The 119,881-nt window shown below is 42.0% G+C and overlaps 2 protein-coding genes and 1 long non-coding RNA gene across 7 annotated transcripts; 2 read left to right on the forward strand and 1 right to left on the reverse strand.

Annotated features, from left to right (window-relative positions):
* The first annotated feature begins 31,780 nt into the window (after window positions 1-31,780).
* On the forward strand, window positions 31,781-54,763 carry LOC129208262 (uncharacterized). Its single transcript, XR_008577747.1, has 3 exons — window positions 31,781-31,910; window positions 34,040-34,141; window positions 54,708-54,763. It is a non-coding gene; the product is annotated as an uncharacterized LOC129208262 (long non-coding RNA).
* Window positions 34,398-69,712, reverse strand: CDK15 (cyclin dependent kinase 15). The gene is made up of 14 exons (XM_054830648.1): window positions 69,456-69,712; window positions 68,376-68,525; window positions 68,131-68,228; window positions 67,419-67,498; window positions 63,762-63,856; window positions 62,903-62,965; window positions 60,778-60,901; window positions 60,098-60,218; window positions 54,723-54,816; window positions 51,860-51,923; window positions 44,714-44,762; window positions 41,956-42,095; window positions 37,259-37,396; window positions 34,398-34,924 (listed from the first exon to the last, which is right to left on the reverse strand). Exons 1-13 carry the CDS (start codon window positions 69,591-69,593, stop codon window positions 37,266-37,268), a joined length of 1,347 nt encoding a protein of 448 aa, XP_054686623.1. The 5' UTR covers window positions 69,594-69,712; the 3' UTR covers window positions 34,398-34,924; window positions 37,259-37,265.
* On the forward strand, window positions 54,814-114,099 carry ALS2 (alsin Rho guanine nucleotide exchange factor ALS2). 5 transcript variants are annotated; one of them, XM_054830643.1, is made up of 34 exons: window positions 54,814-54,832; window positions 77,005-77,094; window positions 78,831-78,985; window positions 80,329-81,248; window positions 83,619-83,979; window positions 84,852-85,020; window positions 85,439-85,535; window positions 85,938-86,015; window positions 86,957-87,133; window positions 88,820-88,991; window positions 89,386-89,566; window positions 91,326-91,391; window positions 93,943-94,105; window positions 94,896-95,027; window positions 95,268-95,396; window positions 95,763-95,833; window positions 96,225-96,291; window positions 96,588-96,790; window positions 96,938-97,003; window positions 98,780-98,878; window positions 99,415-99,579; window positions 101,918-102,029; window positions 102,338-102,415; window positions 102,533-102,666; window positions 104,784-104,951; window positions 105,208-105,325; window positions 105,900-106,057; window positions 106,783-106,905; window positions 107,957-108,133; window positions 108,516-108,561; window positions 110,179-110,240; window positions 110,855-111,004; window positions 111,311-111,407; window positions 112,842-114,099. In XM_054830643.1, the coding sequence occupies exons 2-34, from the start codon at window positions 77,075-77,077 to the stop codon at window positions 112,878-112,880; spliced, it is 4,953 nt and encodes a 1,650-aa protein (XP_054686618.1). In that variant the 5' UTR covers window positions 54,814-54,832; window positions 77,005-77,074; the 3' UTR covers window positions 112,881-114,099. The 5 variants fall into 5 exon arrangements, with proteins under 5 accessions (XP_054686618.1, XP_054686615.1, XP_054686619.1 ...); XM_054830640.1 differs by lacking the exon at window positions 54,814-54,832 and adding an exon at window positions 72,072-72,219; XM_054830641.1 differs by lacking the exon at window positions 54,814-54,832 and adding an exon at window positions 72,368-72,549.
* The last annotated feature ends 5,782 nt before the right edge of the window (window positions 114,100-119,881 follow it).

Raw genomic sequence — 119,881 nt, forward strand, 5'->3', positions numbered from 1 at the left:
CACAACCGCCTTGGAAACCCGATCTGCTTGCCTTCCAGCCCCATGCCAGTCCAGGTTGGCTTGTGTTTCTTTGTTCGCTAAAGCTCTTGTTGACTAAATCTTCTGGGACACACACATAACTGGTGCTTAAATCCCCAGACAAAAGCAAGCACAGATGCCTTTTCTGCTTTGAAATATCCAAGGTCTTTCTCTGCATAGCAAGAATCCATGCCCTGAATGGACTCAGGGAGGGCAGAAAGGGACTTGCTGCCTGTGAGGCCTGGTTAATATGCCTCTGACTGGCTGGCTTTGTGCCTTCTCTTTAGCTCCTTGTGAATGAGAATGGCCTGCTGGCAGGTAGCCTGAGGGCTAGCTATGGCTAGCTATGAAAGGATGAGCTGGGAAACAGGAGAAGGAATAAAAGTAGAGAGCAGCAGATGAGAAGAGGGGAAACCATTCTCATTGATGAGTGCTTTACTACTGAGACTACATCTGTGTGTAGTGCAGCCTTCTCTCTTTTTGTCTGCAGCAGATCCCTACAGCACCCGTCATTCATCTAATTGATTCTCACCTTCTTGAAAGTTGCTCAGAGGGATGTTTGGGAACCAGCCTTGCCTTGCTGGTTATTTTCTCAGCTCCCTAAGCACCTCAAGGCTGAACCACAGGTTCTGTATCTGAAGGCAAAGGGGTTTAGATGCCATGTTACAGTGGCATTGGCAGGACCCCGATCCTTCATACATGTTGCTGATCTATTTTCTAGTTTGAGGAGCTCACAATTGTTTCATTTGCATGACACATGCTGTAGGAAGAATTTTCTGCTCTTTCTGACCAGCTGTTTGCTGCCAGACTCGGGTTTCTCAGATATTAGCCACAATTTTTAGAAGCTAACATTTGTTGCAGTGTCAAAGGTGAATGTTATAAATCAGAAATAGTGTCCTCAAATGGTGCATAGTCTACTTCAGTACAGCAAGTAGCCTGCTTCCAGCTTCTGGAGTTTGCTTCATAAGCCCAGTCACTACTGCTAATTCATTTTATTTCTTTGAATATTTTTAGTGTGAAGGCAAAAGTCTATGGACTTACAGAAGCTCAGACTGGTTTGCAAAATATCTAATAGGTTTTCCAGGTGGCTTCTAAACCCATATTTAGAAGCTTTTCTCCTGTCTCTGAAGCCATTAAGCATATGGAGTATGTTCAGCAGCTGACAATTATACTGAGATTTGGAAATAATAAGGGTAGAAGAAATAATCCACCAAGATGATGTAGCTCATGTCAAGGTAACATGGAGAAACACCGAATGGTCATTCAGTGTTAAGCATGAAGTCTAGCATGGGTTCAGGCTGATTTAAAAAAAAAGAAAAAAAAAATCATTCACTGAAAATAATAAAATCAGAGGAAATAAGAATTAGGTACCATCCAGCGCCCCATGTGCACTGTGAGGGGAAACAAAGTGAGCTGTGCCCGTGCTGGGCTGTCAGAGCCAGGGGCAGAGAGAAACCATGGGCTAAGCCTGTTGTTGGTGTTGATTTATCTGATTGATGGAAAATCAGCACAGCACTTGTAGCATGCATGGGAGCTGGCAAGGTAGCACATTTCCCTCAGCAAAATCAAAGGGGTCTTGGTCCCTTGGTAGCTCACAGGACGCTTGTTCTCCTCTGCTTGGGGCACAGAGCTCTGCGGAGGGTTTCTATGGCAGGGCTTCCAGCACCCATGACTGTAGGGAAAGGGCTGTATAGAGAGGGTGGGAAAGTGTCACTGGAAAGTCCTTGGTCCTTCTTGCCTGTTGCTGTTAAGTTTTTTAGTCTGAGGGGAGGTCTCAGGTATTTTATTTACAAGAAGTATTTCAGAGAGAATTTTCTGTGCTAATTGCCATGCTTTTTATTGACAGAGAGATGCAGAGTTATTACTTCACACACTTTAAAACTGGTGGAGGGTGACAGGGTTTATGATTTAATCTCTAGCAAGTGTCTCTTTTGTTGGGGGTAGGTGAAATGTTACTATCATCTGTTCAAAGGTAGAATGACAGTCTTGTACTAGAACCCAGCTAACTGCCTCTCAGAAAAATGCTGATACCATCACACATGAGAACTGGATGAGATGAGACACTTTTCTCCCTGTTTCTGTGGTACACAGTGGAAGCTGCTGATATTTGATGAGCAGTAACAAGCTGCCCTACTGTGACACCCCACCAACGCCAATTGTTTATGCCAAGTCTGCTGAGCAACCAACATGCTGAAGAGGCAGAGTCATGTTTAGCACAATGAGATCCAGGGACTTGGATATGTTGCAGTGTTAATTCCTGATATTGTTGTTGCTGATGAGAATTTATCTACAGTTTCAGAGAGGCAGAAAAGCTCACTCCTAAAAAAAGGAGAGTTAGAAAGCAATTGTTTCTACATAAGCTGATCCCATCAGTCTTCCCATGCCCCAGGTGTTCAGATCCAGGATACTAGGTTAGCCTTACCCTCAGTGTTGCAAATTACACCCAAATCTCCCTTATCCTCAGTAGCTTTATTGTTGATAACTGCTTCTGGAGAATGCCGTCAAGATGCATTACCTTAATTCATGATTTGCCTTGCCTCCCTCAACCTCTCTCTCCTGTGTACTCTGAAAGCCTCCCTGTTCTCTGCCGCGCTCCAGCCCTGCCCAGTTGCGGGGCGGTCCCTGTACCCCAGCATCTCTCTGCCCAGCCCTCAGCACAGGGGGCCCTGAAGGGTCACTTCTGGGGCTGGGGGCTTTGTCCTGGCACAGCTTCACACTTGGGCACTGCTCGCTTGTTGCACGGGTTGGTTGTACACGCACAGGGGCACAGCACAGGGATTGCAGATGACTGTAGATGATTCACAGGAATATGATCAGGGTGTTTTTCTGCTGTCGTATGAGAATTCATTACAAAGTTCCTAATGCTTTTCCATTTGGCAATTTAAGAGCATAGGTTTCTTGCATTATGCTGAAAAAGCTCCCCAGCATTTGTGAAGGAGGTGATCCTAGTGTTCCCAGGCTAAAGCCAGGTTACTGAGACCTTAGCCATGTGTATTCCTCAGAGAGGAGAGTCAGGGATCTACGTAAATGGGAGCAGCTTTCCTGGCTACATTTAAGGTAGATCCCAATTTGTATGGATCTGCAACAAAGCTGAAGAGGTGTACTTGGGGATGAAAGCACCATGTGCCCTGGAGCCTGTGGCAGCACATCATCCTTATCATCTGCATCACACACCTGCCAGAAAGGGCTCACCTGCCCTTTCTGGGTCCACACACAGATGTCTGTATCCTGGTGTCAGCCTGGCTTGTCTTTGGGTCCCTCTGGAGTAAAATGGGACAATACCTGCTTCAGAACTTCTCTTCGCTGAGTTTTTTTAACACTTTCCAGCTCCTTGTGTCCTTCCATGGTGTTCCTGTACACTGTTGTCCCCTTTCCCTCTGTTTCCTTCCACATCAGTGTTACTCATCCTCTGCTTCCCTCTGTCAGTGCTCCATACGCTCTCTTACTCCACAAGAAAAGGCTCAGTATAGTCTCCATGCTCTCCCCTCCCAAAGCTCTGTCTTTGGTCAGTAGAGAGTGACAGACCTAGTCAAACCTGATGAGCTAGAAAGCTGGGTGGCAGGGCCCAGTTGTCCCTGTAACGGTTGCAAAAACATCTATACAACTTTATATTCATCCAAGAGATCAGAGGCCCTTCACTGCAAGCCTCGGAAGAACAAATTGACAAATACCTGAGCTGGAAGTGAACTCCCCCTGTGAGGAGGCTGGTTACAGTTTTAGAGGAGAGGGAAATTCAGAGTCATTAAATAGGAAAGGATCAACTCATCACGTGCCCTGGACTTTTTATGCAAACACAGCAGGAGAATAGAGTAACTGTGCCTTCCCTTCCCCCACACAAATAACTGGAGTCCTTATTTCAGCAAGTGCCACACAGCACACAGCTACGTGACTCATTTTACAAGGCTTCTTGGTTTTAACTGTGACAAAATTCAGTGCCTGTAAAACTCTTGACTTTTTATTATCACCTTCAGAAAAGGACACACCTCTTAATTTTCCTGTCAGTGGCCTCAGACTTTTCTGCTCGAGAACTGTCTTTCCTAGGACACCTTGTAGGATTTAAGGGATGGTCAAACAATCTCCAGATTACCCAGTCTGTGCAGTCCATGAACTTTAACAGTGCAGGTATAATGAATGTATTTTACTATATCAACTTTTTGTGTCCTGAGCACTGTTAGAAAGGCAAGGAGTGCTTGTTCTAACAAGCAAGGAGTGCTATTCTGAACACTTCTGCAAACCAGCCCTGTCCTCAACATACTCTCTTGCCTTAGGCTTTTTCAAGGGGGAGTGGAGTGCTCCTCCTCTGCTTCTGTTTGATCCTCTTCTGACCAACAGTTCTCTGTCCTTCAGCTCTAATGTGGCTTTACCTTTCCCTAAACTGCAGGTGACCTTGTTTTAGTGTTTATATAGAGGCCCCCCCCCGCCCCAAACCATTCATGCTCTGGGGAATCGGGTTTTCTTCATGGCATCTCAAGTCCATGCTGTTCCTCACACGTGGCCTGAGACTGTCCGGGCAAGAGCAGCTGTCTGCCCTGTGCTTGCCATCCAGACCACAGCTCCCTTCTGAAGTGCTTGGGAGGGGAAAACTGGCCCTGGTCATGGCACAGGGGCTGCTAGTGTGGAGTCCGTCTGTGTGAGACCACACCCGATTATAAGCACTGACCTGGTACAAAACTTGAGGACACCTGCCTGACACTGGAGTCAGACCAGTCATTCTCTGGTTTTTAGTTTGTACAATGAAAACCATCACCATTAGGGTCCCAAGGAGCTTAAGCTTGAAGCTTTGCATTTGTTTTATCATTTCAAGGGGCCACTCTACTATTCAATTTGTAGCAGGTCTCGGTGAAAACAGATGTTGGGATCAGTCATCCAAGACTGGGAATCCAGCTCTGGAGTCCTTACCCAAAGAAGAGTCTCACTGAGTCTGTTGTGTAGCTGGCATTTTCTGATAGCCTATCTGTCCCTCCTATCCTCTAGACCTAAGAACAGTTTCAAATAAATCAGTGGATTTTTTTTTTTTTGGTTTGGTATTGTGGCAAGCTAACAGTAGTGTAGGGAAACTGTATTATCCCAAAGGAAAAAGTCACTTTCATCTTATAGTACACACTTCATTGTGGAAGAATAACTGAGTAAAAAAAAAGGGCTATTTTTTGCACAGACCATTCTGTGCCTGATTTGCATCATGGCCTATGAACTCTTCTCTTCTGGCAGAACTGAGGAGGCAAGGAGACGCAACATGGCCTGGAAAGAAACAGCAAGAGGTAGAGGGGCAGGAACTTCTTAATCCGTGTAATTGCCAAGCCAGTATATTATGTGAGTACCTCCTAAATTCTCTAATTTGGTGACCTCTTCAGATGTGTCTGATCACTCTGTGTGACAGCAAAGAGAGGCAGAAACTGGTTTTAGGAGATTTTAAACAAGCAAGAGTTGCAGAGGGCGTTACTAAACTGTAGATTTCAATCAGTAATCCCCAGGAACATGAAGATCATTAGCTTTGGGGATTTCACCATAGTGTCACTGCAGAGGATTTATTCTGTTGAAGACCAGAAATACATGCAGGTGGAGAAAACATAGTTCTTACCCTCAGGAGCTAAATCCAAGCTAGCCAGGGATGGGACACACTTCTAGCAGAACTGTTGACACTGGCCTTGCTTTAACTTTATTCAAGGAGATACTTTTCTGTGACAGATAGTTAAAGAGAAAAACCTCAGGAAACCCAAAGGGCTGAGGGTCATTTTGAGTGCTGTTGTCTGCTCAAGTGCAGCAGAATAACCAGCTGTTGCTTCTGCCTGGCATTTTAGAGAAAGACTCCCTGGAGATCGAAGAACAAAGTCTCTCTATATATACATATATATATATAAGGGGGAGCAGAGAAGCCCCTAGCAAGGAAACAAGCCTCTTTTACCCCAGCAGAAGTTACTGCACTATGGTGTGTGATGCAGGAGCCCATGGAGAAGCTGCCCAGCATCAGCACTGTCAGTGCTATTTGCTCTCTGTGGCAGGGTCCCCCACCCCAGGCACAGGAGACCCACTCTGGGTCTCCCTCCATGTGGGCAGACTCAGTACAAGGGAGAGGGTGGCTGTGGTGAAGTGTGCCTGTGTTATGAGTGGGTGTAATTTTGCTTTTTCTCCTCTGAAATAAAATTCACACTGTTAATTTCAGTATGAGCAGTTTTCCCAGCCCCAGAAACATCCACTAGCTTTTTTCTCCCCTCTCTTTCCCCTGCCTCCCTTATTCACTATTTTCCCTCCAGACTCTGTATCCTCCCATTAACAAAGGAATAAAAATTCATCAGCGCAGTTGCCTCACTACTGCTCTGCTGCTCCATGCTTAATATTCAAGCTGGAAAGCTAGTGATTTTAACTCAGGAGAAGAATGACTTACACTGCAGATTTAGTAAAGCTTCTCTCTGCCTGCGCTCCTCTCCTCCTGCTATGTGCGTGAAAACTGTCTCAGATTTCACAGTGGTTATTTCTGCTCCTAATATCAAATCCTGAAGGGCTCAGCTCCTGAAGTTGCTGGCGAGTCATCAAACACCCATGGGAGATTTGGCTGAGATTTGGTCCAGTGGGTGAAAGAAGGGAGAGTGATTATGGAAGTAAATAACACCCCGAGTGTGAAAACTGGGGTAATTTTCATTTGCTTCCCATCAAATCATACTTATTTTGCCTGTAGAGGCTGTCTCTGGCACTGTCTTGTTTTACTGAGGTTTTTGGTACCCAAATATCATTGAAACTGGGAACACAGGGCAGAAAATTTGCATCAAAATCTCAACATCACACCTTGGTTCAGCCACATAAATACCATTGCACTTCTGTGGTGTTTTCTTTGCAGCAGACATGTGTCCCGAGCTGTACCAGTGGGCAGGAAGATGGTATTGTGGCTGTGTCCACCATGGGATCTGGATTGGATCCCTAGGGCAGCCACAACTTAGTTACCTTCAAACAGGGATTACATTCCTCTGTGTCACAGGGCATTGAACATGAGCTCCTGTAATAATTTTTTGGTGCTAATGTAATGATTTTTGGTTAGAGAATCCAAGAAGGAGAAGCGTTTAAGCTGTAGCACATTGTTTTATGTGCAGGGAGTCCCTTAAATTGCCTAGAGGAGCCCATGCTAGGATGTTGTGCTGGCATAGTGGGGTGAGGATAGCTGTGTTTGTTCTGCGAGGCAAAAGGAACATGGCAGCCACGACACAGGTCACAAGTATCCCACTCTGGTGTCACTTGGTCTGGAGTAAATGAGGCCGGGGCAGTGGGGGGTTGTGTCTTTTAAAATAACACAGAAAACTTCGGGGGAGTGCTCAGTGAAGACATACATTAGTCTTTCCAACCGGTGCCCTGCAGCTTTTAATTAATCAGGTCCAATTATTCAACCTATATCCATTTGAATAGTGGATAATACTGGAAGGAATTCACTTTCAATGGGATTTATGGCCCCCTTCCCTTAAGTCATTTTCAGATAAGAGATTATAGATGTTATGAAGTCTGCACAGATCAGTGTGATCCAAGCAGCTATAATTCATCGCTGTTAATACTGCAATGTATTTATTCAGAGCAAAAATTGGAAATCAGGAGGAGAGGAGACAGTTACTCTTTTAATTCAGCAGGAAAACAATCATTTATAATTATTTTGCCTTTAATTCAGAGAACAAACACAGCTGTTGTTTGAGGCTCTTAATCTGATTACTGAAGTGCTAGCCTTTTAGGCCAGAGTGAGCCAAGGAGACAGGCACTGCCCTGAACCAAGAGAAAGCAGTTCTCTTTTGCAAGGGACACTCAGGTAAGGAAAAGACTGGACTTGCTTCCAGGTTGTGATTAGACCCATGTGCTTCAGCTTGTTTCAAATGTGCTACTTTCTACCTTCTATTTAATGTATTCCTTGCTTGGCTCACACACCTGAGGTGAACTGGGAACCAGTCAACTGTGGGTTTGTGCTGCTGCAGGAGTGTTTCTGATGTGCTGGGAAAGTTCCCAAAGTCTTTTCTCACCTTGCATCCTCCACCTCCTGCCTCCTCTGTCAACTGCCAAAACATCACACTTGCTTAGTGACAGCAGAGGAGTTGAGGTAGTGTCCCATCATACACAGCTGATAGCGGTGTCTGGAAGCTCCAGGCAGGCTCAGGATCCTGTCACGGGAAGGGCTGTAAGAACCAGCCCTGCTCACGGGAAACCCTACACTGTTAAGAGACAAGGCATCAAACATTGCTGTCTCACCCCAAATCTCCTCTTCCATCCTGTCCTCCTTGCAGGGATGAGTACGTGAAAAGCTTTGACACCCACATGGGAACTGGGGCACTGGGGCAGCACTTTCTGGCTCTTAGAAACACAAGAGCTACCAAAGAATAATTTAAAAACTGTAACTGCCTTTCTGAAATGGGGTGGTATTATATTCCCTTTTATTCTCCTAATGGAAACATTAGTGACTGATCAGTTCAAATGAATTTCAATGTATAATCTGTTAATGTAGTTATATCCCATGGCAGCTGTCGGTTTGGAAAGGACGGCGGTACCCTGGCTTTCATTCATCTGTCTAGGGAAGTTCACTGGGATTCAGATATTTTCTACTATCCCCCTTCCTCTGTAGTAGACAAAAGTGGAAGAAGTGTCCTTGAGTGCTGGTGATAACTTGCAAGGAGCAAAAGTGATGAGCGGAAAATAGCACGATGAAAAGAGACTATAGGGGACAAATAACAACATATGTCCTATTTTGCTGCAGGGGCCTTCTGTTTAAAGCAAACTCTAGGGTTTGGATGTAGTATTGTTCTACCTATGCAACTGGATTTTTTTCCCTCTGTACTTAGTCTTCAACAGCAGAGATCTCTCAGGTTTCAGAGTCTCTCTGTAATTAGAAAGAGCAGCTTAAATCCTGACTTCAAACGAGAAGCCACCAATCTGCTGTGTAAACAGAGAGATTGAGTGAGCTCCTGGGAAGGTCTTTAAAATATGTTCTCCTAAACCCCTGGGGGGCAGGAGCCAGATCGTGGAGGGGATGAAGCCCCTCATTGCTACCAAGCAATCACACACATTGGGGACATTAGAGAGCACGGGGAGGAAGCTGGCCAGTGCAGCTGCACAGCATGTAGGTGCCTAGTTTAAGAGCATGGCTGTACCTTCTTTAATGCCAGATCTCTGCTCTCCTGCAGCCTCCCAAGGCTGCACGACTTTCGTCTGCATCAGGAGGGAGCCCAAATTATTTTTTTGCATAGCGCATGGTGCTGTCCTCTATCAGCTGCAGGGGAGAAGGAGGAGGTTTGGAAAATAATGTGATGCCTGATCCAGTATCAACTCTGCAAGGACAAAGTTCCCTCTTCATCATTTTTTGAGTAAATTTGAGCTGGCAAGTGACATCTCAGGTGTTTGAGATATATAGTGCTGCATACTGAACTGGCACTGGGCTCCCTCCTGCTGGGCCTGCCTTCATGTAGAGCCAGCCCCAGTCCAAGGGGGTGAGGGTCATGTGTCCGGATCCTGAAACAGCTTCGTGGCACAGACTGCAAGGGCCTTCCCCCAGCTGCTGCAAACAGCAGTAACACTGTGCGCTGCCTTTGTATGGATATTGGGAACAGACTAAAGAGGTAGGCTGAGGTGTGAAAGTCTACCAGATCTTTGGCAGAGGATAAAGGAAATCTGTGGAGGAAATCTATTGTCCCACACTACCTGCCTTATCCGTGCTAATTGCTGTTAGGGGATTTTAATGTTGGTATAAACAGGAATCTCTGGAATTCCCTGGTAAGCACATACAGCTGATGTGCTCTGGAAATTGCCAGTATAGCAAGTAAGCTGAGGTGCTGCTGTTCATCAGAGCTCACTGAGACTTTGCCAAACCAAGAATGGATGAGATCAATTCCTGCTGGCCCTAACTCTCACCGAAGACCAAGAAAGCTCCTGACAGCTTAGGAACTGATCAGGGAGTGTATGATTGTGTAAAGGCACCTTTATCCCTATTTGTGTGCTGCCTCATTCTGGCTTAAATTGTTCATGAAGAGCCAGACTTAACATTGCAAACCCATCTGTACAGACTTCTTTACTTGCTTTTAAACATAGCCACTCTGAAAATACAAAGAGTAGACCTAGAGAAGGAAATTTTGCCTTCCTTAGGTCTTTCATTCCAAAATCAGCTGACATTCTCCCCAGGAATCGTGCAAGCAGTGACCATGGTATGTTCGCCCTTCATTTTCAGGGGGAAGAGCAGGCACCTTGCCAGGGCTCTCAGCCCTGCCCTGCCATCCCCACAGGTCACTGATTCTTCTCACTCTTCTGCCTGTCTAGCACTCCCAGAACCCACGTGCTTTGTTAAATCCGCACAGGCTGTTTTGCAACATGGACCCAAAGTTTTGGAGCTCGTGGGAACAGGATAGGGTGTTTCTTTAATATAGAGAGGGAAGCACATCTTTGGTTACTGATACAGACTGGGAAGGACTCTCTTTTTGCTTCTCAGGGTCAGCATGGCAAGAAGCTGGCTAGATACTTGCCCCCTTTGTCTTCTCCCCTTATTCTTTCATACTGCAGCCAGCTCTCCATCTGGTTATTGTATTGTGTGGTTAGGAGGCTCTACCAAACATTTCCCTGCAGCTGTGAATGCCAGTTCTCCAAAGAGCAAGCAAAAGACCCTTGGAACATCCCATCCTTTGTGGGATGAATGGCAACAAAGAGGCAGTCAGCAGCACAATGAGACAAATCTCCCACTTCCCTGAAGCCTCCCATTCCTGGTAAAGACATGCAGGCCAAAATCAGTCTTGTTATCTTGGTCTAAATCCTGACAACCCTTGTGCAACATTTTGGGCAGCTGGCACAAAGGCATGTGCACTGTAGGAGCTAGTTCTGGAAGGGCTCTGTAGGAGCTAACCCTGCTGTATGGGACTGGATGAAATTTGAATCCCGGAAAGCCTGTGACGCAGGGAGCTGCGGGTTGCCGAGCAGCTCTCACAGTCCTTGCTGTGGCACTCCTGGGCTCTGCCTGCATGCTGGCATGGCTGCCACTGAAACAAGAAGCAGAGAAGTGGAAAATCAGGCACAGCTTTGTTTGAACTACACATTTCCAGTCATTCTGGAAATGAATTCTCATACCTGGACTGCTGGCTGGCAGTATACCATGTATAGACAGTTGGAAATGAAATGCAATATTCTAGAGGGGGATGTATCTAAAGGTGCACAGTATTCAGTCATCTTGTGAGCTGTGTGGGTGGAAATACACAAGTGATACCAGAGAAAAAAGAGTTATGACTGTTCTCTTGGAGAAAAATTCCCCCAAAACGGCAAAGAGTAGCAATACGAGCAAGAAATCATGTGAGATTTGACCTGGATTAAAGAAGGCTTGTTAGCCTAAAGACGTCTTATGCCAAACAAAATGCCAAATCTTTAACTGGTGCAAATCAGCATACTCCATTGAGGTCAGCTGGCCCATAGTGATTTAATGGAAGAGAGACTTGAAAAGCTGTTATGCTAAAGGAGATGGGAGTGTGATAGTAGACAGCAAATTGAATATCATGTGTGACTACAGTGTGTTATGGTAGCAAGAGAAAGCAGCTAATGAGATTCTTATCTATGTATGGGAAAGCATCAAATCATGGCTGAGGGAGGCACTGGTTCCCTTCAGTGCCTCTGATGAGATCCCAAGCAAAATATACTGCATTTAGGTCTGGGTTGTATCACAGCAGAAACGTATAGATAAATCCGGGAGGATTCAGGGAGAGGCACCAAGATGTACTTACTGTAAGATTGGAGGCGCTGATTGGCGAGGAAAGAGAAAAAAAATAAATAAATGCAACATAGATAACAAGGAGCCTGAGAAAACAAGATTACATGTGTCCATGTGCTTGCCAGGTGTGAGTTCCACAAGGGAGTGGAATAATGTAAGTGGCTATAACCAGGAGTAAGGAGATAAAATTATAAAACAGGATTGACACTAATATTAGGTCATTCCTCCCCAGGGTACCACACAGACAAATCTCTGGGGAGAGGGAAGTGTTTTTGCATGGCCTACTCAGCTGGAGAAAACATCCTTGACCCTGATCCCTTCCATGGTAATGGGTCCAAGTAACTGCTGCAGTAAGGTTTTGGGTTTCCCTGCTCTCTTTTTTTACCTCTCTATTATGATAGATATTGATAGTCTTGCCCAGAGCACTTCCCTTCTTGCACCACTTGGATCCTTAGCATACAAGTTTGGGCTGTGCAGGGAAGGGTCTTGCTTCAGCTGATCTCTCCTCCTCTATTGAGAAGCAGTGGTGCTGGGAAAGGGTAGCATTGGAGGGGAATGGGGGTAGGTGACTGCCATTAGCAGTCTGTTGGGAGAAAGTTGCCAGCAGTAGGGAAATAATGGTGTGTTGTGCATGTGATCCTTTGCCCTTTTGGCTGATGAAGGAGCCTCAATCAGTCCTGCCCCTCTGGGTAGGGGATGGGAGTGCACACTGGGCCCTCTGTTAGAAGCTGGGAAGAAATTCAAGCAGTCAGCACCACCTCCAACACAGGCAGCCCCTCAGTCAGTGGAATAAGGTGTGAGTTTCTCGACTGTAATGAGCTTGTTTTTCCATGAGATTGCTGTAATAAGCTGTAATGAACAAAGAGCTGCAGGATACAGAGTGAGTGGGTGATAGAATGGCAGATGAAATTCCATGTTGATAAATGTAGAAGTAATGTGGGGAAAAACAATGATAAGTGGATGTGTACGTACTTTAGCTATTACCACCCAGAAGGGAGATCTGGAGCCATCCTGGGGAGGAAAACTGCAGCATCAGTCAAACTGGAGGTGGGGGGAGGGAATGGTCGGGAAAGGAGCTGGCAGCAAAACAGAAAACATCATTATACTGCTGTATAAATCCATGGTGCATATGTGTCTTGAATGCTGCATGCAGTCTTGGTCCCCCCGAGAGGATGTAGTGGAATGAGAAAAAGTGTGGCAGCACTGGCAGGAGTCCTGCAGTGTGGCAGGGGGCTCTGGCTGGGAGTGAGAGGCAGGGACAGAGCTGGGAGCAGCCACAGGGTGAAATTTGGAAAGGCCATGGGTCAGGAGTGACAAGCATAGAGGCAACAGGTATGAAATTACTCTCTTATGAAGGAAGACTAAGCAGGCTCTTCAGCGTGGAAAGGTGACAGCTGAGGGGGTTACACTAGAGATCCATCAAGTCATGAGATGTGAGTAAGGAATGATTATTCAGTATTTATCACAGCATGGAAGGTAGGGGGGAGAAAACAAAGTTATCAGGAAAAGTTTTAAAGGAAAGTGAAAAGAATTGCTTCTTCATCGATGCATGGCCAAACCTAGAACTCATTGGCACAGGATGCAAATCAGTGCATTACAGATTATAGATGAGTTCAAAGATTTTGGAAAACTCATGAAAGTAAAGTCTAAAAAGGGATGCTAAACTCAGGGATGCTCATGCAACCTCCAGCTCAGGAAGTTTCTATGCTCCAGATTGCAGGAAATTGGGAGAATCTCCATCCTGTCCCTCTCCTGTGTTTTGCTCTAAGCTGCCACATTGGCTACTGCCAGATAGGATGCAGAAGAAGATGGACTTTAAGTCTAAGGCAGGTATGGCAGAGGCTGTGTTACAGGTCTAGCTGTGGCTAGATGAGTGCAGACTCCACATCCTCCAGGAAGCAAGGCCACACTTGGCAATTAATGTACTCGTTCCTGTGACTGATGCTCTTTCATCACAGTCCTACTCCAGGGAAGGGTTAGCTGTTCAGGAGCATGTGAGATTAATTCCTAACAAAGAATTGTCCAACCATTTCCTTTAGGGGAGCAGCCACAAGAAGATAGACCTTTGTTCTGCATCACTGACTGCTTTAGGTCATCCCCAGAGATGGATTTAAAGCAAAACCTCTTGAACCCTCTTGAACTTTAAGGAAACTCACTCCTGGATTTCCAGGGGCTGAGATTCAAACACCTCTGAACTGAGGGGAAGTCTGGAGCCAGATCCACAGCTGTAGCTCGAGGCCATCCTGAGCTTTTCATGTTAGCTTTCTTTGAGAGCACCAGCTCCGTTCCGCATGGTGCAGCTGGGCCACAGGCCATGCGGCAGATAGAGCAAGAGGGATTCCTCTCACACACCACTCACACAGAAAATTTACCTTCAGCTAAACTACGTTAAGAAGGCTTCATTATATTGGACAGCTGTTTACTCTGCTGAAGAGTGTGAGGAAGCCTTCTTTTCTGCTTTTCCAGGACTTTCATCTCCCCTCTCTTTCAGGAAGAGTAGGTGTAATAAGATTTAAAGCTCTGCCATGTAATTGTCATGAAGTTTATATCCCATGATTCCTGTTTGTGAACAGAAATAAATTAAGCACCTGGATAAGCCCTCTCTCTCTCCCCTCTCCTGAGCACCCAATGTGATGAGAAAACTGCTGAGAAACAACCACAATTAACGATGGGGTCACATTTAGTTCAGCACCATTGGCTGGTTAATTGGCTGATTCCATTACAGTTCCCCTTATCTGTGTGCCAACGTAGCTTCTAACAAGCCGCTTGCTGGGTAATTAATCCTGTCCAGGGTTTAGATCCTGAAGCTGGGTCTGCTTTAAGGGACTGTGCCATTACGAAATGCTTCCTCTGCTAGCAAGGCTGCTTCACTCAGAGCTCCTTGCAGAGCCCAACTCTGGGTCTGGCTGGCAGAGGGGACATGGGGAGACATTGCTTTCCTGGAGGAAAGCCGGCCTTTGGTTTTCTGAAAAGAACCTAGACCCTGTATTCAGTTTCCTCCTTGTTCCTGATGCTGCGTGACAGATCGGTAGCAAGTCAGTGCTTTGAGGAGTTAACCCCCTCCGTGCAAATGCAGATAATTTTAATGAACAAAACCATAATGAGATATAATGATCTCTGCTAAAGAATTGAAATAATAAATTTAGAAAGTAACCAACCTGAGATCTGATCAACAGAAAGAAAGAGCAAAAGGAAAATTAAGATGGAGAATCATTCTCCAGCTGGACACTGGCTTGGTGGGAAGGGCCAGGCTTGAGGGTTCATGCACAGGGAAGAGCAGACACTGGCAGAGACAGTACAGGCAGCTGGTTGCTAGGAAGCTCTGTCACTTCTGTCACTGTTGTGCCTCCTGCCACAGGCTGCCAGGTGGACTTTTGGGGGTGAGGTGTACCCTTGTTTGTCCTGGTGAATGGACAAGACAGAAGTGCACATTTTATATACTTTAATCTAAAACAGTCCTTTCTGGGTTCTCAGATAAGCTGTAACTGAGGAAGCATTTACCTTGGCCTTCCCTAGGCTGCGATGTGCCAAGGTGTGTGCCAGACAGCCAACAGGACATATGCACAAGGTGATTAAGGCAAGAAAATTAAAGCATGATGGAGGAGAATGATTGGAAACATTAATTTGTGTAGCCTCTATCTACTGATTTCTCATGTAAATACTTCTAAAAATGAGTGCATGGAAAGTAGGTCACTTTGGAATAACATCCTTGGAAGCAGGGATGTTGGAGATGCACATGGAGAAGGCATAATGCCAGAATTACCAGGGATGTAGGCAATTGGATGCTTTGAGCAGTGGGGAAAGGGGAGAAGTGCTTGTATTTTTACCACCCATTCTCGGTCTGCTTTCATTTTTAGGAGGAGATTGGTTACCTCCAGCTTTTCTCATGGAAAACTTTCCTGTATCAGGTGCTCTCAGCCCTTGCTTTAACTTGGTATCAGTCAGATGTGAAAGTAGCCCAGCAGTTGTTAACAAAGTCACCCACATGGTTTTTACTGCTGAAAGCTGAAGAAGAAAGGAGATGATCTCAGAGATAGCAAGATGTAAATCAAATGGGACTTAATGAGATGAATCTTGAGGTATTCTTCAAAGCCCATTTGCAGGTTGGCCAGTGCAGGAACAGCATGCTCCTCATGAGCTCAGGGACCTCTGTGTGAGTTCTCCCAGCTGAGCTGGGTTTTGCTTCAGCCAACATGCTGGTGGGCTTGAAGAGTGCAGGGCAGGTACCTGCTCTGAAGCAGACATCAGAGCAGAAAGAAAAGACATTTACCTCCTAGCCAAGCAGGACATGAAAGGCTTTGTTAGCTGGGTTACCTGGACCACCAGGAGACAGTGGGGACCCAACACAGATTCCTAATTGTGAAGGTCTGTTGTAGTGTACATCAATGCTCAAACATCTCATTGTCAATCATTTCATAAATCAAATTTGGATGTTGTTCTGCAAACTTGTCTCCACCTATCAATTCAGGCAAGTGAAACAAACACAGAAGAGGCATATGATAACAGAGAGACACTGGTGATGAGAAGAGATTGCTTTAAAAAGTGGTGCCCCTGGAGGAGCTGGGGAAGTCTTTGTGGCTTGAAAGTGGGGACTGTGCTGAGGAGGGGAGATCAGCATGATAAAGACAGAAGAGCTGAAAGGACACAATGGGAGCTAGGGAGCAGGAAGGGGAAGGCACTGAACCGGGCATGGGGTCAGCAGTTGAAGTCTTGAAGAGGAAGGACAGATGGAGGGGAGAGAGGGAAGATGTGACACTTGTAATGAAGCAGAGGAGGGCAACTTTACTAGTGAGGTTTGGGTGAACTAGAAAGTGGGGAGAGATGAGTTTACGTGGCAGTAGTGAAAGGAAGAGATGGACACGCCTGTTCAGTTTATTCTGCTCACAATCAGTAGCTGAGAAATCTTAACAGCGTAAGCAACCCTTGATTAAGAGAACAATGGAATTATGAAAGAAAGAGAATGCCTTCAGACACTTGTGACCAAGAGAAGTAGTGCCTACTGCTCTGTGTTGTGTCTTCCTGTGGGGCTACTGGCAGGCAGCACAGTTGATCAAAGAGTTGGATGATTTTTCCTCTGTGATTACTGGTGTCAGAAAGGAAAGGTGTTAGGAATTTCGTAGCCCATGATCTTCCAGCATAGGTTATCATTTTGTTTCTGGTTCCTGACTAATAAGCAGGAATGCTGGAGTGTGATGCACTGTTTTCCCTTGAAATGCATGCCTGTTTGACAAGTCTCCTTTTTGGCCTAGAGAGCTGCTCCCCTGTTTTCCTGTCCTGCTGTGGTTTAGCTAACCAGCTTTCGGCATACCTGCTCCTTTTGGGGACAGAGAACTCTGGACACCCGCAGCTCTCTGATGTGGCCCAACCCCTTAACATGGGGCTCCCAACCTCGCAGCAAGGAGGGCCTCTTCCAGAAGAACTTTGCCAGGTTGCTGCTACCTTCATTTTTGCTGGCTGCACACTGATTTTCACCTGCATTACTGCATTAGGGGGATTCTTGCACTTCTGACTGTACAGCTATGCTGCTTCGCAGCTTCAGTTATGGCTGTGTTGGGGATATTCCCATTTCATACAACTTTGGAGCTCAGGATTTGTGGGGGCTGAACACTTTTGAAGAAAATTATCTGAGGAAGGCAAGAAGCACTCCAATATGTCAAAGAACAGACTGGGACTTTTGATGTATTTGGTACCATGTTTTCAAACTGCTGCCTGCTGGGAGCCACATCCATCTGTCTTTTGTTTTTTCTTCCTCCAGAAGTATGTACTAAGTACCATCTGATTTGCTTAGAAAGAATGAAACAACCACTGTTCAAGGGAAAATCTAATGCAATTCAGGTCATCCTCACTTCAATGGATAAGACACCTGAAGGCTTTGATATTATTACTGAGAATATTAGAATTGGTGAAGCTTTAAATACAGCATTTAGAACCTCGGGAGGTTGTTCAGCCTGAGTGGTAATAGGGTTGATGCAGGAAAATCCTGAGAGTATCAAAACAGAAGTTAGGAGTTTGGTGGTGGTGGTGGTGGTATTATTATTATTATTATTATTATTAAAACCAGGCTGCCTTTACACAGGTACCAATAAGAAATCATGGTGTTTTTCCTGTACAACTGTATTGCCCACAAGCATCTTGAATATCAAATGCAATCTGTCGAAATCTGTAGTCCCGATGTTCTGCCAGAAGGGAATATATATATATACTTTTTTTCTGCTTCTTCAGGAGCCCAGTGTTAGCCAATGCAATTCTCCTTGAGAGGCAAGAATTTTAAAGGACCAGGCCCACATATTTGTGATACCATCCATGGAAACTAGCTTTTCTAACAGACCAGTGCTCAAATCTATTATTTGTATCTGTGAATGCATTGTGGCTTCTGTGTGGTTGTTAGGGGTTTTTTGTTTGTTTTCTAGTGAACTTAGCTAACATGCAGTTTCTGTTGATCTGCTTGTGCTGTGGAAGGTTGGAATTCTATGGTGTTGCCTGTACATTAGAAATAATGTGCACACATTTTAACCAGATACTGTGCTGCCTTGTGAGAGTCGGAGAAGTCCCTGACTGTCTCAGATGAGATCATTTGTGTTCTGTGGAGTGCCAGCAGGAAGATACATCAGACCTCTTCTGCTTGCCTTTTTCCATAGGTTTGCTCTGTGCATCCTTTCTGAGACAGTCTGAGTATGCTGTTTGTGGATGTGATTTTTTACTACCAAAACAGTAATGCTATCACTAGTCCTACTTAGATGTGCTGATACTAATAAGTCTCGTATTAGTAAAAACATATTTTCCTCCAATAAGGAAGGTTTTGTCAAAATAAGGGTACTTTTAAACTGTTTTCACGCAAGGAAGGAGAAAGGGATGGAAGAGGGGAGAGATGTGTTGCTTTAGCTACACTGGTCTAGTTAAAGTAGCACCATTTTTATGTGTGGACAAGAGCTTAGGAAATGTGCAGGTCTTAGTCTGGGGGACAGGACTTTAAAGCAGTCATTGAAGTCTAGTGTCAGTTTTCAAGGCTGAAGAATATTATTTTATTTAGGCTTCCAGACCAGCCTTGCTCCAGGAATGCACTTAGGTTGTTTTTAAAGCAAACATGAAATCAATAGCCTGGTGTTCTGCTCTGCTATTTCTTGCCAGAGCCTAAGGACCACACATGGGCTTTCCCTCTTCTTCGTCACACTGCCAGGCATGCTCTCGGATAGCGGTGGGCAGTTCTTACGGATGAATGCAGAGAGGTTCCAAATGGCCAAACACACATCGGACATCTGGGCAGTTTTTGCTGCAAAGTATTTTCCGTCAGGCTTCCCTCCAGATATTGCCGTGAAAGGACCAACTCACACCACCCTGTCACAGATTTTATCCAGCCTCTGACTTCAGTGGGAGTTTTATCTGAGTGAAGCTCAAATGGGAGTCTGTCAGCTTACCTCACCGTTTATAATGTTCCTGGTGGAACCCAGGGCTGTGGTTTTCATTTTGTCCCTGGCGAATACCAGCCCAGAGAGCAATGGAGCACTGTGCCTTCCTGCACATCACTCTGGTGGTGGGCCTCAGCTCACACTTGCCTGGACCCTTGATAGGTGCAAGAAAATAACTTATTTGTCTCCATCCCGTGCTGGTCACAGGAGCTTCACCTAGAGTGGCAGATTCTGAAAGCTCACCCATGCAGGATCAACTTGCAGCTGGGTACCCACTCCTGACTCCAGCAGCCTACATCCTCTCAAGGTAAATAACCTCTGGCCAGCCACTAACCTCTCATGAGCCAGTGACCCAGAGGCGAATGCTCCTTCAGCTCTCGGCAGCTCCCTTGAGCCAGGCTAGCTCCTCTCCTCCTGCAGGGCTTGAAGTGAACCGTGTGGTACCAAGGCAGGTCTCCAGTTAAAAATGGAAACACGCATTAGCAAAGAGGAGAAAAACAGGCTGAAATTGGAAGTGACCATTTTGTGTTTGATGTTATTCAGAGGAGCCTGTTCTTCATTTAGGACATTAATAGTTGTAACAGAAGCTGTAATATTTCAACAACAGTGGTGATTAGGAGCAAAGAGGCAGCTAATCTCCATCTAAAAAGAGCTAACTAGCCCGTCCTTTAGCCCCCACCGCACTGTCACATTTAAATACCATGAATATTCACTGCTTGGCACCCAGCTGGCAGCTGAGCTGTTTTGACACAAAAACCTTCAAACTCAAAGAGTTTTTAATCAGTCTGCAAGAGAGAGAAGAAGAAAGTGAGAGAAAGAAATAGGAACAGAGAAAATGAATCAATGAGTTCAACAGAGAGGGGGGTACCCGAATCCAATTAACCCCTTCCCTGCTCTGCAGCCACAAGCACTGCCTCTCTGCAGCTCTGCAGCCCTGCAGCCCTCTCCCAGGCTGCAGGGGATGAAGAAGAGGCACCCCATCCCTCCTGGGTGCTTCATCCCACCCTGGAGCCCCATACCCCCTGGCATCCCATCCCACCTGAGTGCCCACTCCCCCTGGCTGCCCCATTTCCTGCGGCTGCCCCATTCACCCCGGCTTCCCCCTCCCACCCTGATGCCTCTTGCACCGAGCACCCCACCCTACCCGCCTTCCATACTTAGAATGCATCCTCTCTGGCTGCCTTTGCTTGTTTCCTGGTGCAGGGCTTTTCTCCTCTCACCCTTGGCTGTGTTTGTGCCTGGTTACCAATATGCTTCTATTACAGGCAGTACAGCTTCACTCACAATATGTGATGTGCTTTAGAGCAGCCAGACTTTGCCTGCAAAGAGTTTTCATCTCAGAAAGAGGTTTGGCAGTGTTAACAGCTGCCCTCTCCAATATCCTTATTGGAGCCTCAGAGTTGCCTACAGCCCACACAACCCGTTTGCTTCACTTTTTGCAGCAGGATGAACCATGCAGCTGCAAACAGAAGATCTTGCCTTGTCCTGGAAGAAAGAACCCCACAATACTCTGAAGGCCCAAGTTTCACCAGCACTGTGGATCTAGGCACTGACAGATCATCCAGCAGCCCCCATTTAACCTGGATCAGTCCTGCACATAACTGCATTTCTGTCAAGCTAGCCCGAGCACACAACGCAGAGTTTGTGCAACTTCATGCTGTTATGCCAGCTTTAGGCTGGTTGTGGTGGACATTTTATACCTGATTTGGCAGGAAAGTAGAGTGGCATAGGCAGATGACTCCTGCAATGCCTTGCCATATAAAACTGACTTGTCTAAATTCTCTAAATGTGTTTAACTTGGTGGAGTGAGTTTATGCTGGATCCATGCTTCATGTCATATGGCTGTGGCATTTTTGATCTAATACTGGGAACCACAAAGTCAGATTTATTTTATAATCAAACCGCAGCCTAAGTCTTGAAACTTTGTGGCCCAGACTGCAGACCTCAATCACATGTGGGGAATCTATACTTGCACCTCAGCTGGCTGCGTGTTCAGGGCACAGCGGGGACTTTTCTAACCTGCTGTGTCTTCAGTTAGTCTGTCGTGCGCTTAAATTACACTTAAGGTTGTCTCATCTGCCTTCAACACTGAGATGCACCTCAAAAGCCAATGTTCTCGTTCCCTTAAGGAAAACCCATGGAGATGTGCAGTATAGAAGCTTGGGACTGATTTAGGCAGATTATTATGGCCATTGCAAAGGATACTAGTATCCAGGAGGGGTCTAAATGAGGTGGTATCATGCAGATCTTCAGAGGCAGGCCACTGCTGAGGGGAGGCATTGCAGATGGAAACAAGAAGGTGGTTGCTGGAAATACAGGCCAGTGAGGAAAATAAGCAGCTAGCACTGGAGGAGTGAAGTGGGTAGCTGCATGCTATTGGCAGCGCAACAGAAGATCTGGTGGGTGAATAAAAAAGAGCAGGGTCAGAGCGGAGCTTGGTGTGATGGAAAGGGTGCCACAGTGGAGGATTGAGAGAGAGCAATGCGGTGGCAATGCTGTGTGAGTCAGATCCGCGCTACTCTGATCTGTCTGGGCTGGAGGTGGAGTATTATGGATGTCAGGGAAAGACCACAAGGAGAAATTAATGTAACCAAGATGGGAGATGAGAGTTTGGGAGCAGGTTTTTCCTGTGTGGGTTCCCCAAATCTGAAGCTAGTCTAAGATTTATTAGGAGTAACTGAAGCTGTGGTGACTTTTACTGAATAGTGTGGAACTCCTTTGGGAGGAAGAAGCAGAAAGATTTGGGTTCCACAATTCATTAGTGCTCTCAAGATCCTGTGATGCTCTCCAGACTCAGAGATCTCACCCAGCACTTTAAAATTTACAAGCATGCACACAATAGCCAAATGTGCTTTGTAATCTATTCCCAGGCAGCAGCCAAAGTGGCTTTTGCATAGATTGGTACTTACTCTATTCAAGTTGATAATTATTTTGAATGGAATACTCCCCATGAAGCATGCCTGGAACGGCATCAAACCCTATGGGCTGTGGGAGGCACATCCATCAGCTGTTCTCTGGGATGTATTCTGGAAAGGCTCACAGCTGGATAGGAGGATCCATTTTCCTATACACTTAAATGAGAAAATAGCATGTGCTTTTCTTCAGCCTCTTCTTGCCAACATCTGGCCACTACTTACAATGAATTTGCACAGTTGCTATGAACTATATCTGGGCATGCTTCCTTTGCCTGTGGAAAAATGTGGGAATCTAATCATCCAGTACAAAAACAAGGTGTTCCAGCTAATACGTGTCTCGAAGACCCTGAGGACATGGATTTGGAATGTTTTAGAGGAGGCGGATCAAAAGTATTTTACTCGACATTCACCTACAGTTTTCTGTTGCCTGACTCCATCATATTTACATATAGTTAACACGTTCTGTATTAGGTAGGGAAAATCTAGGCTGAGCAGCAGGTAGCAGAGGTGTAGAACTGGCAGCACTCACTCACCTGAGTCTACCCTCTCTCCCCAGCCTGTCAGGAGGGGAGCATGGTGCTGTTGTGGTGGTGCTTTGAGGGTGAGGGGGCTCAGGTTAGACATAAAACAGAAGTTGTGGCCATCTGTGGTCATTAAAATTCCATGACACCTTTTGGTACTGAAGTGGTTGGTGCTAAAACTAGCCCACTTGCAATACGGCAGACAAGCCTCGTGCAGCCCGGAGAGAGGCTGCTTCGTGAGGTTTGCTGGGTGCGTTTTCAGCCTGCGTGGAGCATGGGGCAGAGCCCCACACTACCTGCCCAGAAGTCACTAATCCTAGAGCCAGGAGCAGCATAGCTACATCCCTGTGACCAGAAAACATGCTGAGAAGGACAGAGCTAAGTACGCAGTGTGCAGCATGCTAATAACACAGCTCTGTTGTTTCTGCAACCGGATTTGCTCTCACTTGGTGGTGCTGGATGGTGCCACATGCACAGACAAGTCTATTTGCGGGAGATCCTGAGGATCCTTGCAGTGAGCTGTGCTTTGAAAGGTAGCCTGACCCTCCAAGGCTATATTAAATGAAATAGGAAGGGTCTCAAGCTCTTGTAGGTTGCGGAGAAATCTAAACTTGGGGTGAAAGTAAAGGCCCTACAGAAAATGAAGTCTAAACCAACATGTAAACAGGTAGAAAGGGGTGATGGCAGTGGCGACCTTTACTGCCTGACAGCTTACAGACCCCGTCCTCAGCACTTGCTCTCGTCCCTGAGTTGTCCTGCTGTGCAGTGACCCAGAGCAGGAACCAATCCAGCTGAAGAATAAACATTTTTTCCCCCTCGGGCTGTTTTTTATCTGGATCAGTTCTCTGGTCTCATTCACCATGTGCTACACAGACAGCATGCTGGCAGAGCTGATGTTGCAGGGTATGGGTGAGGAAGCAATGGGAAGGGAAGCAGGATTGCTTAAACTGACTTAAGCAGCCCTGTTGTCAAAAATTCAACCACAGCCTGATACCAGAGCCTGCCTGGAGTGCTCTCCTTGGCGTCAGGGCTGGCCTGCAGTTTGCACAGAAGGAAGGAGGGAGACAAATACCTCTCTTAGAAAAGCTGCAGAAATTCTCAAGTGATCAGGGAAGATCATCCCAAAATGCTGTCGCTGGGACTCTGCGTTTGATGCATAAGGATGCTGCAACCTTGTGAAACTTACTGGTGCCGCATCCAGATCATGTAGAACAACAGCAGCACTTTATGTCTTGGTTCCTTCCTGTCTATCCCAGCTCTCTTGCAGAATCATTTTTTTTCTATCCTTCTCTTCTGAGAGAGGAGAAAAATCTGGCAATTCCCTTCACCCCTTCCTTGGCACATCCTGTGTACCAGGGCGCTTGCTCAACGCTCCTGGTATTGCCCTCTGTGTTAGGAAGGCGTTGTGTCTGCACCCCAAAGGAAGAGCTGCTTGGTCTGGCGTCATTGGTGGAATCCCCATAACACCGTCCTGTGACAGCCGCTGCCCAGGGGGTGAGCGCAGCTGCCCTGAATGCTGCACACCCTTTCTGTCAATGGCTGCTGTATTTCATCTCTCTGTGCTGCTGCTTCCCAGGCAGCATGTGATCCTCTGCGGTATGCTCCGGCTTCTATAGGGAATGGGTTAACGCTATAAAATGGTCTTTTTATGGAACCTCTTGGCAACGCAGAAAACTTTCCCATTGCCAGTGTGTTCTTTTTATTCAACAATTTGTTCCCAGAAAGCAACCCATATAACCAGATTTTCTCTATTAAGGGGCTTCAGCTGCATTTGTTAGTTTTTGAGCTTATTCGGTGTGCTGTAAACTGCAAAACAGTGCCCTACAATAGATTTGTCTGAGGGAACTGAAGTGTGTACTGCTGTGATTCTGCCTGCTGTGGGAGCTTCTTGAAAGCCAGATGTCACATTCAAAGAGTAATCTGTGTTTACAAACACATGGTCACACATACTCAACACTTTCAGCAATCACCAAACTAAAATTCAAATCCTGCAGGTTTGCTTCTCTACTCACCTGCCCTGCACCCAGCCAGAGCAAAAGAAGAAAGTTTCCAGAACTTGAACGGGATCATCTCTTTTATTTAGATGAGGAAAAAAAGACATTACAGCTTGCAGAGGGCTGAATTTAACTTCCCAACTGGGGCCTCTCATCTGTAAGTTCTTGCAGACAGAAAAACACCAACTGCTAGCAAGATAATCCAATTTCCCTTCTCTCGCACTCTGAGGAAGGCTGCGTACCCCCCCACGCCATGCTGGGTTTCAGTCTGGCGAGAACTTCTCCCGACCACTATACCACTGGCAAGATCCATATCAAAGCTTCAGCCCCCCAGGGTTCATTAGAAGGCATTTATTTCTGCATATTCCAGGGGGCGGGGGAGGGAGATAACTTTATTCACAATGCAAATAGGCTGCCCTTACTTTCAACCCTTCCTTCAAACTGGGAGACATTAAAAAAACATGAGCTCTTCTAAAATAATAAATACAGTAATTCTGCTGCATGATATATTGCTGGTGCCTCCAGAAAAGTGCCCTGGCACCATTTGATGGGAAAAGCCAGTGAAATCTGTTAACTCTGCTCTTGCCCTTGCTCCTTGAAATGCTGTTAGAAGTTCAGTCAAGTGGGCTGAACTCAGAGCACTGGGCTCGTTTAAGAAAGATTGTTAGCAGGTAGTTTTGCACAACAGGACTAAGATGCTTCAAGGGATGAGGGAAAGTCAAACCAATTCTCTCTGCAAATTTGAAGCCCTGGTCTGTGATTTACTAATGGGGAGCAGTGAGTTATTAAGCTCATCACAACGCAGCATCCTGCTCCCCTAGTCCAGAGGGAGCCAGTTATTAATAAATCAGAACCCAGTGCTAAGCTACAGGGATAAAAGGATCTACATTAATATGAAAATATTAATATCTGGAAGAGCAGATTATCATCTAAATGGGTTAGAATGAGATAGCACCATTGTTTAGAAGAAATGGCTTGCTTCAAATCTCATTAGAGCTGTAATCATACTAGCAATGGAAGATAACTTCAGCCCCTTGAAAGTGCTTTGGATGCTTGGTGAATGTGGCAGTCACGCTGGGGAGTTCAAACATCTGCCCAAGGCTTGCCTTTCCTCCTTGGTGTGAGCTGGAGGATTTGCCTGAAGGAAACAGAGACCCCAGGTATTACCAAAAGGGATGATATGGCTGTGTTCCTCGCTGAAATGGGCATTGCCCAGAGACATCCATGACTGGGGACAAGCTTTTCTGCTTGACATCCTTCCAAAGCTTTATCCAGAGCCACAGGGGAGGTGAGAGGAAATCTGTGAGATGAGGCTATGTTCTTCCTCCCTCGCTGGTGCAAATGGAAGGTGGCTCCGTATAGCAGTGCCTGCTGTCAAGGGGCAGAACGAGAGGAGGTCGTATTCAGGGGCTGTTTCCTCCCAAGCCAGGGCCCCAGGGCAGCCCCCTCAGGGACATCTCCTCCACAGTTGCCTCAGGCACTGTCTGGCATGGAGTGGCTGGCTCTCACTGCTCACAGCGTGCTTCCCTCCAGGCCCGGCCAGTTTTTCCTCACTTGTACTAAGTTGAGCAGAATCTGCCCTGGCAGGGGCTGTGGTGCAGCCTGGTGCATACAGGCAGTTCCCTGAAAACACGGGGACAGCTAGTGACCTGTCTAACTTTGTTCATTTTCACCAACTGCAGGATGCAGGTTCGTGCAGCTTAGCCCACAGTTCACCAGCATCAGCACGGGGACTACTTACCTAGGAGGAGACCTGTGCAACAGCATTGTGTTTAGCTCACAAGAATTGTACCCAGACTTCATCATGGGGATAGCTGGCCTTAGCAGTACTGCACATGGTGATAAAATCAAGGGCCCTGTTCAGTGGTGTAGAATCTTTTCATCCTTTCTATTTTAAATCCAGTCAAAAAATCAAATGCCCTGAGATTTCACTAGCAGAGACATTTCTGCAAAGAAAATGCAACAACCGTTCCCGACGAGAAGGCTGAAGCCAAAGCAGACTGTGTTGCTCAGAGCTGTTATTTTCCTTTGGCACCTGTGGCACTTCCAGTCTTAGTCACCAAACTAAACTTTCCAGCACATCCTTCAGGGAAGTTCTCAGTCAGGCCAGTGGTCTAGCTCGTGCTTGCTTCATCGCAGACCCAGAAAGACCTGCGTATCATAAATAGAGATGTTACAAACTATGGCCCAACTGCCTTGGGGAGGCTGGTGAGTAGAGTTTAATCTACTCAAGATATGAGGGACCTTTCATAACGCGTGGTTTTGACTTTCACAAATATTGAGACTATTCTTTGCATTAATGATCAAGCGGAATAAACATGCCCCGTTTTCCTGGATAATGCCCCTCTGGAGTTTCACTGGGACCAAGGCGGATCTGGCATTTAAACTAAAGAAATCCCTGTTTAGTGTGTGGGAGTCTCTGGAGAGGCCACAGATCTGCATTGCAGCTGTGAAATACGGCATCTCCTCTGTCGCTTATCAGAGATCTGTGCTTCTCCTGGGAAAATTTTGCCCAAAGGATTCAGCCCTTGCCAAATTTTCAAGTGGATTTTGTTTGTTTATTTTAAATTTCTTTTTAAACATCTGAAACCAACAAACTTAAAAAATGCTCTAAATCTATCAACTTGAGTTAATCCCTAAAATAAAATAATAAAAAAAATTAATTCCTCCAGGCTGCCAACTTCTAAGACTTAGTCTAAAATGGATTTAAATGACTGAAATTCTAAACCCTGAAAAAAATGGAGTTTAATTGAAAAGAATCAATGTTTTTCTTTTCTCCTGTGGTATTGCACCTGTTCATGGCATCTGATTCACCTGAATTTTAAAATGGTTCATATCAAACAGGCATGTGTGTGTAAAATGCTGGTCTTCTGACCTTTGTGCCCACTTTGCAGTGCCAGGGAATGCAGGTACCTGAGGAACGAGTCACCCAGAGCCAGCTCTGCCTCATCTCCTCCCCAGGCAGTCCTCTAGGAGAGCATTCCCCACGTCTGTGCTCTCCTCCTTCTTCATGTCTATATTCCTTTATCATGCAAAAAAATCAGGGCAGGGATGGAGCCAGATATTTTAGGTCCAGAACAACTTCTAATTTTTTCCAAGGTTTCTGCTATGCTGAAAGGCAGAGTTTTCATATGATCCTACATGGACCCTGGAGGTGGTGTCTGGCTATGAATGCAGCTACGTCTCCCTCAGCTTCAGGGGTGCTCCAAGCAAGTGGGTTGGCTGGGCTCTATAAATAGAGTGTACTAATCCATACTCCAGTTTATAGAGAGGGATGGTAGAAAACACACAGCTACAATCTGTTCAGGGAATTTGTTAATATTAGAACCTCAGGGAGCAGCTCTGCTTACTTCATAGACATCTGTTTGTTGAAAATCTCAGTTCAATAAACAATTTTTTCAGCCTCAGTATCTCAGCAGTACAGGCATTACAGATGAGGATGATATTACAGGCCTTTCCAGTCCTACTGCAGGGTTGTTCTCCCCAGTACAGAGGTGTAGGTCCACAGTTTTTTCTCATGCTGCACAATATATAGACATCTGCAGCAGATGAAACACTTGGACATCAGCAATCATAATGAAGCGCCCAAAGTGAAACCTCAAAAAAGTACACTTCCCAAGGACCCCAGTCCTCCGGATAAGACTCATATTGAACTCTAGAGGCATTAGATGATCTTCTAGTATATCTCGGCAATAAATATGTTTGTCCTGGAAATAGCTTCAACCGCATATTTTGAATGAAACCTCTTTGCTTTGGAGAGAGCTAATGGTCAAATATCTGTTGGTATTGGTCCCATGTCATCATCTGGGATCCTGCTGAATGTTGGTAACATACAGACCTGTCCGATGTAATGTACAGCCAAGACTGGAGAATCCCAAGTTTCTGCCTGTTTCTGGTGCCTATCCAGGGAATACGGTATTCACTGAGGAGGATGGTAAAGGGGAACAACCCTCTAACATAAACTGGATTCTGATGTTTGTATCTGTATCCAAGCTGTTGCAGAGTATACAATGGCTATTGTCTTTGAAGAGCTTTGCTACCTGTCTCCTTACCCTGGAAAAAACTTTGGGATATTAAACAGAGAACAATCAATCCCACTATCAGCAAATAACCCTCTAGGAAATAAATGCAGTAAAAGAGTTATACTTGTCTTAGCAGATGTTACTTGTTGATATAATCTCAAATTCAGAGGTTATTGCATTTGAAGAACTTTTCTGGAACTATTCAGAGAACACACGTGATGGGGTAAATGGGTGGAATGTGATTTAGCTTTAAAAGATCTGGCTCTGTAACAGTACATATCTCTAAAAAATATATTTCATATTACGACCAGCTGGATGAATGTCTTGCTATGATACAGCAGCATCACGGTACTGTATGCCTTGAAGGCAATGCTAAATTCAGACGCTGGCTCCAGCTAAAAGACTCAGGATGTCATGACATGCTGTTCAGGGCCAGCTTGCTGCAGAGGAAAGCAAAATTCAGGGCTGGATCCAGACCCAGAGTCCCCTTTCTCCTGCTGCTGGGAGCACTTAGTTTTGCCCTACTTGTTTGACTAGGAATGAATGGGACTGGTTTGGTGTTCTTCCAGACCGGTTGTACTTTGCCTCATTATAAACTTCACCATGTACTGTCCTTTCCCCTGCCTTATCTCCCCATCTCCTTCAAGTGCAACGCTGGAATGCAAGAGGGGTGCTTTTGCTGGGAGCTGTTCTGAGCTGAGAGGACAGGCAAAAATGACCCTTTCTCCTGCTTGGTGTTTCAAAGAGCTTCCGCTGGCAGGGAGGGGATGTGTTGAGAACGTGTGAGAGAAAACACTGAAAAGGGAGGAAAAGCACAAAAAGGGAGGGGGGAAAAAAGTACAGCAAGGAAGCTAGAGACAAACTTCAAATTGTGGATTATTTCTCACCCAGGCTCTAATTAGGAAGCCTCTTATGAGACTGTGAAGCTGTCAGGCTGCCAAATGTCAGCGTGTTTATCAGAGATCAGGCGAGTCTCCCGTCTGCAGCAGCTACAGTTTGGTGCCATGATTCTCCTGGGTCCTTCCAGCGTGTGTGACTCACATTTGGCACTGGCACCTCCGGGGGCTTTGAGGTGCAGTGAAGGAGTTTCCTTCTCCCTTAAGAATCCAAAAATAAACCTTTTCCTGGGATCTGGCCTCTTCATCCTGGTTCTGCACAGAGAGGGTTAACCATAGGGTGCAGAGCCCCTTCGCCAGTATGTGACTCAGATTCCCAGGGAAATCCCCAGCTTATCTGATGGAGCCTGTTAGTCTGCTAATTGAATAAGCTCCTATTAAAAGTGCAATGTTTTTTAATGACTGCTAACAAAGGGCCAGATTCTGATCTGATCTTTTAGCTTGGGATCGGTTTTTTTTGCTGATGGTCTGGCCCTGCCCCTAATTGCAGCCATGAGGGGTGGGAAGGAGGCAGCCTCCCCAGCTCCACGGGCCTCCGCAGAGCCGGGCCTGCTCAAGAGCGTGGAGCTGAAACCAAAGCACTAGCTCTAGGGCTTTCCTGGTGCAAGTGAGATACCAACTGGGCATCAAACTTCTGTTTTAATGAGCCAAGACTCCATGAAGTGTACTAGGCAGGAAGCTTGTAATGGGGATCTTTAGGAAGAGGGAGAAGGCTGCATTGCAGCCAGCAGAGGAAAGCATTTGTTGGGAGACTACCAAGGACTCCGTGTAACATAATTGCTGCAAATATCTAATACGCCATCCAAGCCGTGCTCTGAGTAATTAACTTTCCCAGTGTTGAAATCAGGTCGATTTGTTGATTCTGCATATAAGATGTTGTCTATGTCTGCATAGGAAAAATGCTGTGTATGCCTCTGCATATGCACATTCAAACCTTAATTTTAATTAAAATTACGTGCATTATATCTGTATCTCTTGTTCTCTATGGGAATTGACTTTGAGAAGGTATTTGCCTAGTAGGAAAAGAAAAAAATGTGGTTAGCATTTAAAGTGAATTTAGTTGGGTTCCGGGGTACTTCCGAAGGAGAGCGTAACAGCTCTGATTTCAGCCAGGCTCCAGCCGCCCCAGGGTGGGGTTGAGCTCTCTGGCATGACCCTGTGACCACATTTGCCTTCCTTGTCTCACCTGAAACTCCCAGTGGGTTCCCCAAGCCTATGTGACATTAGAGCCAAGAAAAGTTTTCTAATATAACTATAAGGAGACTTTTTTTAGTTTTTTCTTGCTAGCTGGGAATGAGATCTGGCCACCTTCACCCCAAGTGTCACCACACCCACTCAGTTCCTTTGTGTGTTCCTTTTGTTTTTCTCCTAGGAAAGTTTCTATTAAAATGCGGGAGCTTCTTTTCCAAGGTCCCATGTATTCACACTGACACTGAGCTGCTGCTTTAAAAGTTTCATAAGCAAACCATAAGTGGTGTTTTTTCGCCCCACAATAACAATAGCGATGTGTCAAAAATCTCAAGCGCCTGTTATCAGAGGCAGAGTCTAAAACCTATTTCTCAGCCTGTTTCCTATTCCCCACTCCCGAGTTGTCAGGTGCTGTGACATGGCTCCATCACGCCACGACTAGCAGTCCCAACAAACAGAAAATGATTTCCAACTGGCAAACACGCTGTTTACTTTCCAGAAAAATTGCACTTTCCCATCTGACAGCTGATCAAGGGATCTCCTGCTGCTGTCAGCATGAAGAAGTGTTTAAACACAGGGATGGAAGTTTAAACATTTTCTCATTATCACAGAATAAAAAAAAATTAAAAAATAATAAAAAATAAAGGCATTGAGACTCTCCGACCACCTGCTGTGCCAGTAATGAAGCGGTGTCACATGACCAGCCGGTGAGGACTTTTATCTCTGCCCCAATATCATTACTGAAGTGACACCTGTCACATGACCCGCATCAGGGCTTTCATCTGGGCTCCCCAAATGCAGTTCTGGCTTGTGAGGGGGATTCGCCTGGCGCTTCCCCCCCCCCCCTTTAAAGAGCATTGCCCGCTTGCGCCATTACAGACAGGGGTTTGCAAGTATTAAAGCCCTCAGATATTTTCTTGGGGATATGTAATTTGGCCAAGAAACTTGCTCTGGGCTGAAGTAAAACAGAATCTTGGCCTGGGAAAGAAGTTATTATTTCATTTACTTCAAGATGTTTTTAAAGCAAATATTTAAGTCTGCTGTTAAACTCTCTTTACATAAAAGAGGATGTTAAACGATTTCTCCAAAATCTCAGCTTTGTTTTTAATTTTTTATTAGGTGGTGAGAAGAAACAGTTTGATGACCCTCGAGCACAATGATCTCCATTTATGTGCACTTCATAAACTCTCACCTGCTTTACCAAGGCATCCTACCCCTGCCAAAAGAAAGTCTTTTCTGGAAAAAAGGGAAGGTCAGTCCTGCACATCTCTGCCAATGTCTCAGATTTTTTGTGAGGTCTTCAAAAGCAAACACCTAGATTTGAGATGGGCCCACATACGTGATTGCAGTACTGAGCACTCACTCACCAGAATCCATTCAGTTATTACCTCAATACAGAACATCAAACATCCAGATCTGACAGGGGATGACCACCCACACAAACTAGATATGAGCAGGTTGGAGATAAGAAAGCCTGAACTTCATGGCTTTTTCCTGCTCCTCCTTTCCCACTCCGCTCTCAGCCATGCATGAAGTCTGGTACTTCCCTGCCCCCTTCATAATCTGATTCAGCTCACTAAAGCAATGAAAAACTAATTCAACAAAAGAGTTAATAGTTTTCCACTTGTTTAGTGAGTTAAATCAGCTCATGAAGGGCTTAGAAAAGTGCCAGAGAGCAAAAGAGAGAAAGACTGTGAAGCTTGAAGCAGGGAGGGAAAAGGGGGAAGCAGGACTGCCTTTTTGGGTGGCACTAGTACATGAATTCAGATGTTTCTTGTTACCTACTCTTCCTGACTCATTACAACACTACGTCCCTTTTCCCTGAGAGCTGTTGCCCCTGAGATTGCGCAGGCCAGGGGATGGAAAATCTACTGAGATCAGTACTCCTGGTATAAATAGCACTCCTGTTAGTTTGGGAGAGGAGTGGTTCTGGGGCAATTTCGCTCTCTGATCTGGCATTTTTAAGGCATTGGGCTTCCAATGTTGAGTTTATGAATGGAATAGTGCTGGGTTGCAGCACATCCTTTTGCCAGGATCTTCCTGGCTTTCCACCTCTCCAGATACAGAGCTAGAAGATATCATTCGACCCTTTGGCAATTTAGCATAAGAGTTTTGACCATTATGGGGTAGCAGCTATGTAAAAGAGCAAAGCCATTCTCTCTGTGGCTCCAGGGCAGAAGAAATTTACAACTGATGTTTTGGATAGACACCCAGAGGAAAGTGATTCAGTTCCCATCATTAGATCCCTCATTGCCCATGCATAACAAATCCTTTCATTTAACATATCTTGAGCATTTAGTGGCTCCCAATTGGGAGCAGACATCCAGCCATAACTATCCCATGGCAGGCATTAGCAATTCTGCTTCTTCACTGCTCTTAGTCCAGCCATCTCCAAGAGTGCAAAAGGAATGCAGAACCCCCCTAGCCCAACTTGGCATCATTTACAGCTGTTCTGAGCATAACTCAGAAGCGGAGAGCTATCTTTTACCTATGCAGCCAGCCATCCATTTTAGAAAAGCTGCTTATTTGTACCAGTTTTTAGAAGCTTTTGCAATGCAACAGCCAGTGCCGGTGTGCTTAAGAACTATTGTTTTACTTCCAAAAAGGTTCCAAATGCCCATCTCTCCACAAACAAACCTGCACATGGGAAGCTGAAACATACCTAAGTAGAACTCAGTAGGATACTCTAGTCTGATCTTGCTTATACTGCTGTGAGGTCACTGTAATATTATTCCAGATTCATTGCAGAGCAAATGAAAGGCAGAAGGTCCTAATACTGAGACAAAATTCTCTTCGGTATTGCAAAGGGAGGTCAGGCATTCACACTTACTTTGAGAATGGCTGGTGTTTGGGAGATCTGTGTCCACGTAATCTAGAGGTGGAAAGATTTTTGGGACATAGCTTGCCTTTTCATCAAGGCAGAGAACTTTAAAGACTGACACGTAACATAAGGAATACCTCTTGTCCTCTTAACTGAGCAGTGCCTGCAGATAGTCTATGTGCTCTTTTATATAGCTAATCTATACGTTCCTGCAATTATGTCTATAGCAAGGACAAAGGGGAACATAAACAGTTTTGCGGCTTCCTGCCCAGATCTGCAGTGTTTGGTTAGCAAACAACTGACTGGGGTGGGGCTGGAGATGTAGCTCCCTTCGACTAAAATGTCACCTTCCAGCTCTTTCTATGGCTGCCACCCATTTCTCTGGTGTTTCCCCATAGCTCCATGACTGGTTTTGTTCCAGTGCCTCAATGCTCTGCATAATTCTTGCTCAGAGAAGTTCTCCCAGTCATGCCAGTGACACTACTCAGATGAATAAGAAGTATTCAGGGTTTGCATGCCTGCACCTTAATAATTTATCTTTGTCTTCCTTTTCTTCCCAGATCTGCTGTGAAGTTACACCAAGGTTTCAGGTTTCTCGTGTCCCAGAGCTGAGAAAAAGTATCCCAGATAACTGAAACCAAGTGGAGTAGTATATGAGCACAGTAAGTTACTTGCTTTCGTGATTCTTCGAGGAAGAATTCTATGAGAAATTTCACAGTGACTGTAGTTGGGAAAAACCTTTGAGATTTCCCCATGTATCCTGATCAGCACTCACCTCAGACTAGCTTTCCTTCTCATAGCCTGTCAGCAGCCCTGAGATCAAGGAGATTAAAACACCCAAACACCCTGGTAACTCATTAATGAGCCAGGACTCTTTGCAACAGCTGGACCAAAAATGGCCTGTGTTTGGCTGCATCTTAATTCTTTGCCATCTCCCCTCTGCTCATCAACACCTGCACACATTTGGGACCCAGTATAAGAAGACCCCTGAATTCAGCTCTAAGCAACCAGTCTGCAATGCACATGTCTAATGCTCTGCTGGTGTGAAACCAGTATGCTGGTAATCCTGTTAGTAGTGGCAGAAGCTCCCTCTAGGAAATTATAACAAATAGTCTTAAACAATTCCTTTTGTTGACAACTTTATCCAAGAAACCATCTTCCCTGGAGACTTCACTCAACTTTTGACTAATCCCCTCCTTCCCTCAGGAGCTCTTTTGTTGAAGGAGATTGTAGGCAAACCCCAGGAATGACAGGTCTCTGTAAGCCTTGGATCAGCCTCTACATTCTTTCAATTGTCAGTCCCCATCTGTCCTGTTTGTACATTGATCTTCTGGTCCAGGGATCTCTCTATTAAGTGACACATGGCTGAGTTTATTCTGCAAGTCCAGTGTCCAGACTGTGCTGTTACATCTTCGTTGCCAAGTCAATCTTTCTGACATTGCTTTCTGAAAAACAAAAGGCAGGACATCTGCACAATTTCATTCTCTTCTACTGAAAGGTGATTTCTAAAAATACCAACACCCCCCACCCCCCAACCAAACTCTGTCCTTGTTTTATACTCTCAAAGATTTTGCTTCATTTTGTCAATATCAAGAGTTATTTCAAAGGCCCTTGGTGTAATGGAAGGTTGAATCTGCCCCTGTTGCAAAGGAATTCTGTTAGCATAAAAATCCATGGCCTAAGTCCTGAATCAAAAGGAAAAATAAATCCTATTTACAAATATTCTGCAGGGCTAGTGACTTCAGTTACTTTGTTTATTAAGAGTTGGTTTAAAACAAGGTCTAATCTTCCTGTAGATTCAACTACGCTTAGCTAGTACAGTAGCACATACATATAAGAGGCACTGCATTATTTATCTGCATTTTGAGAGGCAGCATGCAAACGGAAGCAGATTCCCATGATCCATACGTTCCTCCTCAGCAGGTAGAGGGAAAGAGGTGGAATAGGGTAGAAAATGGATGGAGCGTTGGCATGTAGTGTATATCACCCTGGGATAGATGCCTGGCACTATCTCTTCCCTTCCTGAAACCAGAAGGAGAACAAGGAGGAGACTGTGGTCACGTTTTGTCCCTTGCTGTGTCACTCAGGGCCCATGGATTCATGATTGAGCCTGGTACATTTAGTTTTTTGGTTTTGTCTATTTTTGTAACTTAAGTCAGGTTGGCCAATGAAGGAAGGCTGGCCAGTTTCCTTATGTTCCCAGGAAATTCCATTCTCTCATGTGCCAGCATGAGGCTGTTGTGCTTTAGATGCCTATCTACCTCTGATTAGATTTGAAAAAGCACACAGAACCCCCTGCTTTCCATTGGTAGCCTATTAAAATGGCAAAAAAATTACTGTTTCATTTATAACCTTGCTTGTATGTCTGAATCCAGATGCCTTTTTTAAAAAGACAATTAATAATATGAACACTATCACTTATAGAATGTTTTCCTTTAATGAAGTGCAGAAGAAAACTTTACATGACATTTAAGCTTGTTTAGTATGTTTTGTAAGCAGCTTAAAAAAATGGGACACAATCACTTTGAGGCCAGGTTAACATAAAAAAAAAAGAAAATGTTTAAGAGTATCTCCTACTATTTTCATGGTTTGACTATTTTAAACTATGTATTTGTGAAATACTATCAAAATCAGTTAAAACTGGTCAAATCCAAGTTCATTGAACACTGAAGCATGAATGCCCTCCTCAAGTGAGTTGTCCCAGAAGCATTAGTGGAACTGACAACCAGCTTTTTTGGCAGGATTAGTTCCTCTCTGATCACAGAGAGGGAACAGCCACCCTGTCTGCACTTAGCTGAGCAGGTGAGCAGGGAATGTATTCAGGCTGCCTCCAAAATTCAATCTGGTCACAGGGCTGGCAGTGTCAGGTCCTTCTCAAAAGGACTTGAGGCTCTCGTGTTTGCCTGCTGTTGTCTACATGATGAGGGCAGATGGGGTAGAAAGAGGCTGTGAGACCAGGCGCTGAGTGCTGGGACCTGACCCTATAGCAGGTACAGGCCATCCACATGCATTTGAAAGCAGACAGGCAGCTCAGGTTTGCTCTGCTATCACAGCTAGGTTGCCTCTTAGCTTGGCAAACAATAAGATAGTCAAACTAATTTGGCCTCAAGATCAGTTTCCAGGTCTGCCCTGCAAGCACAGACCCAGCCGGTGACACTGACTGGACACGTGCTGTTAACAAATGCACAAAGTAAACAAAGAGACAGGATATAATAAAAGGATATTTTCCGGTAATTTCTTTCAATAACAGTGATTGTAAGCGATCTTTTGGTCTTCTGTAACAAAAAGGAGATGAAAAATGTTGATGCTGACGCATCATTTTGAGGCATGTCATATTAAAATAATGATTAATTAAACCCAAGGATGTTATGAACTAAGGCGATTTTTGCCTAGCTCTGCTCAGGTTCCACTGCATGTGAAATCAAAACAAGTAAGCTCAATAGACAAGGACAAAGGTGAACAAAGCAATTTGGTCAGTTTAAGCAATGGGGAAATGAAGCAATATTTTGACTGGGGAGGCATCAGTGGAAAGGGCACTGGTCTGAGACTTGGGAATATGATGAAACAAACCCAAACTTCCCACTGAGCATTTTGTGTTGGGGGCCATTGGCTTGCTGATCTCTTCTCTCTGAATGTGAGATTTCCCACTTTGTCCTCAGCCTGGGATGTGGTCATCCAGCCCTGGGTATAAGTTCTGTTTTCCCGCCTTCTAGTAGACAAAGGAATTCATGTGCTAAGGATGATGGCAGCAGCATTGACAGTGGCAACTACAGGCTTACCCAAGAATTAGTCAATCATCCCTGCTTTCTGCCAAAACTTGCTTGAACCTCCTGAGAGATGGCCTTTTCTATAAGAAGCAAACAGGTCACAGATTTCAGGTTGCAGCCTCACTCCTGGAACTGTGAGCACTGATTGTCCTGTGGAAAAATCAGATTAAAGAGAAAGCTGCAAAATGGTCCTTTTCCTTCCTGTGCTACTTTCCTAATGCTCTCCTGTGACATTAGCCACAGTATAAACTAATTCAGGATCCTATTTCTCACAGTTCTGTTCCTTCTGATTTTTTTGGAAAATGATTTCTTTAATCTAGGCACCCTTCTCTAGAAATCTCATGTACGGTTTCTTTTCTTTTTTCTTTTTCTTTTTCTTGGAGCAACCAGCAAAATACTATCTGGTAGAATAGTGGTAGGAATGCAACCCGCTAATCAAAAGGATTCAAATGGATCTACACACTGCCAAGCTCTCTCCTTCCCACCCAGTGGAGGGGGAAAAAAGAAAAAGAAAAAAGAGATAGAGCGAAGGCACGGAGCTTCTCTCCTTCAGCAATCTCACAAATGCAAAACCTTCCACTCCAGTGACTCCTCATTAACTTACCAAATCTGACAGTCTAATTATCGTAGCTGCTTCATGCTTAGAATAAATAAATACTAAAGTGGGTGTTTAAAGAAATTGAGCAGTGAAATTCAGTCATCTAGACAGTCAATAGAGAGAGAGTTTATTTTAAATTTTTATATTCTTATGTATTTATATCATTTTAGGAAAGATAATGAGATAGTTGTCTTTCAGGCTAATTGAGTTCCTAGGCTGATGGTTGCTTGCTGTCACAATCTCAAACTTAGCTTTAACTTTTGTGCCTTAGAAATCTGATCACTACATCCCCATTTGCTCTTTTCTGCTGATAACTGGGTGAAGGCAAAAGTGCACCTGAGGATGGGAAGTGACTACATGGGAGTTCCAGCCTGGATGTCTTTCACAGCAAACAAGACAACTAAATCTTCTCAGATTTGCATTTAAGAGTGTTAAAGGGAAAGTGGAAGTTAAAGACACCTCAGCTATAACTTGCAGTTGGACAAAATACAGAAAAATGTCTGCTAACCTCTGATGCAATAGCATCTGCCTTCATGAAGGGTATTAACAGTGCTCCCCCCGCAAGAGCAGTTCATCTCCCTGAACAATAAGACCTTTATAGAGATTCTTTGGCCTGAGATCAATGGGAGTCAGAGCATTTGATCCATGTCTGTAGGACTTTGTTTCCACAAGTCATGTGGGCCAAACTTTGCGCCAGTTGTGTTTTGCTCACACCCCAGCTCGTGCTCTTGCAAAAGCACAGCTGGCACAAAGTTTGGCCCCTTGTCTCTGAAAAGTTGAATAGCACGCTGTTTTAGGAGAAGCGGTACAGTGTCATCACCACCTGGCACACTGGTTTTGAATTGCAGGGGAGAGGTGACAATCAGAGACCAACTGTACCCAAAAGGAGCAAGTCCTTCCTAGTCGAAGCCAGGATCACATCCACACAAGACGCTATCCTCCTCATGGAGCACAAACTGGACTTGATGACTAACAGCTATGTCGATGGTATGCCCAGGGCCAAATGTCTCCTGAACTGTGAGAAAGCTCTGTACTGAGCCCGGTGCGGAGGGGATAGGATCTGAGGTGTCAGCTCTGGCCTCCCTGGCCCATGTGCCTGGGTTGTTCAGCCAGAGCTCCTCTGGCAGTATGTTTTCTTGGGAGCACACTGGTGCTAACCCCAAATCTCACTGCTCACCCTCCTTGCTTGTGAACCTGCTCTAAAGCATTTGAGGGCAAAAGAGAGGGAAAATAAACCAAATCTATAACTAAGAATAATAAGCTACAATTGTTACTGTGTCTGACCTGTCTGACAGCGGAGTGAGATACCTTCTCAGAAGGCCCTTTGCACTTCAGGACTGACACTGAGTTGAGAGCACAGCTCATGCTTTCTTGATTCAAGGATCTCATCTTTCTTCCAGGAGTGATTAATTGGACAGAAAACATTCTGCTTTAGCAGGTGGCAAAGGGTTAGACTGAAGTTTTATCAGAGCTGCTGTAGTGCAGGGCTGCACTGCACAAAGATAATTGTCTCAGGATTGGCTTAGGCCAGAAAAAGGACAGCAAATGCTCCATTTTTATGAAAGGTCATCTCTGCCACCCCTTAGGCTACTAGCCACAGTGGAAGGAAGCTGGAGAATCCCCTGCTCCTCCCCTCTGTGGCTATATCCAGAGGTGCTGGTGGCACGTGTAGAATTAAGGCCACCAAGACGATGAGTGGGGTTTGAACCTGAGCCTTAGCAGCCCCTTCTAGCCCTAGAGGCACAGGAGCGAGCAGCTGTAGGAGAGCCCCATCTGTGAAGCAGCCGACAGAGAGTCTTCCTCTTACAGCGTGGGCTACTTTTTTTTTTCTAGTACTTTGCATCCAGATGAGCAGAAGTAACGACAACCTGTTCCCCTCTGTGGGAGCCGACCACCAGGAAGCAAAAAGCTCCGTGCTCCCTCTCCCCCTTCCCAGGGGCAACAGCCAGCCTCTAGCCATTAGCGTTCCCCTCAGTAATCAGAAACGTGCTATTTGGAGGGATAATTATCTTTGAAACACTGATTTATCCAATTATTTTTTCCCAGGAATTGACCTTTGAAAAACATCCTCTAGCTTCCAGCTTGTCATAGCAACTTATAAAGAGGACAGTTATGGATACAATTATTTCATAAAAATAGAAAATAATTTCTTACAGAAACCTTTTATTTTTTCAAATGTTGTTTCCCTCTTACTTTCTCACACACCTTGGGACCAACCCCCTCCTCCTTTCACCTTTCATCTCCAGCTCATTCTTTGCCCTTCTGCTTTAACATTCTCCTTCAGAGGATAGGGACTAATAGCCAGCATCCTCCAGAATATATTTAAAATCTGCACTGTGTTATCATAGCAATGAGAATTTTAAAATGATATAGTTAAATTCCAAAATAGTGTGATGCCAAAGTGACACAAAAGAACAAATGTCTTACACGATTATGGCAATAGGGATGGCTACGTGGGGAATTATTCAGAATTGCCTAATTTTTACAGGCTTAATGAGTCACTCATGAATATGGTCTTACATGATCATACTGTACTTGTTTCAGCCCCATGCACTTTGATTCTGTTCCCAGCGCATTGGTTGCTATGATAACGCCATGCAGTTTCCTGTCCATAAAGTACTTCTCACCACAATATGGGGGATAATAAATATGGGATGGTGCATAAATCCAGGTGAAATGAATCTGTCCCCTCTCTGGCAGCGTGTCGGAGAGATTGACACATTATGCCAATCTGTTTTCTCATTCCTTCTATTTCTCCTCACTCTCTCCCTTTCTCTCACACTGTCTGTCTCTGTACCTGTTTTTTTCCACTCTCTCTCTCTCTCTCGGCACTGACACTTTCATCTTCTCCCTTGGGGATTGGAGATGTCACTGCGGGAAGTGCTTGTCCGCCTCTCCGGCAGCAGCAGAGCCCTGTGGCTTTGACAAACCTCATTTAATTGGGAGGAAGCCAGGAGGGTTTGAAAGAACTGAAACATCCACGAAACTCCTTTTATCAGGCATAATTTAAACTCTGCATGGAAAAAACCCTATATGTATAAAGAAAAGTCAACTTCCCTCCTGCTGTGCGTGCTCCCCTCCTCCCCCCCCGGCACAGGCAGGCTCCTGCGAGATTCCATCTTTTCATTTTTCTAAAAGTGTCAAAGTAGATTTGTGCTCTGTGGCTGGGTGAACAGAAAAGGAATGCAGATGTCTCTCACTCATGCACACACACACAGAGAGCACCTTCTGAAGGGCAGCGGTTTGGGAGAGACGCTAGCTGGCTGCTCCTTGGGATGTGTCGCAGGAGCCAGAAATTAGGTTTTCAAATAGCTTGACAACGCAGCCCAAGAAGGCTTCTTCTTAATTGCTCCTATCTTAAAAGAAACAAAACACCAAACTAACTAGTGTAGCGGGTGCCCAGGAGGCAATGGGGAATGTGAGGGCTCTCTGGCTTGTTGCCCAATAGGAGGGAGCTTTTCCTAGTGAGGAACAGAACCTGTAGCTTGAGAGACCCTGTATTTATTGTCAGCTTAGGGCAGGAGAGGCAGATCTGTGTGTATGCAGCTGTGTGCTTGAGAAGGGAGCAAGGGAAGAAGAAAATAAAGCAGGTAAAGCTGAGGGAGCACTGGTGTGACAGGGTATGAGGAACAGCTGTTGTCTCTGAACATCAAAAGGGAGCAGGAGGAGCGGTCCAAGGGAATTGGGGCTAGCACATCATGCTGAGCAGCTGGGAATTCAGGACATCAGGAGGGACCGGCATGTGAGTTATACTGAATACACAGTGTGAGCCAGCCCGAGGGAAAGCTCCAGGCCCCTGGGGTTACAGAATGGGGGAGAAACAACCTGTCAAAGCATATACACCTCCGCTTTGTAAATGTACCATGCCGGCAGCCCATCCAGGTCCCCTTCTAGTGTTAACACTGTGGTCAAGTGGAAGAAAACAGAAAAACAAGCTGTCAGATTTGCAAGGGGTGTAAACTTTGCAGCATACAGGAGTGGGAAGGGAGGGTAGGCAGGAAAGAGAGACGTCTGGGTGAATAGCAGAGACTTTCAAACACAGAAGAAACTCATAACAAATGGCATGTGAAGTAGCTCTTTCTTGGTGAGATGAAATCAAGAGTTAACTTACCAGCAGGAACTTGATAGAGCTGAGGAGGCAGAGGGCTGAAGAAGCCATGAAGAAGCGCATCTTGCGCAGAGATCCGGCCTCGAGGGAAGGCTGTAAGCATCTTGAAGGCTAAATCCTCTGCTGCTGACACCCTGCTCAGCCTGGGAAAACAGGAGAAAAAATAGCAGAGGAGATGAGCACAAGCCAGAAAGCTGGAACCAGAACTTGACCCAGCCCTTCTCAGAGCTTGAGGCAGAGATAGTGGAGGGACACGGGGGAGCTGGATAAACCCACCCCAGCTATATAGCTTTCCAGGACATTTGCTTTTCCATGTGAGTTTGATTATGTTGGAGTATATGCATCCAGGATTTGAGCTCAAACTCATGCTTTCAGAGGAATTTTGAAACTAAATTGTTATTTGTAAAAAGAAGGTTGTAAGTAAAAGGGAAAATGCTGCTGGGGAGACAATATTTTCCATGTTGTAACTGGAATATCAGAGGTTGGTGCTACCAGTTTACACTGACAATGCAAGTGCACAAAATAACCTGACTGGCCCACTGAGCAGACCAGAGGTCAAAACTAAAACACTGAAGAAAATACCATTTCCCCTTTCCCTACCCTAGTATCAGTAGTGCAGCTGGTTGTAAAATGCGTTGGGGATTCACACAGATGAACCTGTTTCTCAGGATGAGTGCTTAAAATAGATGTAATACACACATGCTCCATGCCCAGCAAATACCAATGCCAAGTGGCTGCTTTCTAGAGGAGCGCACAGCTGGGTACAAGGAAGTGGAAGAGAGAAAACAAACCAACAAGGAAACAAATAAAAATAGTAATTTAGTTTTACAGCTTTTACTTTGTTTGTTTGTTCTGATCATGTTTCAGCATCAGGAGGCCCATCAGAGCATGGCCTGTTGTGCTTCCTCCCTTGGTCCCTACTGGTACTTCCCCTCCAAGTGACATCAGGTGCCGGGATCCCCCTGCCCCTGTGCTCCCCCTCCCTACAGAGGACATTTGACATGCTGACATTTTTGCTTTGAAGAGATAAATTGTAAAAAAAAGAAGGGAAAAAACACAGAGAAAGAGAGAGAGATCCTAAGAAACGGATTTATAAAAGCTATCTGGCCTCACTGTGGTAGGTAACTGCTGAATTCTCACCTCCAGCAAAATGGTTTGAGCCCTGCTGCCTGGGGGAGCAGGGATGGGACAGGGAGCCAAAGCATCCAGCCTGAGGCTGCTTGCTAGAGCTGTGCCACAGGCTGCCCCTGCCATGGCAGAGTCTTACTGGAAACCCTCTGCCCTCTTGGTCCCTGCTGCTGCAGACTCCCACACTGGGCAGCAACATGGTTCAGTGCTTCCCACCATGGCTCAGGCTTCCTGGTGGTGGCCAAGCTCTGCACAGAGCTCCCCTTTGATTTCTTAATTGGCCATGGAGAGTCATGGCTGAGCGGTCTGTATGAAGCAGCTCTTTCCTTCCCAAGAGCCAAGCATGCCAAGGCGGCCGTTCGGCCATAGCAGCATAAGGACTCTGTAACGCAGAGTTGGAGCTCACCCACATGCAGCCCAGAGCTCTGCCGCAGAGGCACTGGGCCAGCCCGTAGGTGTGGGGCTGTAATGGGGCCTGTCAAGGGATTATGGCCAAAAAGCAGAAGTGCAGTGCAGCAGAGTTGTGAGGAAAATAGTTATTTCTTTGTTCAGGCTGAGAGGGGATTTGTTCTGTTCCAGGACCTGTGTTATCAGGGTTTGGGACATGCTGAACTTTGTGTGTTTCTGAAGATGTGCATTACAATGGCTGGCATTTCAGTAACCTGTGCTTTGCTGAAAACTTCAGCATGTTTGTTCAGCCATTCAGAACAGTGTTTGGGAAACCTGAAGGGCTGCACACTTCCCTCCGAGCAGGGCTGGATCCCAAGCGATGAGCTGAACAGATAATAAACGGCACTGATGAAAAATGTGCTTATGTCCTCAAAAAATATTTGATTCTTGACCTGTGCATGAACACAATCCTGAGGTCAAATCCTGTCTAGTCTTTTCCTACCTATCTATAAAGCCTGTTGTGTGCCTCAAAATCAGTTTTGGGGGGATTTGGTTTTAATGACTTTCTGAGCTAGGTTAGGGCACTTCGCCTGATTATAAATTTCTTTCACTGATACGTATAAACATTATGTATATGTGTGTGTGTACATGTTTATGCTTGAAAAATACTCCCTTCTCTTAGCACACTAGGGAGTGATTGAGTGGTGTTGGTGTGCCTGATCAAGCTGAGGTATGTAACCACAGCCCTAGTCTCATAGCTTTTTGCCACTGAAGAATGTGAATTTTCCCCTCCTAACTAATCACAAGATTATTTCATTGTCTTGTAAAAATGCTGTCCTAGCATATCTTCCTTACCACCGTTGAGCAACGTTCCTGCAGTCTGTTTCTAGAAATGAAAATTGGGACAGTGCAAAGTCTGTCTTCAGTCTGGGCGAGAGGGCCTGGGAACATATGACCTTCTGAATCGAACTGTGTCCTGCAAAAAGCTGCACATAATGTCATTGAATCACTGCTTATCTGAGAATAATCACTACTCCTCCAAGAATAATAAACCCACTATGTGCCTACCTCTACTGCGATCTCTTGAAATCAGTTGCTTAACTGATGTTAGATCTGCTTGTTACTGCAGAGCCACCCCGCTCTTCCTGAGCTTGCCAAAAGAGCTCATTTCAAGTTAAATGATTGCATAAAGAAACAAATAAACCCAGAGGCGATTTTGACGTTGCTGTTCTAGGTAGCTTACCTGTCACAGATAACTTGGAGTCTCTGAGGTCTCCTGGAAGCAGCCAGTTCTAGAAAGTGTAATATGCAATCACAGGATTAAATGAAAATCAAGCCAAAAACCATTCTTTGAGCCCTTACAAAAAACGCATGCTCAGAATTTCAAAGGGCCCTATAGAATCTGTCATCTTAGTATTTATAAATATACATTATTGCTATAGGACTTGAGTACCGGCATTGATGTTAATAAGGCTGTTCCAGTTCTGTAACCCTTTCCTTTCATACATCTGTGAATATAGGCTTTGGGCCTCCTTCTGTTACAGTGCAAGTCTTAGCTTTGACTTCAATAAAAGCAACATCAGTCCCTAAAGCCTTCACACCAAGGAAGCAGAAAGAGGTTTGCAGGCCTGAATCCCCAGCAATTGTCTTGCCTTACCAAGGGGCTGCTGAGCTTCATGTATTGCCCTGTGGGCACATGGGGCTTTTCTGCATGGATCTGGCAGAAAGACTGAGGATGGAGCAAAGGCGCTTGGGTCCCACTCGCTTCTTGCCCACTGCTCTTGTCAATCCCTCCCTAAAGTTGTGTTTATCAAGTTAACCATTTTCATGCACGCTTTGTACTTAATGATTCAAACATCTCTACCAGACTGGAACTTTGCAGAGTTTGCAGTTTTGGGAAGGCTGTGTTGTTGTTGCCTTTTGTCAAGGATGGATTTCTAAACGTTGTGGAAAATGTAGAGGAAGACATTCCTCAAATGTTTTCTTATGAAGCATTAATTTTCTCAGGCTTAGATATAAATGAATGGCTTAAGCCTGGAAGAGTTCCCCTTAGAGCTGATCAACAGAGACATTTTCTTGCATCAGAAAGGCTGTAATTTCTACCCAGCTATATTTTCTTGAGCACCATTTCTGACAGCAGAGGTGAACGGTGCTCTAGCCATGGAAAGAATAGCAGGAAGGGTGATGTAGACCTCTCCTCCAGCCCAGCCTGGACAAGCATTCCCCACGGCAGTGAGACCACCAGGAGGCAAGCACCACTGGTCTGTTGCCAGTAAACTTGGAGCTCAGCTGGGGCTTATGCTGCACTGTCTGAGAGCATCTGCCTCCCTTCCTGCCCAGGAGCACCGGCCACATCATTCAGGGACAGAAGCTGCCGGCTGCAGGCAAAGCGGGAGTCCCCTCTGCCTTCCCCTGCGTGGCCATTTCCAGAGTGCCAGACCTGGGATCTCCGTCACTCAGTGTCTGACTTCATGCACAGACAATTTGAATAAGTGCAAATGACTGAACTTCCAGCACTTAACCTTTCCAGCAGCAATCTTTCACCATTAAGCAAGGCAAGCAGGTTGTTAAACCTGTCTATCACAGGGTAAGGAACAGTTCACAATTGAAGTGTTGTCCTACACCCAAATACTAAGGCAATTGCTAAAGCAGTAAATGGCAATATAACCTGGGACGGGATTCATGACTCTTTAGGTGCCAGAGCACTGGTATTATTAACCAATATATAGAAGTTATATGTTAGTATCTTGAATAGCCCCTTCCCAAATCAGTCACCAAGATTAAATCTGGCAGAACGTTCCTCTTGGATCACTAATAACATTTTCTCTGCATCCTCCTTCCTTCATTTTGCCCCCTTGACTGTAATAAAAGTGTAGAAATAAATTGTCCATATTGAGTAGAGATGTAAAATTTCCAGGCAGAATAGAAGAAAAACAATTTAACAAATGGTTTAGAAAGGCATAGGATTTTTTTGTATGAGGTAGAAATTTTTACCTCTTCACAGAGCTGGCCAAAAACTTTCAAATGTTGTAACTTTCTGCCAGAAAATTTTGATTTGTGAGATGGAAACATTCCATGACAATATATCAGTTTCCTTTAATATTTAATAAAAATGTCAAGATGACTTAAATATTGTACTTGAACTCTACTGCATTCTTTTAACATTAATATTCTTTAATGAGTTTAACATAAAAGTTAAAAAATGCACGTTCAGTTGATAACAGCAGGGCAAAATGTTTCAATGATATCTAACTGAAATGTCACTTTGTTTTTGTGGCGTGCATTTTCAAGATTAACATTCCAAAGAAGAAATAGGATTTTCTTTACATTACAGATAGAAATATCAGCTTGCTTACTGGGATCTGGGAGGAATACCTGAATTAGAGTCTTCACTGTCTCGAGCAAGCCTCTTGACTTAAATTTATCATTTATATAACGTGGCGATTAATAATTATCTACAAGGGAAAACGTAAGAGCCAGTGAGCCCACTACTGCTGTCTCTGTCCAAACATATCTCTCAGTGGAGAATTCTGCTTGAGCGAGGACTGCCAAACTTGCCACTTTAAGTATATAGAGCTTTGATTATAAATGGAAGATATGGGTAAGAAAACAGCGTGTCTCTGCTCAAGGATTTAATGCAGTTAACTAATCCACTTTAAATCAGTTCAGATTAATCTCCTGACTGACCCCATATAGACAAACCCTTAGAGAATGCCGAGGCCCCATTGTGTAGAGCAGGGTAAGAACAGAGCAGTAAATATTTTCCCTACTGTAAGATTAAGACCAATCTAAAATTGTAAAACAACGTAAACAGCTACTCCTTAAAGGTAAGAGATAAAGAATATTTGGATATAATTCCAAAAAGTGGATGAACTACTGATTTAATTGTCTTACAATGAGGATATAGACATAAAATGATGAGATTGTGTTGGTCTGATTGGCTTTTTTAACAATAGGAGTAGATCTGAAAGCACTTGGGTTTGTTATTTTCTATCCATATGCAAGGTGGTGTGTGCTAATGAGGAAATACCTTCCTATATGAAAAGCCAGGTGGAAGTGGCTAATGAACTGATAATGAGGCAAGCAAGCCAGAGGACAGAAGTTAAACTTTCCTAATTGATGAAGAAAGAGAAAGAGGATGCCAAGTGCTGCTGGATGAAGGCGCTGGGGTTGCAGGCTCGCAGAGAAAATTTCTCTCATTAGTGAAATCTCTGTGGCTGCAGGACAGACGCAGAGCTCTGTCTGTGTGGCAGGCTGGAAGCTGCAGCCTGTGCCCAGTGCCAGACAGATAGGAAGTTTCCCTGCAGCCTGGCCAGCATATACCGCACATTAGTTACAGTGCTGCTCTTCCCTTTGGGATCAAAGCCACATGCAGTTTATTATGACAATAAAAATTTCATCGTTTTAGAATTCACTTTCCAACCATCCCATTTGTTAAATGAAGCATCAGCATAAAAGTGAGATAAAAAAAAAAGGCGGGGGGGGGAAGCACTCGGAGTGCAGACTTCATCTGCATTCTCAAAACTCATTTGAAATTTACGGTTCAGAGCCAGCTGCTTGTTGCCTCCATCTGCTGGTGACATTTTGGAAATGCAACAGATACTAAACTACTCGGGAGCAGAAGTAGAATCTGGAAAGCTTCTAAATCTCATTCAGCATAGCAAAGCCTGCAGAAATGTGAAAAACTAGGCTTAATTTAAAAGTCGTTGCTGCATCTGAAAAAGCCCAGTGTAACACCTGTGTCTGCTAAGTGAGATGATACTACCTGTCATAGGAAACTTCATTAGTCAGCCTGTGCAATAAGTCAAGGAGTAAAGCTCACTCGTAGCGAGCTCATCATGTTATAAACAAATAAGCACTGTTCCCTGCTCGTTGGAATCCAAATGTCAGAAAAAGGAAACAAAACCCAAGTCGGCACATTGGACGTTCCGGTATTCCCAGTTTGGCAAAAGCACTAGCTTAATGTCATGGGCTGTGATTCCTAATCCTTTCCTGCCCTTGACCCCTGCTGTCTAGATTCAAACTTGTAACCATTAATGGGGCTGGATCAAAACACTGGCCTTCTGGTGTCACCAATGGTGTTTAGAGGGGATTTAAACTCCCTGCTTTTCAGCGCAGTGAAATGAACACAGCAGTAGATTAATGCAAGGATTTGAGCTCACACAGCATGAGAGCTTTCAAAAATAGTGTTAACAGAGCTACAACTGCCTCTTTCAGGGGAAGCAAAATGAGGGGAACAGAACAAATGAACAAACACAGGGCAAAGCCTTGTCACTACGGGCAGGACTCCTAAGCCTGAGGAGCCAGGGAGAGGGCCAGCCAGTGCCCTGAGACGTGGGGCAGGAGCTCTCCCAACCCTTCATGCTCTGCAGGAACCAGTTCTCAAGCCAGGGCTGGGGTAAAACCGTGCTTTCAGGCCCCACGGCTGCATGCAATTCCCTGCCCGAAGTGTCTCTCCTGCAGAGGGGTGGGGAGATAAGCTGCAGGGCTGGCCACAGAAGAGTTGCTCACCCATCCTTCCTGTTCACCTGGGGTCAGGCACAGGTTGAGACTTTCGCAAACTGTAGGCAATGGGCATGAGGCCCATTTCTGAACTTCTTTGTGCAAGGACGCACAGGGGCAGAGGGTGGACAAATACTCCTTTGTACATTCCATCCCTTGCCAGTTGCCCATAGAGGGGGCAGGGGAGCTGCTCTTCCTCCACCTGCCCTGTGTGTGTCTGGCTCACAGACCCCACAGCCCACACTGTATCTCCTCTTAAGACTGCAGCAGGATACGCTCCAGCCCACAGTAGTGACAGGAAAACATCTAAAGGTTTCCAGCTTTCATTTCAAAGACTCCTACTAACCCACCTGGCCCAGGAACCCTTCCAGTAACAACCTCAGTCTGGGGCTGAGCCTACACTGCTGAATCCAGTGGGAGTTTTGCCATCAACTTCAATGAGAATAGTCTCACACCTCGGTGCTTTGTTTTGCCCGTGTTCGTTCCTTGCCTCGGGCAGGAACCTGTTTGTTTGTTTGCTGCCTGCACTCACTGCGAACATCAATAGGACTAGCTAAAAGCATTCAAGCCATCAGATTTGGGGAAGCTCTCCGAAGTTTGTTTGCTTATCCAAACTATCCCAGGCACTCAGATTCGCACAACAGGGCTGGACATAACCTCAAGAGAGAGGGTTTTCTCAGGCAGACTCCACAGCTTCCCCTTGGGCTGAGCTTGTCCTGGGGGGGGTGAGGGGAAACAGCACTTGTGCTTCAGGGAAGAGAGGGGAAGTGCACAGGAAGTGAATGGCAAATAGCTTTAAAATAAGAGACTAATTTGCCTTCTTACCAGCAGCGCCATCAAAAACTGACTTGATTTAGTTCATGACTAGGGCAAATAGTCCAACCTTACATGACTAACCTTCTATCCGGACTGGTTTGTATAATCCAGGTGTGAGCTAAGTGCTTGGTTCCAGTACATTGCTGGAGCAGCTCAGAGCCCCTTAGGCAGGCTCTGAGGAGGGGAAAGGGATGCTGCCTCTCCAGCTGGCACAGCTGTTGCCCCAAACACTGGCTCAGCACCTCTCTCCCATGTGTTTGCTAGTATGGTGAGGATGCTCCCACAGGAAGGTGTCCTCTAACTCCTGCATTTCTGTCTGCTCCAGCCACAAAAGGCACCAGCATCACAGGATCACAGCACAGGTCAATTCTGCCCTGCTGGAGTCCATTAGGGAAACTTCCTATCGAGCCTGAAAGCAACTCAGACTTGAAAACCAATTATGGTAACTAGACTTGTCTTTACTGGAGCTATTTCCATGCCGCCTAGGTGCCTGTCCTCTCTCTCCCAGCCCTGCCACTGGCACCGTCCACAGCAGCAGAGGACAGCACCGCTACTCAGACAAAATAGAGCTAAATGGGAGTCACTGCTCAGTTCTGGGCACTCACACATTCTCTGTGGTCTGTACTAGTTACTTTGCTAGCGTAGCCTTAATGTTTGCACTTTTAGATTGTCCCTCTGTATAGCATTGGGATACCTAATCATCATCACTGAGAGGTTTTGGCCTTGTATGAGCAGATGACTGGCATAAATAAAATTGTTTGTGATCAGTTCGTCCCACACATGAGCATTTCTTTCCCCCCAGACTATCCTTCCCAACTTGTAGACTACCCAGCCAAGCCTTCAACAACTTAGAGAAGAAAGTGCTTCCTCCAGCTGTCTGCTCTGTGCTTGCTCCCTATCCAAATTAAACTTGCTGTGGACAGCGACACATTCCCATTTCACGCTGGTTTGATTAATGTGTCTCAGCTAATTGTGTGAAGGATTCCAGTCCTTTCAGCTGTGCAACCAGGTTATTGTTCAGCCAATCACGGCTACCATGTGAAAATGGAGGCTGTTTAGTGTTCATGCACCAGAATCAAAGGAGGGGCATCTTGGACTGGGTCACAGAGCAACACCCACTTCTTTGAAAAGATGTTACTATGCTCTACTAAACCTGTAAACCTCTTGCTCAAAGCAAGTCTTCTCCCTCCTCCTCTCCCCCCTGCTCTTTTTTCCCCCTTCTAGACAGACAGGCTCCCCCCACCACTCTGTTAGGGTACAAGTGAGAGAGAATGGCTAGATTCTAGATGGGTGGATTTCACATTCTAGGGTTTTTAATATTTCACTTTTATATTTCTCTTAGAGAATGATCCTGCTGAGAGGCTGAGAATCAGTGCTCATCATTTCCCCCTCACTGACACTTGAATATATGTTCCCAAGAGAAAACATTAAACAAAAAGAGAGAGAAAGGGAGAGAGAGAGAGGGGGAGAGGGAGAGTGACTGAGCTAGCTTTTCAAAGCATACTTCTCAACCTGCCCACATCCAAATAAGAGACAACTGGCCCTTTGAAGTCCAGGACACAGACTTCTCTACCAGCCCATGTGGAAATAAAAGAACCCAGCTTTATAAATCACACAGATTTCTCACCTTGCCCACATCAAAATCAGGGACAGTGACCTCTAAAACTGAGGTTTAAAGGCCCCCAAACCAATCTCCATAAAAATAAGGAGAGTTCAGATGAACTGTGTCTCCAGGTACCTGCCAGCTTTTCCAGTCTAAACCAGGAGACATCGGTCCTTTGCACTGAGGAGTGGATACTAACCACATTGTCAGCACTTGCAGCAATGAAATCTTCCATCAGCTTAACATACGCCCAGCGCTCAGCGAGGCAACTTTGCCACGCATGTACCTTTCCTTGTATCCTAGGCCAGTCCCAGTGTTGTAGGTCCTACAACAACACTATTGTTAAGTAGCTCAAGGGATTTAGTAACGCTGAAGCACAGGAATTTTCAGAATGAGTATTAATGACCCCAAAATTAAGTGGCTAGTGGCTCAGAGAAAAAGCTGTCATTCTTGTGAGTTAAATCCTACCTAGGTTATAGTTGGGGAGCTTGGAAAGTCCTGGCCAGGTGTCCTCAGTTGGGACTCCCAATACCTGCACAAAAGAAGAAATTAAAATAGTTATTTGTGCATGCTTGTACTTTGCTACATAAGGTTTTCAGCAAATGCTTAAATTTTGCTGAGTTGAGGTGTGAAAGCATTCAGAGCACCAATCACTGACTGCCATATGAATATGGATTTATATTTATCTTTTCTGAGCCTTTTCTTTACAAAATATGCTGTTCCAACCCATGAGTTTGGATCTAGTTTTGAATTTCCAAGGTAATGGGGCAAGTGATTTTTTTTCCCCCTGGACCTTTAATGAGATTCCTTGCCAAAGCAGACAGTGAGTTATATTTATTTAATTGAAATTAATTATATTCTGGGGATTGTTTTATCTGTTGTGTATCCACCCTAAATCTAGCTGTTAACTCTCTGGTCCAGCTTCTCTATACTTGCTACTCTGCCCTGCTTCCCCAAGCAGGCACTTTTTACTATAGTGAAAGGCCTTGGTGCAGCTCAGTTCAGTCCACTTTGGAAGAGGCATAGTTTCAGCCAGAAACATATTTACAATGCCCGTATTTCAGCAAGTGCTTTAAGTTAGTATAAATCATTGTCCTCTCTCTCTACCTTCTAACTGCTTGCTTCTCCTGTGATGAACCAGCTGAAGGAATCAACCTAGCTGATTTTGCTTAGTTTTGTTGGAAAGTTATGTTTCATGTAGAGAAGCCTTGTAGTCATTCATTTGGCACTCATCAGGTGTTCAGCTCAGCCACAGAAGCACACTGGTGGCATGCTGCAGCCTAATCCAGCCCACATGATGTCCTTCTCAGCACAATGTTAATCAATAAGATGGAGTTTGTGAATGCAAAACCTATGCCTGATCTCTTGAAATTTGAATGACCCATTTGGTCTTGCCTCTGCATCATCCCTTCATTAGTACTACCAGTCATTAGTGCTACTGTTTGTGCAGCCAGATGATGAACTGGGTAAATAAACTGTTCTCGCTTAGAGTAACCCAGGGAGAAAACCACGTTATAGGTTGCCCAGTTCATGTCGCACCACATGTGAGGGGTGACACAGGAGCAGGAACGAGCAGCCAGGGATAGAGATAGGGGATGGGGACTGCCACGGGGGCACTCGCCTCTAGAAGAAGTGTTGGTGAAATGACAGTCAGTCCTGACAATTCACCAGGACAAACACATTTCACAGAATGGGGGTTTGCCGGCTATGTATCTCTACAGTGTTTGAACCAACAGTCCTACGTGGAGATAAACATGCTGGGTGATACAGACTCATGCACACAAATGCAGACAGTCTCTAAACCAGGTGCCTCTATTATTAGTACATGAAAGGAACTGACTATTAGAAAATGGTAGGAATCCCCATTTTGAACCTCACACTCGGCAAAATATCTCAAGTTAGGCATCGAAAGCCTCTAAGGAGCTTTGAAATCTTGGCCTAACACAGAGCCTCATTCCAGGCTGTATAATAACATAAAACCTTCTGTGAAAGGCACTAATTATGTCATGGCTCTTAAAGCTTCCTTATGATTTTTAAATAAGTTTTTTTTTTGCCTTCTATAGCACAAATCCTATTAATCATGGTATTACTTATAATACCAGAGAAATGACAATAGGACTATAACCCTTCAACTGCAAAACCACAGGAAATGTATCCAGAGATTTCAGAGCTGTAAGTGGAAGGATACCCTTCATTCACACTCTGGGAAACTGGACCCTGCTCTGGCTTTGAACCCTGTTAATTGGCCAAGTATGGATTATTTTCTTTCTCAATAATTCTTTTTTTTTCACTCTCTATGAAAGGATATTCAGCATTTATTTAAATGGACTGAACTCAAGTCTCAGAACTGGACCCACTTGTCCTTTTATCACATTCTAGCTAAAAGCAGAGATGAAAACCCTACCAGGCAGGAGTGTTTCGGGATGAAGGGATTAAGAAGGAAAAATCTGACTTACACAGACTTGAGGCTATAAAGTCCTTTCTCACCACTTTCCAAATTTCAGTTTTCTGTACTTTCTCCTTTGAAAATCCATGTTTGGGAAACACTCTATGCAGAAGAGTGAATCCCTGGGAAGAGATGTGAAAGGGCAGACACCTACAGCAAAACCCAATAGGAATCTATAGGTTGACCTTCCTGAAGAGTGAGTAACAGGATCAGCAGTGAGCAGTACGGAACATAGAGAATCCATTAGTGCTGTTAACTGCCTCAATTCTACCAAGCCGCACTAAGGATGTGGCTCTGTGTTTCAGTTTCCCCAGCAGAACAAATGGCTTAAGAGGCTCCAGAATATGTCTGCTCTCACTCACTGCTGCCTTTATAAAGTAATTTCACACTTTCCATTATGCCAAAGCAGTCTCTAGGGCTGCACCATAAACTGGATGATACAAAACGTTCCAAGTTAAAATGAAGAAGGATCTCTGAAAAACCTCCGAGTCTTGCCATTTTCAAGCTAGTTTAAGAGCAGTATTAGAGGTCCTCTGTGAGAATATGGTGTGCTGCATCCTACAGTAAGTAAAGGATTTAACAAGAAGGAATAGAATTTGTAGTACCTGCACACCTTTTATGCCTTCTTCAATTTGATGTCACTTTAATTGGCTTTAAATTTTTGATGAGATGACAAACATCAAAGGAAAGTCATTTGATTTACTCCTGTGTCTGTAAGAAAGTTGCCAAATATAAAATGGGTTACAAAGTCTCCTATGAACTTGGCAGATTGGACCAAATTATTTCTGCTATTCACAGGACCCGTGCTTAGGACTTCAAAATTAAGTAGGGTGCTGGAGCAACAGATCCTTTTTTCTCTCCCATTTCCAGGTATATTTTACTCACCGCCCAGATCTTCTCCAGCTGTTCATGAATATCAGAAGTTCCTGCAAATATTGGCTGGCCCTGGATCATTTCAACAAATATACAGCCTGCACTCCTGCAAGAAAGCCAAGGTATTAACTCAATCACGTACATGATGTATATGATATGATTGTTGGGATGGGCAGGGGAGAAAGGAAGAGAGATAATTGTTGGACAAGACAGGTGATATCCTTGGAAAAGAAACCCACGAAACACCATCTTTTTTTCCAGCACCAAACAATTTGTTTCAGGTCTCTCTCAATTTATGCTGTTACAAACCCATCTAAAGAAATGGCAGAAGCCTGTGGAATACTAAGTTGTTTTCCATGAGAAAAAGGTGAAAAATTGGAGTGATAACAGTAGGAAAGATAAACATGGAACTACTACACACGATGTTGGCTTGAAGGATACGTTAGACGCAGAAAGAACCCAGAGGCACTAACCACTAGAGCGATTTTTCCTTCAGCAGGAATTATCTCTTCACTGGAGGCAAGATTTAATAGCATGAGGAACTTGGTGACAACAGCAAGTTAAAGCATTCTTATTTTTATGCCATCCCCTACTCTGCACTTGTGCCAAAGCAAACCAGCCAGCTTGAAAAAAACCCAACACCAAACCCTGCAAAAACTGCTTCATTTTACTAAGGTGGATTAGTCCTGCTGGCAATAATGGGTAGATAGTTGTGGTCAGGGTAGACCTACCTATTTGCAAGTATTTCCATCTCTTATTGTATGGTGTAAAACTCTGTTCATTTACTTTTTAATGTTTTTCCTCCAAACGTTTTCTAGGTTTCTCATCTTTTTACTAAGCCCCATCCCAACTTTTCAGGTTTCAGTCTCAATTTTCTTTGGTTATAGCAAATTTGAGTCCTTTAAGCTCAAATGTTGAAAACACAGCTTTGTCTAACAGGCTCTGAGAGGATTTTTTTCACTTGCTGAGCAACAGCTGGTAATCTCTTCTGGTCATCTGTACTGCTGTGTTACCCCTTGCACCTTATTTTTGCAATAATGTAGATGCTTTTCCCACCTGGCTGTGGTCAGCTGAAAGCCTGACAAGCAACTCATCTGCGGTATTCACTTTGGTCATCCTTGTGCATCAGGTGATGCCAAGCCTGTTTGCAGATCCATATCTAAGGCTGTTTTCACAAACATCTCTGCTGCACTTCCCCTTAGCTTCCTGTACCCTACCAAACCTTGGCTCTTGTGAGCTTACCTCCTTACTTGTCTTATATGCTCTTACAGGGTCCAGGCATCATGAAACTTAACCCACAGCTTTTGCAACATAGATCTTTTGTATTTCATAGCACTACCGCATCACTACATATTATTTCTGAGCCCAGAGGTTGATTCTACTGAGACCAGTGTTGCACCAACCCTCTGTTTTCACAGCCGATGTACATGCCTAAATGGCTCACCCTATTTTGCAACCACACAGACTGCTGTAATCCACTGATTCCATTGCACAAATTTAACTGTATATAGTCAAAGCAATTTAGTTACTCTTGATTTGTAGGGAGAAGAGAATCAGTTCTATGTGTTTTCAGAGCAAATGATCCTGACGTTCACCCACGGTTTGGGTTCTGATACCCTAGCTAGGAATAGCCATTAGTCTGGCAACAGCAGAAACTTTTTTCCTAGATTTGGCTAGCATTTGGTAAGAACTACTCATGAGCAAAGGGTTCAAAAATTCAAATCTAATGAAACAGTCTTTTCACTAATAGGCAAGCTGTCAGTTTGAGGAGAGGAACAACTTGTAGGTTGTTAGCTTGTTACAAATGTGCTTTCTGGTAGAGCTCTCTTTTGTATTGCTGGTTTATTCCCATTATCTCTGGAAACCTTTAAACCTCAGTGTCTCTAATAAAGACAAAACTATCAGAGTAAGCACGACTGCTGGAAAGGAAGGGCTTTGTGTTTCCTGTAGCGAGACTCAGCTGACCAGCTGCCTTTAATGCCTGCTTGATACTGTATTGATTCATCAGTGGTAATTATGACTGTTTCTATCTCTGTGTGTTTCCAGATTAAATACGCTTCTCTTTGCAAAAAACAGGACAGAAGTAGCTAGAAGAACTGACATATGGCACACCCCTCTTTTCCCAGGTATTTTTGTCTAGCTGTTAAAGCAGGACTGTGTAAACTAGTGCAAGTCATCATATTAGCCTTTCAGTAGAGGCTTCAACTTTCCTTTTGACATATGGGATTTACAGTTGCCGCTCTGACAGCATTATGAGGATCTTTCTGTTGATGAGGATGATTCAAAAACATTTACTTTTAAATATTTCTAAAGATTTAGACTTAGTGGTTTTTTGTTTTACCCTTTCCCTTCTTATCCCTCTGAAACTCATTTCCAAGGTCCTCTTACCCCTTCAAGTCTGCAAGTTTCTCAAATGGTCTCAGTCCCATATAGCTGCCTTGGGAAGAGGTAGGGCAGAGGGAGAGGTCTTTCAGGAAGAGGCCTAGACATGATGTTTCAGCATGTGCCAGATACGCACGCGAAGCAAGATAGTGATTGCTAAAGTAATAGGAGAGGTATAACTGGTTATAGGGATATTTATTTCCAGTGAGCATAAACAGAGCTGGTTCAGACAGCGTGGCTGCATCTGCCTGCAATCCCTGAGGCAGGTTTGAACACTGCATTTACTCAGCCTGCAGTGCTGCATCACACAGTGGAGAGACAACTTCGTCAGGATTAAGATCTAAGGTATCTCTGCGGCATCCCAGAGTTCTCTCTCCGCAGTTTTTCAGGCATTGGGAGACTGCAATTTTATATTTAACCAAGAATATATCCTTTCTCTTGTTCCTCACTGAGTGTGGTCTGTACAGTGGAGCCCTTAGCCTATATCTCCCAGTTTGGCATAGCAGGTCAATGCGAACCAGGCTGGGGAGAAGGCTGTAGTGGGCCTGGCAGGTCCATGTTAAATGACTGCACAGGATCTCCTGTTCTACATGAATCTACCTGGGAAGATTCCTGTGATTTTTTTTTTTTTAATGGAAGATTATACAAGGAAAGCCTGACTGAAAAGAAGACATGACTTAAGGCACTCATGATGTTAGCAGCTACTAGTGTGGCACGTGCATAAAGCACTTGGTGTTTTTTATAAAAAAAGTCTTTCTCATAGGCAGTGTAATCTCCCTGAAACGTTAAGTCTCCCTGAAATCTCCTTAATTGAATCTTCTAAAGTCCTGAAAAGATAGTGAGGGAGAAAGAGAGAAAAAAAGATACAGAGAGATTAAAGCAGCTTTTCTAGTTAGTCCGAGAGCGAGTGAGTCTCCTTCTATATCTCTTTCTTCATCTATTCAAGGCCTCATTCACTTCCCATGTGCCTCCCACTGACAGTATTGCTGCTCAAGCACACTATGCATGAATTGCCATAATGTTTTATTTTGTTATAATTGGTTTCTTTAAACCAAGGCTTTAACACCCACTGTCTCATGCCATTACCAAGGGCATTCTGACCTGCCTTCATGTAAATTGCAGCATCCAAAAGACAGAGGGGTTTTTTTTTTCCTTTCTTCCCAACAGACAAGTAACATCTGTGTGAATTCACATTATTTCCTAATAGACAAAAATTGAACTTAAATGCAGTGTACATCAAGATAATAAATGACTCTTGTTAGAGGAAGTTACTGAATAGAGCTCACTGAAGTACTCTCTATTCTCTCAGCGTGACATCTTTCTTTAGGGCAAACACTTTGAATGTTGTTATTATAAGGAGGCGTTATAACAAAGGTGCCTATAGTGTGAACGTAGTTCAGTGGGACTCAGAGTACTGTGCTGTTAGAGCTGGTCAGAGCGCTGGATGGGATCTTTGTATACCACTCCTGTGTCGCTAGTCATTACACTAGAGCAGAGTTGTGTAGTGGATATGTTGGTTTGCACAGGCAGAAATGCCAGGCTTTCTGTGCATAGCCGAGGCTTTGGGCAGGGGTCAACTTTCAGGAAGAAAACCAACAGGCTTATACCAGCATCTGCCTAATACAAACCCTCCAATCTGCTAGGCAGGCATCTTCTTCAAACTCAGCAGACGTTCCTGAGAGACTGTCTGGAGGGGAGAGGTGACAGGTATTGGGGAGAGAAGACAGGACTATTTAGACTGGCTTAGCAGCTGGAAGCCATTAGAATTTAGCAAGGTTTTCCTCCTTGGAGAAATCTTTAAGAAATTAAATTAGCAGCAGGCCTAGGGAAGTGAACAAACTAAAAACTCCCATTTCCCTGAACTGCCTTCCAGACTCAGGCTATCAGAGTCTCCGATAAGCCACAGATCTCTGGAGGGGAATACAGCCTGAGAAGACCTGGAGCTTTGCTGTTTGCAAACTTATCCAGCCCTCTTCTTGCACATTCTTCAGCCTGCTGCACTCCCACCCTTTCCCAGTCTTTGACTCTGCAGAGCAGTTAAGAAAAGTCTTGGTAGCACAGGCAGAAACTTAAGTGAAGAAAGGGTGAAGCAGCAATACTATCTACAGATGTAAAATCGCACTGAATAAGGGTGGTCTCCTGCAACTTCATGAGCTGTATGTTGTCCATGAGTAAGTCAGGACTGTGTTGCTGGAAGCGTGTTCAGGCTGGTGCAGAAGTGAGCCGGAAGGTGGATGATCCCTAGGACCCAGCTACACATACAGACCAGCCCAAAAAGACCAGTGGGACCCCTGTGAAGCCCTCATCCTCTCCTGCTTTCTGCCTGCTCTCAGAGACCCCTCTCCTTTTAGCTCTGCTAACATGCAGCTTGTTTCTTGTGATTCCCAGCCACGTTAAGATTTTGGGATAGAGCTCCTAAGGTAAGAAGGCTTTAACAGAACAGCCCTTCTCCTGTATGAAATGCAGAGTGCATCTGACATGTATTCTTTGAGAAGAAGGACAAAGTATCACAGAAATAATGAAAATCTCAGACACCACCTATCTCCAGACCCATTCAGAAACCCTTTAATGCCACCTTTTGTTACCAAGGCCAAAGTTATTGTTGGTGCAGTTGTGACTGGATCCATTGTTTCTTCACAAAGCCATTGCTGTAGACAGCTAACACTGACTCAGCCGACCACATAGATACAAAACAATAAGTGCATTAAACAAAGGTGTTCTCTTGCAAGACCTGAAAATGCTTCATAGATGTTACCAAATGAGATGTACATATCTCATAAATATTATCAGATGAGGTTTATATAAATCCATAGCCGAGATGTAGCAACATCATTCCAAATAACTTCTATGAATCCAGCAGTATAAAACTCCCCACACATTTTCTGCTCACAGGTGTTAATTCCTCTACTTACAACTGTATCTGCTGTAACTTGATTGATTTAATTTAATTCAGATAAAGATGATTTTCCCCAAGGGACCCCAGATGCTTTGAAATTGGTCAGTACCAGATATCTAGATCAGAAGAATAATTTGTAGCTCCAAGCAACACATCAGGAGGACGGTACCAGAGTGTCACCACTTCAGAGGAATATATCTGTCTGGGGATGGACTTGGCACAAGCAAGGCCTGCAAAGAAAAAAAAAAAAAAGACTGCTGTGTTAGGACAGTCCTTCTACCTGTACAACACGTAGATTATAATAATTGGAAATGGGACATTATTTTCTCTTGGATCTTTAAACACAAGCAATCCCAAGGAAGTTTACAAGCAGTTGACAAAGAAAGTATGTCTGGAATATATCTCTGGGCCAGATCAGATCAAACAATATGCTGTGTTTTGTAGGGCTTTACCATTTGTGACTGAAGCAGCTATCCCAAACCAATGCCAAGAAAGCTGTTTGGTTCAGCACATTGCTGTGGACTCTACATGTTACGTTCTTTTCTGAAGAGAGAGGGGTTGATTCTCAACTCTCTTGAACCAGTTTTATGTGGCAGTAATTGGTTTGACTTAAATGAGGTTACTCCCTGGACCTATAAAGGCAAGAAAGGCTGGACTGACCACAGAAATAGTTTCCTGAAGTTCAGTAAGAGGTTTTGCTTTTATGCCTTAATTGGCTGTGGATATAGATCTATATGCTAAAGCTTTGGTCTGAACAGATATATTAGCAGTATCCAAACTGTGACTCACCAAAGTCGGCTAATTTGAGCTCACCAAGGCAACTGATGAGCAAGTTCTGGGGTTTCAGATCACGGTGAAGAATGTGTTGTTGGTGGATGTAAGCCAGGCCGCGCAAAAGCTGGAACATGAAGAGCTAGAAAAAGCCAGCAAAAAACTGAAATGATTTTGTGTGACTTTGCAGTGATACATTAACTTTGAACTTAAGGAGAACTCCTGGAATAAAGGAGAGACAAAGCAAGTAAGGAATCAGTAAATGAACAGAGCTGGCTGAGGAAGAAAAACGACAGTGGAGTATGACTGCCCTGCAGTTTTCTGAGGTTTTCAGGGTGGAATATTTGGCCATGAGGGCAGTTACAGTGTAGTCCTTAAGTGCACATTTTTGAAATTTAACTTTTCTTTAGAATTGGACTATTGATTGCAGGAGCAAGCGCAACTTTCCAAAACACAGACCCGGCTTTCAGAACAGCAGATATTCTGATTTCAGCGTTCAATACAAAGATATGCATCCAAGCAAAATGAAGGTTTAAGGAGCTGGAAGTTTTGCCCATTTGAGCCAGCTGACACCAGCAGAGGGAGTTCTGCAGCTGCTGTACACACCATCTCTTCCCAGTATAAACTGGACCAGTGAACTGACTGACTTGACAATGTGAACTGTTATCTTCAAGCTGGGAGAAAACACAAGGACCTGATTTGACCATATATAGCAAATAAGATATGATGAATGAAGCAAGCAAAGAAGAAAGCAGAAAAGCCAGCAAGAAAGCAAGAAAGAAATACCTAACTCCCACCACCATCGCAGTGTAAATAACCCTGGGGTAAAATAAGTTGGGCTAAAACAAGGTATGAAATTGGAGAGTGGACAGAAACCAAACACAGCAAAATTAGACTTCACCAGAGAAAAGACATTTTTCACCAGAAACTTAATCTGAAGAGGAGGAAAAACAGTGACACCCATAGGTCATTTTTGTAGAAGAAAAGCGTCCTTGTAATATTCTGCATACTTGCATCATATTTGATAGGAATCACTCAGAGAAAAAACAAACATTTGCCAGCAAAACCAAAGCAAACTAGATGACCCTCCTAAAGGATCAATAAATCATTTTGCAGTTCAGTTCCTGCTGACCATGAGGATTTCGGACAGGAAAGCAGAGCAGCTGGCTTGTGTTTACTCACAGAAATGCCAGTGAGTACATGTTACAGCCATGTACTCCATGGGCTTTACAAGCCCACCTGGTAGCAGAGCCCTTGAGATCTGTGCCAAAACTACAATGCTGCATCTTGGACATATCTGAGCTTTAAGGATGTTTAAAATCTGGGGCCTCAAGAAACTTCATTAGAATTGGTGTTGCTTAACAACTATCTGGAAAAAGATGTGAACAAGGTGGGAACATTTGAAGATGACAGAAGTATTTAGATTAGCTGTGATAAGAAGTGACAGTGAGGAACTTCAGAGAGATCCGAGAGAGTCAGATGAATAGGCAGTTTGATAAGATACAAAGTTATTGTTGACAGCTGTAAGATAAATTAACTGAAGCTGCTCAGGAAAAGGACCCAGGCATTCATTGAGGACATCTGCACTGAAACCTTAAATCAGTGTGCAGCAACAATCCTGAAAGTTAATTAAATGTGAAGATGTGTACAAAGGAGAGTAGGAGACTATTACAACATCAATCTGTGAAGCAAGGGTACATCTTCAGCTGTGCTCAGGTCCAGTCAACCAATCCCAAAAAGCTGCAGTAGAAACAAAAGGGATTTAAGTGACTGTAAATATGAAGATAGTTCCAGATGAGGAGACAGTGAGATTTGAGAGTTTTTAATTAGAGAAATGAAGAATGTTTTCTAATGATAAGAGGATACAATCTGTAGAGATGGATATGCTTGCCACAAGATGCCATTGTTCACAAAAGCTGAATGTCTTGTTGCAGGCTCAGAAAATGGGAAGAGGGACTAACTGAAAAAAGGCTTTGGAGACTGAGAGGGAGGTTGTTACATCTTTATCAAAGGCAGCCTTTCTCCAAAGTGTTTGTCATACATGGAACAAATAAATATTAGTAAGCAATTTACAGTGACCATACATAATGGAAAATAACACTTCCTGATGCTTTAAGGGATACTAGTCTTCTAAGGAACTCACCATAACATTGCACGAATGAAGTCCTCCAGGATGCTGGCCCATGTACTGTGCTAGATCTGTGTGCTAAATAAAAGAGGAGAACTTGAGGCAAAGCTACTAGTGTAAAATGCCTCTATCAACAATGCCTCTTCTGTAAACAGAAAAAATATGCAACCACTACAAAGGTGTGTCTTTCACTGTGGCAAACATCCAATCTGAAGCTGCATAGAAGGATGTGCTTAAGTGTTGGGTCAAATCAGGGACCTGGCTGACCTGTTATCTCACCCTAGCAGTTTATGACCTGAAGCTGATAGTTAACAGAATTCATACTTGTGCCAGAATTAATCATAAAGCTGCAGTAAGAAGACATAGCCCCTGTATTTTCCTTAAAATTTGGTTGATAGCTATCAGCGAAAGCAACAGAAGTAGCAAGACTCATGCTGAGAACTTTTTTATTGGCCTCCTGCCCTCTCCATGAGAGCAACCCGCAGCTTGGTCATGGTGAGCCACTGGGGTCACTGCTAAATCTGACCCCAACTGGGATGTGAGCTCGTGTCATTATTTCCTATCCTTGCTGTGGCTCAAGAACAGTACTTTTATTGTGTTGTCAAGGCAGAAATTGAAGTAAATAGTGTCTGCCACCCTAGTGGAGACAAGATGTGGAATCATTTTTGCATACAGCTGTCGCGTATACAGAAAGAAAAGAGTAAGGCTGTGTGACTGGAAAGCAGGAGATCAAGAAGGAAAATCAATCATTGCACTAAAGGATTACAACTCGTCTCTTTGTAGATGTCTCATAATGCAGTAAATTCATTATGCAGCCACTTCTTAGTACTTCCCAGTACTAGCTCCACAGGAAGCTAGAAAAAGATCAACTCACCATGTACTCAAAGACAAATGTTAGTGTCTCCTTGGTCTGGATAATGTCATGAAGCAGTACAATGTTGGCATGTTTCAAACGCTTGAGAAGAGAAGCTGGGGAAACACAAAAGGAAGATCAACTTAACCACTGCTGCTGCAAGTGGAAGGAGACAGTGCACACAACAAGGCAGTGAAAATTAAAAACTGGGGGAAAATAGTCCAAACTTGGCAGTTCTGTAAGAAGCAGCAGCTACTGAGTCTGGAGGAGGATGGAACAGCTCCTTAGACAAGCAAGCATCAGTGCTCTGGGCTTGGCAGGAACCCGTCCATCTCTCAGTGGTGGGATCTTGCCTCTGTGAGAAATAGCAGTTCACAGTTCACAGCTGTCAGCTTCTCAGCTGAGGAGAAATAATTTCTTCAAGGCAAATGCTGAGAGGTAGGGGCTGGGAGCTCCCAGAGCCAGAATGCAGCAGCCCCCGGCCTGTCACCGAGTTCCTCATCCTTCTGCCATCCACCTCCTGGCACGTGTCCTCAGCAGGGCCCTTAGGGAACTTCTGGGGAAAGCTGAGTTTCTATCAGCTTCCAGCTTCACAATACCAGTGTGTAAAAATCTGCCAAAAGAAATCACTGTAGATGCTAAGCTGAATTCTGAATTTAGCTCTCTGCTTTTAGCTTGGAGAAAGCATACTGGTTACTTTCTCTGGTTTAAAACTCAAAGAGAAGAGATGAATTTACTGAGTGAACAGTAACTTGTTTGTATTTATACACCTTTGGCACACTTTTTTTTTTGCCTAACCATCTAAAAACATCATTGCAACTGTGTGACCTTAGTCCTTACATGCTGACATGCCTTCGCCAAGCCTCAGCACGTTTGGGGTGTGGTGATGGAGGAGGCAGCGCATGGAAGAGTCTCTGCCTCCGTATAGAACCTAAGAAAAAAGCTACAGCCATCTGAGCCTTTCAGCCTTGCATTAGGTTTCTCATGATAGAGCAGGTTCCGGCCAACACACTCATGAAGGCTGTTTCTCAGCAGAAAGTCTCAAAGATAGTCTTTATGAGGGAAGAGCTTAATCTTTTGCTACCTTAGGTTTGAGACAGTAGTTGCCATAGCTTTGTACAGAGGAGGGATGCAGGGAAGTGGTGGAGCTGGGATCAGTCTGCCTGTAGATCCCTGGCACTGCTGAAGAATCTGACCCAGCTGTTACACCACAACAGTGCACAGATAGAGGCCCCAAAGCTCAACAAAAACAGGGGTCCCTGATTCCAAATTTTAGTTCAGCTTCTGACATAGCAGAATAGCCTCAGAGCTGCTCCAGACTCACCCTTCCCTGCTGATTAAAACCAAATTAGTTTACTGTCAGACCATGCAGTGCTACAAATCTCATCCAGATAAGTCATGGACACACAATCTAATTTCTGCTGAATTAGCTGAAGCACACAATACAGAGCTTGGACTGTCCATGGGAGGCCAAATGAGTTTTGGTCCTGGATAAAAGCTGCTTTTTGTTTTTCAAACAATCTGCAAAAGATATTTGAAGAGTTTCATGCTGGCAAAGCAAATTTATACTGGATTAGCACTTTGCCTTTTCTGACTTTAAAAATTTTACCTGGTTCTAAAAGCCCTACAGCCAGATATACTGTATTACACAGCTGTGGCCTAAGCATATGTCAATACTGAGACTGCTGAGCAGTAAGGGATGCCTGATTCAGCATAACTACTGGAAACAGCACAGATTGTAAATAGTTCTGGCACAGAGCTTGCTGCTGCTGCAGCTAAACTGCCTCTAGTACTGATGCTAGTCCATTTAGCTACCACCAGTATGTTTCCAGTGCATGGCAGTATGAACCTTAGACACGCTCAACATTGCACCTAGTTGCCTATGAACCCAGCAAAGACACTCTGGCTAGATCCCATCTGCTACAGAAAGGGGCTGCTAACCGGGCTCTATGATACCTCAAGAATCCCATATGACCAGAGCTGTTGCTCCAGAGGAGCAGTAAAGAGGGTCCACAGTAATATAGAGAATTCAGGTCTCGTGCCTGAATCAGGCCCCTGGGAACTGCTCCTCACTTGGTTGCTTCTACAACCCCCTGCTGGGGTGTCAGGTGCTACAGCCAGAACTGAGCTTTAAACGCATTTTGTCTCTGTGGGGCTTCCTGGAGTGAAGTGGCTCTTTGTCAGGGGAGTGCCATTCCTCCAGGGTGGCAGAGAATGCACCGCGTTAATAAATCTTGTGCTTTGTTTGCGCTACTGACTTACATTGTAAATTTGAGGTGTCAGATGCTGCAAAGCTCATCAGTACACAAAAGATCTGTTTAAAGTAGACCCTTCATAGGATCACACTTGTTTTCTCCCATAGTGAATGAAGTTAAGGATCTCAGCCTATCCAGTAGAGCATGTTAAAGGGGTGCTGATCTTTAGAGCATCATTAGTTCTATGTAGATAAAGCTTTTAAGGCTTATTTTACTGGTGGGCTACAAATGTAAACGCAGAGCAAAAGCACCACAGCAAATGTGTATAGGAAAGTGTAATACAAGCCATTCTGTAAAACAGGCATATTTGGGTATCTCTCTGTTTTCACCCAGAATTGGACTAAGGACTTTGTAAACTTTCTTATCTTAATTACACTGTTATAAACCTGGAGCGGGTCCACTGATCTGTCTCGTTATTCTGAGTTGACTGGTATGAGAGTCCTTCTGTGCTAGGGCTGCTCTTTGAAAGCCAGCACATCTGGTCCCTGACACTCCATCTCCACAGTGACAAAATCAATCCTAGTCTTGAACTGCAGTAAGAAGTAGAAAACAAAATACGTGTGACCTTTTACATTGATAGCTCTCACTAATACCAGACAACAGACTGGCACAAAGGTTGCATATTTCTGTATAAGGAAGAAACCAGATTATGATCCTCTTGGGATTGTAGAGCAGACAAAAATAGAAGCCTTAATCAACGAGGCAGTTCATGATCTTGGTCTGTAGGGACATGTAAATACATTCAGCCAAAATCAAGCACTTAAACAAAAGCATTTCTTTCTCAAAGAAACTGAGAAAGCTGCAGACATTTTGTCCAGTGCTCTACAAAGTCAACCGATGGAAAGAATTTCTCACCAGGCTGAAGTGATAGCTATTATTAAACACCAGTTTTATTGAAAGCATTTCTCCTCAGGCTGGGATCTGTAATGCTCCAGGTATCAGCTGCCATCACATAGGAAAGTGGCACTGTTTGTGGTAACAGTGAGCAGACGCCCTGGTGCAAAGGGCATTTCCAGTCCACAGCTGCCCAATGCAACAGCGGCAAAAACTGCCGTTCAGTGCTAGTGTATAGAAATGGGAGTGAGACAGCAGCTACGGAGCAAGTAGCAGGCAGGAGGTGTAAGAGGGCCCTACACTGCTAGAAAGGACATGCTCTGGCTGCAGCCCGCACTTTGCTTATCAGAAGCTCGGCTGCATCTGTCACGAGCCAGCAGGTTCCCCCTCTGTCCATCACATGCTCACCCAACCCAGCACAGAGACCTCCTTCATCAGGGGATAAGGAAACCGAGAGTTTTGGGAGAAGGACAGCAAGAAAGGACTTAGAAAGACGTCACATGGAGCTTTTTCAGGTTAAAACAAATGCTCTTCAAGAATGATGTCCCTCGCTCTTCACTAATGTTTGAAGAAGCTCTTTATGTCTTACCTTCCCGAATGGCTGTAAAGGGCACTCCCTCCTCTGCCTCCAGCCTGATCACTTTCAACACCACTAACTGGCCATTGATCCTGTCAGGTCAGAGTGGAAGGTCACACAAAGAACCTCAGTGCTTGGCATGACAACAACATTAACAGCCTCCTAGGGTGCTCTGCACTTTTACCCAAGCAAAATTTCTAGGGCTCACTCCCCCACTCAGGCCAAGCTCAGAAAGGAATTACAAACCACCTCCATCTTGTCTTCATTAGCAGTGAAATGGGAGCCAGCCTGCCTGGCTAGATAGAGTAGCACTGTTCTGCTAGAGCATGGCTTTGGGCAGCATTCCCACCCTGCCCTCTCACAGCTTTCCTGTCCCTGTGTGATGGCGGCATGGCCTCACCCCCAATTTTTCCATCATGCGGGGATCCCTCATTCCAAGGAAGACCCTCACTCCCTCCCTGGTCCAGCCAATCTCCTGGCACGCTGCTGTGGAGCAAAGTGTCTTTGTGGAGCCTCCATGGCTGTAGTGGAGGAGTTCCCTGAAAAGTTGGGATGGGGTTTTGCAAATATCCTGGTTACAGGCAAAGCTGGACTTTTGATTTGCCTTTTCTTCCTGTAAGTACTCTGAATTTCCCAGCTTCAAGCTCATTCTTATGGATTCCCATAACGGGTGTTTTCAGCAGGCGCTGGGAAGGCAATAATGGCACTGGTGGTCCTTGCTCACCTGCTGATCCCCTTGAACACAGTTGCACAGGATCCTTCACACAGCTTCTCAAGATGTACATAGGATGTGGCAGCTCCAAACGGGATGCCTTGTCTCTGCTTTGTGAAGAAATTGGTATGTTTTAGATTGCTGGGTAGAACAAGAAGATACTAGCATGTCATTCAGTAATTAAATACTGATTCATCGCTGGAATAATCATAGGATGAAATATCTCCTGTCTGGCTCTATGGATGCTGCACACTCACCCATTTGAACCGCTCCACAACATTCTGCTCCTGGAAGGAATCAGGGTGACTCCAAGGCCTCTGCGTCCTGCACCTCCAACTCTGGAGGGTGTGGAGCCACGGGGGCTGCAGTGAGCATAGAGGAAGGGGTGCTCTGTTTACATCCGATAGCTGGCACAGGAAAAGAAAGCAAACTATATCGCTGGCAAAGCACAGTTTTACTGGTGCGATTCTTCTCCTTTGTCCTTGACTGCACTGGCTTTGAGCCCTTGACGTCATTTTCATCTCCCTCCCCACCAGTCATAGATCTCCAGTACAGTTTCTCAGCTCCGTATGTAAGGAGCAACTGTCTGTATGTTCCTGTCATGGTAAATGGTAGCGCACACTTTAAAAACACACGAAGATAAAACTGCCTTAACTGCACAGGACACTTCTACCAGTATCATTCTAAATGCATGTTATTGTCTCTTACCCTTGATTTATTCGCCTCTAGCTAGCAATCTGTTAGAGCAGGGACTAAAAATGCAGGAGTGAAATTTCGAGAAGTTTAAATTTATGTCTTCTCCTCCTCCTTAACCCCTGCTACCTCCCACCCCCCACCCCCCGCCATGTTGAGCCTTTCTCACCACTGTATAATTTACACAGCCTGTTAATTTGGCCCATACAGCATAACAGTGTCATAAACTATAAAACTATAAAAATAGTGGTAATGAATGGCAGGCAGCCTGCAAGCTCCTCCTGAGTAGCTACATTGGATGGGTGCCTGCATTATCATTTGACTGAAATATAACAGAATTTGTAATCTATGGCATGCTGCCTCCTCCAGAACTGTACATTGTTGGCTCCCTCCCTGTTTTACAGTCCCTCATTGGCATAGAGCTCGCTGGAGTACAATCTTCTCCCCGTTCATCACATCAAAGGCATTTATTGTCATCTAAGGCACGGAGTTCTCTTTCAGTAGCTTCACAAGCCTGAAGCTGCAAAGTTTGATGCTGTCTGGTTAGAAGCAAATGTGAATGTTTTTGCACTCCCACAACAAGTGGAAGAACCCAGGATTTAACCTATCTCAATGCACAAGTATCACGGTGTGATATTAAATACCTCTGCTGTAGACGCTGCTTCTGTGTGCTGATGGCCTTGGATATGTTGGGAGCCCCTTCTCTCCGAACAGCAGCTGCAGCATCCTGGTCTGACAGCACTTACACACAACACATCTCCCATCTTGTTGTCCTGATGCATTTGAAATGTATCTCCTTTTTTCTCCTTTGCTCCTCCTCATCCTTCCATCTGTAATAACAGTTCATATGACTCGCATGAGGTCTCTGTCTCAAGCAGTCTTGTGATTTCTGCTGTTTTTCTTTGAAAGTCCAACACGCAGTGATCCAAATTCACCCCTGGAGCAGCTCCATTGATTTCAGCTCATTTGGCACGTGCCCTCTAAAAACAGCCAAGATTTTTTCATAACTAAAGATGGAGAATTAAGCAATGAATCCAGATTTTCTGCTCATACAAAGTTCTCTCAGTTAAGCAACTCTAAGTGTAATATGTTAGGTAATGAAGTGAGAGGTTTCATATAGGAACAGACTTTGACATCCCTCCATGTCTATAGCAGTTACTATTGTATAGGCCATTAGGCTTTAAGTTGAGCTATCTGAGCAGTGTGGCTGAGTTGTGCTTGCTGCAGCAGCTGTACCTTGACTGTCCTTGCTTTCGTATGTACATTCTTAGCCATGATGTGCTGGTGATATCAGCATGGGGAGCTGTCTGTCCCTGTTGGATCACTTGCCTAAGGGACGCAATGAGTTGTAGCTGATAGACAATACTCTTGTCCACAGGTCAAAATAGCCAAACTGATGAATCCAGCCCCAAAGAGATTTCATCAATTATGTACTGAGTAGGCAACGCACCATGCACTTATGCTGGATGTGGACAGATAAAAGTCCCCGTCTTTCAGACTCCATGAGTGGGACTCGCTGTGCAGCTTCCAAGGACTAGCAGCCAACCCACACTGTAAAGGTGAAAGGGCTGAGAAAAATGCTGGCAAGGGGTGATGGAGCAAGCGTACTGTGGAATTTTTATGCTGATCCCTGAGGTCCTTTAGTTTTCATTTGAATGCATGACATGAAATCTTCCCTTTACTTCACTGTGCCGGTTTCTAAGAATAACGCTCTTTCCTTGAGCAAAAGGATTTTTTGAGCAAAAATGTACCGGGAAGGCGGGAACAATTTCTGTGTCTCATTGCAACCAGACTACCCAGCCCTTGCATGGCCAGAAGGAGCTAACATACCTGGGAGGTTTGATTCTGTCATGTGATTTTCTTTTGCAGTCCCCAGTTAGCCAAAATTTGCTAAATATCTATTAGCATGGACTTCAGTCTTCTATTTATTTTCCATGTATTTTTTGAGCCATTGGAATACAGCAGTAATTTGGATGTGCTGTCCAGGCCTGAGAAAGGTTGTCTAGATGCAACATAGTAATAAACTGGTTATGCAAGCATTGTTTGTGCATCCGTACAAAGTTTCTTATTCTAGAAAGTACTTTTTATTGTTATGACCGCATTTATACAAATGGACTTTAAAAATATATTGAAGCATAAATCATACTTGCATTTCAAAGGAATTGAAAGATAAATGCACAAGAAGTAGACATAATTATACATTTTAATTCATATGAAGATTATTATCTTAGGTACATTCTGTGTCAAGGAGTAGAGGGGAATTACTCTCTTACAAAGAAAAATCATGCAACTTTTGCTAGTTAGTGAGAGCTGGTAAATGAAGAAGGCATGGTAATAGCTGGTGGTTCTGCGTATTGAAAAAAAGAGTACTCATTTCAGTTAACAGAAGAAATGCTGTAACAGAAATGTTTAATACTTATCCTTAAAAATTTAAGAATTTATAAAGGAGAGGCTGTACCTATCTTTGGAACCATTTTAAAGGAAAGCTTCAGGCAATGTAATAAATAGTCTACTCATTGCTGAAATAACATAGACAATGCATTTTACAAAATTTGTTCAAGCAGAAACATATATATACAGTATATATATACACATATAGGTGTATCTATGTGTATTTTGAACATATTTTGTGAAACTGATGCACATATAAAGACACATGCAATTTGTACGTACACGTGTAGATGTACATGTACATACAAGTTACTATTTAGAGAAGCCTTGTCCTGTAGGAAGGCTCTAGATTAGTGTTTCGGGAAACCGCGGTGCAGGCCTGCTCCCATTTGAACCAGTAGCTAAACTCAGAGGGTTTATGGAGCAGGAAAGGACAGCCGGGTATTATTGTTAGCTATTGATCAGGTTTCCAGCATAGGTGGAAGCTTTGCTCTTTATTTGTGCCTCTAATATTTTAAAATATATCTTCAGGTGTCTTTCCCGCACTCTTGGTGCCAGCACCGTAACGGTGGCCTTGCACAACCTGCTTCACCGCTCTCCTCTTCGCCGGTCTAAACGTGCGGAAAGCAGCGACGCCGGCCGAACATGTTTTCGGTCACCGCCGGAGCCTGGAGGAGGCCAGGCCAGGCCAGGCCAGGCCAGGCCAGGCCGGGCCGGGCCGGGCCGGGCCGGGCCGGGCCGGGCCGCTCCCCTCCGGCGGATCTCGGCCTGTTTTGTCCCGGGGAGGGACCCGTCGGCGCAGGCACCGGAGCCGCCCCCTTCCCCCCCGCCCGGCTGCGGCCTTTTTACCCAACGCCCCTGCGCGCGCGCGGCTCCACACTGCGCTCCACCCTCTGCACGGCGGAGGCCCCGCCCCGTGCCCCCGCGTGAATCAGCTGATCTGCGCCCCGGGAGCCGGCGGCGAGGCCGGCGGTCAGAGCGAGCGCGGCGCCGGGGGAGGCAGCTGTCGGCGCCAGGGTGAGGGCGGCGGCGGGGAGAAGGAGGAAGAGGAGGGAGGTGCGGGGGCAGCGCGTGCCCGGCCGTGGGGAGGAGTGGAGCCTGAGTCACGTGGGGCGCCGACCTGTGCGGGTGGGCGCGCGCGCGTCTGTGTGAGGACGTTCCCCTCGCCGCCCCTCAACGGCTTCGCGCAGCCGTTAGGCACTCGCGCGCTCCCTCACCCCGCCAACGGCCTCTCACAGCTGGCTCCCCCGCCGCTCGGCTCCTGCTCGGGGCATTGCATTCCCCCCAACCCTCTCCCCAGGGAGCCGCTCTGGCAGAGCAGGTGCAGCCCTGGCTGCAGGGCAACAGGTGGGGAAAGTTTGGGGGGGGCTTCTGAGGAGCAGCGGGGGAAATGGCTGCCTTCCCCTCAAGGGAGACGGGGAGCGCAGCGGTGTGGCGGGAACCTGGTTGGTCGAAGCGTCCTGGGCCGGCCCGTCGCGCTCCCTGCGCCTCCCATACCTGAGCTTTAGGACAGGAGGTGGTGTGCTGTTGTGCTGCACTGGTGATCAGGGAACAGGCCCCTTCTCACTCAGGGGCTGGGCTTGAGGGGCTGGGGCTAAGGAACAGCTCTGACTGAAGATGCTGGCTATCCAACTCTTCTCGCTCTGTGAGAGGCTGGTAGAGCACAGATGTTGAGATTTTTTTCTGTAGGTTCCTAAAGGACTCCTCCCTTTTCATGGGAAGACACCACCTAAACTTTAAATAGTATGTCCTCTATATCCTTCCACTTCCGTTTCAAAGTCCTTTCTTGTTACATGACTTGGTTGCTCAGGAGTTAATGCTGTTTCAACTTTCAGAGTCTATTGAGTGATAGTCCTAGCAGTATCAGTCCTAGCAGTATCGTTTACAGATGACGTAGCATGCTGTCACTCTCATAGACCTCTTCTTCCAGCACAAAAATATTTTGTTGAGATGCTGGGGAGCAACTAGAGTAGTCGTAAATGATTGGTAGTTGATCTCTGCTGTCAAGCCTTTGCCACTGCTGTTGTAGTGCAGTGGCTTATAAAAACTAGCTATACTTGTAATATTTCAGTTTCTGTGGAGTTACCTGTTTTCAGAGGGGGAAGCACCTGAACATGTGCTAAATAAAGAAGATGTAATTTCAAAAGAAAAGGGAGAAAGGGTTATTCAGAAATTTTTGTCTCTTAGGATTTTGGTAAATTTAAAATTATTAATTATGTGCTCTAGCAGATAATTTTCAGGCGTGTTCATTTAGCTGATACTAGGCCTTTTCTTTGTTGCGGTTTTTTTCACTGACTCCTTTTCTGCTATATCTCGTTTGCTACCATCACTCATTCACTGGAACTGACATTAAAAGCTTCGAGCCCTCATTTGAAGGGATTGCTACTGTCTTTTAGTAGCAAGCTGTTTTGTTTTGCTCTGAGCAGATCTTTGTCACACAATGTTAAAAACAGTGGTTGTACCTAGTCAGCGCTGACCAAAATACAAGGGCTTCTTGAACTGGTAATGCGAACTGCAGTTAGCAATAATAAATGATGATATATATATGTAGAGGAGACTAATGTTGACAACTCTGTTTTGAATTAGGAAGCTTGGAGGTTACCTCCTTCAGAACCTGAGTAGATAATTTTGTCTCACAAACTTGCGGTCTTAGTAGTGTAAGATAGTGCTAAATATGGTGCAACAAATTATTAAAAATGTGTTTGTAAACATGTCTGAAAGTTGTAGAAGTATTTGTATTTATTAGCTGTGACAGATAAATAAGCACAGAGGCTGATGGGAGCTCAGGTATTTCTGAAAGCCAGGGGCATACCAGTTGTTCCTGTTCAGCTTTGAATGTAAGGTTACTTTTATACCTGTGATACTTATTACTGAGTGGTCAATGTCCAGTGAAGGATGTGGTCCCATAGTAATGAGAATAATGTTTACTCCACGTCATTCCCTGCTATAGCACTTATTATGGTGTGGTAGCGTTTGTTTTTTGGAGAATTTGAATTAGCATTCTACTCTGTAAGTGGAAAGTATGACATCAGTGTCATGCTAGTGACCATCTGTCTGTAACACAAATCAATTTCATAATTTGGCGCTATTTGGCACTTTGCTTTTTTTCCTCTTGCAGTGGTGAAGCAAAAGTGTAGAAAGTAAATGTATGGGCAGAGCAGTGCAGGTGCTGGTATCATACCAATCTTCCATACCGTGAGAATGATGTATTGTGCATGGCTGTTCACTTCTATGAACATTAAACATAATAACAATTCAGGTAATCTCAGTGGAAAAGAAATAATGTATATGTAATGCTACAATGTAATATTATATAAATGTGAAATTAGGTGGAATTCAGCAAGGAGAATTGTATATACCTATTGGGAGGAAGAAACTTTCTATTTATAAGTACTTAGTTTGTAGCTGTGACCAAATGACTTGCATTTTATATTAGCTGTGAAATGAGAATAATATTATGCTGTCCTAGGAGTGAAGGAAAACTTGCACTGAACTTGAAAATTATTTTAAAATGTCTTAAAGATGTCTCATTTATGGAAAGAAAACAGTTTGATTATCTTTTTCCCTAATATGCAGAAATGGTTAGCAATGCAACTTTTAGTGTGATTTTTGTAAAGAAAACAAAATGTATCACCACCATCATATTGCTCTCTTAATTTCTAGTCCACCAGTATTGCAGGTTTCTAACTTAATAGTTACACAATTTTTCGATTGAGCCTTGAAGGGAAATCTTGCAAAACAGTTAATCAGATGCCTGGCTTTAACTTTGTTTTGTTATAATCTGAAGTTTTCATGAGAACTACAGTAATTTTTTGTGCAGTTGAAGCTGATGAAAAGGAAAGAAATATCTTTGAGCCCTTAAAAAACCCTCATAAATCCCTAAATTATAGAAGCCAAGAATTTTAGGCCTCACTTCCCTGATCTTGAATAAGTATATACAATGTAAATGATACAATTGTTGATACTTTGATGACTATTAAAGCTCCTATCTCTTCATCTGATTCACTGATCCATTGGATAGTTATATGTGAAGCTATAGTTCTTCACAGAGAAATGCCAGCATTTTCAAGAAAATGAATTGTAGGGTGGTTTTGAGTACGCTAAGTGTGTGTGTGTGGGGGAGCAAATGTACTTACTCTGAGCTAGAACACATCGCAAAGTTAGACATTCCAAAAATAATGCTTCCATTTTCCTTTGATGTTTCATCAACACCTCTGTTACTGAAGTGTTGCATGACAGTTTCCTTATATTTGTGAGATCTTCCTGTTTTAATATTTTAAAAGTTAACTTTGATGGTTGTTGGTGGTTTTTTTTTCCTTTTCAGTTGAGGAAGTGTCTTTAAAGCGCTATCTGGTGACAAGTGTGGCTTAGTGTGTATTTGTTCCTAGAAAGCATGCTCTGCTTTTTTTTTTTAGAGCAAGGTGCATATGATTTATCACAATACTATTGTATCATATCAATGTGATTTCATATTTTTGTGGCTCTTTATCTTTTTGTGATATGTTCTTTGCCAGCCTTGAAGCCCAAATCACTATTTTTAGTGTCCCGTATTTGGAAAACTGAAAATGTTTGGTATGATGTGTTGCTGCTTCTGTCTGTAAAGGTCTGCTTGTTACTTCAATATTCAGAGCAGTCTAGTGAAAGTGTTGGGATTTGTGTTAGTTATTTCAATTATTTATCAACTTGATGATTACTGTTTCCAAGTGTGAATTGAAATTTCTGTATGCAATTTATGGGTTTGCATATATTGTTTCTTGTAATCAAGACTGGCCATATATTATTTCTATTTTCTGTATGTGAGAGTTTCACGCTACTCATTCTGGATCTTGGAGATACATTGTCTTAAAAGACCATTATATTAAATAATTTATTTTCTGGTTTTTTTTACAGGGGATATCAGACAGCAACTATAATAAAGAGTAAGGGTCTAAAAAATTTCACACATAAATTTATTTGAATAAATATGACTACACACATGCATTAATGTAACTAAAATTTTCAGTACTTCATCTAGTAAGGCAGTAGATCAAGGAAAATTACAATTCTCTCAATATTAAAAAACCAAACAGATTATAAGAAATAAAGAATAACTGTAGCTTTGTTTTATTACAAGAAAAGTAATACAGAGGTATATTCATGAAGATGGAAAGGTGTGAGGGTGAATTTGCAAAATTCGAAACCCAAAAGGATAAAAGCGTAAATAGAGCAGCCACTTTTTTTTGTCCTTGGCTTCTGTGGTCTTACCATGTCTTCATAGATACTCTGCTACCGGTTCGCATGAAGAAATGTTTTGAACTCTTAATTGGCTTTCTGCATTTCTGCACAGGCTTTAATAGACCTGTACCTTTTAATGGTAATATGTGCTTTGGTTCAGGAATACAGTTACAAATTCAACTCTTAACCATTTTCTGCTCATACAAATCTGTTTACTGTACAAATTTAGCTTGAGCATAGAATCCTATCTTATGTTAGACTGAAAATGGATTATACTGCTTTGATGTTTAAGTGGTATACTGAGAATTATAGAGAGAGATTGATGTTAATTTCTGCCTTTGAACTAGGTTTTGTTCAGTATGTCCTTACAATAGACCTATTGTGAGATGAGTAGGTAGGACAAGTCTGGCTGTTTAGCTTTTGTCTGCCAGCTCAGTGTGCTGTGTACTTCAAACATCCTAGTGTTGCAGAAGTGCTTATTCATTTAACATCGGATCTAAAGCTTTATGCTTCTTGTTTATTGGTTTTGGGGGTGTTTTTAGACTTAACATTATTTGTAATTAAATAGCTGGTTTTTGTTTTTTACAGTTTGTGGAAATTATATTGCTCCTTTTGAAAGAGGAGTGATTTGGTGGTGATGGAGTGCTGCCACTGACAGATGGACTCACAGGAAAGAAGGTGAGAATGAACAGCTAGGTGAAGTCACAGAGGCTCCCTGAAATATGCCAGCTCATGATCATCCTGTGAAATTATTGTCAGTGTACTCTTTATGTAACTCACACTAAAGGGAAGAGGAGGAGTAACTTAGCTTTAGTTTCAGTTATGTCTGGAACGCTCAGTATATAAGAGAGATTGGGGGTGTGCACAAGAGCTGAGACACAATTCCATGTCTTAGTTATTCCCATCTTGAATGTTTCAGAGGCAGATTGTGCAAAGGTATTGTTCATCCTATGCACCACAGCTAGCAAAATTTTTAGTTTAAAAAAAATCAGTGGTCTGCATGAATAGGACCTTAGAGCTTTTGAATGTGCTACTTGCATAAGTTGTCCACAATGCAGCCTATCAGACTAGCTTTTTCTGGATTTGCTTCAGTGTTGGAATACATCTGCAGTTTTGTGCCCTTTCTTCTAGATAAAGATTGCCATTTCATCAAAGCTCTTCTTGCTACCTTAAATATTTAACTTCACAAGTTCATGCAAATCTGCAAGAACTGATTTATGTGGCAAGTAAATGACTTGATTGTTGGCAAATAAGGAGCTAAACCTACTTTATCCTGCAGGGTAGATAATAATCTATTCTATATGAAGTTTTAAATGAATTTAAAGAAAACTCTTAATTAAACTTGAAATGCTGTCAGTCTGTATTGATGTTTAAAATTACTTTTTGTGTTTAAAATAAGTGATTCCAAAATTATTAAAACTGTGCTTGTTGTCAAAGTTCTGAGGAATTTTTCTGCTGAATGGGAGAAGTTGCTGACTGAGCATTCAAACCAGACTGTGTTGAAGTGTTAAAGATACTTCCCTTGTGTTTCAGGATCTTTTTTTTTTTCTTGGTTCAATTGATTTGAATGACTGGCTCATTTGAATCTGAGAAACTTGTTAAGAATTAAGAGGAGAAAAAAAAACCGCAACAAAAACCTTTTTTTTTTCTCTAAAGGTAGAAATGAAAGTATAAAAAGCATGAGCTCTTATAGGTGTAATGTTTTGACAACACACTGAATGGGAGCTCACAGTAAAATCTGCACACAATACATCCTTTGCTTAATTGCTTACTTTTAAAGCAAATGTTATTTGAGAGATTTATGTGTATTTCCAGCATATTTGATGTTCTGTGTAACTGATAAAAACATGGTTATAAGGCTGTCTTTCCTGCATTTTGATTTGCAAAAGCTGAATAATACAAAACATGAATAAAACCTAATAAACCAGAAAAGTTCCTTCTGCTTTCTAACACAGGAAGAGTTAATGTTAAAAGTCTCACTGTTCAGATGGAGACAGAGTTACTTACATGTGGGTAGAACTGATGCAATGATCTCTCTCAGCATACAATGGCAGAATTGTGTATTAATTTCATCTCCTTGCTGTGAGCAGCAAATACAGTGTATAATATAAAGGCTATATCAGTTGTGATTAAGTGTCTCTTTAAGCATACTAATGACAAGATCAGCTGCTTTTAGCCAGTAAAGTACAAATGTAGAAGAAAGCTAATGATTTCAAATAGAAGATACCTATTTTTCATTTAAATAACATTTAAATTAAGATTACCAAATTGTAAATGAAACATGTTGACTTCCTGAAATTAAAACTAATGCCTGAACTACTAAGCCTTTCCTACATATGTGAAAAGCAAACTATGCATCACTGAACCACAGAAAACTTAAAGCTGATTCTGTATTTCCTCCAATCCTTTTGTAGCTCAGAAGAGGCAGAAGGAGCCAAAGAGAGAGGCCTGGTGTATGTTTGGAAGGCTGGTTCCTGCTCTGTAACTCCAGAAAGGCTTCCAGGCCTCAGTGGAAAGACTGTATTACAGGCAGCCCTTGGAACACATCATGGATTACTTTTAACAGAAGGTAATAGACATCTTAATTGTGAAGATTTGAGGCAATAACAAACTTTAGTTGTTGTCAAGTTTTCTTCATTTAGATTTTTTTTCATTCTATCTGTGTCTCATACACAACTTTTAAACAGATTTTTAAATTTGCCAGTATTTCCTTCTTAGTTACAAGTTACTTAAAGCTGTGTTGGAATAGAAATTAGATGCATAGTGTCTTTTAATACTCTCTTTTTTCTTTTAACAATGGCTCTGGATTTCCTGCTTAAAGATAGTAATGTAATCAGAACTGTGCTAACTCAAAATGGCATTTCTTGTGATGCCGTTAATTCAAAAAAGACAATACAGCAAGAGGTTCTTTTGATGTCTAAGAGCTTTAGTTTTTGTGTGCTTCTCGAAAAACGTGTAGCTGATAGATGCATTTGTGAGCAGTTTGGTACTGTGAATCAATGTATTCCTAAAAGCCGGTCCCTTGAAGTGTTTGCATAGCTTGGTCCTTACCTGTACTGATCAATGGGCATACAGTTGACTAATCTGGAAGTTGCTGCTTTGATTTTTCTCTGATGTTTTTGAAGGAAAGATTCCAGGTTGTTGATGAGCCTGCTATAAGCACCTCTCCTCTATTGGAGGAGTTATGGAGCTCCAGTGAGTTTTTTTAGAACATGTTTCTTTCATAATTAAAAGGACTTTTTGCATGTGTGTTCTTGCCCCATGAAGCATGTCGTTTGTGTATATGATTTGCCATTTTTCTATCACTGTGAAAACAACTATTCATTTTAAAAATAGATTTCTGCTTTTCTTTAGAATTAGCAAAGTAACTTGACCTAGCATTGCTGCAATCTTTTCAGGTAAAGGTAATGAAATTTTGGAGAGGCTGCAATACAACATCAAATCCATGGCAAGATACATTTACCCCCACTTTCCACCTGATAGGGCAATCCTCTTTTACTGTAGGGTGGCAAACAGTACAGTCTGGTGATGCTAGATCTCTGTATGGAAAGATAAGCTCTGTACTTTGTCATGCTCTTCAAGCATGGTTGTATGTCCTTAATATGTTGTATGTTCTTAAAATAGAAAGGACCGATAAATACACTTAAATTGGATATAGTGGAATTTTTAGCACAAAAGCATTACTTAGTTCAACAGTACGTGAATGCACAGAGTAATGTTAACAAGAGGTATAGGATTTAACAGCAGCAATAGCAGAGAGCAACCGGCAGTCTTCATATATCAATAGCCATAGTTTCGCTGAGCCTGAAGTAAGCTAAAAATTGATAACTGTTTATCTGAATCTCTCTTCAAATTTTGTATTGGTTTAACTTCATTAGATTAATGTTAGGATGTTGTTTTTTTTTCTCCCAGGTGGAGAGGTCTACAGTTTTGGAAAACTGCCCTGGAGATCAGGACCAGAGGAGTCATGTGCTAATAATCCTGTCTTAGAAAATACTTTGCTTGGGCATCATATTATTACAGTGGCAGCTGGCAGCTTCCATAATGGAGCTGTGACAGAAAGTGGTGTGGTGTACATGTGGGGGAACAATTCTGCTGGCCAGTGTGCAGTTGCTAATCAGCCATGTGTGCCAGAGCCACAACCCATCAGTATTTCTGATTCTGAAAACAGTCCTCTATTATCAGTAAGGATTTTGCAGCTAGCATGTGGAGAGGAACACACGCTGGCGCTATCACTAAGCAGAGAGATATGGGCTTGGGGGAGTGGCTGCCAGCTTGGTCTCATAACAACAACTTTCCCAGTGACAAAGCCACAGAAGGTAGAGCACCTGGCAGGACGTGTTGTGCTCCAGATTGCTTGTGGAGCCTACCACAGCCTGGCTCTGGTACAATGTCCCCCTGTGCAGGAAATGAAGGCTATCCCAGAGAGGTGCAATCATTGCAGTCAACTCCTTATTACCATGATGGACAAGGAAGATCATGTAATCATTTCAGATAGTCACTGTTGCCCGCTGGGTGTAGCACTGTCTGGTAACCAACCAGAAAACCAAGTCTTCTGTCCCTCATTGGAGAGCCTAGAAGGAAAAAACGTAACCAGTAGCCAAAGTGAAGACTGTCAGAAACCACTTGTGGAAGAGCATACACTTGTTGCTTTAGAATCTGATGGAGCAAGTATGCTTTCCAGCAACGATGGACAGGAAGACAGTGGAATTTCTAGTCCTGGAAATATTCTGTTCCCAGAAAAAAAAGAAGTGAAAGAGTACTTAATCAGTTTATCAGGTCACTCATTAAATGAGAGCCTGGAGAAAAACATCTGCACAGAACCTGAGCAGGTTGGTACCTAGTCACTAGCTCTTACTTTGCTACAACTCCTCTTTTATATGTCACAAGGTTACTCTTTTCACAAGTGAAAAATTCTGTTACTTTAACGTAGCTGTGGTGGTCCTGTAGTTTCAAAGTTTATTCTGTGTGATGGTTTTCAACTTTTAAGTGGGAGAGTTTTTGTCCTCCATTCTTGTTCAATTGCAGTTGTTTAATGTGAGCAGCCTTGATGGTGCTATAGTCTCTCCTCTTCATGGTCCACAGTACCAGAACCACATAAGCCAGTTTCCTGTTCTCTAGCTGTTTTATGATGCATGAGTTTCCCATTTGTGTGGGGCAGTAAGCTGATACTTGTCTGATTTACCTTTAAGGTGAAATTTTATTTTCTATATGTGGAACAAATCCCTCACAAATCTGTCTAATTTCTCAATCAGTTAAAAATTCTAGATTGAAGTAAAGATTGTAAAGGTAATGTTAAAACATTGACCCAAAGGCTTCTAATGTTAATCATGTAGGAGTGGCATAAACTTATAAACAGGGATGGGAAATGCATAAGTACTACTCTGTTTTGTGTGATGTGGAAAATGGTTCAACAACACTGTTTTGATGCTATAGCAGAACAGTAAAGTAATAACTTCTTAATAAGCATCAGAAAAGGCTTGATATGAAGGTTCAAGAGCTGTTCCCAGCTTCCTGCCAGTATATTACAGTTTCCACTATTTTGGAAAAAAAAAAAAAATATTTGGGGGCAGGGGGGAAAGAAGATACAACCCAAAAGCTATTAGAAAACTAGTCCAAAATCTTGCAATGAAGTCTAGCATTCTCTATGTAAGTACTGTCCTGCTGGATGGTTTATGGTAAAGGTAATGTCTGTAAGAAAAATGGCCACTCTGTGGCCCAATATGCGAAATTCATAGCAGAATTCTGAAAATTCCTTTTGTCATTTCAAGTGTTGTATAGATCAATTTCTTAAATTTGTTTTTTAGTAGTTACAGTAAGAAACTTTTCACAATGGTTCTGGGAGATAAATTCACAGTGCCTAATAAATAGTTGATTTTTTTGTTATCACCTCTGCAAAAAAAAAAAAAGTAGTATTAAAACCAAAACAAACTGTCCAGTAATGTGGTAATTCAGCAAGTTATGTTTTCGTATTCTGAGGGAAACGTATTTCAGAGAAATAAACATTGTGTGAATGCAGTTGTCCTTCCTTTTGCTTTTTGCTAATACAAATGCATTTTAGCAGTTGTGAGCCTCTCAGGCTCATGTGAGAACTCCTGCTCTTAAGAAATGACTGAAACACGTAGTTTCACACTCCCTTTCTCAACTCCTTGTTCCTGGAATATTTCCAGAGTACTGTTTCCCTCACACAGTTCCAGGAATAAACAAGCCTGGAATTGATTCACTGAATCTTAACACAATTGAGCATACATGTGAAGAGCAGAGATGAGGACTCTAATGTAATGTTTCAGCATTAGTAAAATCCTTTGCTTCTCTCTGCTTTCCTACACAAATTGAGTTTGCTTTTCTGTATTGCTAGGCATGCCTTTTATAAATAGCAATGAAGTATGAATAAATAGGACCAATCTAAATCCTTTAGCCTAGTTTTTCACAAAAAAAAGAGAAGTCAAAGATTGTTTTTCTTCTGGCAGGATAAAATGAGCTATAATATTTATAGTAATGTTATTTCCAACCATGCGTTAGATGGAAAAATGGAACTTTGCTGTCTTTATATTAGCCAGATAGTTTGAATGTTAAAACAATCCTGTGCATTATTTCTTATTTGGTGGGTAAATTGATTGCTATTATAGGTAATCATGTGCTGGTACTAATAATCGCATTCAGTAAGTTTGTCCCTAGTGTGACTTGATGATTATTAACTAAGCTTTATATGGATACAATGGTAGCGTAAGTGGACACACAGCCCAGAATGGTCTTAAGATAGACCTTGCAAAATGAATCCATGAATCACTGTTTTCCTTTTAACATATCAAAGGGTGAACATATCTCTATAAATACAACATGCTCACTGATGTATTTTAATTGGTGGCAAAGTTGGTAATAAGCCTAAAATTAAATCCCTTCTTATATTTGTTTGCAAAGATCCATTTTTTTGGTATTAAAAATACCACACAGACCCACAGTCTCTTATGGATGAACTACAAGACAAGTGCAACAGACAAAGCCCAGTCCATGTAGAGATGGTGCTTGGTCCTACCTTAAAAAATGTGATTCTGAGGAATAGATGTACACCTAAGTATAAAAAGCTTCTTCATAATGTCTTGTTCAGTACAGCACACAGTTTGAATAGTGAATGTGTATATCATCATCCTACTGTTATGTCCTGTCTGGTATGATAGTCTTCAATTTTTCTTTGGTTTTAGCCTTCTCAAGAAGAACAACTCAGTGCTTGTATCCCTGGCCCTCCAGGTACCAGCACGTCTGCCTTGAACAGCCTGGTGGCCTCTTGTGCGTCAGCTGTTGGTGTGAGAGTAGCTGCTACATATGAAGCTGGAGCATTGTCTTTGAAGAAAGTAATGAACTTCTATGGCACACCTTCAAGTGAACTGGGATCTCAATCTGGTGGTGGTTCCCCAGGGCCTGAAGCTCTGAAAGACACTCGAGAAGAGCAGGTCAGACTGGAATCCATGCAGGGGAAGAAGAGTTCCAGTTTAGTAGATATTAGAGAGGAGGAATCTGAAGGAGGGAATCGGAGACTTTCCCTGCCTGGCTTGTTGTCACAAGGTAAAAAAAACCACATTGGGAAAACCAAGAGACTGGAAAAGTTATGATAACATGGAGGTTTATACCTGGAAAGAAGACATTTATTGAACATAAATCTAATCAGCTACCAAAGGTGTTTAGGAATTATAAACTCTGTCTTAGGACTTGAAGGTGGTGAGGGGAGTGAAGACTAGCAGATACTGCGTGGTAAGAAAACCAAAAGTATAGTGGGTTTAGGAATGTTCTTCACTGGTAAAGTAAGGTAAAGCGGGCACATTGTAGTAGCCTGGGCATCTTATTGCAAATTGACAGCAAGCAATCTTTCATAGCTTGCGTAGCAGATAAAAATCTGTGTGGCCTGTAATCCCTACTGCACTGAGCTGGTTTTGAGCCAGGAACCTAGAAATATTCCAGTTGCCACTGCCAAACTTCAAAGTTGATGACCTTCTTCCCTCATAGATTTTAGTGTTGTTAATTGCTCTAAATGGGTGGATACGTGGTTTAGTTCTTCATTGATCTTGGATCTGTGGGGATTTTAGGAAGTATTGAAATCCTTTGTTCACTGCAAGGATATATTTTCTTTCAAAACATAACTTTTTTAATGTATAGTTTGTTTTCGTTCATTTGCTTCTGTATAGCTGTATAGTTCTCATACCTATTTATCCTTTAATAGCTGGTAGAAGTTAGTTGGAATCTGTCTACTTTCAGCACATGTTACTTCTGTGTATCAGTAACCTATCTTATTACATGTCAACCTTTGCTCTCAATCTTAAGACCTCTTTAAGAAGTCTTGATCAGTTACCTCAAATGGTAGTTACTGTGTAACACAGAGTCTGAGTAATATATTTACCTAAAATGATGAGCAATTTTTCTATGTCTTGGCCTGTTTTCAGTTTCTCCTAGGCTCTTACGGAAGGTAGGGCGGGCAAAAATGAGGACTGTAGCTTTGACTCCAACCTACAGTGGTGAGGCTGATGCTCTTTTACCCTCTCTAAGAACAGAGGTGTGGAGCTGGGGAAAGGGGAAGGAAGGACAGCTAGGACATGGCGATGTTCTGCCAAGGTGAGATTTCTTTGACAGATGTTTTTTAGTAGGTCATCGGTCAACTGCCTTGCATTGTGTTCTTGTTCTTTTGTGTTGTGAACTAAGTTCCTCCAAGTAATGTGTATTATGCTGTATTGTTACTGACCATCAATCAGTTATGACTTTTTCCCTTGTAATCACTAGGAGTTTTGGTGATATTTTGACTTTGTCCAAATTGGGGTGAGTTTTATCGTGGATTTTCACCCTTCACAACCTTTTTTGACTAAGCTGGTTTAGTGCCAAAAGACTCCATGTATGTTTGTTTTTCTCTAATTTATTTTGGGGAAAAAATAAAACTTGGAATTTATTTTTGTCTTAAGAATACCTCTATAACTCTGGTTGTTTCTCTTCTCTTCTTCCCCCCGCCCCCCGCCCCTTGGGTTCTGGGGATTGACAGGCTTCAGCCACTATGTGTGAAAAGCCTAGATGGTAAAGAAGTGATTCACCTCTCTGCTGGTGGCCATCATTCCTTAGCACTCACTGCCAAATCCCAGGTAAAAGTGACTGTTATTTATTACTTGTCTATGATATAATTGTCATGCTTGGTGTTTTTTGGAATTTTGTTTCTTTTGCTTCTAGACTTTAATTTCTGTTTGTGAGAGGCAACTTGGAAGCAGTGTGGAATTTTAATTCTATTTCTGCCAAAGTGCTGCATGCACTATAGCATTATGTTTAAATTTTGCAATGACTTGATTTGGTGCATTCCATTTCTGAACATGAGAAGACAATTTGAGAATCTAGGAAAGACAATAGAAATTGGGGAGGTGTTTCTTGGTACATGAATCTTATACCCTTGACTTGTGTGTGTTTGCACACTTGCTGTGTTGTACTACTGCAATTCAGTATGTGTCCATGCATGTAAGCTTCATTCTCATGTTTAGCTATGTTTCCTACAGGTGTACTCATGGGGCAGTAATATCTCTGGTCAGCTTGGTCACTTGAACTCCCCAACAACAGTCCCTCGTCTTGCAAAGGTACTTTGTTTTCTGTATTTTTCTTCTTTCAGTTTAGGGTTGATTCTTATACAAGTGAGTGCAAAGTAACTTCTAAAAACTGATCTTGTTTATATAGGTATGTGCTATATACTAATAGAGTCCTTGGTTTCTTTGGCTTGTACTCTGAATATGATCATTAGATGACCTTATGAAAATCTCCCCAAGAAATCCTTTACACAGATTTCCACTGTTTTTTGACCACATTGAAGTTCTAAGATTGAGAAATATGACTGGTCGTAGCTTCTTATCAGATTTCACTCCTACCTTATACTTGGTTTCTCTGATATTGATGTTGCAGTGCTGAAACTTTTAAATACCTTGGAACACTGTTTTTATTCTAAAAATTCCTCTAGCATTTTTAGCTTTGCTAGACCATGACCATATTTGTTGTTCATTTCTGTATTTCCAGACCTATTTTGGCAGTGGGTTTTCTGTTTGTTTGGAACTTTTCTTCGCGTTGAGTGAATAGCCGAATAATGATTTTTAGGTTAGACCAGACCCTTGCCTATGTTTTCTGGTGCTTGTCTTAGTGGAAAACTAGTTGCAGAGTTTTCCTGCTTAGGCCTTATGCAAATTAATGTACAGCATGTTAATGGTCACAAATATATAGATTTCCCAGTTAAATGTAGAGGGGAGAATAGTGTCCCAACTTTAGTCAAGCTCACCTGATGCTCATTTAAGAATAAAACTGAATTATAATTTAAAGGCAAAACAGCCATTAGAAAGAAGACTGGAAAGAAAGATAATTTTTCAGTATACATGTGAGAAATGTATTTGTTATGAAACACTGCAGTTGAAAAATTACCAGTTATTGCAATACTTTTTCTTGGCTTGTGTATTGCATGTGTGGCTAGAAGACTTAAGTGCTGTCCAGCTTCAGGTGATGATTTCTAATGTCTTTCCTTCCTCATGAATTTCAGGTGTGTGGTAATGGTGTTTGGAGTACAGCAGCAGGACTAGATTATTCCCTGTTCTTAGCAGATGAGGAAGACTTCCAACCTGGATTATATTATAGTGGCCAGGAGACAACAACAGAAAATAACTTGTATGAAAATAGCTGTACTAAGAGTCCAGTTTTGTTACTATCCTGTAGTAAGGTGAGTGGTATTTCTTTTAAGTTAGTGCAAATCGTACTGACGCTTTTTGGAAATAGCACAGTGCTGATTGTTGAACTAGCTTTAAGTGTGTGTCAGGTAATTGGTTCCTAGCAGTCAAATAAGGAGCACATTTTATGGAGGGCAGAGAGGAGGCCTAATTAATATTGTTCTCTTCCCTGTTGTTTCTTGGTCTTTCCTTCTGTTTGAGGGACAAGGAAGTGTTTCCAGTGTGTCTAATCCATTTCCTTCCATGTGTGCATGTTGCAGAAAGCACCCTTTATATTGTGCTCTGTTGTCACCACAGGCTTCATGTGTTTATTCTTCACTGCTATTGCTCTTTATTTTCCTGTTGTTTCTCAAGTGATTGAGGACACTGCCTGCTCTATTCCATTCTGCTTCCTATGCATCTTGTTAGTGGGCAGAAGGTCCCCCTGCGTTCTGCACCATCTCCTTCCCTCCCCCTCCCTTTCTCATGGGTGTAAATCAGGAACTGAGCAAAGGCACCAAAATGTGTATTTGCATATTATGCAAGAGAGGATGTGCCCCTGTGCAATTTTCTTCATCGAGTTGAATCTCGTATCTGCCTTGAAGTTGGTATGGGGTGGGGGAGTCTGTACTCTGACTGTGTGTCCTCTTCCAAGTTGTTTGTATGATTTCAGACCAACCTGATTTTAAGGTAACAAAAAGGAGATGGTGAGGGTAGAAAGCAGGTCTTTGTCTCAGCTCTTCTGGGTCTCATTGCTACTTCACTAGATTGACCAGAATAGCAGTTGGAGGGGGGTGTTTAAGGAGGGACAGGGATTTAGACGCACCACACACACACACTTGTATTCCTTCTATAAGATTGTTGCTAGCCATTCCCTTCTCTTGTAGGGTGACTTGGAGGCTATTGCATATCAGAAAAATTGCTTGTTGAACAACTCTGGCTCAATGTGTCTAAGGAATCCTCTATTTAACAACAAAGGAAATACAAGTAGAGCTCAAACACTGAATTACTGTATGGTATTGCATGTGAACCAGAATTAGTGAGGAGCTGCAATGCATCAATGGCACTTGCGCTGACCTTAGAAGAATTTTGCTTCCAGCTACTGTGGAAAACAAATACCTACCAATGCCTGCACTAATACCACTTGTGGTGTTAATGTAGTTATTAGCATTAGTCCAGTTTATTGATTCTGTAATATTACTCTTATCAATAAATTGACATCTTCCATGTCCAGAAAGGACTGTAGTTCAGATCACAGTCATAATATTAAAGCCTTGTTATTCTTACTTCCTAATTAATAGGAGAAATAGCTGATGTAATGATACTATTTAATATCAACATTGTTGATATAAGCATGAAGCATATGGCAATTCTAAAAGTGACTGAACTTAAAGTCACCGTCTCTTAAGCATGGAATGTTTGTATGAGTCACCTTAAAAGATGGTCTGTCTATGGCATTTTAGGCTCTGTCACTACCAGGAAAATGAACAGCATTGACTATGTATGTTTCTTGTAGTTTTATCATTCTCGTATTAAGCCAGTATTGAATGGTTTGTCAGTCACTGTAGGTAATTAATATCTTTAGGAGCACTAAGTGACAATAAGTATGCTTTATTCTGCATTACCCTATTTTTAAATTGGAGTGTAAAAAGAAAAATATTAAAGCTACTGTTTTTTCTTTTCTCTTTTTAATCTTTCAGATAGGGTACATAAGCAATGTGATAGCTGGTGGTGACAACTGTTTGGTCTTAGTAGACAAAAACGTAATGGGATATATTGCCAGTTTGCATGAGTTGGCTTCTACTGAGAGAAGGTTTTATTTCAAACTGAGTGAGATCAAATCTCAGGTTCTTAGGCCTCTTTTAGGTTTAGGTAAGAACTTCTTTTAATATTTTTTTAATATTATTTCCCCTACGTTCCACAACAAATTTCTTTATGCAAAATTAAAAAGTATTTATATATTTTTAAGATAAAGCTAAGGTCTTACTCTTCTCCCCTGTTTGGATGAACTGGTGAAATATAGCTGCATTTTGACATCTGCATTTATGTTATTAGTATTTGCACTTTTCCTGACTGTTTCACCTGAAGTAACCTCATTATTTGAGCTGTACTCAGTCTAAAATTGTTGAATTCCTGATTCTGAACAATGTAGCCATGAGGTGAAATTGCCAATAAAACATCTAAACAGCACCTTCTAGTAATTCTCTTTATTAATAGGTGCTGCTCTTTCATAAGGTAAGCTAAATTGCTTTCTGGTCTGTTACAGATAATTTGGGCAATGCAAATACAATCCAGTTGTTGCAGGAAATGGCAAGCAGGTTCAGCAAGCTCTGCTATCTCATCGGTCAACATGGAGCTTCTTTAAGTAGCTTTCTTCATGGAGTAAAAGAAGCCAGGAGCTTGGCCATCCTGAAGCATTCCAGTCTCTTTTTGGATAGTTACACTGAGCAAGTATCCAATTCCCTCTCACCTTGAGTCTCTGTAGGCTTAATGACCACAAGTCCTGAGTTAGGGGAAAGTAGATCATAAGGAAAGCCACATAAGTAACTGTTGTGCAAATTGTATTCTTGCAATTTAAAATGTATGCAGAGTTTTACACAAACTAATTCATTTTGTAGTGAGCTATGTATTGCAAAGTCTTCACCAGTGGAGCACACTGGACAGCTTCAGCTTCCCTAATGTAAAACTCTATACATACAAACTCCTCTTTGGTTGCTGCATATTATTAAAAAGTGACATATTCATTACTTAATAGTAAGGATCTTGTAATATAATGTAATAGAGTTACCATGGCTAGGCTACTAAGTAAAGCTACCTTTGGGGGTTTATTGTAGTTACAAAAAGCCTTTTCAGTAGTCATTAACTAAAAATTGTCTCCCAGAAGAACGATTCTTCTGTCCTGATATCTGCTAAATAGCTAGCATTACACCTTTCACCCAAAAGACAGAGCTGCTTTAGTGCTCAGAATTAAGTCTGAATTATCCTGGTTATTATTTTTATTAGCTTAATGCTTTTGGGAGAGTAAGTTCATGCAATCATACTGTTTGCTGCCTTTCTCCTTAACTTTTGTAGTTGCTGGTTATTTTCATTCAAATGCAGCAGAAGTCTCATCATGCTTTATACCTATAGGTTTTTGTGAAAAATACTGGCTTGACAGAGGGGAGAATCTAAAAATGTCCTCTCCAAATGTAGTCTTGGTTACCAGACATCTGAAAATCTCTAAGGCAACAAAACTTCAAGATCATCAACTTCAGTTGTTAGGCAGTAGCATTTTGAATATACAGCTAGTTGCATTTTTTTCTAACACAAGCACAACAGTTACCACTTTCAATAGGTCTGTGATAAACTTATGCCATATCACCCTAAAAGAAGCTTTCTTCTCCGTTTATTGAATGGGTTGTTCATAATTGTAAATATGTATTTTCTCTGTTTCTTAGTCTTTGACTTGAGTTTTTCTTGTAATCTGGATTTCCAGAATTGGTTCTCATTACTCAAATTAGGAGGGTTTTTTAATTTCTGCTTCCTCCCTGTCAAAGACTGAAATACCTAATATCTGCTCTCGTTGTTATAGCCTGTCTTCTGCTTTTCCCCTTTGCTTTCTAATGCTTTACACATTTTTTCTGTGTGGCATCAGAACCTATGCATGCTCCTCAGCATAGTGCTTTGAGCATCTTCAAGGATCCATCAGGCAACATAAGTATTATCTGTTAATTGGGCTAAGCTGAGACCTCTTCCCTTGGAGAAAGGTGGCTTTTTAAAAATGGTTTTCTTTTTTGGTAGGGGAGAAGTGAAAGGTAGAAAGTTGAATAGCGGGAAAAGAGAAATTCCTGTCTTGAAATTTCCATGCTGAATATAATTAGAAGCTAGCAGTATTAAACTGTTGAAACAGATGGCCTATTCTGTACATGCTCAAATATGGGGGAAACAAAAAAAAAATCAGTTTCGTTTGCAAAGCAAGCTGCATGTGTTGTGCTAATGGTAGCAGAAATGTGGAATAGTAATGCATTTTCTATCCTCCATGTGGAAAGTGAATACTAAGTGTTCCAGTAACTTTGAGTGTTTCACTGTTTAATATTTTCTCAAGTACTTAGATTACATGTATAGTAAAAGATATTACAGATTTCATTGGTAAACTGTTGGAAATTACAATACTTGCTATTTCCAGGGATGTTCTTATTTTGTAACTGAAGCTCTTCCCCATTTTAGGTACTGTACTTCAGTAACAAACTTCCTTGTAATGGGAGGATTTATGCTCCTTGCAAAGCCAGCAATGTAAGCAAATCTTTACCATTTTCTGGAGTTTTCAATCAACTAGCAAAGAACTGTAAAGAATGGTGTGTGTATGTGTGTAGTTAATGAGTGTGTAGAGACTTGGTCTCAGCTTGCTTGAGTACACTAATTCCTTTTCCATCAGATGAAGAAAAAGTTACTTCCTCTTCTTAACTGTGATAAAAATTCAGGTTAAAATGTTGCTGAATGAATACAGTTACTTTATCTTGAAGGTGGAGAAAGGAGGAAAAAAGCATAAATTATTGTAAATTCCTTGGAAGAAACATAAATAGATTTAAGATAATGATTTTTGAAATCTTAGTCTTAAGGTTAAATTTTCATCATCTATTCAATGTTTGTTAGTATTTTATTCTTTCAGATGTTGCTGTCAGGAAAATACAGAACAGCAAACTGTTCTTTAAGAATTAGTAAGAGTAGATGATGTGAATTCACTTTTGAATTCTTTAAATTTGTGGATACGCTTTAAAATGATGCAAAAATAATATTTCTGCATGTGTATGTTCTCTGCCTCTCAAGGTTGCTTTACTCTATTTCATGCACAGATGCTCTTAAATGTGAGGAAGGAATTGTACCTTAAGGCCTGAGACAGTATATTTGAAGTTTATAGATCATAAAGCTTTTTTCTCAGTCCAATAGTATTTTTGTCTAGGAAATAAAGTAATGATGCTGTGTATCTGTCACTCTGGTGCTGTGAAGCAGTTGTTGCAATGAGGGTATTTTTTTAACTCGTTTGAGGAATTCCTAGCTTTCCTTTCTTCCTAAATTCTGTAATATGGGAGTAATTGTTACAGCTCTTCATGGAGCACTTTGAAGATAGTGTAAATGATATTGGAGGCTCTTTGAAACACTAGGGTACCTAATGCAAAGAATCTTCTGCACCTGAGGACCAGTGCCAAAGACTAAATACAAAATCCCACTGCAGTGAGACACTGAAAATCTTTCTGCACCTTTCAAGATTTTTAAGGTGACTTAGAGGAAATCTTAGTTCAAGTATAAGCTTATTTATAATTAGTACTGAAAAGTTCTGGATGCTGAAATTACACTGAATTCTTCACATCAGTTGTCACTGTCAGGTGTCACAGCTTCTCCTGCTGCAACCAGGGTTTCATTAGATGAATAACACTTTTTCAGGTTCTGAAACTTCAGGGAGGAGATGTCTTAGAAGTTTTATCCTGCTCCTTGCAAAGGGAAGTCAAGAATACCTTTGCTGATAATGATGAATTTCCCCTTTGCCCCTTCCCTGAGGGATACTCTCTTAAGTCAATGGTTAACAATGTCAGCTGGTCTTTTATGGATATTCTGCAATATCAATGCATTAGAAGTAGTCCCAACTTTAAAAAGTGCTAGCTTCAATAGAAGTCTCTGTTGTTGGTAGGTTTCTGAGCATTTCCTCTGAAAGAGTAGACGAGCTATACTCAGTGTTATGAATCTGTTATTGTTGGACGCTTTTCTACAGAGACACCTCCATGTGAGGATCTTGAAGCACTTTAAAAATGCAAGCCATTCAGATGGTTAAATTTAAAATTAAGAAATACGGTCTTCTCTCTAAAGAAGACGTTATTCCTAAGGCTTGTTGAACATAAGAGTTCTTAAATATCATTAGCAGACCTAGATGAGGTGTGTTATTTTGATGTGTGAAATGGCATCTTACTAAGCATGTAGAATTCTTTGGGACCCTGCTGTGCAATTCTCTGATCTGCTTTGCTGTCCCTGGGGCCTGCTTTCTCAGCCTCACCTGATTCTTGCAGTTTGTGGTTTAAATGCTTCCCAGCTGGATGTGTTTTAATGCAGATATGTCATATGTGCCAGCACACATGTGCGCACAGATATGGTGAAGGAGAGGGAAAAGTAGGCTTGTTTTCCTTTTTATGAAGAAATCCTGGTTTCCTGTGCTAATGCATTGTCTTCAGAATCATTTCCCTCTTCTTCTCTGAACTAGATTAGTTCTCCCTCTTGGAAATCAGACTGAGGATTGAACAGATTTCCTGCCTTTCTTTGAGGTAGGATGTAATTTTTCTAGTTAGGGGAAAAAATGGTCAGTTGCCTTGAACAGCAGGGGTGGGGAAGAGATTACTTGGATATATTTAGGGAAGTGCACTGGAGCAAGGTTAAGATTCAGGCCTTCTTGTATGAATCAACAGTGTTAGAAACTTACTACTCTAACAGTAATGGGGAAGTCATTCCACCTGTTAGCTCTTTTACTAATCAAGTGTTAAAGGGGAAAAAGGCAATTAGTTACTCTCCAAGTGGGGCAACTTAGTCAACTTTCTTCAACTAGTTTAATGACTGAGCATGTGAGAGTAGAAGTAAAAAAAGTCCAGTGTTGCAGTTGTTAGAGACCTACATGTCTGTATTACTGTGCTTTCTTAAACTAAATTGGGAATAAGCAGCATGCATTTGCCTTTATAATTTTTATTGGTCTATGATAATCCAAAAAAGGGGCATTCTGAGCTCATTTATATAAAACATCTCTGATGTCATGCTGTCTTTTTTTCCTCTCCTCCCTCTGTTCCCCAATGGTCCCATCATTTAGAGACTTCTTGAGTAAAAACCAGGAGCTGTTACAGAAACTGTCTGAGAAGAACGAGGAAAACCTCCAGCTAGTAGAAGTTCTGAATACTCTGTTTTTCATGCCATTTGGACGACTTCATAATTATGCTAGAACTTTGCTAAAGCTTGCCACGTGTTTTGAAGTGGTAAGCTGGCTTTCTTATCTGTATCTGAATGAATAAAAATGAAACTTACGGCTCAGAACTAACTGTGTGAAGCAAATGCCAGGCAATTAGAAATAGCTTAGTCCTCAGAGAAGCTGCCTCGGACTTGTATTTGCTGCAGGGAAGATCATGCATGTTTATTGGCGTAATCTTATACCACACCTGCACAAATCACATGATGAGTAGAAACTTGTTATCCTGCCAGAACTTGTTTGTGTGCCTGAGTGCTTAATTGCAAATATATTATTTCAATGTTTGCCTGTTGCTTTTCATTTCCATCTGGCATCGTTACTGTAGCTATCCTTGACTGTAATACTCTACTAAAAATACTACATATATATTAGGTAGACTTTTACTACCCATTTAAATGTATATAATTGCATTCTTTTGAAATAAAAGATGACTAAGCAGGAACAATAACTACTTGTATGTTTATCCCAATATAGTAATTTAAAGTATTACTCCCGCAATTACTAGCGCTACTTCTGCTACATCTTGCTAAGCTGCAAGAAGACAGATCATGTAATTGTATATTAATGATTTTCCTCTTAACATTCATGGAACTTTTTTGATTTTAAAAACTCCCAGCACACCAACAGAACATGTGACCAAGAAAATAACTTAGCCTCCACTGTTAGTTTATTAACCAGACCAACTGTCATACATTTGGTGCTGATTTAATAAAATGAGCAGTTGCATTGCAGCTTGGTTAGTGTTGTTGGCACAGGTGTTCAGAAACGCTCTCAGGTCTGTGTTACCTTGTGCCCTGTAGGCATCTCCAGAATACCAGAAGCTACAGGATTCTAGCTCTTGTTACGAGAGCCTTGCTGTGCATCTTAGCAGAAAAAGGAAAGAAGCAGAATACACACTTGGCTTCTGGAAGACCTTTCCTGGGAAAATGACGGTATAAAGACAATTGTCAGTCCATTAGCAGCTTGAATATCTTGCTGTTATCATTATACCCTGTGTCTATTACTGATGCTACGGTCCAAGTTATGCTTCTCATTTTTCTAATTTATGTTGTTGTAGTAGTCTTAACTTTAGAAAGGGTGGACCTTTACTATGGAAGACAAATAGCACTGACCTTAAGTCACAACCTGTGAGAAGTAAGCTTCTGTAATTTTGTTTTTAACCCTACCTGTAGGATTCTTTGCGGAAGCCAGAGCGTCGTTTAATCTGTGAAAGCAGCAATCGGGGGTTGTCCCTACAGCATGCTGGAAGATTTTCTGTAAACTGGTTCATCCTCTTTAATGATGCTCTGGTACATGCTCAGGTAAGCCAGCTTGTATCCAGGAGAAAAACCTTTTCTCTCCTTCAAACAACGTGACATGTTTTTACTAAAGATAAGGTTTTGCACCGTTCACTACAGTGTTGCTTGAACACTTAGAAGTGATATTTGTCTTATGTTTACAAATAATTTGAAATTAGGTACTATTTTTTTAATGTTTGATTGCTATTGCTCTGTGGCTTGCATGGTGTCTGTTGGCTAGTTCTTTAAGCAAGGTGCATATAAGGAGCCTGTAATGCTCAGTTTCCCCTTATCCTCAAAGAAAGGAAAAAAAACCTGTTCAGAAAAAGCATGGGGCAGGGGTAATGGATCATTACCCAGTGAAGTTTCCCTTCTTCTCCTTGCCTACAGTTCTCAACGCACCATATTTTTCCCTTGTCCACACTGTGGGTAGAAGCTCTTTCAGAAGAAGCTGGTAATGTGTGAGTATTCTTGCTCGTGATGCTGAAATCTTGTCAGATATCTTGGGACGGAGGATGAGTATTTTGTAACCAATTATTGTAAACTAGGAGCAGAATAGGCTGCATGCAATCGTGTACTGCTTTCTTGTTTCAGAAAACTTACTGTATTTCTGTGGCTTAAAAAACAAAAAAGTTGTTCTGATGTATAAATATCAGAAAGAATAAGGTAGTCAAGAGGAAAGGGTAGTCAAGTAGTCTTCTCTGTTGCTTCTTTTCACTGCTGACTTGAATATTAAAAAGTGAATGCTAGCTGAAGTGAGGGAGGGAAGATATAATATTCACGTTCTAAGAAACCTTGCCTTTTTCAGGATGAAATTTCACTAGTTTAAAACACTTTCCCCCCCTCATGTAGGAATGGATTGAAGATTACAACACCTGAAGAACAGTTTGTTCTTGTTCCTTCAACACCACAGGAAAAGGTAAGCATATCTACAAATTTTGCATGCCTTCAGTGAGCTTTTTCTCTGCTACTGTGAAACCAAATAGGCAGAAGTATTGCCTAAGTATTCACCAAGAATGAAGTCTTCCTACAACTTGGTATGGAGGTTGGCTGTATGCTGTGCTTGACTGTAGCTGTGCTTGACTGTAGCAGTGCTCCAATTTAAAACACTCTACTGAGGAGTACAAAAGAGATTATTGTAGTTGCTGTAAAGGTGAGATTCAATGCAGAGACAGATGTTAACTAAATTCTGTGATGAAACACTTTCTGTTTCAGACCAAGTGGCTGAGGGCAATAAGCCAAGCAGTGGATCAGGCCCTTAAAGGGACTTCTGACTTAATTCTATATGGAGCTGGTGGGAATGTGCCAAGACAGGAACCTCCTATTTCTCGCAGTGCCAAATACACCTTCTATAAGGACCCTCGATTTAAGGATGCTGTTTACGATGGGAGGTGGCTTTCAGGAAAACCCCACGGCAGGTAAAAGCGTCTGAGCATAACAGTTGAAAACAAATTAAAAACAATTGAAAACTATATCAATAAGTAGGCTAACTCACAGAAGTTATTTGGGAAGTGAGAAGTGAACTGATTATCTTATACATGTGTATGGCTTTGTATTTTTTCCAGAGGGATCCTAAAGTGGGCAGATGGAAGAATGTACTCTGGGACTTTCCGGACTGGGCTGGAGGATGGGTAAGATCCTCTCACTACTTGTGGAGCCAGAAGGCAAGAAGTATCTTTTGTTGTAGGAGATAGTAACAAAACCCTTTTAATTAAAGGTTTGGCAGCGAATCGTTCTGACTCAGGGTTATCTATATTAACAAGATATAGATATATGTTGATATAGAGAGAATTTCTCATTTATCCAGAGGTATGCTAGTTATCTTCACAGCAGTCTCTGTGTCTGCGTGATTAAAAACTTGCTCTTTCATAAAAACTGAAACTAATTGGGGTAATCAGCTGCAGGATGGAGGAAGGAAACGGTAAAACAGCCAAGGAGAAAGAAAGGGTGGGTGGGTATAAACTCCTAAGGAGAGGAAGCCAATTGAAAAATCTGCAGTCAACTTTCTGTTGTATAGGTAACTTAACTTTTTGTGTTGCAATATTTTTTCAAAAGTTCTGGTATTGTTTATTTTATCCTTCTAGAAAATGTAATGCCTTCCATACAGTGTAGTGATGCATCTTCTCTAATGTTTTCCTTGCTGTATTTCTGGTGAGCAAGGGTTTAATAATTCAGGAAGGAGACAACAAAATCTTGAATTGAGACTTCACAATTTGGGTGATGAAAATAAAACTAATGAGAGTATGTGATCCTGATGATGAAGATAACTGGTACAGAGGAGTTTGAAAACAGGATGAACAGAAGTCCTATACATTATCAAGTTATCTGTGAAACAAATAAGACCACTTGAAAGTAACTTAATTTATTACACAGCTTTGAATTAATCTGTGGATTTCATTGCTAAGAGTCTGCTTAGGGCACTATTGAGGCTAAGAGGTTAACTTCTTTCCAAAGGCATTTTATATCAATCTTGTGAGCAGACATGTCTGTACTGGGCAGGATAAAAAAATATGAGGAGTCCAATTGACTTCCAGATGTATTTTCAAAGTATTGAGTTGGAGGGGAAATTGAAAAGTGGTCTGGCTGCAGACAGCTTTTTAAAATGCACCTTTAGCTATTGGTATAATGTCAAACTAGAAAACCAAATTAGAGCTTTGGTCATTTGTAACTAACCCTGGTGATTTTGGGGTTGTTAGCAATGGAAATACTGCAAACAAATCCCCACCAGAAATAAATGGATTGGTATTCAGCTGTAATTGCTAGGATTATCAAATATATATATTTTTATTTCAGCACACATGCTATAGTCTCAGCACTTACCAATAATAATGTCTTGTTGGAGTAGAACATTAAAATCAATAAAATCAAGATCTCAGAAGATTAAAATCAATAAATTTGTGTGTCTCATACTTTTCAGGCATACTGAAATTGTGAACAATTCTGTGCCACTGTTTGAGCATAATTGGAAGCTAGCATGTTTTTTTTAAATATTCTCTGTAGCAATATATGTTCTCATCTTTCCCTGGAATAAAGATGTGCTTGAATTATCAAGACCTGATGAAGACAACAAAGGTAGAAGCAGTCTTAGGATGTTAAAAGACTTGTGGCCTTCAGAAAGCTGAGAAAGATGCTGCAGTCTGGTAGAGAGGGGAATACTTACAACATGCCACAATCAAACAGGAGAAAAGCAGCACAGACTAAATTGACCTAGTGATGGTGGAATTCTTCCTTTTTCTTTAAAGAATTATAAAAAAATAATCTGTAGCTGCTGTAGTTGAAAAGATGCACTAAAAATGATACAGAGCATTCTGATTGTAGAATGAGTTCTGTGATATGTATCTGTTCCTGTTTTCAATGAAATGTGTTAGCATTGTAGCTGCTCGTGTTCTGTTTCCGTGCATTGACAGGTACGGTGAATACAGAGTGCCGAACAAAGCATTGAATAAGGATGACCACTATGTGGGGTACTGGAAGGAAGGCAAAATGTGTGGGCATGGAGTCTACAGGTAACATATGGCACTTGTGTTGCTGCCTTTGCAGAAGGGAGCTCTGGCTCACTGCTTACCAAGACTCTGTAGCTTTCTTGGTACACTTCAGACTTGTGATTATAGTTAGCTTGGCTTGTTTTCTGCTTTGCTTTTGGTAGATTGCATACTTGTGCAGTGTTCTCTTATTAGTATCTATTCTAATGGTGCTACCACCTTTCAATAATAGAGGATTCTTTCTTCTGAGAGAGAAATCTAACCTTTAACAGCCTTGCCTGGTGGGGAGAGAGTGGCTTTAAAACAACTAAACATCAAAAGACTGGTATTAAAGGCTCACTTTTATCCCAAATGTACTTTTACTATAGTTCCTGCTTGGTGTGGCTGTAGTGTAATTCATAGAAGGAAAAAGAGAGGGTTGATCTGTTCTGAGGGGAAGAGAGAACCACCAAACCAACAAAAAACAACCAAAAAATAAATAAATCAAAAAACAATTTAAAAAACCACCCCACAACAGAAAAGTAGATTATAGGAATCTTTCTTATTCTCTTTCATTACAGCTATGCTACTGGTGAGGTGTATGAAGGGTGTTTTCAGGATAACATGCGTCATGGGCATGGTCTGCTACGCAGTGGGAAGCTGACCTCATCCTCTCCCAGTATGTTCATTGGACAGTGGACAATGGATAAGAAGAGTGGTTATGGAGTTTTTGATGATATCACAAGGTAATGATTCAGTTCCACAAATCCTTGGTATGATGTACAATTGCAAAAAGAGTAGGAAAGAATTTGATCCGTCAGTAGCAGTGGTAGTGCCTGTCTATTTTTTCTTTTTTACTAGGCTTTCTGGGTTATGATCTAAAGAATTGAGTGTAGAGACTTTTTGGTGCTGCTTCTGGTGTAAATGTGAAGTTTTTGGATTGCTTTGGTTTTTTCTACCTTGCTTTCCTATCATACTCCTGGCTGAAAAGTAACACTGAATATGGTATCTTACTGAGGTATCTTGTACAAAAGTTCTGAAAGCTTCATGAATGTCATGTGAGGAGTATTCTTTCATCTCGGGCCTATAAGACTGGGTTGGTTTGGTTAATGATTGGATATACAGGACTAGGTAAATTTTAGCTCGTGCTCAGGTTTTCCATTGACTTATTCTGTCAGTACAACAGAGGGAAGATGCTTTCTCTCAGGGCAGATTACTGAAACGATGGTCTCAGAAACAGAACTGCACTAAATGAATACTGTCTGAGAACAGATCAATATAGTCTGTTTTTTCAGTCACCCATTTAATGCTGTTCGTTCTTGAAAAGAGTGATTTTGGAGAGAGCCCAAGAAAACTGGTTTTGGTGCAACCGAACTGAAAGCTCACCTATAAAGCAGAACAGTAAAAAGTCTGGGGGTGAAGGGGGTGTGTGGGAGTGTGTATGTGCGTATTTTTCTGAAGCAGAGCTATTGCAGCATCTCCAGGTATTCCCTGATGTCAGTTTTGGATCTAGTCTTGCTCAGTGGTGGTGGTTGTTCTTATACTCTAGTGTCAAGATGTCTCCACGTACTTTTAGTCATTTATTTACCTAGGACAAACTGAGAGATGGCAGCTTACCTCACAGATCCTCTCACCTCCAGACTTTGTAAATGCAGTGGTGGTTCGTGGTTGGGGAGGAGTTTGGAATTTACTTTCTATTCCAGAGTTACTCAGATATGAGTGAGCTGCCCTCATGGTAGTTTTCTTTCTGGTCTCAGGGAAGGGGTATATGTTTGTGGCCTAAGGATTAATTTTCTTCACATATTCTTTAGCCCAGATGAATAAGGAATAGCTGCAGACACTCTTTGTAACTTGATGTCATTATTGCAAACCAGTCATTTGAGCAACTGGGACTCTGTTATGTTTCCACCGTGGTAACTGAGTGTGCTGCGTCTGTCTCTTCAAGAAACCTTCATCCAGCAGAGACTCCTGTAGCTGGCATGATGAATCAGACCAGCATCCTGCTAGGGTATGGCTCCAGCCAGCTGGAAGATACCCCTGAATTTAGACTAATTGCTGGGCTTGCTCTCTTTGCTATGACCATAATTTTTCCTGGATACTAAAAGGAAAATGCTCTGTAATAAGCAGAGTTCTATTAAATCAATCACTATTTTCCCTCTAAAAGCAAACAAAATTCTTGACAAGTTATTTTTTTATTACTTGTATGGTGAAAACATCATGTTCTTTTCAGAACAACCTGAAAAATAGATTGTTTCAAAATATTTGGAACATTTGCACTTAGTTTCAAACACTCCAGTCCACTCTGTGGACTTACACTCACAAAAAATATTTTAAATAGTAGTCTGAAAGGCGCTGATGTTTACTTGTGAGCAATCTTTAATTGCCTAATAATTTTTTTTATGGCATGACCTTTGTTAGGCTATTATCTGGAAACTTTGTAGAAAGTGATCTGTTTCCTTACAATTTTTGTGCTCTGATATTTTCAAAATGTCATGTATGACTTTGTAGGTGTCTCTCCTATCCCTCAAGTAGAACAGCTTGGTTTCTTTCATTTATTATCCTCTCAATTTGAGTCATCTGGGTTTAGGTAAAGAAATCAAAAGTTTTGGCAAAAAAAATTTGCCTAAAATAAGCTTTCTGCATCTTTTCTAAGTAACTGTTAAATACATCAGGTAGATACCTGATGAAGCCAAAAATCCCCTTTGATATGAAACTTAAATCTTAGATAAAGCTGATCCAGACAAGTTTCCCTGTTTCTTATGTGCTGTAGCTACTGCTCAGGTTCCTTTGGGTAGGAATTGGGTTCAACTGGGCTTCAGCATTGTTTCAGATCATCAGGAACAGTTTGTTTGGATGCGGCCAATTTGTAATGTGAATTGTGAAAGGAAGTTCATTATAGTTTATTTCTATCAAAGAGAGTCTTTATATCCATGAAGCTAGTGAAACTAGATTGACAGACCTGAAGTGAGTGCTGTATGACTCTTTTCTGATGGTTTCCGTAATGGTCAAATATTGCAGTAAAGCCAAGAAAGGATGTGAATGTACTACTTAGACTGTATTCTTCATACTTCATTTTTTCTTCAGAGGAGAAAAGTATATGGGAATGTGGCAAGATGATCTTTGCCAAGGCAATGGTGTTGTGGTTACGCAGTTTGGACTGTATTATGAAGGAGCCTTCAGCACCAACAAAATGATGGTGAGTTGAACACTGGTATCTGTGCTATAGTGACTTTTCCTCTAAGTGTAGTAGCTTTCTGGTGTAGATGAGTGTATGTTAGGCTGTGTAAACCTTCTGTTCCTCTAACCGTCTATTGTCCTGGCTTTTTAAACTGTCTTTATGATCCCTGCTCTGTTTCACCTAGGACTACTTCAGAATCTGCTTTTAAAGTTATTTGCTAAGAATTAGCAACAGGTTTTTCAGTGTATCTTTAGATTTGCAGTCTGGCCTTCTGTTATAAATTACTGCTTTGTGTTCTTTATGGTTCTTTATGATTCTTTTTATAGGGGACTGGAATTCTGCTTTCTGAGGATGATACAGTCTATGAGGGGGAATTTTCAGATAACTGGACTCTGAGTGGAAAGGTTGGTATTACAGTTATCAGTTGTGAACTGTTAGCACCTTAAAAATAAAAGTACCCCTTTCCTTGTAATTTGGTTCCCAACAGATTTCAGTTAATTTTTTTATTATCTTCTCTCAAGGGAACATTGACCTTGCCAAATGGAGATTATATTGAAGGTCTCTTCAGTGGAGAATGGGGATCTGGGATAAAAATCACAGGAACTTACTTCAAACCTAGCTTGTATGAGAATGAGAAGGACAAACCTAAAGCATTGTGAGTGTTGAATAAGAAATAATTTCTCATATGATTCAGTAATGCTTTGGAACATAACTATTGTCTTTTTTCAAAGGCCAGTTAAAATACTTTTTGCAAAGAAACAGATTTTGAAAACATTTTTTCCTTTTTCATTCCTCTTCCCTCCTGCTTAGAAAATAAGGTAAGTCATCTTTATAGCTGTTCTTGGTTTAATTACCACCTGAATACACAAGTAACAGCATGAAACTACAGGATAGCTGACATGCTGCTACTGTCCTGGTGCAGTCTGAGAAATTTTTTTATTTATATCTGAACTGACTGTTAGAACCTGAGTTCACAGCTGTTGCTGACTTTTGAGGTACTGAGAACGACAATCATGTAAATGTAACTTAGTCTATCACAGACCCCTCTGCCTTCTGCCAATTATTCTGTTGGTAAATTAATACATTTAATGTGTCACTTAATAATCCCAGTGGGAGTACATTTGGACAGAATTAGCAAGTTATCGTGTCTCTTCCAAACAATGCATAAGAAAATAATAGAAAAATCTGCTGAATTGCAAAAGAGAGCATTTTGACACCTTGGCAAAGATAAATTTAGAAACCATCCATATAACACTATTTATAGCAGACGCATTATGTCAATTTGCTTAATTATCTCTGGGGAAAAAAAAACACATATGTTTTATTTCAGTCACAACTGAGATATCTTTGAGTCAAAGAAATTTAAGTAAATGTAAAGAGTTGGTGAAATTTCAGTATTTGGTAGCACTATATACTAGTTTACAATAGTAGTAATTGTTATACAGGATTCAATATCTTTGAAGCATACTCTCAAATTTCAGTTAAAATGGGAAACACCACTCAATGTTTTTACCTAGATTACTTCTCAGTATGCTTCCTGAAGCATTCACTGGTAATGTCTTTTGACAGTGCTGACACCTACAACAGGATGCAAAGTTAAGCAGGCCTCCCTGCTGAACTGAACACTTGCAACCTTAGCAGCTGTCTGCTTTTTACCCCAGTAGGGAGTCTATGAATAAATGTATGTACCTATTTGTGAAGATTGCTTGTGAAATAAGAGTTTCATCTACCCCTTTCAGGCTCTCTTGAAGTTGAAAATCTTCTGGTATAATTTGTGAAAAGGCTTAGAGCCTACTTGTTCTGCTTTGTGAAACTGGAAGCGTGGGGAAATATCAGTGTTGCTAGTTCTCATCTCAAATGCGGTGGAAAAATATTAATGAAGGCTCTGATGATTTCTGACGTTTCATTTAAATCAAGATAGGACTGTTGAACCTGACAGCATTTATTTGCTTTATGAAAGCTTTTCAAAGCCCTAAATTTCATTCCATGTCTGAGATACAGATATCTATATATATAGGGAGAACAACCGTTTGTGGTTTTCCTTTGGTTATAGAGGATACCTGAGCATCGGCTGTCAGTGAAAAGATGCCTGAGCTGGTTTTACTCTCTACCAGCACATCCCTAACATGTTGTGCAATATCATATGTAGATACTACTTTAGGGGCAGAAGCCACATAGCCATTCTTGGTGTTTATCTGTGTAGCTATGCTATTTGTATAGTCCAAGATAGTGAGATATTTGGGATGTTCTTGTACTATATCTTTGCTAAGTGAATGTGTCCAGAGCCTTCTGAACGAATACCAGTGGTGAAGATAAGCTCGGTTAAGTGCAGTATGTCCCGTTTGCTTGGAGATTGAACGAGTCCTTTTTGTGTTTAAACAAACCATTTCTTGGAAGACTACAAGAAAGAGTAAGACTGACTTGTCTAATGTAATAAGGCTCATAGTTGTTATCACATGTAGGTATTAAAAACATTTTAATCATGTAATGTATTATAATGTTACATGGATTAGTGTAAGTTAGCAAAGAAAAGAACTTCAGTAACTTTTTGTAGGTTCTTTTAAAAATGTGTTGAAAAACAAGACACTAATTAGTAGGTTCTAGGTTTATTCTTAGTGATAAACTTGGTTCACTGTAGAGACTGTTAAGTATATCAGCTTCTGGAGAAATAGCATGAGATATTAGATTGACATTAGCCTTAGGTGGTTCTTGTAGCTGAATGTGGTGTTTCACAACTTTGGTTTTAACGAACTTAACTGGTCATTTTATTAGGCGGAAACTTGGGATCCTGGCAGTGCCTCCTGATGAGAAATGGAAGGCAGTATTTGAAGAATGCTGGAACCAGCTTGGCTGTGAGACCCCAGGCCAGGGGGACAGATGGAAGGCTTGGGACAACATTGCGGTGGCCCTGACCACCAACCGACGGCAACACAAAGACAGGTTGGTTTCTAGAGAATGTAGTCAGCAAGATGAAGCAAGCATTGAGAAAGAAACCAAAATCACACTCTAGACTAGAAACTCTAACTGTAAAAGTTCAGTTAAAACAACAAGAAATCCTAAACAAAATCAGAACTCTTAATACTCTGCACTATAAACCCTTTTGGGAACATACTCAGTTCAATTAGCTTCAAGGGGGTTTTTTCCTACTGTATGTCTAATAATCTGTACAATGTCTTTGTCCTTTTTATAACTGCAGTCCAGAATTATTGAGCCGCTCACATACTCAGACACTGGAAAGTTTGGAGTTCATTCCACAACACATTGGTGCCTTCACCCTGGAAAAATATGAAAATATAAAAAAATATTTGATAAAGGTATTGTGACTCAAATGCTCATATAGCTTGTTGGTAAGGCGTGATGTCAAGCTCACTTAGTAATAGCTTTCTTTAATTCCTTCCATGTTTGCACTCTTGTAATCCACGTTGTATTCATTCATGTTTGCTCATAACTTCCTAATTTATTGAATTAAAACCCATAACTAAGACTAAAAACATTATATACCTCATGGATACTGCCTTAAAGTCAGTTTCTGCCCAGTTACTGTTTTAATTCTTATACATTGGATCCCAGCAAAGCATCTTGAAATATTTGCCAATTACTGCATGGTGATTTTAATAGTACTGGAGAGATGACTTGTCCAAGTACTAGCACAAGTTCTTGTACTGTCATGACTCCTCTGAGCTGTATTCAGCTAATACATAAATTTTATAATCCAAATGGCAACTTGTTAAATATAGCTCACTTCTTGATGTATTTGTAATATTTTTTTCACAGCCTGTTGTTGGATCTCTGACCCATCTCTCTTGAATTCCTTTTTTTTTTTTTTTTTTTTTTTTTTTGGTCAGGCACTGACCTATCTGACTGGCCAATTAATATCTTTCACCTCAGGCTTGTGATACTCCTCTCCATCCATTGGGCAAGCTGGTGGAAACACTAGTAGCTGTCTACAGAATGACCTATGTTGGAGTAGGAGCTAATCGACGATTACTGCAGGAGGCTGTAAGAGAGATAAAGTCCTACCTCAAACGCATCTTCCAATTGGTTAGGTAATGAGACTCTATTTTTTGAGTCAAACTACTGCTGAATTAAAGATGTCTCATGTACTGAAACTGTCTAGTGTTTATGCAGTCCAAGTGTGCCAGTATTTTTACTCTGAGGGTTGCTTATATTTCCTTAACCTTTTTAAGGAGTCTTGAATATTCTGTCAAAAGAGAAAAATTTAAAATCTTCACCACAGTGTATTACATCCTACATTGTACTTTAAAATATGGCTGGTGGAAGCTCATCCTGAATGTGGATTTCCAATGTAGTGTCTCTGGATATCCATGCTGTGAAAAGACAGTGTTCAAAGAGTGTAGAAGTACAGTGAGGACAGGGACTCACAGTGTATTCCATTGAAGTTCTTACCAACACAGATGAGCAGTGTTCCTATGAAGTGTTTGCTTAGATTCTTGAGAGCAATAACGGCTTTAAGTGGGTCCCTGCCACTCTGAAAGCAGAAATATTCCAAGTTGTTAACCGTTAGAAGCCCTGTCTGGAGGGAAGTGATGTCAAGGTAGGAAAGGTATCTTTAGCATTGGAGAGGTGGGCCCTCATAAGTTTTCTTCCAGGTAGATGGTACTGTACATCTGTTAGCTATACTGTCTTACTTAGTCCCCCATGTATTATTTCAGCTGACTTTTCTTTCCTCTCCAATCTTCCCTTCTAATGCTGTGGCTTGTAGAAACTTCGTGAAATGAAATCATATGTTATTATGTGTGTTGCCATTTAGGTTCTTGTTTCCTGATCTTCCGGAAGAGGGCAGCACAATTCCATTTCTGGCAACTGAGACAAAGGGAAGGCGATCATTTTGCAGTGGGAAGTCTGACTCCAGATCAGAATCTCCTGAGCCGGGGTACATAAAGGGCGGGGGGGAACCACCACCAAAAAAACCCCACAAAACTAAGGAAGGCTCCATTTTATTTCTGTTTGCAGTTTCTTCTTGGGTGGGGGAAGGAAGATAAGCACATGGTTAACTGATGGATATAACCAGATTTCTTTTTTCCTTTGTTTCTGATGACAGATTCTGATAAGCAAACTTCCATGTGATGGTTGCAATAAGCATTTCATCCCTGTTCCATGCAATGATCCTTTACTTAAACCCAAACTTGCTTTTGTCTGTTGTGGGTAAACAAGTTCAGGCTTGGGCCTGGGCTTCAGAAAACTGTTTAGTTTAAGAGCACTGTGGGTAATGCAGGTCCAGTGTAATCGGCAAATAGCCGATCACATGGAGCTCGCCCTTGAGTCCATCGTCCTGTCCGCACAGCCTCAGGTGTTTCAGAACAAGGAAGAGGGACCAGTAGAGGCAGCTGTCTCAGAACGGCTGCAGTGGCCTGTGCGGATGGTAGTAGTAGGCACCTTGAGTTCAGCTGTCCCTGCTAGGATTACAGCTTGGTGCCAAGCAAGTGCTGATTGTGTGAGCCTGGAGTGTGTGTGGAGCTAGGTCAGGTAACTGAATGGGATTTAGCCTGTTTTCTAGCTTCTGCTTTGAAGGTGAAGTTCAGCTGTCAGCAGAGTGGCCCAGAATTGAGGGTAAATGATTAGCATGAAGATACAGGTAAAACTTGAACTATAATATAGTACAGTGTTCAGCTTTTACATTATACAAGGAAGAAAGCCAATGTTCTATTTAAAACACATAAACCACAAAAAACCTGCACCACAACCACTGCCCCCACCCCAAACCCACCTGTAGGTAGACTGTAAAGGAAAATTACTCCGAAGTATTTCTTAACACAGATACTATTTGATGGATTTGTACTTATTATTCTTATCCCTCATAGAATAGGCTCATACTAAATGAAAAGCTTGTTCCAATCATTTCTTTTTCATTCAATTTTTATAGATAATTAGGTTTTTTAAATGTCTCCCTCTTTAAACCACCTCCCTCTCTTTTTTTTTAATAGCTATGTGGTAACGAGTTTTGGCTTGCTGCTCCCTGTGTTACTGCCACGACTCTATCCTCCTCTATTTATGTTGTATGCCTTAGACAATGAGCGTGAGGAAGATATTTACTGGGAATGTGTTTTACGTCTAAACAAACAAACTGATATGGCTCTTCTAAGTTTTCTTGGAGTGCAAGCGTAAGTATGCTTCAACAATAAAACAGGACTTAGGAAAAGATTATAGCATGTAATTAGATAAAGCAACTAAAACCCCTTACTGTCTGAAGTGCTTTTCTTTGATTAAAATCCATCTAAACATATCTTCAAGCTAGTTAGTATGGTTGAGAGTGTGAATCAAAACTTCCCTCTTCCAAAAAGGGGAGGGGAAGATTGGCATTGCTACAAAACCAGAGTGAGGCATTTCAAATCAAGTTATTTTATAGCTATTTGTGCTAGATGTAATTGATCTTGTAGAAAGAGCTGTTGTATCTTGTAGAAGAATATGACGACTTCATTTTCATAAGGTGAAAAGTGCTTTAAGACTATGCTCTCTCAATAGACTATGTTGGGTTTCTTGCAGGAAATTTTGGCCAGGAACTGTATCCATCCTTGGAGAGAGTAGAAAGGTATGTTCTCTGGAGCTTGCCTTACAGTATGCTTTGCCCAGTGTTTCTTTTGAGAAGCTGACATCATGAAGAAGCAGTCAAAGAATTTCTGACCAGGACTTTTGCTGAAGAGATGCTATGCTATCTTGTTTCCTTAAAATTTGTCTGCTGCTTAAAAGCTATGCTAGTGATTTCTTACAACAGCTGTCAGTCCAGCTTTGTCGCTTACCATCTTACTCTGTAATAAATTCTAATTTAGGAAGACATTTGCTTGGTCTCCGATTATGAAGGTGTGAGAATAAAGGTATACCAAGGAGATTTTCAAGCTGCTTAAGAGTTATACCATTGTATAGTTTCTGATTAGGAGAAGAATTGTATGGTTTTTATTCTTAATCATTATCTTGATGAAAGTGGCTGAACTATTAGACAGTAATAGTGTAGTACTGAATCTCTGTGCTCCAGTAAGAGTGGTTTACTAATCATAATTTTGAACAATTTGAATATTTACAGTATATTTTAAATCATGTCTGTTTATGAATCAGTATACTTTTAATTTTTTGATTTCTTATAGTTATTTAGATACTCCTGCCTTCAGATCACCTCCTCCCTGTTTATAACTGTGGCTTGTGCAAACTCTGTAATAATGGGAAGTGTGGCTTTCATCACAGTAGTTGCTGCACACAGATGAGCTGATAGTCCTTGATAGAGACTGTTACAAGTTTGTAGTAATAACCAAAGCAACTCCTGAGGCTATGGGTTCCCAGCAAGATGAGTCCCCTTTTTCCCAAATCATGAAGTTGAAGATTCACGTGATGCAAACCTCCACTCAGACTTTAAATGTTACAAAATCCAGCAATAACATATTTCTTGAGTTACTTCAGATCTTCTGCATTTTTACGTACTGGGCAAAATTCTTACCAGCTGTCTGAATCCTTCTCAGATCTGGTTTTTTGGTTATAGGACCCTTCCACTGTGAAGTACTATGTCGTATGTGTCTTCTCTGAATTATGCAGTATGTGATGCTCTCTGCAGCCAGTTACCTTGTTTGCTGGGTCATTCCTTCAGTTAAATAGGATGTTTTTAGCCAAGACATCATGTTCATCTGCTGTTCTCCTCTGTCCAGTTTCCTCATTTTGGGTGACTTTCTCTAGGTCTTTTTGCATCCATCCATTCTCCACCTGCTCCATTGAGAAAGAATTAGGCTCACTTGCGTATTAAGAGCTAACATTTATATTTGTTCTTTTCTGTTTGTTCCAAACCTGAGTCTCTGATTACTGACTGCTATGACTTCTAGGTTTCAACTGTTCTGGTCTTATGGTTCCCTCTTGACTGTTAACCATTAAGATTTAATTCTCAATCTTACTTGACCTGGAAGAGATCCAAAACCATCACTGATTCTTGTAACATACCAAGGAATTCAGTACAGGCTTTTCTTAATTTTTTTAAATGAAACTCATACAAATTATACATAGGCAGATTTCCTGATGACTTTAGCGTCCAGGCACATTTCCCTTTCTTTGCACTTGAAAACTGAAAAAAAGTCTCTTATGCCAGTGTTGCATGATAGGCTGCTTTTCTTCTTCTGCTGAATAGTGAGGTTGTTAAACCTGCATGATAAATCTTTCCATGATTACGCAGGTATCATCAAATACAAAAGATGCCTGTTTTGCCTCTGCAGTTGAATGTTTACAGCAAATCAGGTAATTCTTTGAAATTTGTCTTTTAGTGTTTTACTGTTTTGCTACAGTAGTATCTAGTTTACTTGATTGTGATCCTTTATCTGTCATCTTTTCTTTGGTCACCAGGAAGTTTCAGAGTTCCTACTAAAAATACTAGCAAATTCTCCCAATGAGAAATGAAGTATAGCCTTGTAAATGCGACTTAGAGATCTGTGTCCATAGGACACCATTTAGAATCAAACACGAGGATGTCTAATCAAATATACGTGTGAATTTCTAGTTATGGCAAAATGACCTGTGTGTGGGGAGCTTTTCTGTTAGGTGACATAAGGAATTCTGCTCTAAGAATATAAGTAGAAATTAAAAGGGTTTTAGAAAGGATTTTTTCCCCCTTTACCTCTATGTTAAAACATCTCTCAACTATGTGAAGGCAGTCTTGCTTGCAATAGTGTGCCTTGATCCTGTAATTATAGCCTGAGGTACTACACAGCCTTGGCAGCCGTGGCTCTTGTGTGAACGATCTGGCTTATCTTCTTGGGGACAGGGGCATGCTAGTTAGCAAATTGTTGTCTTAATTTAGATGCAGATATGTAACAACTTATTGTTACCCTATTTTGCTCTTGCTCTCCAAACAGTACTACGTTTACCCCAGCTGACAAGTTGAAGGTGATCCAGCAGACTTTTGAAGAGATCTCTCAGAATGTACTTGAGACTCTTCAGGAAGACTTTCTGTGGTCCATGGATGACTTATTCCCTGTTTTTCTCTATGTGGTGCTACGAGCCAGGTAGGCACCAAGAGTGGCATGGGTCATAAGGTGAGCATAGGCAGTATGAGTACTTTTACCTGTATTACGTGCTCCTGCTTCTTGTTATAGGATTACTTGCCAGCTTTTTGTAACTTAGTAAATTTTCCATTTTGGCTGTTTGCTTTGGCCTGAAAAATGTTTGAAGAGTTAACCATGAAATGGCTGTCACCTCAGAACGAGGTTAGGGAAAAGCCTGGTTATTGCATAGCACCACGCACAAAAAGTAAAAAAATATAATGGTATCTCTTATTTACCTATTCTCTTTCTCTCTCCTGCATGTGACAGGATAAGGAATTTGGGGTCTGAGGTACACTTAATCGAAGACCTGATGGATCCTTATCTGCAGCATGGGGAGCAAGGCATCATGTTCACTACCTTGAAGGTATGAAAATTATTCAGGGTTATTAAAACCTTTGTTTGGAAATTAATCAGCTTTGAGCAAAGATGATCAGCTTAGGACAATTGTACGAACATTAGCTTGTAACTTTTGACATTTTTATTGAATGTTTTAGCTAGGATGAGCAAGGAAACTTAGCTTATAGTCTAGGATAACCTAACAATCGCAGGTACTGCTAATAAAATGGTGCAATGTGCAAATGTACTTTATTCAAATGTAATATGGGTTTCTGTTCATTTGTTCTGAATGCTCATCTGCAGCTTGTCATTCCCCTGCAACATAACAAACCTTATTCCCTTTATAAATATTTGGAATTAAGTGCTGCTTTGGAGATTAGCCATTCCAGTAATGTTTAAGTCTAACACTGCATCAAGATACTTCAGGAATCTAATTTTGGAAAAAAACAACAACAAAACAAAAAACCCCAAACAAAACAAAAAACTCAAACCATCACAAACTCTTTACTCTGTCACTCTCCACATTCTATTTAGTATTCTTCTCTTTAAGTATGGAAAAAGGAGAGAACCTGTTTTGGTGAATAGCCTAGTGTACACTAGGACCTCCATAATGGGAACAGGTTGTTTTGGTACCTCAAAACTGCTCAAACAAGTGGTTCTTGTGACAATTCAGCTGTGTGGAGCTTTTTTATGGGGTTGTTTTGGAGGGAGGCTGTTAACCTGAAACTTAAAGAAAAATCTTCAGCTGAGCTGCTAGGGGAACCTGAGTGCATTTTCTGTCTGTGCAGACTGGAAATAGTTGGGTGCAGAGGTTTTTTTAATACATGTTATTTTTATAGTGCTGCAAAAAGTGAAGGTTTGAGTTGGTTAAAACTCATCAAAGAATCTATGTAGTAGAAGTAAAGTCGTGTTTTCCATGAGTGCAAGTTTGTCTGAGACATATACAGTTTCTGGTCATGGCTGACCCAAGGCATATTTGAACCAGCATTAAGGAGCGAATAGCTATCAAGCAGCAGGTCAGGTTATTTATCCAGATGATAAAAACCTTTGCTTTTCAGTCTGAGTGCTTTCGAAATGCTTATCCCTGCATCCTTGACCATAAATAAATATTTTCTTTTTTTTGGCCCTTCTGTCAATGGGCAAAGACAGACTTGTGAACAAAAAAATGTACTTCATCTTGGAAAAGCTGTGGAAGTATTCAGAGTCCCAAATCATGCTATCTTGCTTCATTAAGAGTTGGACATAATTTGTAATTAAAAATCTCCTGTTGTGCTTTTTGCTAGTTTACAGATCAGAAGATTTTAATGTCTTGAGTGTCACTGTATCATCACTGCTTGTAGAAAGCCTAGTCCTCTGTTTGCTTGGATAGGAGGAAAAAAAAAATCAACCCTTTTGTGTATGATGCTTTATCAGCTTGCTGAGAACTGGTATATATGCTAAACTGAACTTTGTTTTAATTCAGGCATGTTACTACCAGATTCAACACGAAAAGCTTACCTAGACCATCATTCACGACCTGGCTCTGTGGGATAATCTGCTCAGTGGAACTTCACTAATACCTACTTTCTTCCCCGAAATGGCACTTCGTTACGGTTCTGTTGTTACAGATGAAAATATTGCATTTTTTCTCCCGAACTTTCAGTTTTAAGATCAAAAAACTACAGCCAGAGGCTATCTATGAAGTGATGAAGCTAGAGAGTTGGTTTGTCAAGTACTTGTGAAGAAGAAATAATTTCCTATTCTAACAGAAAGATTTACTCCTTCTCAATTAACAATGCTGCAAAAAGGCATGGCATCTGCATAGAGTACATGTGAAAGTCTGGACCGCATGGCTTCTAAAGCAGTGGGTTTGTTTTTATTATTCCTGGTTTGTCAACAGAGATGTTTAAAGAGAATGAATTGCACCACAGAACCATTCAGCCTTCCTGAATTAAGCTATTATGTTTGTTTATTTAAAAAATAGAAATATGTTAGTATTTATAATGGGTAACCTATACCGTGTTTGGCTGCAAAGGTTTTGAGGCATCTGTGCTGAACAGAATTGCTGAATGCAGTGTTAATATACTGTGGTGGAAATAATCACACTGTTATTACGAGAATTATAAATATAAAGGCATTCACCATTCTTTCTGTTTATGAAATAAATAAAAGGCACTGACCACTTCAACTTTTGGCACCAAATTAAATACCTGAAATCTGCAGTGTTCAATTTCACTACCTTGATGTCCAAGGACAGACACTTTCTCTGGAAGCCCAGGTGATAGGAGAATGGGAACGTGCTCTTGAACAAGCTGACAATGGGTTAGGTTTGAGACTTGCCTGTTAACTTACGTGTCAGAGTGAAAAAAGCTAACCTTGTTGCATTTTTGAACATGTAGAGAACAAGTAGTTTCCCTGGGGGGATTTGTGTGTGTGTGTGCGCTTCTGTGGTTTATGGCTAACTTTATTTATACCAATAACACTCATGGATAATTTGGGTATTGTAGGTGCTGTTCTTTACCATGGCTGACTTAAAAAAGGGGGAGGGAGGAATAGATTATAGAATGTTATAATGGCTTATGTCATGTCAAACTACCATAGATAATGCTATTCATATTTTTGAAATAGTAATCATGGCTTGTGTATTGGCACCTAAATGGAAAGAAACCATATGTCAAAATACTGTTTTGAACAGTGGCTGTAATGTAGCAATTTTCATAATAAAGTAAAAAAGATTGGTCTTTCTGAAATTTTTGAAGTTTTATCAGAGAAGGGTAAAGAGTAATTCTGGCAAGATGATGTTTAAAACTATTGTTGTACTTATACTTCCAACAGACTATAGCGATAATGGAAAATAGAGATAATAGACCACATTTGCAAACAATTCTTTGTTAGCTTAATCTTTAAATTATACTGAACAATTTGAGGAGAGATAAGCAAGAACATGAATAAAAGGGAAGTTATAAAAAAGTTAATTTGAGACAGGGAGGGGGAAGATACACAAGAAAGGGTGGAGAGGATAATAAAGTGTAAGGCAGGAATTCAAACACTTAATCTTTTGTGCTAGATGCAGTCTTTCCAGGCAGTTGTCTCAATGTACAAAAAATATTTAACTGAAACCTGTAAGAGCAGAACTGCTCTTTGAAAAGGAGCTAAGCTGAACAGCTGAGTAAATCAATGGCAATAACTTTCATCTTGCAAAGATCTCAATTCAGGGTTTATTTCACCTTTTCTAGCACTGTAATTATTAAAACCATGTTTGATTTCCCCCCCTTCCCATAACTGTTCTGTTAGTGTTTGTCTTCAGATGTTTCAGAAAGGAATGATTTTAACCTTCAGCTTTGACATGCAAAAAGCTTTGTTTCATATGACCTCACTCTCACACTGATTCTGTGTCTTAACTTCCCATCTACATTCTCAGTTTTTTGCATAGTCTTTCTGCCTTTGAAGGAGATGTATCTACCAAACATGTAGCAACTTCAAATGTTTAACTTTATTCATTATGAGTGATGCAAAGTTGAGAACTCAAAAACAAATAAAACATCTACCTTTACAAACATATATACACACACACACAATGTTTTATAAAAAATGATATCGCATATGAATTTAGCTTGCTGATTAATGGAAGTGGACAGCCTGGGCTGGATTATTTTTGGTCTTTCTGCTATATAGCTCAGTTATTAGCTGAAGAGAATCCTAGGATTAAATGTGCTTCTGACACAGATTCCACTTTACAGCCTACGTGGGCTGTGATGCATTAGGAAATCGGTACAGACCAGCTTTGATTTGTGCATTTCTGTAGCTAACAAAGAAATGAGTTAACCTGCAGGACTCCTCTGTCTGTATTGCTTCATGGTAGTTGCTTTTTTTTCCTTGTCTTTGCTTCTTTTTTCCTGAAATTGAATGCCAGATATTTCTTGTGCTGCAGCAGAAATCCTGTAACCAGCAACAGATGATCACTGTTACAGTATTATAGACCCTCACTGTGATTGCAGGCATGGTAGCTGAAGACAGACGCTAAGAAATGAGTGCCCTTTTGACTGAGAAAGTTGCTGAGAATAGGAAAGTACTTAAGTGAGATACAACTTAAAGTAGGCTTTTTATGCAAGAAAAGGGTTAAGGGGATTTGTTCTCTTCTCCCTGGTAACGAGTAGTTCTAAGGTTAGGTTTCTGCGGATTAGAAAGGAGAGGATGTCCATAGATTAGCTAGGGCAGTGAGGTTACTTGCTCTACTAGCATCCAGCAAATACTCTTTCCCGCTGGAAATTCTGCATGAGCTGAACATGGTGTATTCTGCGGTGTTTGCAGGTAAGAAAATACGTGCTGTACTGAAACCATTGTACTACACAGATGCATTTTCCCTATGCAACTGTGAAATTTAGCTGCTTCTCATAGCTACAGCAAAGCTAATTAAACTTGTGTTACCTGTTTAATTCCCATTAGCTAAATATTAGACATGTATGAATGGGGAGTAGAAGCTCAAAAGAGATTTTTTTTTTCCTTACTCCTAATTTTCACAAAGTATTCTGACTTGAATGTCAGGTGCTATACATTACTGACTTATTTTGTGAAAAGTAAATTCACTTCCTAACTGCTTGTTAGAAGCAATTTAGGGAACTACCTGTTCTGACATGGTGAGAGATAATGTAGAGGAAAGATGTGACTGATACGGGATGGTAAAACAAATCCTTTCTTTGAACTACCTAGCCATGTACTTACAAATTGTTAGTACCAATATGTTGATGTTGTCAGGTGGTGGTTGTTTGGATTGCTTTGGGTTTTTTTTAGTAAGCTTGAGCTGTTGGCAGTAAACAGCTGGAAGTAAAGCTGGCTGCCTCACATGACTACAGTGCACTGCACCCAAGTATTCTCTGAATGCACTGCTCTTTTAGGAAGGTACACTTTAGAGGCATTTACCCCCATGTAAACAAGATACACCCCCACTGGAGCTGTAAGCTTTTGTTTTAGAGGGAGGCAGAATGAATCATCATTGAATGTATCTGATTACAAAGAGTAATAGCATAATTTGTTCCATCAGTAACCTTACATATGCAGGTATGATTAAGTCTCACAGAATGCCTTACAGGAACATAAAACTTAGTCCTTTTTTAGCCTGTACCACCTCAGACTTGCAATAAGTGGTCCTTGGGTCAAGATACGTATATGGGGTTTCAAAGGACAGGTCTTAGTCTTTGTTTAAAATGTGTCAATTTATTCTGCTAATGTTTAGGGTTGCTTTTTTAATTAAAACACTTTCAAGTCTCTATACAAAAAGCAAGATGTGTTTTTACACTGACTAGAAAAAGAAGCTGACAGACTTGAGTGATGAGACTAGCCTAATTTTATTTAACGCAGAACAAAAAAGTCCTGAACAGGGCATGTCATTCGAGAGATGCTGAGCTTGTCTCATTACCATTTTTTGCCTACTCAGTTTGCTGATTTATAGTGGCTTTCTCAGGGTGTTAGCTTGACTGCCCTCAAGCTAATTCGCAGCCTTCAATATGCCAAATCATTTACCTGGATAAATTCAAAGATATGAGTAGTTTTCATTGCTAAAAATGCTCAATAACCTTGTCAAGCATCTTAACCAAAGAAGTTTGTAAGAGCAGGAGAGTTGATGTTCTGAATGTCAGGTTCTCAGGTGTTGTCCTCTTTAGAGGCTTGTTTAAAGACAATTCTGAAAACTGTATTAGAAGCAGGGCTTGGGTTCCCTTGCACCTCTAGCCTGGTATCAAAAAGACCTTCTGGTCTGTCAGACAAACAGGGTCAAGGAATTTCATATTCTACTGCTTAAGTAAGCCCTGTAGCCTGAATTTGGGATAGCTGATGTTGGTAGACATGAGGTGATGGACTCCTCTTGACTAAATTCTGGCACACTCAGCATGGATATCCAGTTCTGGCCTTAATTACAGGCAAAGGGAAGCATCTTCTATTAATGACAGCCTGTAATTGTGTGCAATACATGCGAATGGGAAGGGCCTTACGCTGGCTGGGAGATTAGTCAGGTAAGCCTTTTAGTAAAAACTTCCATCTAATTTATGTAGATCCCTGGGATGAGGAGACCCTGAGCTCTGGCCTTACAGTCTGTGTAGATGTAAGTCTCAGAAAATGAAGGCACAGTAGTAGTTATAAGGTGTTTTTTTTTTTTTTTAACTCTGACCTTTTCCCTTAAGCAATTTATTTTTTTTTTCTAAAGAACTGCGCAGAAGTAAGATATTATTCGTCCTCTCTTCTGGTAATGACTTATCATCTATTGCTACTGACAGCTGCTGAAACCAGGCTTCACGGTTGGAAGCTGCTTTCCTTTTGTTGTCTGAAAATACTAAACAGCTACTGCTTCATGAATGAGGTGAGCTGTGTTGCTAAGAACTTGACAGATTTTGATGTTTAAATGCTGCTTCTGTCAGTGTAAGCATAAACTCTGTAGTTTAAAAAGGCAACAGTGGATAGAAAGGTTACTAACTCTGTTTATTATTAATCCTATCAGCTCTCTGATAGCTGTACCTGAGGATTTTGCCCAAAAAGGCAAGCAGTCAGCATTCAGTAGCTTTACCAGTTTTTCTTGAAAATCTGAGGTCAACCTTCAAGACAGGGTGTCTAAAACTTCTAAACACACTCAGGTTAATCCCACATCTGTTCTCTATGGAAGCAGTAGTGATACCAGATGCTACAAGGCTTGGGGGGGGTGGGGAATTAGCTTGTGAGTATTTTAAAGGGGTAACAATATTGGTTAGTATTTTAGCAGAATTGGAAGTATTTTAGCATCTCCAGAAATGTTATTCTTTGTTTCTATTTGCAGGATCATTCTCAGTGGTGTATTTAAAAATGAAATAACTGTTCAGTACAAGATTGTAGAATATTCTTTCTTTGACAGCAACAGAGTGACACACTTGCTTTGGTTTACTTTCCCATTCTGAGTCACTGTGCTTTGTTGAACAGGAAGGTAGTGTTACTACAATGTGCTGAGGGCCTTCTGGGTGGCTCTTAAGGATAAAAGTTGTATATGCTTTGAGTGAACCAACTGCTATAAAATCATACATCTGGTAACAGATACATAGTAATAAGTAAAGTTGATCCTAGCTGACAACCAGAATATATTTATTTGAAGAGGTGAGTTGGCCAAACAAATTCAGCTAGGGTTAGAGGAGTTGTCCTAGAAAGCCCAGCTATATTGTAACAGGGATTTTACTCATTTATTCTTTTTTGAGGGACGAAAGTTGGGTTGGTTTTTTGGTTGGTTGGTTTGGGGTGTTTTGTTTTATTTTGGGGGGAGGGGTGCTGGGTTTGTTTGTTTTGGGTTTTTTTGAGGTATCCATGTGATGAGACTTTTAAACCTGGACTTTTCCATCTGTATGTGAAATATAACATACAGATCAGGAGTTGGCTCCCTTATAGTACATCTGAAATATTTGGACATGTTCGTTTTCTTCTGTCTTCAAACATCCTTTACCACAAAACTGTAATCAGGATTTTGAATTGGGAGCATGCTGTTGGATGTCTGCATAGACTATATAAAGCAAAGTAAACAGTCATTGTACGTGGAACAGATGTCAGCAGGGTCTGTCTTTAGTTCTTGAAAAATCTGAAAAAAATATAGTTATAAAAGCTATAGAAGCTTTAGAATTAGTAATAATAATAATAGGAAATGAAGCTTCTGAAATATAGTTTATGGCATAAGCTGTCAGAAGAAGTTTCATTTTAAGACAGAACTCAAAGATTGAGTACCATATCTTTGTAAATGCTTCTGCAACTGAATCTGGAGCTACAGACTTAGTTTGTAAAAAGAGGGGGGGCAGAGATCACCCAAGGTGAGAATTACTTGTGTTTTCATATTGCTGTTATTCAGTGAAAACCAGGAGCGCCACTGTCCTGAATGTACTCTGCAACTTCACGATTCCTCTTTCCATGTCTATACCATCCCACAATAAAGATTTCTGTCCTACTCCTAATGTCTTCAGTAATTAAGAAACAGGTGTTCATGACTAGATTTATATAGCCTGCTTTGTTAAATCCATCATTAGGCAGATCAACTAAGTTTAACAAAGGGGAAGGCAAACTCTTAAAGGAACAGAACTCAGATTATTGAGGGGAAAAAAATTAAGTAATTGCAGCTCAAAACCCAGTTCCCAGTGGATGTATGGTAGAAGGATTCAATGTTACATTCATAAAATACAAAAAACAGTTGTTTCCAGTGGAAAAATTATTATGCAGTATAATGTAACACTGAAATGGAAATGTTGCATTGGGTATTGGGGGAGGATCAAACTATATTTTTGTTAGTCTTTGAAAGAAGAAATCATAATTTTAAAAGCAATCTTTGGATTAGAATTACAGGAAGATGTGTCACAGAGTATCCTGTAGAGGTAACTTGAAATGAATTACCAGTACTCAGTAATAGAATGTTTGAATCATAATCTCATAACTTCTGATTTTTTTTTTCTCTCCTAATTTCTGCTGCCTTTTGAAAGCAATTTTATGACTTAATAGGAGAGGAATGTTTCAAAAATAAGTATTAAGAAG

Source organism: Grus americana, chromosome 6 (genome assembly GCF_028858705.1).
Source record: "Grus americana isolate bGruAme1 chromosome 6, bGruAme1.mat, whole genome shotgun sequence".
NCBI classification, from domain to species: domain Eukaryota; kingdom Metazoa; phylum Chordata; class Aves; order Gruiformes; family Gruidae; genus Grus; species Grus americana.

Excerpts from the sequence above, each read along its gene's own strand:
- CDK15 (XM_054830648.1), bottom strand. The coding sequence starts at position 69,593 with ATGCATCAGGACAACAAGATGGGAGATGTGTTGTGTGTAAGTGCTGTC. Across the intron at positions 51,924-54,722 it reads AGCTGGAGAAGATCTGGGCG|GTATTGGGAGTCCCAACTGA; the intron begins GTGAGTAAAATA and ends TCTTTTGTGCAG. Across the intron at positions 42,096-44,713 it reads CTCCAAGTTATCTGTGACAG|GCTGAGCAGGGTGTCAGCAG; the intron begins GTAAGCTACCTA and ends CTGTTTTCCCAG.
- ALS2 (XM_054830643.1), top strand. The coding sequence starts at position 77,075 with ATGGACTCACAGGAAAGAAG. Across the intron at positions 86,016-86,956 it reads CAGTCCCTCGTCTTGCAAAG|GTGTGTGGTAATGGTGTTTG; the intron begins GTACTTTGTTTT and ends CATGAATTTCAG. Across the intron at positions 105,326-105,899 it reads TAAAAAAATATTTGATAAAG|GCTTGTGATACTCCTCTCCA; the intron begins GTATTGTGACTC and ends CTTTCACCTCAG.